We start from the raw sequence: 144,179 nt of genomic DNA on the forward strand, positions 1-144,179 counted from the left end.
CGGACCTCTCACTGTTGTGGGCTCTCCCATTGTCCCCTGCATCGGCAGGCAGACTCTCAACCACTGCGCCACCAGGGAAGCCCTGTATTCCTTTTATTTCTTTTTTGTCTCTGATTGCTGTGGCTAAAACTTCCAAAACTATGTTGAATAATAATGGTGAGAGTAGGCAACCTTGTATTGTTCCTGATTTCAGAGGAAATGGTTTCAATTTTTCACCATTGAGAATGATGTTGGCTGTGGGTTTGTCATATATGGCCTTTATTATGTTGAGGTAAGTTCTCTCTATGCCTACTTTCTGGAGGGTTTTTATAATAATTGGGTGTTTGTTGAATTTTGTTGAAAGCTTTCTCTGCATCTATTGAGATTATCATACGGTTTTTATCCTTCAGTGTATTAATATGCTGTATCACATTGATTGATTTGTGTATATTGAAGAATCTTTGCATTCCTGGGATAAACTCCACTTTATCATGGTGTATGGTCCTTTTAATGTGCTGCTGCTGGATCGTTTGCTAGTACTCTGTTGAGATTTTTGCATCGATGTTCATCAGTGATATAGGCCTGTAGTCTTCTTTTCTTGTGACATCTTTGTCTGGTTTTGGTAACAGGGTGATGGTGGTGTCGTAGAATGAGATTGAGAGTGTTCCTCCCTCTGCTATATTTTGGAAGAGTTTGAGGATAGGTCTTAGCTCTTCCCTAAATGATTGATAAAATTCACCTGTGAAGCCATCTGGTCCTGGGCTTTTGTTTGTTGGAAGATTTTTTTTTTTTTTTTACAACTTTCAGTTGTATTCATCTTTGCTATTGTTTCCTTCATTTGTTTTTCATTTATTTCTGATCTGATCTTTGTGATTTCTTTCCTTCTGCTAACTTTGGGTTATTTTTGTTCTTCTTTCTCTAATTGCTTTAGGTGTAAGGTTAGGTTGTTTATTTGAGATTTTTGTTTCTTGAGGTAGGATTGTATTGCTATAAACTTCCCTCTTGGAACTGCTTTTGCTGCAGCCCATAGCTTTTGGGTCGTCGTGTTTTCAATGTCATTTGTTCCTAGGTATTTTTTAATTTCCTCTTTGATTTCTTCTGTGATGTCTTCCTTGTTTAGCACTGTATTATTTAGCCTCCATGTGTTTGTATTTTTTTATAGTCTTTTTCCTGTAATTGGTATCTATTCTCATAGAGTTGTGCTCGGAAAAGATAACTGATATGATTTCAATTTTCTTAAGTTTACCAAGGCTTGATTTGTGACCCAAGATATGATCTATCCTGGAGAATGTTCCATGAGCACTTGAGAAAAAAGTGTATTCTGTTGTTTTTGGATGGAATGTCCTATAAATATCAATTAAGTCCATCCTGTTGAATGTATCATTTAAAGCTTGTGTTTCCTTATTTATTTTCATTTTGGTTGATTTGTCCATTGGTGAAAGTGGGGTGTTAAAGTCCCCTACTATGATTGTGTTACTGTCAACTTCCCCTTTTATGGCTGTTAGCATTTGCCTTATGTACTGAAATGCTACTATGCTGGGTGCATAAATATTTACAATTTTTGTATCTTCTTCTTGGATTGATCCGTTGATCATTATATAGTGACCTTCGTCTCGTGTAACAGTCTTTATTTTAAAGTCTATTTTGTCTGATATGAGTATTGCTACTCCAGCTTTTTCTTTTTTTTTTTTTTTCCAGTACACAGACCTCTCACTGTTGTGGCCTCTCCCACTGCGGAGCACAGGCTCTGGACGTGCAGGCTCAGCGGCCATGGCTCACGGGCCTAGCCGCTCCGCAGCATGTGGGATCTTCCTGGACTGGGGCATGAACCCGTGTTCCCTGCATCGGCAGGCAGACTCTCAACCACTGCGCCACCAGGGAAGCCCTCCAGCTTTCTTTTAATTTCCATTTCCATGGAATATCTTTTTCCAACCCCTCACTTTCAGTCTGTATGTGTCCCTAGATCTGAAGTGGATCTCTTGTAGACAGCATATATACAGGTATTTTTTTTGGGTATCCATTCAGCCAGTCTATGTCTTTTGGTTGGAGAATTTAATCCATTTACATTTAAGGTAATTATCAAAATGTATGTTCTGGGGGACGAGGGGAAGATGGCGGAATAGTAAGATGCGGAGATCACCTTCCTCCCCACAGATACAGCAGAAATACATCTACACGTTGAACAACTCCTACAGCACACCTACTGAATGCTGGCAGAAGACCTCAGATCTCCCAAAAGGCAAGAAACTTCCCAAGTACCTGGGTAGTGCCAAAGAAAAAGGAATAAGCAGAGACAAAAGGATAGGGACGGGACGTGTACCAGTGGGAGGGAGCTGTGAAGGAGGAAAGGTTTCCACACACTAAGAAACCCGTTCGCGGGGGAAGACTGTGGGTGGCGGAGGCGGAAGCTTCGGAGCCGCGGTGGAGAGCACAGCAATGGGTGCGGAGGGCAAAGCGGAGAGATTCCCGCACAGAGGATCGGTGCTAATCAGCACTCACCAGCCCAAGAGCCTTGTCTGCTCACCCACCGGGGTGGGCAGTGCTGGGAGCTGAAGCTCAGGCTTCGGTCAGAGCGCAGGGAAAGGACTGGGGTTGGCGGTGTGAACACAGCCTGCAGGGGGTTAGTGCACCACGGTTAGCTGGGAGGGAGTCTGGGGAAACGTCTCGACCTGCCGAAGAGGCAAGAGACTTTTCTTGCCTCTTTGTTTCCTGGTGCATGAGGAGAGGGGAGTAAGAGTGCTGCTTAAAGTAGCTCCAGAGATGGGTGCGAGCCGCGGCTAAAAGTGCGTACCCCAAAGACGTGCATGAGACGCTAAGTCTGCTGCTGCTGCCACCAAGAAGCCTGTGTGTGAGCACAGGTCACTATCCACACCCCCCTTCCGGGGAGCCCGTGCAGCCCGCCACTGCCAGGGTCCCGGAATCCAGGGACCACTTCCCTGAGGGAACGCACTGCACACCTCAGGCTGGTGGAACCTCATGCTGGCCTCTGCCGCCGCAGGCCCACCCCGCAGTCCGTACCCCTCCCTCCCCCCGGCCTGAGTGAGCCAGAGTCCCCGAATCAGCTGCTCCTTTAACCCTGTCCTGTCTGAGAGAAGAACAGACGCTTTCAGGCGACCTACATGCAGAGGCGGGGCCAAATCCAAAGCTGAACCCCGGGAGCTGTGTGAACAAAGAAGAGAAAGGGAAATCTCTCCCAGCAGCCTAAGAAGCAGTGGATTAAATCTCCACAATCAATTTGATGTACCCTGCATCTGTGGAATGCATGAATAGACAACGAATCATCCCAAATTGAGGGGGGACTTTGAGAGCAAGATTTACGACTTTTTCCCCTTTTCCTCTTTTTGTGAGTGTGTATGTGTATGCTTCTGTGTGAGATTTTGTTTGTATAGCTCTGCTCTGACCATTTGTCCTAGGGTTCTATCCGTCGGTTTTATTTTTTTTCCTAATAATTATTTTTTATTTTCATAACTTTATTTTACTTTATCTTCTTTCTTTCTTTCCTTCCTTCCCTCCTTTAGACAACGAATCATCCCAAAATGAGGAGGTGGACTTCGAGAGCAAGGTTTATGATTTTTTCCCCTTTTCCTCTTTTTGTGAGTATGTGTATGCTTCTGTGTGAGATTTTGTCTGCATAGCTTTGCTTCCACCATTTGTCCTAGGGTTCTATCTGTCCATTTTGTTGTTGTTGTGGTTGGGTTTTTTAAATTTTTTTTCTTAATAATTATTTTCTATTTTAATAACTTTATTATATTTTATCTTACTTTATTTTATTTTACTTTATCTTCCTTCCTCCTGCTCTCCATCCCTCCTTTCTTTCTTTCCTTCTTTCTTTCTTTCTTTCTTTCTACTTCTACTAATTCTTTCTTTCTACCTTTTCTCCCTTTTATTCTGAGCCGTGTGGATGAAAGGCTCTTGGTGCTGCAGCCAGGAGTCAGTGCTGTGCCCCTGAGGTGGGAGAGCCAACTTCAGGACACCGGTCTACAAGAGACCTCCCAGCTCCACATAAGATCAAATGTTGAAAATCTCCCAGAGATCTCCATCTCAACACCAGCACCCAGTTTCACTCAACGCCCAGCAAGCTACAGTGCTGGACACCCTATGCCAAACAACTAGCACAACATGAACACAACCCCAACCATTAACAGAGAGACTGCCTAAAATCTTAATAAGTCCACAGACACCCAAAAACACACCACCAGACGTGAACCTGCCCAATAGAAAGACAAGATCCAGCCTCATCCACCAGAATACAGGCACTAGTCCCCTCCACCAGGAAGCCTACACAACACAAAAGCTGAGAGAGTTCAGCACCACCAAACCAGCTTTACAACAAATGCTAAAGAACTTCTCTAGGCACAACACAAGTGAAGGAAAAGACCTACAATAATGAACCCAAAACAATTAAGAAAATTGGATTAGGAACATACATATCGATAATTACCTTAAATGTAAATGGACTAAGTGCTCCCACCAAAAGACACAGATTGGCTGAATGGGTACAAAAACAAGACCCATATATATGCTATCTACGAGTGACCCACTTCAGACCTAGAGACGCATACAGACTGAAAGTAAGGGGATGGAAAAAGTTATTCCATGCAAATGGAAACCAAAAGAAAGCTGGAGTAGCAATTCTCATATCAGACAAAACAGACTTTAAAATAAAGACTATTAGAAGAGACAAAGAAGGACACTACATAATGATCAAGGGATCTATCCAAGAGGAAGATATAACAATTGTAAATATTTATGCACCCAACATAGGACCACCTCAATACATAAGGCAAATACTAACAGCCATAAAAGCGGAAATCGAAAGTAGCACATTCATAGTAGGGGACTTTAACACTCCACTTTCACCAATGGACAGATCATCCAAAATGAAAATAAATAAGGAAACACAAGCTTTAAATGAAACATTAAACAAGATGGACTTAATTGATATTTATAGGGCATTCCATCCAAATACAACAGAATACACATTTTTCTGAAGCGCTCATGGAACATTCTCCAGGATAGATCATATCTTGGGTCACAAATCAAGCCTTGGTAAATTTAAGAAAATTGAAATTGTATCAAGTATCTTCTCTGACCACAATGCTATGAGACTAGATATCAATTACAGGAAAAGATCTGTAAAAACTACAAGCACATGGAGGTAAACAATACACTACTTAATAATGAAGTGATCCATGAAGAAATCAAAGAGGAAATAAAAAAATACTTAGAAACAAATGATAATGGAGACACAATGACCCAAAACCTATGGGATGCAGCAAAAGCAGTTCTAAGAGGGAAGTTTATAGCAATACAATCCTACCTTAAAGGGTTTTTTTAAAATATAAATTTATTTATTTTATTTTTGGCTATGTTGAGTCTTTGTTGCTGCGTGCAGGCTTTCTGTAGTTGCAGTGTATGTGGGCTACTCTTTGTTGCAGTGTGTGGGCTTCTCACTGCGGTGGCTTCTCTTTATTTCAGAGCACAGGATCTAGGCGCACGGGTTTCAGTGGTTGTGGCTCACAGGCTCTAGAGCACAGGCTCAGTAGTTGTGGTTCATGGGCTTAATTGCTCCGCAGCCTGTGGGATCTTCCTGGACCAGGGCTCGAACCCATGTCCCTTGCATTGGCAGGCGGATTCTTAACCACTGCACCACCAGGGAAGCCCAGGCTTGATTATATAAAAGCACTTATGGATAACGACACAAAAATATGATTCTCCAGTACTATACAAGAAGTTTTTTTCTATTTCTTAATATAAATGATGAAGATGCTAAGAGAACTTATGAAACAAACTTACTATGCTTTAAACTATGTATTGTTATTTCAAAATTAAGAATGGGAGTGCAGGAAAAGAAATGAGTCCATATGCTTAAGAGTTTTTTATGGAGCTAAACTGTGTTGTTTTACGTAAGTTCTTTGACTGAATTTCTTTTCTTCGAACTAAGTTTATGATTGCTGTTATAGTAACATTAATTATACTTATATTAAGTGACATAGTTGTACCTCAATTTTAAAAATGAGAAAAATGATATAGCTGTATCATATACATACTATGCTATATAGTATATTAATATATAATGTAATCATAAATTATGATAAATATTTTTAAATATAAGAAACAAATAGCACTGTTGGTGGGACTGTAAATTGATGAAGTCACTATGGAAAACATTATAAAAACAGAAGTTCCTCAAAAAATTAGAAGTAGAACTACCGTATGATTCAGCATTCCATTTCTGGTTATATATACACACAAAGGAAACAAAATCAATATCCCAAAAACGTCTCTGCACCCCCATGTTCTGTGCAGGATTATTTACAATAGCCAAGACAAGGAAACAACCTAAATGTTAAGTGTCCATAGATGGATAAATGGGTAAAGAAAATGTAAGATATATAGATATAGAAATGATATAGATATATAGATACAGATATATAATGTAATATTATTCAACAATAAAAAAGGAGATCCTGCCATTGTGACAACATGGATGGACCTCAAGGGCATTATGCTAAGTGAAATAAGTCAGACAAAGACAAATACTGTATGATTTCCATTATATGTGGAATCAAAAAAAAATTAATTCATAGATATGGACAACAGATTGGTGTGGGGGGAGGGATGGATGGAGGAAATGGATGAAGGTGATCAAAAAGGTAAAAACTTCCAGTTATAAGATAAACAAGTTCTGGGTATATAATGTACAACATGGTGACTACAGTATATGTTAAAGTTGCAAACAATAGATCTTAGAAGTTCTCATCACAAGAAAAAGAACTGTAACTATTGATATAATGGATGTTAATTAAACTTATTGTGGTAATCATTTGGCAATATATACTTATATCAAATCATTATGCTGTACACCTTGGACTAATACAATGTTATATATCAATTATATCTCAGTAAAACTGGAAAAATAATTTAAAAAGAAACAAATAAATAGAAGAGATTGATTCCCTTAAACAGAAAGCAAATAGAAATTATTAAATTTTGGGGACTTTCCTGGTGGCGCAGTGGTTAAGAATCCGCCTGCCAATGCAGGGGACATGGGTTCAATCCCTGGTCTGGGAAGATCCCACATGCTTTGGAGCAACTAAGCCTGTGTGCCACAACAACTGAGCCCACATGCCACAACTACTGAAGCCCGCGTGCCCTAGAGCCTGTGCTCCGTGACAAGAGAAGCCACCACAATGAGAAGCCCGCTCACCGCAACGAAGAGTAGCCCCTGCTCACCGCAACTAAAGAAAGCCCACACGCAATGAAGACCCAATGCCAACAACAACAAAAAAAATTATTAAATTTTGAATATATGAGTAAATAGGTTACCCTGAAGTGATATCACCAAAATTACTCAAAATTTCTGAGTGCTATCCCTCAAAATTAGTTTCATGTTAACCTTAAGTTAAAAAAGATAAAAGTATATTAATGATCTATGCCAATGTTATTAACTAATTACAAGAAACTTGTCTTCACACACTAACTCCTGCAGATATACGTATAAGTAATAAAAATAACTCCAACAACCGTAACTTTTGATTAGTGAAAGTTAGCTTGTGTTTCTTGGTATGAATTGAGAATGGATGAATAAAATGATCTCTATTAGATGCTTCTCCTTTTGGCATGAGGAAAAGCATAGTATTGGTTCAGTCTTGTAATCTCAAATTTTAATTATATAATGTATATAATTTATATACATAATTGTGCTACAGTTTAGCCTCATAAAATAAACACACCATTTATTATTTTTAAGTCTGTAGAGTTCAGATTAAACTTTCTTTGGGAAGTTGTGACACTTTCAGAACACTTGCAGATACTTTCTCCTGAAAGAACTGACAAAAGATAATGTAAGATAGTGAAAAGAGGAAGGTACTGAACTATGGGTATACTACGTTCCTATCTGTGCAAAAAAGTGGGGGGAACGGTATAAATTCATAAATGTTTGTGCATGCATAGAAGTCAGAGGCGGGAAGATTACCTTTTTTTCACTACAAATATATTTTTACTCTTGGAAAAAATTTAAATATCAAAAAAATAAACCCTAAAAGAAAGTATGACACTTCAAGGCATGTATCTTAAACTCGGATTAAGACTGCTACAGTGCTACAGAGTTAAATTAGATCAGCTTGCTTGGAGGAGAGTCATTTTCTAATAGGGTGGTGTTTTTTTTTTTTAGCCTCCCGGAGCAGGTTGCAGGATCTTAGTTCCCAGACCAGGGACTGAACTCTGGGCCTCAGCAGTGAAAGCCTCGAGGTGTAACCACTGGACCGCCAGGGATTCCCACATTTCCTAATAGGGCTTTTATCTTTCAGCTTATTTAAGATTGAGTTCTGCAAAGATGCATGAAGAAAAATGCCATTTCAAAATTTATATTTGCTAATGTGGGTACTATGATACTATGAACTGGAGTACTGAGACTTATTTTCTTAAGTCAACTGATACAATGTAATGACTTTTACACTACACTGTAGCCCCAGATTACATACATACCACCAGGTATCCAGTTACCTTGTCAAATGCTTGCTGCGTGGGGAGAGGGGAGGACAGGAATATACATTTCAAATGACTGCAAAATTCATCCTTCTTTTAGAAGAGGCTTATTTTCCTTATTGTAAGCCAGGGGAAAGGGTATGGCTTATTATTAGATACCCAAAAAATAAACATTCTAGTTGTAGGAGACGGGAAAGTACATACAAACATATCACCTGTCAAGAGAAGCGAATTCTCAATTTTTTCTCTGAATCTTCAAGAGTTGTTTTTTTTCAGTTAATCAGAGTATTAATTATATTTAACACAAAATCTGTTTCTTGAAATACTTGCTTCATTTGGCTTTCAAAGAAGCTACATTTCTCATATCCTCTTACTTACTGGCTATTCTCAGTCTCCTGCCATTCATTAGGCAATGTCTGTTTGGTCTTGAGCAGGTAACTTAATCTCTCTGGTCCTCACATCCGTAAAAGACGTTTTTAGCACAGTCACCGCTCACTGACTGGGAGCTACTATATATCGTTCGTAGTTACTACCACAAAACCTCTGCTCCGCGCGTCGGCGCTGGCTAGGCCTGAGGTGAACCCACCACACCTCGGAAGACGGTGAGCAGCCTCGGGAATGCTGTGGAAAAGTGAGCAACACTTTCCACACCCGAGGCCAGGCTGGCAATCCGGGTGGAGTTCCCTACGCCCTCGCGCCAGGAAGCCCCAGGAAGCACCAGAAGGCACGGGGTTAACAACCAGGAACTGCGCCAGCCTCCGCCGGGGAAGCGAAACCCGTGACACCACCCCAGCCAGTTCCGTCTTGGGCGCGCCTTCGCTTCCGCCCGCTAACTGCACTTTCGATAAAAACATGGAGTCTAATATTTCCCTCTGGAACTTCTATATTTTCTTCATTTTTCCATCCTTATGACTTTGGTTGTAGATAAAAATTAAGCTGTGATGTATTAGAGACAGGAGTGGCTATGGAAAAAAGGAGCTGGTGAGCGGGCCTGGCGAAAGTGCGTGGCAGGAGCACAGTACGCCCTCTCTTCGCCGGCCGGAAGTTGAGGGACTGAATGGGTTCCGGAACCGGCGGCTGCGCCTCTTCTGTTTCTGCCTGACGCTTAACGGTCGCCCAGCCTCAGAGCTCGTCAGCCTCTGGGCCACCAGGTTCATGTGGAGGCTCCCAGGCGCCCGCTTCGCGCTTCGTGTGGTCCGTACGGCAGTGGAGCGGCACAGTCGGGCCGAGGCGGTGACTGAGACCGTGGCAGGCGCGATGGAGCGCGCTGTGGTGCGCTGTGTGCCCTCGGAGCCTAAGCTAAGTCTGTCGTTCGCGCTGGCCGACGGCAGCCACAAGAACATGCAGCGCGACCAGAGCGAGCCGCTGGGTCGGGCCCTCAGCCGGATCGCTACCAATGCCCTCAAAGGCCACGCGAAGGCGGCCGCCGCCAAGAAGAGCAGGAAGAACCGGCCAAACGCAAGCGGCGGCGTGTCCTGTGCGGGGCCTGGGCCCGAGCCGGCTGCAGCCTGCGAACCCGTGGTGAAGCTGTACTACCGGGAGGAGGCAGTGGCTGAAGACGTGCTCAATGTGGACGCCTGGCAGGACGGTGCGGTGCTGCAGATCGGCGATGTCAAGTACAAGGTGGAGCGCAACCCTCCCGCCTTCACCGAGCTGCAGTTGCCGCGCTACATCATGGCCGGCTTCCCGGTGTGCCCCAAGCTCGGCGTCGAATTTGGGGATCCCGCCGGCTCCCTCTTCCGCTGGTACAAGGAAACCAAACCCGGCGCGGCAGAACCTGAGGGCGGAGGACCCTCATCGTTGTCTCCCTCTTCGCCCTCTCCTGGTTGGACTGAGACGGGTGTGGACGAGCGCGTCTACACCCCGTCCAATGCCGACATCGGGCTACGGCTCAAACTTCATTGCACCCCAGGCAATGGGCAGCGCTTCGGGCCAAGCCGGGAGTTGGAAAGTGTGTGTCCAGTGGAGGCCGGGCCCGGCACCTGCACCTTTGACCACCGGCATCTGTACACCAAGAAGGTGACGGACGACGCTCTCATCCGCACTGTCTCCTACAACATCCTGGCCGACACATACGCTCAGACTGAGTTTTCGCGGACGGTCCTGTACCCGTACTGTGCCCCTTATGCCCTGGAACTCGACTACCGCCAGAACCTTATCCAAAAGGAACTCACGGGCTACAACGCCGACCTCATCTGTTTGCAGGAAGTTGACCGCAACGTGTTTACAGACAGCTTGGTGCCGGCCCTGGAGGCCTTTGGGCTGGAGGGCGTGTTTCGAATCAAGCAGCACGAAGGCCTGGCCACTTTCTACCGGAAGTCCAAGTTCAGCCTCCTTAGCCAGCATGACATTGTTTTCCATGAAGCCCTGCAGTCTGACCCACTTCACAAAGAACTGCTGGAGAAACTGGCCTTGTACCCATCAGCGCAGGAGAGGGTGCTCCAGAGATCTTCTGTACTTCAGGTAGAGTAACTCCGCCAGTCTCGACATACTCGTTCTGGAAGGGGCGCCGGGGCCGGGGGTGCTTATAGAGAAGAAACAGTCCAGATTTTACTGAAAGGTGTTTGCTCTTGTATCTTAAGCACGTAATTTAGCCTTCCTTCCTTCCTTCATCATTGAGCAGATACTTATTGAGTACCTGTAATGCGCCAGGCACACTACAGGTTGCCTTGAACAACACAAACAGGAACTTTTCATAGTGCTTATGATTTAGTGTTTAGCTAAATACAATAATTTAATAGCTAATATTTTCTTACTACTTGCCAAACACTGTTTTGACACATTTTAAAGAATTTGAATTTTAAGTCTCTGGCATGTTGTACAAAGTGCTCCGTAAATATTAGCTGTTATTTTAATTTTGGCTCATAGTAATCCTAATGTTCCCATTTTATAGATGTTATTCTAAAACTCTGTTGCCCAGAGTTTTTAGGTATTTGGTTTTGTTCATAGTAAGAAGAGCAGCTGCCATTTTTTGAGCACCTACTGTGTCTCATGCACCTCTGAGTAAGCTTATTTAATTGAATCCACACAATTAAATGTCCTCCTTGAAGTGGATGATATTGTCTCTTTTTTACTCATGATGAAGCTGGTTTAGGAAAAAGAAGTGTCCCTCTCCAGGTCTCACTGCTGTAAATGGTAGAGTGGGTATTCAAAGCGAGTTCTGCCTGACTCCAAAGCCCACGCTTACCCACATAAAAACACTGGCTCCAACCTTAGTGTTGTCACGCTAAAATGTATTCATGCTACCTCTGTGTATTGGACTGTTACTAAAATGTTATGCTGAATCCCATTCATTTATATTCCAAAACTTAAAATTAAATTTCATAATTTCGATCATACTTCATCAGCAGGGAGGCAAATGGAATAAAATGTCAGTTCATCATATAGTTTTAGATTTTTTAAAAATTCAGATTGGGAAATAGCATCTGAACTTGGCATTTTCTGTTTATTTTAGGTTTCTGTTCTTCAGTCTACAAAGGACTCTTCTCAAAAGATATGTGTTGCTAATACCCATCTCTACTGGCACCCCAAAGGTAAGTTTTATTGGTTTTCTCAAGTGGCTTGAACGTGGTAACGTAACGTCGGTAAAAGCTGTTTTACACAAATACATCTTTTTTGAGTTTTATTGAGATATCGTTGACATACAGTGCTATACAATTTAAGGTGTATGGTATAATGACTTATACATATTGCAAAATGATTATCACAATAAGTTTAGTTAAAATCTATTGCCTCATATAAATATCCCCCAAAAGGTTTTTTTCCTTGTGATGAGAACTTCTGGGGTTTACTCTCTTAGCACCTTTCAAATATACCACCCAGCAGTGTTAACTATAGCCATTGTGTTGTATATTACATCCCCAATACCATTAATCTTATAACTGGAAGTTTTACCTTTTGACCACCTTCATCCACTTCCTCCCCACCCATACAAATACATATCTTGAATGTCACCCAGATACTGTGGTTTGTTTTTTAATTTCTTTGTTTTTTTTTTAACTTAAAGGCAACTTTAGAAAGTACTTAACATTAATGTTTTTTATATTCATAGGTGGGTACATTCGTCTCATTCAAATGGCAGTAGCCTTGGCTCACATTAGACACGTCTCTTGTGATCTGTATCCCAGCATACCAGTTATATTTTGTGGGGACTTTAATAGTACCCCATCAACAGGAATGTATCACTTTGTCATCAGTGGCAATATTCCAGAGGATCATGAAGACTGGACTTCCAATGGGGAAGAGGAACGATGCAACATGTCTCTTACCCATTTCTTCAAACTGAAAAGTGCTTGTGGTGAACCTGCTTACACAAATTACGTTGGTGGCTTTCATGGATGTCTGGATTACATTTTCATTGACTTAAATGCTTTAGAGGTTGAACAGGTGATTCCATTACCTACTCATGAAGAAGTTACCACCCACCAGGCCTTACCTAGTGTTTCCCATCCCTCTGATCACTTAGCACTTGTATGTGATTTAAAATGGAAATAGATTTGTGTCTGATGGAATTTAAATCTGCTTTAGTAGGAAATTTAATATGAATCAAAGCTATGTGTAACCTTCAAAGAGGAAAACTAGGCACTAAGGTAAAATATTCTTACCATACAAGTTATGTTCTAGTGTCTTCATTACATGACTATCATAATGGTTGCATAATATAGTTTCTCTACCCTTTTTTTCTACGCTTGGAGGAAAACATATATTTATGACTAGCAAGAAGAACATTGGGTACTTTTTATACTTTTTTTTACTAGTAATTAAGAATTTTGTAAAAAAAAATAACCATTTGAATGATCCTGTAGTTTTTCTATCATAACACACATTTCAAATTAAATCATGTATATATAATTAGGGGGAAAGCACATACAAGTTAAAGTGAGAGGCTTATTCTGACACATGGAAGGAATAACATTAGGGTCTACCTCTACCTCAATTTGGTTAGCAATTTAAATACAACTTCAGAGCTTTAACAAAAAATTAAAATATACCATTACCAATTCCTATTGCTTCTCATCTTTCATTTTTCAGTTATCATAAGGCATCTTCATTCTCTTAGGATTTTAATTTTTAGTGTATGGTACAAATGGACATATTTATATTCCCATTCTTACTTGCAAGCTCATTTTAACTTTCAGTATGCAAGCACAATTTAGTATTTAAAGTGAACTAACATCGTCAACTTGATCCTGTTGTCTTTAACACCCTTGCCTATGGAAAATGTTCATAAATCAACAGGGTATTTGACATATATTAGACTATAACACAATACGTTAGATATGAGAAACTGCCTATTGATACAGGCTTGCAGTTGTGGATGAACCATGGAGCATTTCTGTGCTACAAGTATTTTCAAAATTGTTGTTTTTTTCTAAATAGGAGAAAGGGAGAGTAGTAGTGGGGCTTTTGAGCATCTCTCGAATAAACTTCTTATAGACTTGAGCATTATAGTTTGAGTTACAGAACACTGTATATGTAATTACATACTGTAAAAAAAATTTTAAGTATGAAGCCAAACTCTTGAAAATTACATAGTTTTACTGATTAGAGTCTAGCCTAGAGTAGTAACTGAGCTTTTCTAACTCAATTATCACCGTACCTTATTTTTAATGTTTTAGCTGTTGCGCTCTTGTTCAAAAGAACCAAAATGTTCTCGTTTTTCTGCATTTAACTTCTAAGCTTAGATAGCTAGAGCTCACTTCAAGAGCTCTGATTTTCCAGTCATGAAGGCCTTTGTTCCACGTTTAGTCTCTAACCCGATACCATAAGAACTTTCATCTTTTGACAAAGTAACCTGTATTTTCATATTCTGCTCACTATCCAATGTATTGTTTACTCTTAGTAATTTTGAGAATGAGAGGGTTTTACTTGCACTTCAGATTGAACCTTGAAGTGCTTAAAAGTACGTGCCAGAAAAATTAGGGTGGCAGTTTCCTGGGATCTTGTTTAGAAAAGGCTGTAAGTGAAAAATTGATGCTACCAAATTGTGCCTTCCTAAAAAGCATCTTGAAAGCATTTTTTAACATCAGTTTACAAATATAGAAATAATATATTGAAGCCAGAATCTGATTCTTTTGCAATTTTTTTTTCCGTTTTAATATTTGGTTTTGGTTTGCTTTCAAACAAACATGTGGACAGGACTTACTACAGTAAGTTGAGAGAAAAAGTTTAAGCAAAAAAGTTGAGAAACATAAAAGTGTAACATGACATCCTCATGCCCATGAGAAAAACATACAGGTCCTGTATTAACACCACAGCTAGCTAGATGGAACTCTGCTCAGAAAAATTCTAAACACTTATCAAACATTCCACATCCTGATACTTTAAATTTGATATTTGCTGACTAAACAATGATCAGATTGTACACAGGCATTTCAGAATATTAGAATATAGAATATTATTTTGAAGTGCATATACTTTGGTCAAATCTCTAGCACATAGATATGTTAGTACGGTTAGTCCAAATGTAGGGAACACTAAGAAAACTGTATAAATAGCATACCAAAATGTCCTTGTATATGAGCTAGAATAAAGTGTTATTCAGAAATGTTTAAGTGTTTAAAGCCATCTCTGTGATTGAATTTTTCTATTACATTTAGATTTTTTTAGTACATTTAATTATAAAATATGGAAAGTAGTAACTGGTGAACCACATTTTACAATGTTACAAGTTCTTGCTATAGGAATTAACATTCTGAAAATTTTGTTATCAATGACAAACTACTATTACAGAACATATTATCCTGTTAAATGCTTTTTTTTTTTAATTTTATTTTTTTATTATTTTTTTTTTTGCGGTATGCGAGCCTCTCACTGCTGTGGCCTCTCCCGTTGCGGAGCACAGGCTCCGGACGCGCAGGCTCAGCAGCCATGGCTCACAGGCCCAGCCGCTCCGTGGCATGTGGGATCTTCCCGGACCGGGGCACAAACCCGTGTCCCCTGCATCGGCAGGCGGACTCTCAACCACTGTGCTACCAAAGAAGCCCTAAATGAATTCTTATACAGTTGCCACTACAGACATACACACTGGTAGTTCATAATTCATTAGTGAATAAATCATTTCTGGCTATGTGATGTTCTTTAAAATTCTAGAAACTAAAATCAGTTTCAAATTTTCAAGAATTTTACTGGTTGGTGACGTTTTTGAGTCATCAAAATGTGGTGGTTTCAGTCCAAAGGTAGATCTCTGAGCAACATAATATAAGGGGGAGAAGTACAAAGAACACTACTGTGGGAAAATCTCCCTGGTGGAAATGGACACCGTTAGATCTCACATTCTCCAGCTATGAAATACAGGCAGAAATTCCCTACAAACTAGTCTGAGACAAAACCAAAACCCATATATAATGAAAGATAAAAGTTTGCACTACTGGTTTATCATAAGACCCACATGGCAACTCAAGAGGGAAAATCTTTCCTAATAGCCAACCAGTTTTCCAAACATAATTCAAAAACATTTAAATGTGGGAATTCCCTGGCAGTCCAGTGGTTAGGACTCTGCGCTTCCACTGCAGGGGGCAGGTTCAATCCCTGGTCAGGGAACTAAGATCCTGAATGACACGCAGTGCAGCCAAGAAAAAAAAAAACAGAAACCAATGACATTAAAAACAAGAAATCAATAGAGAAAATCAACTAAACCAAAAGCTGGTTCTTTGAAAAGATGAATAAAATTGATAAGCCTCTAGCCAGACTGAGGATAATTACCATTATCAGAAATGAAAGTGAGGACATCACTACACATCCCATGGACTTTAAAAGTCAGTTTGGGGACTTCCTTCCCTGGTGGTCCAGTGGTTAACACTCCATCCTTCCAATGTAGTGGGCTTGGGTTTGATCCCTGGTTGGGGAGCTAAGATCCAACATGCTGTGCAGCGTGGCCAAAAAAAAAAAAAAAAAGCAGTTTGATCCCAGTAAATATCTGGAAATAATTATTACTACATATGAGATAATTCTGTGTATACACTAATGAAAATGAAGTCTCAGTAAATGAGACACTGATACTCTGGAAGATTAAGATAAACATTTCACTTACGTTTTATTTTCATTGAAGAATATATAAGGTAAAGGGGGGAATCCATGGAAGCAAACGTAACAAAATACTACCACAGAAAAGCAACTGAATGATTTGAGAAAAAAGACAATGGGGAATATTATGGACAACAACAACAAAAAAGCCTATTAACAGAGGGACAGAAAACAGAAAATGGTTCTATCCTCAACTCTGATGCTGCTAGTCAGCCTTTAAGGGAACCACAATCCCTCTTCAGCTTCTCTGTTAACATACTTAACAATTATTTGACAGAGTATTTTTTAATCTGTGGGTATAATCAACTGTTCTGTATAATACAGGAGGGTCACAGAGACCTCTTTTTGATTGATCAATACTATGTTTAACATTTGTGTAAACAGTAAGCAATGAATATAATGTCAAGTATTTCATAAAAGAGTACTGAGCATGTCAATAAATTAGGACAGTGATAGTGATTTTATAAGTTTGCATTGTTTTCAAAGAATGTTAAAACACAGTGAAAGGCATTCTAGGGATTATCTCTCAATTTACACTTTTCCCCAAAGCATTTACTCACTTCTACTTGGAAAAAAATGTAACTTCTCAATTTAATTTAAAAACAAAAACAAAAAACTACCACAAGGACTGAAGAAAAAGAATAATTTCTTGGGGTAAAAACATGCCAAATCGGGCTTCCCTGGTGGCGCAGTGGTTGAGAGTCCGCCTGCCGATGCAGGGGACACGGGTTCGTGCCCCGGTCTGGGAAGATCCCACATGCCGTGGAGCGGCTGGGCCCATGAGCCATGGCCGCTGAGCCTGCGCATCCGGAGCCTGTGCTCTGCAACAGGAGAGGCCACAACAGTGAGAGGCCCGCATACCACAAAAAACAAAACAAAACAAACAAAAAAAAACATGCCAAATCGCCAAGTTAATGTTTTCTTTAAAAAATAAAAAAGAACAAGCAATCTTGCAAATCTTTATTTAACCCATTTAGCAAAAATTAGGCAATTTTAGGTTCCTAATGCAGTCATTTCCAACAATGGTAGTAAGAGCTGCCATATCTTGAAAGTAAGATTATATGGATTCTCTTTATTCTATCTTCAGAGTTCATGAAAGCATCTTTGACTTACTTGGTTTAGTCTTTTAAAAATTAATACAACAATGGTAATTTAACTATGATCCTATCATTAAACCTCTGAAGTTTTGTATCCCCTAGTTGAACCCCATAAAAACCACACATACTATATACCCTTATCTTAGTTTTATCCAAGAAATGAGACCTTTCTTATTTGGAGGGAAGAAGGAAGAATTCATCCAGTGGGCTAGAGAAGATGCACTTACATGAAATAACACAAGTTTAGCATACACTTTCTCCCAGTAACCTGTTTCACCATCACCAACTACTTAATTCTAAATTCCTTTCGCTTTGTCCAGTAGTTTTTTTGTTTTGTTTTTTTTACAATTCAAATATACACATTATTTTACAAGCATGTATTGGCTTTGAAACCAAGATTCCAATCCATAAATTTATCTAAATCTAAGCCATTAATAATCATAAAAATGCAAGGTTTATGAAATACATAAAACGTTAGAGTACAGACAAAAACTAAGTTACTCATAAGGTGACCAAGTTGAGTTCTTAAGAAATAAACAGATGTTAATTCATGAGGTACTACCCTATGACAAAGATTTAGTCACTTTCTGCAGAAGTTCTGAAGTTTGTGAAGCTAAAAAAGAAAAGTGTTTGTGAACTTTGTTCTCCTACCTAGGAGAGCAGCATCACTAACCATCTATGTATTATGAGATACAAAAAACACTTGAATTTTTTTTTAAACGAATGTTAGTTGTGAAACAAACACATGCATCCATACTTTGGGAGCAGTTCATTTTATTACAGCTTTTTACTCTTGATCTGACTTTAGAAATGTACAGCATCAAAATGGTATTTTATCAAAGAAGACTAAATTCTTGAAATTGCTCCTCACTCTGTTACACACAATAGCAACCCACATTTTATTTCCAATTCAAACAATAAATAAACTCACTGGGATCTTTATTATTGTTCACAGTATGTATTATATGCAAATCAACTAAGAAAAATCTATTTCAAACATCTTCAAGACTCAAGAAAAACAAACACCATTACATGTTTTATCATTTTATTAGGAATAATTCCAAATGGGTTATGAAGAAAACTTACTGAGTCTGATGAGTTTTCCAAAACTCTTAATGAAGACATGTTCACCAACAAACAATAAAACATCAGCAGAACTATCATATACTGGGCCAAGAGTCAGGCTGATACCAAAAGCAACATGCAACATAAAAAAGATACAATATAAAGGAAGACAATCTGCTGAGTATTAAAAATCATCTCAATATGAACTCTTTGCAACTAGCACAGAACTAATTAGCTATCAAATCCAAACCACACCAAGGTAAGCTTGGCTGATGGAAGCCAGGAGTTAATAATGGGAGGGAAATATAAGTTCTTCAGTGCAAAAGATCTGAATAGTGTTTTGGAGCATTTCCCTGGCTGGTACAAGCAGTATTAAAAAATCTTTTTTGGCAAGGGAGAAAAATAAATACAAATGGAATGCTACATTTTTTAAATCAGCAGACTGTCCCAGGAATGATAAACGTATCAGTAAAGTAGCAAGGGGATAACTTTAAAACATTATTTGTTGTGGGCTCAAAAAAACATTCAAAATGGATTTATTTAAAGGTGTCACATTAGCTATGTCCAGGCATTTAGGCTTAAGGGAAGTAAAATTAAAAGAGGACACTTTTTTTCCCCAAGTTAAGAGAATCTCTTTAAAACCAAGCATATTGCTAAATGGCAACATTATACTTGGTAAACAATAATTGGCAACAAAATAAGTTTAAACGCTGTAATATTCTGCCCAAACCAGTCCCACATACTGTTTAATAACCAAGATGCAAACTAATTTTGTTGTAACAAGCCTAGACCAATTCTATCAAACATGTCCTTGGTTAGATATCCAGTTTCATTTAACGTTTTGAAAGCTCATTTGACAGCCAGTCAAGTCCCTCATACAGACCGGTTCCTTGTGTAGCACAAGTGGCTTGAACATACCACTGTAAAGAAAGGACAATGAGAAAACACTTGATTAATATAACCAGTGTTTGAAATTCCTTACTCAGAAAATTATTTTCCAGGGATATTAGTGAGCAAGTGCCATAAATGTATAGAGAAAAAGGAAAAATACATAAAGCCATAGGAACTAAAGTTGTAAATGTGTTAAAAGTATCATATTTCACAAATGATTAATTTTATATTTAATGATCTCAGTAACTGTATAGATTAGAACTGTTCTCCTACCTCTTGCTTCTCACAAAACTCCTCTCATATCTAAAGCTACTACTACCCATTCATTACATTTAACCAACTACTACTTAATCTGAAAAGAAAATTCATGGGAAGATTAGTAACTAATAAACTACCCACCTGGTCCTTATGATGCTCTTGTTTCCCACAAAACTAAGTTCAGAGTAGAAGAGGCAAAATTTTGAAAGAGTAGGGATTATTGATATTTTAGAGGCAAGCTTTTTCGGGAGTTTCACTATCTTTAGTCTCATGTACCCCCACAAGTTCCAATCTTTAAAATGTTTATGAATATTATCTTCAGTAACTGTATGAAATGCCATGAAAAGTTTCAAATACCAAGAAAAAGACCTAGGAAGCAATTTAATTACCTTTTAGGGATGGTTTATTAATTTTCTTTACTGACCAGTTTTATTTTGCCTTAAAATAAAGACCTTGCTTTAATGTTGCAAAGTCACTTCAAGTCTACCATATGCTGCCAATTATTACTTTAATACCAAGGACCCCAATAACCTAGAAGGCTGGGAAAAAGGCATGAATTCATATCCTCACAGCATGGAAAATTGCATCATTTACAGTCTGTCTTATTTAAATTGGGCTGGGACATCTTAAACACTGTATACAGTTATTGCCACACCACAGTTTCACCTTGTTGACAAGTTAATGAAAAACTACTGTAAGGCACAAACCATAATAATAGTTTGTGATATCATCTTTATAAATAAAACAATATATTGTATTTCGCCAGTATTTAAACCACTGATCTCAAATGGTAAAGCTATTGGAGAGCAAGTAGATATTTTTTATAATTTTAAACTTAAAACTTGTTTAACATCATAATTACAGGCCCCTCCACAAGCTCTTAGTGCTACCACGCACACAGTACAAAATACTATCTAAAATATGGCTGCTATGGCTTCCCTGGTAGTGCAGTGGTTGAGAGTCCGCCCGCCGATGCAGGGGACACGGGTTCGTGCCCTGGTCTGGGAGGATCCCACATGCCGCGGAGCGGCTGGGCCCGTGAGCCACGGCCGCTGAGCCTGCGCATCCGGAGCCTGTGCTCCGCAACGGGAGAGGCCACAACAGTGAGGGGCCCGCATACCACAAAAAAATAAAAAATAAAAAATGTTAACAAAAGTCAAACGAAATAAAGATATTTAAAACCTTTGGATCCTTAAAGGATATATATTAAAAAGTTTAGGGCTTCCCTGGTGGCGCAGTGGTTGAGAGTCCGCCTGCCGATGCAGGGGACACGGGTTCGTGCCCTGGTCTGGGAGGATCCCACATGCCGCGGAGCGGCTGGGCCCGTGAGCCACGGCCGCTGAGCCTGCGCATCCGGAGCCTGTGCTCCGCAACGGGAGAGGCCACAACAGTGAGAGGCCCGCGTACCGCAAAAAAAAAAAAAAAAAAAAAAAAAAAAGTTTAAGAATGGAGAAGATATCAACGTACTTTAAAGTTAAATACAACATTTACAAAGGTTTGAAATAAAGCCTGAAAGGGCTCATTTTTATATAAGCAAGAGTCTCTTACTGTTTAGTCTCTTAGTTTTTTTGTTTTTTGCTTTTGGCTGTGCTGCCAGGCATGCGGGATCTTAGTTCCCCAACCAGGGATCGAACCCGTGTCCCCTGCATCGGCAGGCGGACTCTAAACCACTGTGCCACCAGGGAAGCCCTCCTGTAGTTTTTTAAATGATGTGCTCATCATCTATTTCAAAGAGGACAATTAACTAATAAATGTTTAAACTAAATATCAGCTTAAACAATTATGCTAATAATCTAATAGTCAGGAAATTAATATGAAACTCCAAATACTTACTGTTCTGTTACGAAGAGACTGAAGACCTAATTTATCTGTCATTTCACTAATGGCCATAGCATTCGGCAAATCCTGTTTGTTTGCAAAAAGCAGCAACACAGCATCTCGCAGCTCATCTTCCTGAAGCTGAAAATAAAGACATTAACAACTACCAAACTGGAATCCAATTATTGTAACAAACTAAGTAAAACAGGCTTCCTACGTATGTACATCATTTATTCAACATTAAATACATTATCAAACATCAAATCAATAATCATACACCTTCAAGTAAAGCAAAACTATTTTCCAAGTCAATCATCCTACACTCCATTAAGGTAAATCATTCATTCAGTCTTGATGATAATCCATGGAGGGTCACGATTGGCAAGGACAAGAAACACACATGGGAATAAACATTTATGGCAGGATCTTATGGTACTCAGTAGTAAACATACTTAGACGATGATTCTTTTTGGACTTTTATCCTTTCCAGCCAGTTGGATCAAACGACAGTGGGGAAACAATACAGTGATTAGGGCATTAGTAGTATCATGTAAAATACAAGAATTATACCAAGAGCAAAAGCCGGTGGGAATGAAATACTGATATATGACACAACACTTGGAAACTTATGCTAAGTGAAAAGAAACAAAGAGTTTAAAAAGGTAACAAAAGACCACATATTTTATGCAGGCAGGGTAGAATGGGGGAAGGAATGGGGAACAAATGCTAATAGTTATAGGATTTCTTTTTGGAGGTGATGAAAATGTTGTAAAATTCAATTGTGGTAATGATTGTACAATTTTGTATACCAGAAACCACTGACTTGTACATTTCAAATGAGTGAAGTTATGGTATGTGAACTATATCTCAATAAAGCTGTTTACAAAAAAAAAAAAAGAGTAGAAGGGGTAATAGTTAACTGAGACAAAAAAAGCACCAGTTACACACATACGGGCACAATGGTTTTACAAACTGCACTCCACTCTTAGGAGCACTGAATGAGAATATTTCAGTAAATATTTTACACCTACAAGTCTGAAACCATGACAACGTTCCTCTAGCAAAGTTCCTCAACAATTTTCCCCCTCAGGATTTTTAACAGTATGAACATATGAAAACATTTATCCAATATTTGGCAAGGCCAAAATGCCACCATCAACCAAAATGCCACATGCCTTAGGTGGAATTCTTTTACCATGGTTGCTATTATGTAACATTTTGAAGTATATTTTATAGGTATAGTATAGAGAAAACTGAACCCAATGACCTTGGGAACAAGGTATTTGAACCAGGATTCCTAGGTCACAAAAGCTTCAAAACTGGAGATTTTATAACTAGAAAATAAAAGACTGGACTAAAGTAAAAATCCTCAACCAGAGATATGCATCAAAATCACCCATGGAGCATTCTACAAACAAACTGGGCCTTCCTCCCAACTTACTGAAGTAACTGCTCATCCATGAGTTTTTTAAAAGCTCTACAGGAGATTTTTATGTGCAGTCTTAAAAACCTGTGATAATACATAGTTTTTCAAGGTTCTTTCTTGCTCTAAAAAGTTGATTTATGTAATCAAATTACAGTTAAAATGTACCGACCACTATTACCACCACTATCACCCAGAAGAACATATCTTGGAAATGATAAATTTAAAAACTATTCTCACCATTTTCTGCAGCTCTTCTGCTCCTTCCTGAATTCTTTCACGATCATTGCTATCTACCACAAAAATAAGACCCTGAAATAAATTAAAAGTTAAATTTAAAGCACACACTAAATATGAAACATAAGTACATAGGCAGCAAAACCATATCAAGAGTTAATAACGTGTTAGGAAGAAAGTCTCCTTACAAAAAAAAAAAAAAAGGAAGAAAGTCTCCTTACAAAAAAAAAAAAGGGAGGAAAGACAGGGCATTACAGATTTGAGCACTATTTGTTATTTTAACTTATCAATGTTATTTCCAAAAAAATATCTACCTCTTAACAACTGATCACTTTTTTCAACTATGCTAAGAAGAATAAATTCTATCCCTTTCCCCTACCTTTGCACATTTAAATGCAGGTAAGTAGAAGTAACAAAATGGCCACAAAGTAGGCACAAAAGGAAAAACAACAATCCACAGATCCTAAGGATTCATGAATTTACTAATTGAATTACCTTATTCAAAAGCATGCACAAAATGAAACTAAAAAAAGAAGCGGAAGGAGTGCACTACAGTAGCTTTTATATAGTTCATCAGGAAAAGAGTCTTGCTGTAGAATGCTGCCTGCCAGCTCTAGAATCAGAAGAAAGTCTTCAGCAAAATATATCAAGAAAAATTCAAGGCTGACTTGATCGAATAAGAAATTCTTAACAAAAAGGAAGGTAGTAACCATTCTTAAAGATATTCAAATATTCGAATTTTATACTACAAAAGAAGTGGAATTGGGAAGGAATTAATTGAATTAAGACTCTTCCAAAATCTTTCAAATGGGAAAGTATAAAATTTTCAGTTAGAGAGAGACAGGGCAGATGAATTTTATAGCTTTGTTAAAATCTATTCCTATTACACTAAAGTATATTCTTTAGTATATACACTAAAGTATTATTTTCCCCACAACCCTGACCCCTAAAGTATTTTTAATCATTTGTCACTTTATCATAAACTGTTGTGCCACTACTTATTTGTGGAAGTCACCAGATTAAATCCACTGAGGGATTAATCCCCTCAGTATTACCATAGTACTGAGCTTGCCAGGGTACTTAATAATTATTTTAGGCTACGGTCATTAAATGACATAATGTCTTTTGGTCTAAAAAACTTGAAACCCATTTCCTTTATCTCTGCAAGAAATCTTAATTTTTAAACATCCTACCCTTTGAAAAAAATGTTGGTGCTCTCAGAGCTAGTATGGCATAGTGGGAAGATACCAAATTCAATGCTTATTAGTTATATAAATTACCTAATCCTTGAACATGCCTCCTTTTCTATAAAATAAAATACCACCAATTTTTTAAGCCTATTTTTAAACATAATCATAGAGGTATAAAAGAATGAAGCATTGTCCTTGGCATATCACAGGCATTTAGTAAATGTCTCCTCCTTTTCCTCCTATCCCCCAAACCACTCTTATTTAGAACCTACTTCTCTAGAAGAGGTAATGCCTCTAAAAGGGATCTAATTTTATCTAGACTACTAACAATCCGTTATCGTTTTAAAATGCAAATAACACTGTCAGTCCCAAAGTAACATTACTGAGAGGGAGGATTATTTGAGAAATTCTAAGTTATTCACCTCCTGGGACAGCACAATCAAGAGTGTAGAAAAGCTAGGATTCTAAAGATAGCTACTCTAAGAAAAGATTACTTAAAAGGCCAAATATTTAGAACAGGAAAATAATTTGAATTATATAATGAGGTAAGAGGAACTTACTACAATAAACACTGTGTCCTGAATTGCTAATAAAAGTTAGAAGCATGGTTAAATGGAATAATTAGTTTCTTTTAAATTTTACAGCTAAAAGAACTGATCATGAGTGCTGCAAAAACAGCTTTAATAGCTTAGCTGTGATTACATCAGGCAACCTTGATGTAAAGCTTTCTCTGGCAGCCTTGAAGTCCCTAAAAAGTACTTGGATTTCTGTGGGGTTTTAAGATTTTTTTTAATTTGGACCATTTTTAAAGTCTTTATTGAATTTGTTACAATATTGCTTCTGTTTTACGTTTTGGTTCCTTGGCCATGAGGCATATGGGATCTTAGCTCCCTGACCAGAGAATGAACCCGCACCCCCTGTATTGGAAGGCAAAGTCTTAACCACTGTACCGCCAGGGAAGTCCCAGAAGTACTTGGACTTTTGATTCTAAGGTGGTCCACAGAGGCCAGGAATGGGTCTAATTGCAAGTTAAAGTAAATTAAAAAGCATTCTAAACAAGTCTAGGGATAAGAGCACGGTTACCCTTGGTCAAGAATTAAAGGCTTAAAAACAAAAACATGGAAACAACCTATATGCCCATCGACAGATGAATGGATAAAGATGCAGTGCATATATACAATGGAATATTACTCAGCCATAAAAAAAGAATGAAATAATGCCATCTGCAGCAACATGGACAGACCTAGAGATTATCATACTAAGCGAAGTCAGAAAGACTAAAACAAATACCATGATATCACTTATATGTGGAATCTAAAATACGACACAAACGAACATATCTACAAAACAGAAACAGACTCACAGACATAGAGAACAGACTTCTGGTTGCCAAGGGGGAGGAGGAATGGGGGAGGGAAGGATTGGGAGTTGGGATTAGCAGATGCAAACTAGTATACATAGGATGGATAAACAACAAGGTCCTACCGTATAGCACAGGGAACTATACTCAATGTCCTGTGATAAACCATAATGGAAAAGAATATGAAAAACAATACATATATGTATAACTGAGTCACTGTGCTGTACAGCAGAAGTTAACACACTGTAAATCAACTATACTTCAATAAAATTTTTAAAAATAAAATAAAAAGAATTACAGGTTTAGGATTAGCAGTTTTACTTCACACCTAAATGTATTTAAAAAGCGTGTTCCCTAAGTGAAATGCCTATGACTTACTTTAAAATAATCCAAAAGGTGAAATACATTATAAAGGAGTACTGATTAAAGAATACTGGCCATATCCTAATAACTGAAGTTGGGTAATATCATAGATATGTGGGAGCTTATTATGCTATTCTCTACATTTGTATAAATTCAAAAATTTCCATAGTAAAGTTTTTAAAAGCATGTAACTCATATCAAAACATCTTTCCTAACCACAGCTGTGTTAATGAACAGAAACATTTTAATTTTTAAATAAAAAAGTATGCCACTTACTTAACATGACATGCTACTTAAACCTGGTTGTTCCAGCCACTCACCTAGGGTATTCACTGCCACCCGGTGGCAATAAACGTCACTTGTCTACAATGTTATAAGAGCTGGAGATCCAGAAAGACATCTGTACATCTTAAACATATGAAGTGCTTCTAACCTCATACATTATTCTAAAAAAATTTTATCAACTCCAGTAGTAAACAAAAAATGATAAGAAACCTCTCGTGGTAGAAAACACCACAGAGTTGGGAACTACTTGAATAAAAAATGTAAAACAAGAACCAGCTCTCCAATTAAGTCATTCCAAGCTTCAGTTTCCTCTTATATAAGAGTTAGACTACCACAGTAGTTCTCAAGAGGGAGCAATTTTGTCCCCAGGAAATATTTTGCAATATGTGGAGACATTTTTGGTTGTTGCAACTGGATTGGGTGGGGGAGACTACTACTGGCAACTAGTGTGTAAAGGCCAAGAATGCTGCTAAGCATCCTACAATGCAAAGGAGAGCCCTCCCCTCACTCAATGACAAAGAATTAACCGTCTGAAATGTCAACGCTGCTGCTGTTGAAAAACCCTGTACTAGATAGAGCCTTGCTATTCAAAGTAAGGTCCCAAACCAGCAACATCAGCACCACCACCTGAGAACTTGCTAGACGCGAAGAATCTCAGACCTTACTCAGCCAGGTCTCACTGAACTGATCTCTATTTTAACAAATACCCAGGTGATTCATATGCAGATTAACATCTGAGAAACACTACTGATGTCTAGTTTATATCCCCAGAGATTCTTTTTTTTTTTAACATCTTTATTGGAGTATAATTGCTTTACAATGGTGTGTTAGTTTCTGCTTTATAACGAAGTGAGTTATACATATACATATGTTCCCATATCTCTTCCCTCTTGCCTCTCCCTCCCTCCCACTCTCCCAATCCCACCCCTCCAGGCATTCACAAAGCACCTAGCTGATATCCCTGTGCTATGCAGCTGCTTCCCACTAGCTATCTACCTTACGTATATATGTCCAAGTGTATATATGTCCATGCCTCTCTCTCGCTTTGTCAGAGATTCTGATTCAAGTGGTCAGGTGTCATGATCAGGGCTTTGGGATTTTTAAAACTCCCCAGGTAATTTTAATGTGCAGTCAAATTTGAGAATTCCTGCTCTACAGGATCACTAAGGTCTCTACCATGCTAGCATTATACATACTACATGATAATATAAAAATCATGTACAAATCAACAGAGCAGATCTACCTTAATATATTTTTCTTAATGTATTTTAATAAAGCAAACACTTAACTGGGTTAAATGAAGGGCTATTAATTGTATTACATTCATTTAAAACTACAATGACAGAAAGTTATACAGATCTTACTTCCTAAACTAAGAACGAAACCAATAGAACTACTGAAGAAACATCTAATTCAACCCTGAGAACCACCCCACCCCATCTTCCAAAATATTACTACGATAATTATGTAACTCTTCCACCCTAGGTTATTTAGCCTACAAAGGCATGAATGAGAGAGTCCACTGAAGAACATGGAAGTAGTGATAAGAATGCCAACTCATGGAGTAAACACCAATATCCAAGTAAACAGTATATATTAACATAAACTTTGGAACATGAAACATATAAAAAAAAGTTATAAAAATGTATAGCATTCCTAACTTACCTGGGTATTTTGGAAGTAATGCCTCCAGAGAGGCCTAATTTTATCTTGACCACCAACATCACATACTGTGAAACAAATGTTCTTATATTCTACTGTTTCCACATTAAAACCTATAGAGAAAAAAGAAAAAAAAAGTTTGCTGCGCACAATGTCATTCAGAAAATAAATCCCTTTATTGTGGAATTCTCCCAGAATTGCTTTTTTTTAAAGTCCTAATAGATAATCAACAAATGTAAAAACCCAAGACATTACAATGATGGCTATATGTCATTGTATATTTGTCCAAACCCAAAGAATGTAGAACAACCCTAAGGTATATGGACTTGGGGTGATTACGATGTGTCAATGTAGGTTCATCTACTGAGTGATGCTGACAATGGAGGAAGCTATGCACGTGTTGGGGGAGTGGATATATGGGAAATCTCTGCAGTTTCCTTTCAATTTTTCTGTGAACCAAAAACTACTCTGAAAAAAAAAAATAGAATGAAACTATATTCTATTTTACTTTATAATACATTATTATGATATAAATTAAAATCACTGTAAACTTTCTTACCGATGGTAGGAATCGTGGTGACTATCTCTCCTAACTTCAGTTTATACAGAATGGTGGTCTTGCCAGCAGCATCCAACCCAACTAGAAAAAGACATTTCAGATTTTAAATCTAGACCAACAGCACACACTAAGAAACAATTTTACAACAAATTTTTATTTTGAAAGCAAAAGCTGACTGGTCAAGGCACAAATGAGTTAGAAATGAAATCACCTCATTTCTGATTCCCAAAGGCAACACCTCCTACAAAAGCCTTTCCATTTTTCTTTCTAGACCTAGAGAGACAGCACAAGGTCTGATCTCAAGATCTGCTTTGCCACACAATAGTTGAATGGCTTTAAACAATCACTTTGGGAAAGAGGCCAGAGAAATCAGCTATAAAATAAGGGGACTAGATCAAGTAATCTAACATCTCTTCCAATTCAAGTCCTCATTAATTCTATGAACTACTACCATTTTTAAAAACACAAATTATAGGGCTTCCCTGGTGGCGCAGTGGTTGAGAGTCCGCCTGCCGATGCAGGGGACACGGGTTCGTGCCCTGGTCCGGGAAGATCCCACATGCTGCGGAGCGGCTGGGCCCGTGAGCCATGGCCGCTGAGCCTGCGTGTCCAGAGCCTGTGCTCCGCAACGGGAGAGGCCACAACAGTGAGAGGCCACAACAGTGAGAGGCCCGCGTACCGCAAAAAAAACAAAAAAAAAACACAAATTATAAGTTGAATCAGAGAACACATAAAAACAAATTAAGAACTATCTTTAAGATTCAAAAACTCAATTTCCTTTAATATAACAAGCAAATTTTAGGTAAAAGGTCTTGATGCTAGGGGAAAAAATATACATGTAAGAAAGGAAGATGAGGCCAATTTTACCCCTACCTAAATCCATTTCAACATCACATGTGCAGAAATGATAACAAAAGACTGGTTAATTTGGGTTGTAAAGAAGGCCTTGTCATATTCATCTCCAATATAATGTCTAAATTCTTAAAATAATTCCTTTGAGGCAGGCAGATATAAGTAGGGAGGAATGTACTTGTTTCCAAAACAAAAAAAATCCATACTACAACAAGAAGGTATAGAAGAGGGTGAAAAGCAAATTAAATGTTTAAGTATGAATCTCTGAAAAGCTGAATATTCTACATTGTTTGTTAAAGCCTTCATAAATGGAAGGTCAATATCTAAAAACCTCACTGAATATTATTGGTCTAAGGATATCACATTTGGCCACCTAGATTAACACTATCACAGATTTTGAAATCAATTCAACCGAGTATTGATTTAAGCAAGGATAGTTTTTCGTGTTTCTTTGTTTGTTTTTTAAGGATAGTTTTGTTGTTGTTGTTTAGTATTTATATCAGAGCATGACTTAGCACAAGAAACCCTTGCTTAAAAAAAAAAAAAAGATCTCCCTGGAGACTCAGGCATTTTATGCTTTCTTACTCCTCTATTCTATGATCAAACTCTGTTCCCCACTTCTTCATACTGAGATTGTTTATTCTGTCCAAAATACTATGACACTTCCTAGTCAGAACGAGTAGCCTCCTCACTCACGGGCATAAGAAAAACCAACTGTTAACAGGAACTGTTTTATGTTTTAACTACAGAACAGAAGAGCAAACATATCAGAAAACATAATTCTAAAAATATACAAAGAAACAAAAGCAGCTACCTTAGAGTTTGGCATCTTTAATAAAAATATAGAAAATGAGGAGGCGAACAACAGGATATTTTCATTGTTAGAAAAAGCTAAGTCCCTTACAGCCTAAGTCCTCCTCAGGAGATTTTGATCAAATTTTAAAATAAAGCAAAATTCACCTTTAGCTAAGTCCAAATACCATTAGCCCAGGTAGGAAGAACTGAAACTGAAATAATGATTACAAAAAACACTTGCGTTAAGTTTTGAGAACTAAGGTACACACCAGTCCTCACTGGTGGTCCAACTTGACCTCAGACCTTAGTTTAAAAAAAATGTAGGGCTTCCCTGGTGGCGCAGTGGTTAAGAATCCGCCTGCCAATGCAGGGGACAGAGGTTCGAGCCCTGGTCTAGGAAGATCCCACATGCCGCGGCGCAACTGAGCCCGTGTGCCACAACTACTTAGCCTGCGAGTCACAACTACTGAAGCCCGCACTCCACAAGAGAAGCCACCACCATGAGAAGCCTGCGCACCGCAACAAAGAGCAGCCCCCGCTCGCCAAAACTAGAGAAAGCCTGTGAGCAGCAACGAAGACCCAACGTAGCCATAAATATATAAATAAATAAATTAAATAGTGTTGTATAAATGCAAACCAGAAGGTTTTTTTTTAAGGTATTTCTATTGTGAGATTTAAGATGCACAAATTAATGCATATCCATCACTCATTATATAGTTCCTCAAAAACATGTTGGTCTAACAATTCTGTGCCCATTTAGTGATTTCTTAAGTATGTATTTCCTTAATGTTGCAATATTTGGCAATGAAATTTCTCCACAAAATGAAACTATAACCAATTCTCAACTAGCCAAGATAAGACTCTAATCTGTACAGTCCAGTAACGTCCTCCCCTCCCTCTCACCCTCATAAACAAGTCACTGTTTTGAAAGATATACTGGAATTACTTGTTCTCCTTGACTGGACCTGCACTTTAACCAAAGTGTTAAAAGCAGCAAAACTTTCCCCAAAATCTTTGCCGATCATTAAAAAGTATGTCTACCAAATTAAGGCAGCAAGATATACTTATATTTTAAGTTTTAAAATTAGATTCCAATTATCTCAACTTGGAGAAACAACCAAACGCAGAAAAGAAAACGACTAAGAAGAAAAAAGTATATTTTCAGTTAAGTTTCAGTTAGGATATTTTTCTTCATGTTTTATCTTTCAAATTTTCTACAAGGAAGCTTGAAAAAAACTTCGTAATTTTTCAATAATTAAAAATTGAGTGCTTATTGTGTTCCAAACACAATACTAGGTGATTCCATACATTTTGTAATTTAATTCTCACAATAACTCTCCATTTTTCAGATGCAAAATCTGAGATTCAGAAACATCCCCAGAATCACAGGAGTAGTAAAACAGATTTTAAAACCCTAGGTCTTTTGGAGAAATTAGATCCATATATAGCTGTGGGAATGGAAAATGGTGTAGCTGCTTTGAAAAAGTTTGTCAGTTCCTCAATATGTTAAACATAGTTAACAACGACCCAACAACCCTATTCCTAGCTTATCTACCCAAGAAAATTAAAAACATATGCCCACACAAAAACTTTTCATGAATGTTCACAGCAGCATAATTCATAAGAACCAAAAAGTAGAAACAACTACATTTCCATCAACTGATGAATGATAAACAAAATGTGAAATATATCCATACAAAAGAATTACTATTCAGCCATAAAAAGGAATGAAGTACTGATACATGTTATAATATGGATGAATCTTGAAAACACGCTAAGTGAAAGAAGCCAGACACTAAAGGCCACATATTGTATGATTCTGTTATATGAAATATCCTGAATAAACAAGCCCACAGAAACAGAAAGCAGAAGAGTGGTTGCAAGAGGGAGGGGTGAGGAGGGGAGTGACTGCTATCGTGTGTGGGGTTTCTTTCTGGGCTGATGAAAATGTTCTAGAATTAAGACAGTGGTGGGAGTTCCCTGGTAGCCTAGTAGTTAGGATTACGGGCTTTCACTGCCCCGTGGTCCAGGTAGATCCCCAGTCAGGAAACTGAGATCCCACAAGCTGTGCGGTACCGGGGAGGGGGACAGTGGTAATGGTTACACAACTTTATGGATATACTAAAAAGCACTGAACTGTACACTTTTAAGGAATAGTATGTGAATTACATCTCAATTTTTTTTTTAATTAAAAAGAAACAATCCTAAGTCTGATGCCAGAGCTCTCAAATAGTATTCATATATTGCCATCCTGCCCTTAGGGTTTTTTGGTGTACACACACTATCTTAATATTTTATCTAATTCCTCAGAGGTTTGACCATCAAAACTGAAATTGAGTCTACCAGATGTACAGGAAAACTATAATGACCTTGAGTTTTGCTTCTACCTAACAGGTCAGGAATATCAGCACTTCCATCAATGTGTTAATTAACAGCAAATTATCAGCCTCTGATAGTCATACTTTATAATAATGCAGGAGAGTACACCTAAGGGTGGTTGTATCAACTTCTAATGGCATGAAGCTAAGGATTTTTGCCTTTTCTATTGTTTACCTGTATCACATAACTAATCAGAAGACACGCCCCCCCTTTTTAAAAGGCTGGCAATTATGTTTTCAACTAATGACCTAAGAAGATGGTCATAATAAACTAAGTCAAAAGGACTACAATTTTGGAGAAACAAAAACCTCCTCTTAAAGGCTGAGAGTAAATATAACAAATATTAAAAGTGGAATGGTGCAATGATAAGAAATTATCACTTTATTGTTTTTCATGTTTTCTAAATTTAACAAAAAGGACACTATTTTTAGAATCAGGACCAAAAATTTAAAATTAAATAGTAAATGTATTTATAAAATATGCTAGGAAAAAAGTATGAGACATCACTCACTTTAAAATATTGTTAGTATTTTTCAAATTGGCAAAAGATCCTTTCCTCCCAAACCTCTCTGGTCCCAAAGAGCCACTGTCACATGAAAGACAACACAAAACTACACTGGGTATGTATTAGCAATCTTTTAGAAAGCAATACTTTCTCAGCTTTTCAACAGGCAAGAACTTGCAAGTTCAAAGAGAGGAGAATTAGTATTTCCTCTACAGAACATATTGTTTCAAATATAAACAAAATTTGGGCAGTCATTTACCAAAATTACATCTCACCACAGATATGGAGATCAGACTTAAAACAGGGTAATGATGGACTACATGAGAAATCTAAGGTGAAAACTGGTCATCTTTGAATTTAAGCTCAATAATATCATTTACAAGATTTTTTTCTGTAAAACAACAAAATTTCTGTCAATCTATAGTTTAAGTGATGTTACATTTGATATATTGTGTTGATTTTAAATTTTTTTTTTTTTTTTTTGCAGTACACGGGCCTCTCACTGTTGTGGCCTCTCCGGTTAAGGAGCACAGGCTCCGGACGCGCAGGCTCAGCGGCCATGGCTCAGGGGCCTAGCCGCTCCGCCGCATGTGGGATCTTCCAGGACCGGGTCACGAACCCGTGTCCCCTGCATCGGCAGGCGGACTCTCAACCACTGCGCCACCAGGTAAGCCCGATTTTAAATTTTTTAATTAGGGAATTCCCTGGCGGTCCAGTGGTTAAGACTCCATGCTTCCAACACAAGGGACGTGGGTTCCACCCCTGGTCGGGGAATTAAGATCCCGCATGCCTCACAGCACGGTCAAAAAGAAAAAAAAAAATTTAATTAGTTAACATAAGCTGCAACTTCAAACACCTTTTAAAATTACTTTAACTTTTAGGAAAGTGTGTACAAATAAAATTTAAAACTTCTCCAACAGTAATTTGGCAAACCAGATTCAATAGCTAACTGCTATCTTTCAACAACATTTTAAAATGGTCACTAACTCAAGAAAGCATGAATTTTACCTAAGCCATATAAAGGAAAAGAACACATGCCTGTCAAAGAAAATTAATATGGAAAAAACAATCATTAATTGGTAATTCTAAACTAGGATAGGGGCAGACACATTAAGAGTGATCTATTATATATGCTATCACTCATAAAGCTAGATATAAAAATCTAAGAATGATCAAACCCCCAAATCACCTATTTCACTATCCATACACATATTCTCCATAAGGTTATACTTCCTTTGATGAGCTACCATAAAAGGTGACCTTGTGACTAACCTGTTTTTAATCAAGGAAACCTAATTATCCTGAGTTAAAGTGCAAAACAAGAACAGCAAACCTGAGTAATAAAACATTTAACATGAATGAATAATTTCAAATCATAACGTCTATCCCCTGCACAAATGCACAAAGTTACTTTTCTTCTTCCATTTTCTATCAATCATTTCTGGGGAGTAAGGGGGAGAAATGCTTCCCTAATATAGTAAATATATGAAAGTGCTTATAGCGTATATAATTCTACCTTTCTTCTCCCTCTGAAACTGTCAGCCATCACAAAAAACTAGTGAAATGAGAAACAACAATTTACAAAAAATCTTAAGTAAAATACTACACATTACATTTCAAATATAACACACTACACTTCCAGGAACAGAACCATGTACTAGCTAATCTCTTCAAGGAACAGGCTGGAAATCATTTAGCACAGTCCAAAGTTCTCCCAGTGACTTCAGATCCTTTTTTAGACGGTCGATTTTCAGGCACTTTTAAAGCGTAAATAATAGGTTTACCCTGCTAAAATAATTCTTTTTCATAATTGAAACCTGACAAACTTTGAAAGAGAAAACATTTTCATTTATCTTTGTGAATGAATTATCAACAATTGTTTCATGGATTGTGAATAAGCTGCAATAAGAGGAAAGTGAAAAAAGAACCAAATGTGCACACCCTTAATCTTCACATGCCTTGAAATACTACTGAACCTTTTGCTTTGGGAAACTTTCAAATAAAACCTCCCCCACTGCACTTCTCTAGAAAACAAGCTAATAAACCAACAAAATTCAATGTTTAAAGTTAGCGAGGCTCATTATAGCATTATTTAGGTCCATGGAGCTTAGCTGTGATGTAAAGACTACTCACAGTACTATGAGGGAGGCGTTGCTTACATCACTCAAGTGACAAACCCCTTCTCCCTCAGCAGAGCGAAAAACCGACCCTAAAAAGTAATTTTTAAAAAGCCCATTTTCCATAAGAATTTTAAAAAACACCCTTGTAATTACTGCTTAACAAGGCCTCCCTAAAGTTATGCGTCAAGATGTTCACTTACTGAAAATTTGTCACCGGCTTAAAAAAATTAGTTTCTAAGCCTTTTTTTTTCATTAAACTTTAGCCAGCTGTATAAAAACTACATAGTTTTAAAACCAAAGAGAATAAACCAAATATATTTAGCCCTTGAGAGTGGCCAAACGAAACATTCATGATAAACTCAGTTTTCAGGGACATTAATAAGGAGAAGAAAAAAAATATGAGGCGGAATCCTGAGCGAAGCAAAGTTTAGCGAAGTGAGCGCTGAGGACTCCGGACTCTACTGAAACCGTGGGTGCTCCCCTGCCACCGCACTGGGCCCGGTCACTTCCTGCCCCGGCCGGCTCCGGGCTCTCGGCGACCGCTCGCTCACACACCATTGGAGTGTGCAGAGTGTGCACACGGGGCAGAAAGGGGGAGGAGGAAGGCTGGAATCGCTCGGCCTCCCTCCCGACCGTTGCCCACACCCGGGGAAGAAGGGAGCCAGATCGCACTCACAGAATGGGCCGCGCCAGTGTCTTTAGGGTTCGGCAAGATCCGACAGTCCGCTACTCTCACATCTCCGCCAAACTGTGTCGGGCTTTCAGTAAGACCACGAAGAGAAAGCCAAACCCAGAAGGAGGAAACCTTGCCCGCGGCCCCGTTCCAGCCTCTTCGACAGATCTCGGGCGACCGCCCACCCTTCGCCCCATTGTTCCCCCTTAAGAATTCCTCCGACCCCCAGCCCGCCGCCCCTCCCCCACCACAGCTGACGGGGGGTAAAAAAACAGGCCCCGAGGCCGCTCCAAGCGAAGAGACCTGGCCGCCCCACCAGGGCCTGGCCTCTTCCCTCGGCCCCTGACTCACCCATCAAAATGCGCATCTGCTTCTTGCCGAAGAGACGGGAGAAGAGAGAGGAGATGGTGAGGCCCATGGCGGTAGTGGCACTTGCGATGGGCAGAAGCAGAAGGGGTTTGGCGCGACCCCGAGCCTTCTTTCACGCTCCCGGCAAACTCAGGGAGGAAAGAGGAGCTGAGGGCCGCAGGGACGGCACGCCAGCCGATGTGTAGGACGGAGCTCCCCTCCGGGAAGGAATTAGCGGGGTGATGACCTGCTTGACGACTGGCGGGGCTGCTCCGGCTCTGGCGTTAAATCTTCGGCTATGCCACGTCACGCGGCAGCCGCGGCGACTCCGGCAGCGGCCCGGCCCCTCCAACGCGGACAGAACCGCGTCACCGTCGCCCCATCCCCCTGCGCTTCCGGCGCTGCCCGAACCAGTGCGCCTGCGCACCAGGGGAATTGGCCCTCTTCGCTGACTTACGCCGCTGGCCGGCGTCACCCCCCCGGACGTGGCTCCTGGAGTTGGGCGAGGCCAGTCAGCCCCTGTGTAAAGGGCGACGGACACGGTCCCACACTGCCTCGCTTCATCACGTCCAATCAGACTCAAGGAGGGACGTTTCTGCGCAGAGAAATGCATCCTGGCGGTTGTATTCCTTGCTTCCGGAAAGGCGGGCTGTGCATTATGGGTTAGGTAGTGAACCTCCGTTCTTTCCGCCTCTTCAAGGGAACGCGCGTTGGCGATTTCCTGCTCTACGAAGGTACGAGGTTCACGCACGGCACCACACACTTGCCCTAAAGGAGGGGCGAAAACGGGCCCTGCTTTCCCAAGAGATAACTTGTTAAAAGCTGACGTGCAGGGGAAGAGGCTGTAGCAACCCCATATGAAGCTAGGCCTAAACACCTCGGTCCCCACGCCAGGTCATACTGAAGATCCCTAATCCTTTGTCAGAACAAGAGAACTCCGAGCCATTTTCGTCGACTATTGAAGCTTTTTAAGAGAAGCCAACGGGGAAGGCTTTTCTTGTATCTCTTCTCTCCCAGAAGAAGCATGGAAGATTTATTCCCGATGTTAAGAAAATGGAAAGCCTCCTCACTTAAAAAATATTTACGATCTTAGTATTTTCCTGACTACAAAATAAGGTATACATCTTGTTTAAAATACACATGTCTACACATATATCCGTAAGTTCCCCACAGTCTTCGCCTCCTACATACTTCCTCCATACTGTTGGTGCAGTTTAGGATTCGTAGCACCCCCGACCAACACCCTTATGCTGGTTAAGTCATGCTCACCCACCTTTCAGATCTCTTTAGAGTTTAACTCCCTGGGAAAATACATTCTTGACCTCCTAAATTACTCAGGCTCAAAAAAATCATAACTACCCTTCACAGTTATGATTTCACATTTAATATTACTATTGACAACCCTCTTCCCCTCTCCCACTTGTCTGAAAACTCTATAAGGCCGGCCTCTAGCCCGTTTTTATATTACGTTGTTTTCGCTGGGCTGGCACACCGCGAAACTCACATATGGTTGAATGATCGAGGGATAGCTGAATAAATTATGGTGTATCCATTACTATTCCTGAGAATACTCTCAGGAGTTAAAGGAATGTAGAACTATAAATTCTAATGAAAAGATCTCCGAGATACAGTTACTGAAAAAACGCCAAATAATGACTAAGTACCGTGAAGGAATATAAAAATGTAGATTTCACCCGGGGTGGGGTGTGTGTGTGTGTGTGTGTGTGTGTGTGTGTGTGTGTGAATGCAGAACAATAACTTTCAAGTAGAATCTGCAGTAATGATAGTTACTGGTTACCTGTCTAACCTTTGTGGAGCGAGGAGGGCACCTTCCCCAGAGTGAGGGAACCTAGTTTGGGGGCGGTAGTCAAAAGAGCTTTATCTATACTTTTAAAAATCCGCTTTATTGAGATATAATTTACATGCAACAAAATTCACCAATTCTAAGTGTACAATTCTATGAATTTTAACAAATGTATACAGTAGTGTAGCCAACACCATAATCATGATATTAATCATTTATATTACCCCCAAAAGTTCTCTCATACTCCTTTGTAGTCGTTCTCTTCCCTCACTTCAAGCCACTGGCCAACCACTGATGTGCTGTCACTATAGACTTGCCCTTTCCAAAATTTCATGTAAATGGAATACTGCAGTATGTAGTCAGTCTTCTGTGTGTGGCCTCTTTCTCCTAGCTGAATGATTTTGAGATTCATCCATGTTATAGCATGTACCAATACTTTGTTCTTTTTTATTGCTGAGTAGTATTCCATTGTATGGATATACTACAATTTCTTTATCCATTCATCAATTGATGGCCCATTTGGGTTGTTTGAAGTTTTGGACTTTTATGAATAAAACTGAACATTTGAGTACATGTGTCTGTGAATCTGTATTAACTTATTTTTACAAGATGAATTTATTCATGCACTTATGTAATTTAAAAAATAATCTTTTAATTCAATGAATAAGTTCACTACTGTTTGACATTTATTCTTCCAGATTTTACTCTCTGAAATATTAACATCCCTTTATAAATATTAATGGGATTTTATACTGCTAAGCAACTCCTTTTTCAATTTACTAATATACTGTGGCCATTTTAAAATATAAGTACTTACAGATTTAACTCATTCTTTTTAAGGGTTGCATTTCATTGTATGCATGTAAGATAACTTATTTAACTGATCTATCAAATTGTAAAACATGAATTTCTTTGATCAAAATTCCACTTTCAATAATCTATGGTACCAAAATTTCCCTCAAGTTTCCTACGTAATACTTTTAAGATGTTCAGTGTTTATTACAGCACTGTAATGGAGAAAACTGGAAACATCATTTAAAATAAATAAATATATTTTTTTGGCCGTGCAGCTTGTGTGATCTTAGTTCCCCGACCTGGGACTGAATCCATGCCCTCAGCAGTGAAAGCGTGGAGTCCTAACCACTGGATGGCCAGGGAATTCCCAAAACAAATATTTAAATACTCCTTTGTTTCTTTTCCTCACTGGTCACTAGTCCAGACATTCCAATTTTGCTTTTGCTTTGCTGCAATTTTATGAGTTTACGCCAGTAATAAATGAAGACAGTTATTAGACCCATTGCCAGGATAAAGATTTAATACCTTTTCCTAATAGTGCTATCCTAGGCGATTCTGTAGTTGCTTATTCCAGCTGGTGCATTCTGCAGGATGGGGTTGAATAAGATAAGAAAAACCTGCGAAGTTTCAAAAAGAGTAAGCTTTATATTGTTGAAGGCCTACTGAGTAAAACTACGTTTCGTAGAACTACCCTTCAGAAACTGTCATTTCTCAGGAGTGACCCTGAGCAATCAAAACCAAAACCTTCTTTACTCAGGTGGATAAGGTAAAGCCACTCACAGATTCCAGTCGGTTTATTCTGCCCTGCCCCCTTTTTTAAAAATTTCCAAATGTTCCAATAATATTCTTAAGCAAAGTGAAATTAAATTTCAATTAAACATACAACATTTGAAGAACAGGGAAATGCAAAGGGTAAGCAACTGATTTTTGCACTCAGATATTTAAACTTTTTAAAAGCGATAGACATGTTTATTAATTTCTGGTGTGCAACAAAATGCTATTTGATTTTGTAATAACAAAGTCTATGCAATTACCTGAGAGATCCACATATTTCCCAGAATTTGACTTAAACAGAATTATAGACTATATCTCCCTTTTTGAGAAGAAAACTTCCTTTTCACTGGAAATACGTATAAAGAGTTGCTTAGCAGTTGAATAACTTAAAATTGCATTTTGGAAGCTTGCTAGATAAAACATTCTCGTATCCTTTAAGTTTTTATGTCTGCTTTGAGTTTTTATAGAATTCCTTAAAACAATGTTCACCTGATCTAAGGGTCTTCTTAAATTGATTTTCTAAATTTCTCGAGACAAATGAAATGGGTTCCCTTCCTCATAACTTCTTCCAAAATATAATCCATATGTTCTTCTTAGTTAAGCAAAACAGATGGAAAGAATCCTGATCTCCATCACTAGCTTCTAAAACCTAAACCAAAAAATCAAATGAAGATGTCAGGAATAGATTTTTCAGATTTCCCTTTAAGATTTTCTACGCATCAAGAAGCTAATGGAGGTTACAAAACAGGATAATGGCCCACTTAAATGTCTCCATTGTAAAGATAAGGATAATCAGAGTCAGAGAGGTTAAGTAACCTGCCCAAGGTATCACAGCTAGTAAGAACTGGGATAAGAACCCATTTCTTCTCATGTCAACACCCTTAACCATGGTACTACTGCCTTTTTTTTTTTTTTTTTCTTTTAAGTACGCTTAAAAGCAAGGGTTCCCATATGGAACAAACAGAATGGAATACCTATTTTAATTAGTGTGAAGAAGCCTCCAAAAGATTTCGAAATTCCCAGATAGCCTCTTTGAAATACTTGTCGTAAAAGGCTAATGAAAAATCAGGCACAAAAGGTATCTAAAACAATAACTAGGTCTAACCCATTATACCCTCCTAGGCTTCCTCATCAAAACATTGGCCCCCAAAATGATGTGTCAATTTCAATCAACTGAGACACTGGAAAAAACTATCCTCAAAAACCCTATGTAAACTCTTCAGCATCAACTTAAATGGCCTCATATGGGTCCCTCCCAGATTTGATGACTCTCTGAGGGATTTTCTGGCAAACTACTATGTATTTCCTTAAACAGCCAAGGGGAAACAAAAATTAAAATTGATAAGGTTATTGAATACCACCAGAAATATTTATTGTTTGTCCTGGATGAAACCTGACAATATATTTGAAAGGATTTGATAACTTAAGGATTAGAAATTTGGCCAAACGGGAGAAGTGATATTCAGGGCCTCCTAGGAATTTTTTTAGGCCTTCTCTCCTAAGTTAAATATACTCAAAGGGAAAGAGGCATTCAAACAATAGGTGAATCGGTGTGTCAGTCCTTTTAATCCTAAAACCTCCCCATTCATCTTAAAATACCTGTAGACATTGTGACATTAGAAACAGAATTGTCCTGCAGATATACCCCAAAAATCCATCTTGTAAAAAACTTGGATACTTTGTGCCTTTGTGATATAGATTTTATACTCCCATTCTCTCTAGGACCTAAAAGCCATTCTTGGACATGCAAACACCAGGGAGGTAATTCTTATCAAAAGGGGTAAAAATCATTAAAAAAAAAAAAACTTTTGTGACTTTTACACAAATACTAGTAACTATAAGGTCTCTGTGTCTCTGTGCATTTATATTTATACATGTTGTAAATGTGTGATATTCTCCACCTCTGGATGGTATTATCAAAACTAATTTGTAGGGACTTCCCTGGTGGCTAAGTGGTTAAGAATCCACCCGCCAATGCAGGGGACAAGGGTTCAATCCCTGGCCTGGGAAGATCCCACATGCTGCAGAGCAACCGAGCCCGTGCACCACAACTACTGAGCCTGCACTCTAGGGCCCGGGAGCCACAAGTTCTGAGCCCTTGAGCCGTAACCACTGAAGCCCGTGCACCCTAGAGCCTGGGCACCACAACTACTGGGCCCGCGCGCCTAGAGCGTGTGTGCTGCAACAAGAGAAACCACCACAAAGAGAAGCCCGCGCACTGCAACAAAGAGTAACAAGCTCACTGCAACTAGAGAAAACCCACAGGCAGCAACAAAGACCCAACACAGCCAAAAAAATAAATAAAATTAAAAATTTTAAAACTCTGGAGAAAAGAAACCCTTATAAAAAAATTTGTAAAGTGCTCTATTTGATTGGCTTAAAAACAAACAAGTGCATATATATATATATATATAAATTAAGGATTGGGTATTCTAAAACTCAGAAATATAGAAACTAACCCAGATGTTTTTCAAGTTTGTGTGATCTAGGATAAATTAAAGCTAGTTTAAGTTCACTGGTGTAAAAACAGGCATGTTTCTAGAATTATCAGCATCAAGTATAAAATTTTTTATTTTACCTGGGTTAACTGGTCAGGTAGGCTCTTGTTGCCTCTTTTAAAAAATGTGTCAGCATGAAAGTAATCAAAGTATGATTGTTAGGAGCAAGTAATAGATATAAGATAAAACGTTTTTAGGTGAACTCTTTAGCAATAATTATATTTTATGTGTACTTAAAAAAATTTCTCAAATCTCTCAGGTAACTTGAAACTTTAAAGATTTTGCAAGTTAAATTAAATAATAGGGTTTATTGAATATCTGGATCATTTCCAAATGGGATAAAATACTGATACATTAATTGCTAAATATAGGTTCATCTACTTTTGGCTTCCTACTATAGAGAAACTAAAGAAAAAGGAGAACATGCTTGTAGAAATAAAAGTTTCCAAGGGTTAAAAGTTATAATTAATGCATGTATTATAATTAAGACTACTGGAAATAGTAGAGGAGACAGCTCTGTATGTAAGGACAGCATGATGTGTTTTTTGGTTAAGAAGAGGTTTGAGGAATAAAGATGCAAATTTGTTGAAGGAAATGAGAGTAATTTTGTCTAAACTAGAACTTCTGGTTATTTCAGAAGACAGTGAGAGAGAATTTTACCTTGTGTAATCAAGCTGGATAAAACTGAATTATAAGGGTTTTTTAATTACACTTTAAAATTAGTAGTGTACTTACGTAAAACTAAAACTTGATTACCTTTCATCTGTTAAAAGGACAGTGGTTTTTTTTAATCATTTTGGCCAAATAGATAATTAAGTATTGTTTCACAATCTGTGATCCTATTTAGTCAAGTGTCCAAACTTTTGATATTCTTTGATAGCTTCTGCAAATCAAATGTTATATGAAGTCCTTTTGATCTCTAGTTAACTTTGGGATTTCTCAGAGGGCCCCTGAAATATCTCAAAGAATTTATTCTCTCATCTCATAAAACGGGAGATGTTAAACCAATTTAGGCTTATTTGACATGTTAAATTACATGGGAAGCATCGTCAAATAAGTAACATTAAGCCTTCTTTATGTTGTGTCTGTATAGGTATGTGTTAATAAGTGTTCCAGAAATTGTATGAAATTCATGGAAGTCTGATATGTCCTGGCATAATGTTGTCTGTCATCAAAATTGAGGCTCACACTAAAAGGACTGAACTTGAATATCAGGGAAATGCCCTAGCTTTTATGCAAAGGCAGTAGCAACAGAATCCGTAAAGATTGTGGTACCTGTGGATGACGTCTATTCTACTGGAAAAAAAAAAAAAAGACCCCTCATTGCCAGACCTTTGCCATTCTGATATCCTTCCAACATGGCAACGGTCTGTTCCAGAAACAGAGAAATTAAGATGGGTAAACAATGGCTGTAATTTAAACAATCATGGCTATAGGAAACCCAAGACAGCCACTTGGATTTTCCAGGCTCTCTGGCAAACCCCAGTTTTCATTTTTTGCATTCCTTCTGCACAGGCCTCATCTCTTCCCTCTGGACCCTTTGAACACCTGCAGCTGGACTTCATTCAACTGCCACTTAGTATGGGCTATCAATATGCTTTTGTTATTGTATGCATGTTTTTCAGATGGGCTGACGCCTTCCTCTGCCATAAGGTGTGATGCCCTCACAGTGGCAAGGAAATTGTTAAGACAATGGGTTTCCCACTTTGGGTAGACCTTTCACAATCTCCACTGATCAAGGTACCCACTTCATTGGGCAAATCATATGAGCCTTAATGAAAAACTGACAAACTACTTGGAATTACCACTGTCCCTATATCACCCTCAATCATCGGGTAAGGTCAAGAGAACTAATGGAAATACTGGTTTCAAGCAGAGCAAGTATTAATTACATGGGACTGCATAAACTCAGGAGGATGCTCTAACATTTTGGATTTCCAGATTTAAGGAAACCTTTTCTCTGAAGCTATCTAGGACTTAATGGAAGTTTGGCAAAGTATACCTCTGTGAACAAAGATGAAACATTTACTTTTCTCCCTACCTGGTCCCTCCAGAATTCAGAATCTCTCAGTGAATATTCTTATTTTCATGACAATATATTTATCTGCATAAGTTCAATAAGAATCTGTTCTCCTTCTCACACTGCACCAAACCATACGAACATGAGGACTACAGAGAAAAGTCATATAAACGTAAGGCATGTGGGAGAGTCTTCAGTTACCACAAATCTGTTCCTATGAAAGAACTCACCCCAGAAGAACACTCTGTGAATGTAAGCAATGTGGAAAAGCCTTCAGTTAATACCAGTCTGTTCAAAGACATGAAAAGAGTCACACTGGGGAGAATGGAACAATGGGTAAAAGCCTTCAGTTACTGCAGTACATTTTGAAGCCATGAAAGAACTCAGAATGGAGAGATATCTCTTGAATGTAAGCAAAGTGAGAAAGCCTTCAATTTGCCCAAATCCTTACAAAATCACGTGAGAATGAACACCAGGCAGAAACGAGATAAATGTGAAAAACATGGGAAATTTTTCAATTTCAACAAATACCATCAAAGTCATATGTAAACTCCCACTGGAGAGAAATCCCACGAATACAAGTAGTACTGGAAAGCCTGATGCAAATTAATTCACATATAATGCTCCTGAAAATTTACAATATGAAAGTTATCAGTTATAAATATATATATATTTTAATCAGTCCCTCATTCATAAAGTAATTCTGTGGAGCATGGATTCTGCTTGTTACTTTTACCAATGTACACTGAATTGAGATGATTCTGTAAGTACTCTTAGCCCTAGTACATAAGTTTAATAAGTCATGTTTTTTCATTAAATCAGTTAATAACATTTTTGTCTTTCCATTATGAAGTTTGCTGGATCCATGGGTAAATTGAAGTGTACTTTGAATATGCAAGGAGCTTCAATTTTTATATAGTTAAAAAACTGTTTTCTAAGTAAGGGGTCATTGAGAAATGACACTCTGACATTTGTTGGACTTTTCCAACTGGCCTCCTGTGGGAGGTTCTGGATATCTTACCCATTATATATATTTCATCTTTCCTATAAGAAAAATTACATTTTGTTGGCCAGAAGAGCCTTTTTCCATTTTCCTTGCTAGTAAATAGTTGACATAAATTTGTTAAGTATACAAAGGTTGTTATATCGTCACATGTGAAGTATTCTTTTCATCTTCTGCCTTTTGTTGTCATTACTTCTAATTGGGATATGAATAACATATTTTGCATTAACAAGGGGGACCTGTGATAGGACAATAAAATCTAGAGTTGGAGATTACCATTCTGGATTGTATCCTGTCAACATAGGTAATGTTATGAAGTACATTTTCTAAAATCTACTGCTTTTATGGCTCCATGTTAGAATTCATGGAATCTATGGAAGATGGAGGAAAATAACAGCTTTTGTTTTATTTAATAGCAAAGGAAAGTTAAAAAAAAAAAAAGAAATAAAGAAAAAGAACCTGTTCTCCTTGTAAAAGGACACAATTACCAAGGCTTTCACTGGAATGTAATGTTTGAGAGAAACGTACATAGCCTCATATGACCAGACAGCTTCAAGGAACTGCTTGGAAAAATCAAGCTGTTATTTTGCTTACGAGGTTCTAGCAAAGCAATCTTACAAAAATACGTATATGGTCAATCACTGTTCTTGCTGCATGTATATAAATAATCAGGCCAAGTTTAATACAAACAAATTTAGTTTTACTGTGATTATCTATAGTAAAAAAAAATGGGAGTAATTATAGGAGAAAAATTAAGTTTTTACCTTTGTAGATATTAGATTTTAGTGCTGTTAACTGTCACACCTCTATACTGGACTCCCCTGGCCTAAGGTATTGCCTGTGGTCTTGCTGACTGTTCATAATACCACTTTTGGGAAACATAAACTCACTCCACATGAGATAATCATGGGCAGACCAATGTCTATTGGTATACAACCTTCTGCTGATCCTTTGTAGCCCCATGCTAGCATGATCAGCTACTGTAAGTCTTTAATATCTTATTTTCAAGCCTATTACCAACAGGTTAAAGAAGCTTTCCCATATTCCAATTTAGGGAAAACTTGTTGGTCAGAGTCTGAAGCCTGGTGACTGGATATTCTGGAGGCATTATCAGAAAAAAAACACTCTCAAAGCCCCACTAGAAGGGAACTTATCAAGTGCTTCTGGCCACTTACACTGCTGCAAAACTAGAAGACAATAAGCCTTGTATACATATATCATAGCTAAAGGAGGCTCCAACTGACATCTGGTCCTGTACAAACACGGGAGACCTCCAAATCAAGTTGACAAGGATGAGAAGTAGTGGACATCGATGTAGACTGCTTCCATCCAAGACGCCAGATCAAGACTTCCCATTTCAGCTAAACACAATATCTTTTCTTCTCTTTCCTTTATTCTGGCACTGACTTGGAAAAATAATGCCATCAGCCATATCTTCCAGGCCATTGCTAAGGAAGGTAATCTCTAGAATTTAGAACAACTTTTTATTGCAAGCTAGGAAAAAAATCTAACCGACCCCGGCCTTAAATGGGCAAATGCAACAATTCTTGCAGATGAATCCATTAACAATGTCACCTTAGTGGAAAGGATTTATTTTTTGGTGGTTATCATTCTCCTTGGGCATATGAATGCCTAGATGGCTGGTGCACAGCTGGGCAATGCCTCCTAAGTTACCTAACTGTGACCCTAACTGTTCTCGAAAGGGCCTACCAGGAGGCATTTATGATTCAGGATTTGCTTCCCTTGGCAGGTCCCTACTTCCCTGGTTAGGAATAAATACAAATGATGCTATGATCAGGAACCTTTCCTTAACTCTTGAGAGTACAGCAGGATCCACTGCTAATCAATAGCCTCCCAGCAAAGATCCTTGGACTTTCTGGGGGGGGTTGAAATTCAGTTACATATTAAGCAAGCCACTTGGCTTAAGAAGATGACTCTGAATGGGGTCTTTATTTGATTGGTTTGGGTCTTGGAGACCATAGCTTCAAAGTCCACTCCAAACACTGGAAATTATCCTGCTTATTATAATCATAGTAATCCCCCTGGTGCCTTGTATCCTCTCAAAAGCTTTAAATGCGTGTTTGCAGCCACTAACCACCATGCAAATGATCACCCTAAGACTTGAACAGAAAAGAAACAAAGAGAGTAACCAATTTAAGGATTATGAACCATCATGACCTGTGAATGTCACAGGGCTTAAGGAAAAGTGTCATGACCTATGGATGCAGAGAGTGACCTATGGCAGCTGAGAGTGGCACTAATGCCTTAATTTTTTTTTATCACATCTCATTTATGCTGAGAGTTTGATCAGAAGGGGGGAATTGTTAAAGAAGAAGCCGACCCAAAATGGAGTCATTTGCTTCCCCTTACCCACTACAGCAAACCAGGACTTAACTGCTGTTCTAACTCCTCCCAGAAATGACCTTGTGTTTAACAATGGTTAAAGAAATTATTAGGTAGCATGAAGCTGAATGTCTAAGACTGCTATGTACCATAACAACATCAACATCATTTTTTATTTCAGAAAACCTTCTTCTCCTTACCCAAATTTCCATCTATCCTGACTGTATAAATATTTCAAATGTCTCATAATTACTCACATATCTTCCATGCTACAAAACAGAAATGAATTTACTCAAAAAACTTTTTCCTCCAAAACTTAGATTTACCGACTCATGTCTTCATGGTAAATGACGGTTGATAGTGAAACAATCATCTAACATTAAATTCAAATATCTGTATGTTTCTCAGATTTCAACATGCATCAGGATTCCTTAGAGGGATTGTTAAAACCAGATTGCTGGGACTCTCACTTCTAGTCAAGATAAAGTAACAAAGACCAGATTTACCCCCTCACCTAAAATAATTTTTTAAAAAACAGACAAAATTTATTAAACAATGGTTTCAAGACCCTGGACACCAGGCAATGAAAAACAATGATTCCTGAAAGACAGAAAACAAATGCAGTAAGGCCTGAATCTGAGACTGCCCCTGCTTACTGCCTTGAGAGTGTTTCCAGCCCATAGCACAGAAAGGGGAACAGAGGGGTAGGCTGGTGAACTCCTTGAGCTGTAAGTCCGAGGAAACCAAACTTTAGGGCAGAATGCCAGAGAGAGAGAGCAAAGAAAGAAAAACACCTTGTATAGAAAGAGATCTACAGAAGGCTTCCCCTAGAATATCCAGCAGAGTACCAATAAGTACATGCATGTGCAGAAACGACCGAAAAGCCAAAGACTCATCAAAGGATTAAAGAGAACAGTGCCTGTTCCCATCAGCAAGACTGAAAAAACTCATAATTCAGGGGATAGTGAGTAGGATACTCAAGAAGGTTTCCCCTCAGTAGTGAAGAATAATTAGTTCTATATTGAGGACTACTTCGAACCTACCTAACAAGTCATAAAACACCTGAAAGGACCAAATTGTTTGCAAATAGCTTAATTGCACCCTAGAACAAAGCTCAAGAAATTTTTAAGAATACAAAAATATCCAACGTCTAACAAGGTAAAATTCTGGCATCTAACCTAAGATTATTATTTTTTAATATTTATTTATTTTATTTTATTATTTATTTTCTTTATTATTTTGGCTGCATTAGGTCTTAGCTGCGGCACTCAGGATCATCGTTGAGGCATGTGGGAGCTTTTCGTTGCGGCACATGGACTTCTCCTTCATTGCAGCGCGTGGGCTCCAGAGTGCGTGGGCTCTGTAGTTTGCAGCACGCAGGCTCTCTCATTGAGGCACATGAGCTCAGTAGTTGTGGCGCGTGAGGGTTTAGTTGCCCTGTGGCATGTGGGATCTTAGTTCCCTGACCAGGGACTGAAACCACGTCCCCTGCATTGGAAGGCGGGTTCTTTACCACTGGCCCACTGGGGAAGTCCCTAACTTAAGATTATTGAGTATACAAAGAAGCAGAAACACATGACCCATAATAATGAGGTAGTTCATCGAAATGAACTCAGAACTGAGAGAGATGTTATCTTAAATAACTACAGGACTTCCCTGGTGGCGCAATGGTTAAGAATCCGCCTCCCAATGCAGGGAACACGGGTTCGAGCCCTGGTCCGCAAAGACCCCACATGCTGTGGGGCAACTAAGCCTGTGCGCTACAACTACTGAGCCTGTGCTCTGAAGCCCGCGCGCCTAGAGCCCATGCTCTGCAACAAGAGAAGCCAACGCAATGAGAAGCCCGCGTGCCACAACAAAGAGTAGTCCCCACTCACCGCAACTAGAGAAAGCCCGTGCACAGCAACAAAGACCCAACACAGCCAAACATAAATGAATTTTTTAAAAAAGTACAGACATGAAAGACAAAAGAAAGACATAAATCAAACTTTTAGAAATAAAAACTACCATGTCTGAGAAGAAAAATACACTAGATAGTTAACAGCAAATTAGACAATACAAAAGAGAAGACTAACTTAAAGGCATAGCAATACAAAAGTATCCAAAATGAAATACAGATAGAGGAGTAAAACAAAAACATGAAAAGCATCAGTGAGCTGTAGGACAACCTAAAGCAGCCTAACACATGAGGTAACTGATGTCCCTGAAAGAAGGGAAGGGGGACAGAAAAAATACTGGAAGAAATAATGACCAAAAGTTTTCCAAATTTGATTACAACTATAAAACCACATATTCAAGAAGCTCAACTGACCCCATACAAGAAACCTGAATAAAACGACATCAAAGCCTATCATTATCAAATAACTCAAAACCAGTGACAAAGAGAAAATCTTAAAAGTAGCAAGAGAAAAAGAGACTTATTAGCTACCTAGGAACAAAGATAAAGATGACATATTTCTCACTGGAAATAATGCAAGCAGGAAGACAGTGGAGCAGCATTTTAAAATACTAGAAGGCAAAAAAAAACAGCCTAGAAATCTATATGCAGCAAAAAACATCATTTAAAAAGAAGGTAAAATAAAGATATTCCCAGACATACAAAAGTTGAAAATTCATCAACAGCAAATCTGCACTACAAGAAACGTTAAAGGAAGTTCTTCAGGCAGAAGGATAATGATACCATAAAAAGCTACACAAAGGAATAAAGAGCACCAGAAAAGGTTAGGTATAAGAGTATACATGTAAGAATGTTTTCTTACTCTTTAAAACTTAAAAAAAAATAATGAACTATTTAAACAAAACTAACAATAGGGCTTCCCTGGTGGCGCAGTGGTTGAGCGTCTGCTTGCCGATGCAGGGGACACGGGCTCGTGCCCCGGTCTGGGAGGATCCCGCATGCCGCGGAGCGGCTGGGCCCGTGAGCCATGGCCGCTGAGCCTGCGCGTCCGGAGCCTGTGCTCCGCAACGGGAGAGGCCCGCGTACCGCAAAAAAAACAAAAAACTAACAATAATGTATTGTGGTATTTATAACTTATGTAAAAGTAAAATCCATGAACAATAATATTACAAAGGCTGGAAGGAGCCAAACAGAAGTACACTATTATAATATTCTATACATCAAGTGGCATAATATTACTTGAGGGGGAACTGATAAGTTACAAATGTGTGCTGTAAATCTTAAAGCAACTACACTAAAATAATAAAACAAAGAGTTATACTTAATAATCCCACAAAGGAGATAAAACGAGATCATAAATATTCCATTAATTCAAAAGAAGTCAGAAAAAAAAGAAAAGGGGAACAAGAGCAGATAATACAAACAGAAAACAAATAGCAAGATAATAGATTCAAATGTAGTTTTTTTGTAACCATAGCAATAATCACAGAAATTGTAAATGATATAATTATACCAATTGAAAGGCAAAATTTGTGAAATTGGATAAAAAAGCAAGAACTAGGGAATTCCCTGGCAGTCCAGTGTTTAGGACTTGACACTTTCACTGCAGTGGGCCTGGGTCTGATCCCTGGTCAGGGAACTATAAGACCCCACAAGGCATTCAGTGTGGCCAGAAAAAGAAAAAAAAAGCAAGAACTACATTACCTACAAAAGTATTTTATTTTATTGAAGAGCTGGCTCTTTTAAAAAATCTTTATTTATTTATTTATTTATTTTGGCTGCACCAGGTCTTAGTTGTGGCACGCAGACTCCTTAGTTGAGGCATGCAGGCTTCTTTTTTTTTAATTTTTATTTTTTTATAAATTTATTTTATTTATTTCTTTTTGGTTGCATTGGGTCTTCATTGCTGCGTGCAGGCTTTCTCAAGTTGCAGTGATTGGGGGCTACTCTTCGTTGCACTGCGTGGGCTTCTTATTGTGGTGGTCTCTCCTGTTGCAGAGCATGGGCTCTAGGCGTGTAGGCTTCAGTAGTTGTGGCATGCGGGCTCAGTAGTTGTGGCTTGCGGGCTCTAGAGTACAAGCTCAGTAGTTGAGGCACACGGGCTTAGTTGCTCCGCAGCATGTGGGATCCTCCTGGACCAGGACTCGAACCCGTGTCCCCTGCATTGGTGGGTAGATTCCCAACCACTGTGCCACCAGGGAAGCCCCCATGCGGACTTCTTAGTTGTGGCATGCAGACTCTTTTTTTTTTTTTTTTTTTGCGTTATGCGGGCCTCTCACTGTTGTGGCCTCTCCCATTGCGGAGCACAGGCTCCGGACGCACAGGCTCAGCGGCCATGGCTCACGGGCCCAGCCGCTCCGCGGCATGTGGGATCCTCCCGGACCGGGGCACGAACCCGTGTCCCCTGCATCGGCAGGCGGACTCTCAACCACTGCGCCACCAGGGAAGCCCCATGCAGACTCTTAGTTGCAGCATGTGGACTTAGTTGCGGCATGCAAACTCTTAGTTGTGGCATGCATGCAGGATCTAGTTCCCCGACCAGGGATCAAATCCAGGCCCTCTGCACTGGGAGTGCAGAGTCTTACTCCCTGGACCACCAGGGAAGACCCTACGAAAGTATTTCAAATGTAAAAATACAAGTAGGTAAAAGTATGGAAAAGATATATCATGCTAACAATAGTCATAAGAAACCTGGAATTCTATTAATGTCAGACTAGATTTCTGAGCAAAGTATACACAAATCTACAATTATGGTCAAGAGATTTCAATAGCCCTCTCTTAATAACTGACAGAACAAGAAGGCAGAAAATCAGCAAGGACATGAACAACATTATCAACAAACTTGACCTGACATTTATATAACACTCTACCCAACAACAGCAAAATACACGTTGTTCTCAAGTGTACCCAGAACATTTACAAAGATAAACCATATTCTGGACCATAAAATGAATCTTAAAAATTTAAAAGGACTCAGATCATATCAAGTATGTTCTCAGACCACATTAAATGAAATTTGAAATCAAGAACAAAAAGATTTTTAGAAAATCTATAAATATTTGAAAAGGAAATAACACTTCTAAATAACCCATGGATCAAAGAAATCCTAAAGGAAATTGTAAGGTATTTTGAACTGAATGAACATAAATATAGAACATATCAGAATTTATGGGATGCCACTAAAGCAGTACTTAGGGGAAACTGTATAGCACTAAAAACCTATATTAGAGAAGAGAAAAGGTCTCAGATCAATGACCTCAGCTCCTACCTTGAGAAACTAAAAAAAAAGAAGACCAAATTAAAACCAAAGTAAGCAGAAGAAAGGAAAGCCAAAAGTAAGAATCAATGAAATGGAAAACAGAAAAACAGAAAATCAATATAAGCAAAATCTGGTTCTTTAAGAAGATGAATAAAATTCATAAGTATCAGGAATGAGAAAAGTTACATCACTATAGTCTCTACAGATAATAAAATAACAAGGGAATATTATGAACAATTTTATTCCCTTAAATGCCACCACTTAGATGAAATGGACACAGTTCTTGAAAAACACAAAATACCAAAGCTCACTCAAGAAGAAATAGATAACCTTAACAGCCTTGTATCTTTTTAAAAGTTGAAAATGTAAACACCTTCCCACCAACCATCATTTAAGGAAGAAATAATACCATTTTGACACAAAGTCTTCCAACTCAGTCCATAAGGCTTGGTACCAAAACCAGGCAGTCATTACAAAGAGACTACAACCTAATACTGCTCATGAACACAGATGCAAAAATTCTAAACAAAAATTTAGCAAATCAAATCCAAAACTATATGAAAAGGATAACATATCAAGGCTAAGTGGTGTTTAATCCCAGGAATACAGTTGGTTTATCATTCAAAAGTTGATCAGTGTTAACAAACCAATTATATTCATAAAATGAAAACAAAACAAAACCATATAATCATCTTGATAGATTCAGAAAAAGCATTTAACAAAATCCAGAATCCATTTCTGATAAAAACTCAGCAAACTAGGACTAGAAGAGGACTTCATAAATTTGATAAAGGACATCTACAAAAAACCTACAGCTAATATCAGACCTAATGATAAAAGTCTGAATGCTTTCCTTTAAGATCAGGAATAAGACAGATGTCTAGTCTCATACATGTTATTCAACATTCCACTGGAGGTTCCAGCCAGTGAAATCAGGCAACAAAAATAAACAAAAGTCATCCATATTGGAAAGGAGAAGTAAAACAATCTTTATTCATAGATGGCATGATCTTCTATGTAAAAAAATATGATGGAATATGCCAAAATAAAGCTACTAGAGCTAATAAATGAATTTAGTAAGGTAGTGGGATACAACATCAATATACAAAAATCAACTATATATTAGAACTTTGAAGGGGACTTTTAATGAAAATTGAAAACTGAATTTTATAAAGTGATATCATTTACAATAATATCAAACATATGATAGGCATATGGGTAAATCTGACAGAAGATGTGAAAGATTTGTACCTTGAAAACTATAAAATACTGCTAAGAAATTAGAGTAGGCACAAATAAATGGGGAGATATATTTTGTTCATAGATCAGAGACAATTTTAAGATATCACTTCTCCCCCAATTTACAATCCCAATCACCAGCAGTAATTTGTGTAGAAATTCATAAATTTCTGCTTCTTCAAAAGATCTGTTATGAAAATGAAAAAAGGTATATAAACTTTGGAGAAAAATTTTGTAGACCGTATATCTGAAAAAGAATTTGCATCAAGAATATATAGCGAGCTTCCCTGGTGGCACAGTGGTTATGAATCTGCCTGCCAATGCAGGGGACACGGGTTCGAGCTCTGGCCTGGGAAGGTCCCACATGTTGCGGAGCAACTAAGCCCATGCACCACAACTACTGAGCCTGAACTCTAGAGCCCTCGAGCTACAACTACTGAGCCCGCGTGCCACAACTACTGAAGCCTGCGCACCTAGAGCCCGCGCCCCACAATGGGAGAAGCCACTGCAATGAGAAGCCCACGCACCGCAACGAAGAGTAGCCCCCGCTCACCGCAACTAGAGAAAGCCTGCACACAGCAACGAAGACCCAATGCAGCCAAAAAATAAATAAATAATTTTAAAAAAGAATATACAGAGAACTCTCAAAATTCAACCACTAGAATTTAAACAACTCAGTCTTTAAAAAGAGCAAAGATTTTAACAGACACTTTACCAAAGAACATATACAGAAGACTAATGGAAAGCACATGGAAAGATGTTCAACATCACAGGTCATTAGGGAAATGCAACTTACAATCCCAGTGAGACAACCATACAAGCATATTAGAATGGCTAAATTTAAAAAGGTTGGGCAGGGAATTCTCTGGTGGTCCAGTGGTTAGGGCTCCATGCTTCCACTGCAAGGGACACAAGTTTGATCCCTGGTCAGGGAACTAAGATCCTGCAAACTACACGGCATGGCAAAAAAAAAAAAAAAGGCTGCGCATACCAAGTGTTGAGTAGGATGTGCAGAAACTGAAACTCTCATACACAGTTAGTGGAAACAAATTAGTACAACCACTCTGAAAAACAGTCTGGCAATTTCTTAAAAAGTTAAACATTCACCTACCATATGATTCAGCTATCACACGCACTATCACTCCTAGTATTTACCCAAGATAAAAGGATATATATGTCCATACAAAGACTTGTCCATGAGTGTTCATAGCAGCTTTATTTGTAATAGACAGAAACTAGAAATGACCCAAACGTCCATCAACAGGTGACTGGATAAGAAATTTGTGTTATAGCCATATAATGGAATACCACTGAGCAATAAAAAGAATCAACTATTTAAACATGCAGTATGAATGAATCTCAAAATCATTATGCTGAGTGGAAGAAGTCAGATCACTCTCTGCACTGGGAGCCACTTTCCTGCCACAGTCCCTTACTCCCCTCCCTGGTGAGGAGTACCTCTGAGCTGCTGGGCCGACTACTGTCTGCAGTAGTGATGAAACAACTGCAGATGCTGACAGATGAGAGCCTCAGCAGCTTGGCAGCCTCAGGGTTCTTGACCTCCCTTATCCCTAGGCAAAGCTTCCAAACCAGTGCCACTGAAGGGACACTGACACAGCAGCCACGTTCACTGGGGCTGGGGCTGCCACAGTTGGGGTGGTTGGGATTGGCACTGTGTTTGGGAGCCTCATCCTTGGTTATGCCGGGAACTCTTCTCTGATGCAACAGCTCTCCTCCTATGCCATTCTGGGCTTTGCCCTCTTGGAGGCCATGGGACTCTTTTCCCTGATGGTAGTCTTTTCCATTCTCTTTGCCATGTTAAGGAGCCCTCTCTAACTCCCATAGTTCTTTCTACCGTGTCTAATTGGCCCTGTATGTTCCTTTTCCTACACATCCCCAGGCAGCCTGGGGAAAGTGGTTGGCTCAGGGTTCGACAGAGGGAAGACAAATAAATACTATGTTAAGATGATTAAAAAAAAAAGAAAGAAAAAAGCCAGATCAAAAAAAGAAGTACATACTGTGTGTAAAACCTAGAAAATACAAACTAATCTACAGTGACAGATCAGTGGCTGTCTGGAAAGGGGAGGCAGGATGGAGTGCAAAGGAACATAAGAAGATTTTGGGGGGTGACAAGACATGTACCTATCTTGACTGTGCTGATGGTTCTATGGGTGTATTCAAACGTCCAAACTTATCAAATTGTACACTTTGTGTTCAGTTTATTGTATGTCAATTACACCTCAGTAAAGCTGTTTTTTAAAAACACAAATTTCTGGATTCTATCACCAGAGCCTTTGGCTGTAAAAATATTTACCCATTTCGTTCGATCAAAATCAATCATTTTGATAGCTTCCTACTGAAGTCTAAATATCCACTCACTTAATAGCAAGTATGATAACCTGGGAACATAAAGTTACTATTTTTCAAAATTATCTCAATATAGAAGCAACTTATACTACAAAGTATTCATCCTGGTGGATATGGAAAAACATGAGGGATAGTAAAAAAAAAAATTAAAGAATTTATGAAGTTTAGCTTTCTAATGACTAAGCAGAAATAGTATGATGACAGAGAAAATGGGGAGGCAAAAATAAACAGAAAAGTCGACGTACCTATGGTCATCTAATCTATGACAAAGGAGGCAAGAATATACAATGGAGAAAAGACATTCTCTTCAATAAGTGGTGCTGGGAAAACTGGACAACTACATGTAAAAGGACAAAATAGAACATTCTCTAACACCATACATAAAAATAAACTCAAAATGGATTAAAGACCTAAATGTAAGGCCAGACACTTATCAAACTCGTAGAGGAAAACATAGGAAGAACACTCGTTGACATAAATCACAGCAAGATCTTTTTTGACCCACCTCTTAGAGTAATGGAAATAAAAACAAAAATAAACACATGGGACCTAATGAAACTTAAAAGCTTTTGCACAGCAAAGGAAGCCATAAACAAGATGAAAAGACAATCTGCAGAATAGGAGAAAATATTTGAAAACGAAGCAACTGACAAAGGATTAATCTCCAAAATATACAAGCAGCTCATACAGCTCAATATCAGAAAAACAAACAACCCAATCCAAAAATGGGCAGAAGACCTAAACAGACATTTCTCCCAAGAAGATATACAGATTGCCAACAAACACATGAAAGGATGCTCAACATCACTAATCATTAGAGAAATGCAAATCAAAACCACAATGAGGTATCACCTCACACCGGTCAGAATGGCCATCACCAAAAAATCTACAAACAATAAATGCTGGAGAGGGTGTGGAGAAAAGGGAACCCTCTTGCACTGTTGGCAGGAATGTAAATTGATACAGCCACTATGGAGAACAGTATGGAGGTTCCTTAAAAAACTAAAAATAGAGCTACCATATGATCCGGCAATACTACTCCCGGACACATATCTGGAGAAAACCGTAATTCAAAAAGATACATGCACTCCAATGTTCACTGCAGCACTACTTACAATAGCCAGGACATGGAAGCAACCTAAATGTCCATTGATGGATGAATGGATAAAGAAGATGTGGTACATACCGTCTTTGGAAGATTACTGGAATATAACTCATCCATAAAAAAGAACGAAATAATGTCACTTGCAGCAACATGAATGGACCTAATCTAAAATTAAAATTGGAATCTAAAAAATGGTACAAATGAACTTATTTACAAAACAGAAATAGAGTCACAGATGTAGAAAAAAAACTTACGGTTACCAAGGGGGAAAAGGGGGGAGGGATAAACTGGGAGATTGGGATTGACATACAGACTACTATATATCAAATAGGTAACTAATAAGAACCTACTGTATAGCACAGGGAGCTCTACTCAATATTCTGTAATGACCTATATAGGAATACAATCTAAAAAAGACCAGATATATGTATAATGTACAACTGATTCACTTTGCTGTACAGCAGAAACTAACACAACATTGTAAATCAACTATACTCCAATAAAACTCAAAAAAAAAATTTAAACAGAACCCAAGCCTAGTGTTAACACTAGTAAAATGGATGAAACCTATGATAATTATACAACAATAATCTTAATTTGAAGAAAGGCATAGCATGGTATTCAAGTAATGGGTAACAGAGAAAGACTGGTGTTCAAAAGTCCAGAAATAACGCTGGAGACTAGGATATAGCAGAATTCTACTGCCATCTTCTTTTTCCTCAACATTTGTGCATCATGAGATAGGCAATGTTATAACTGCAAAATAAATGTCATAAACCTATTTCATTAACTAACCATCAACCTTAAACTTGCTTTTCTAAAAATTGGTTAGATGTGGGATATATGTTAGGAATCATGATTTTGTACCTTGTATCAAATGCTTTATCTATTTCAAACAAACAAGGAAAATTCTCGGAGCTCTATTAACAAATGCTAATTTCTATTGATATAATAATAAATACCATAATTCAACCAAGTTGTAGATGGCATATAAGTACTGTATCTTCAATATAGAAGGGATATCAAGTTATTAGTGATAATTTAGTCATTATTATGAGTTAATATATTTTGTTATTTAAATGACATTCATCCATAATTAGAGAAGGTTTTTGCCTTCTTCAACTATCTGTTTTTAAAGGACTAATATTAGAAAGTTGGTAGTTAAAATTTTTCCCCCAAGTTATGCTAAAAGAAGAAAGTAAAATTCAGGTATATAAAAACAAGTGAGTTAAGTTATGGGCAAGTGAAAACAAAAGGACAAATTTTAATGGCATCTCTCCTAAATGTACCAATATATTTTACAGTATACTTTGAAGGATATTACCCAGTAACTTCAAAAAGGAATAACATCCAATATATTTTATTATTAAAAAATAAATTAAGGGCTTCCCTGGTGGCGCAGTGGTTGAGAGTCCGCCTGCCGATGCAGGGGACACAGGTTCGTGCCCTGGTCCGGGAAGATCCCACATGCCACGGAGCGGCTGGGCCCGTGAGCCATGGCCGCTGAGCCTGCGCGTCTGGAGCCTGTGCTCCGCAAGGAGAAAGGCCACAACAGTGAGAGGACCGCGTACCGCAAAAAGTAAAAAAAATTTTTTTTAATAAATTAATTAAAATCTAAAGAACGGTATTATATACTAGCTACTTTCAAAAAAGAAGAGGAAGAAATAAAAGTAATTTGAGATTTAAGGTTAGAAAAGAAAAGGAAGCAAGCGGAGAATCTAACAATACCTAGATTATTAAGCTAAAAATTTTTCATCAGAACATTTCACAAAAATCAAGACACTGGTAGGAAGGATATGAAATCACTTAATTCTGTCTGTTAATAAAATGGACTATTCATCTGTTCATAATGAAGTAAACAGAGGAAGGTTTTCATTTAAATAAAAAAAAAAAGTTAGAAACTAAAAGGAATCCCATAATGCAAAGGTTTCATTTACTCTGCATTTTTTCAAGCATTCCAATCTTACTCAGAAATAATACAAGATATCCAAGGGCTTTAAAATCTAAGGCCTTTAATTAGGTTTTCAGTAATGACCATAAATGCCTTCTCAAAACCCCTTTCACTGAAACCAGAAGGCACTAGGCATTACATAACACCCTGAAAGCAGTGATTCCTTCTGGTGCTGGTGAAGATACACATTAAATGGCAGGTTTTAGATCTTAATGTCTCCTCCGGGAAAAAAAAAAAAAAGACAGCTCTGAAAATCACCCCAAAACTTAAAGTTATCAGTCTTTCTCAGGTTCCCAATGCAATTTTAAGTTATTTTTACAAGTACATAATTTGAAATTAATAGATAAACCCAGTAAGTATGATATGGTTTTCAACATGTGTTAGGCTTTTTGTTAAGTACAGTAAATATGAAGATACCGTTATTATGCTAATTGGCATCCTTTGCTTCTCTTTAGCTGTGCAAAATAAAGTTGAAATGATACATCCTGTAGTGGTATAATTTAAAAGATCCTTGATATGACACTAACAACTTTCAAACTCTGGTCACAAACTACATATAAATTGTTAGATTATTAAAATACACCTTTTTGAAAAATAATAAGATGACCATTTATACCTAAATAAGGTTTCCCAGGAAGATATGAAATACTTTAGCATATAAAAGTAGTTGCCCCTTTTCCATGAGGACAACTGTTGTTTCACAAAATAACTCATGTGATTCAAGGCAAATGATTCCTTTCAAATGCCACATTCTCTCCATGACTTTGAGGTATGCTTCAAGAGACTTGTATCCATGAGAAAAGGGCACATTTGGATAGAAGACCACAGTTACAAACACCAAGGACCCTTTCTTAGGTCAGGAGTGCCCTTAAGAGTTACATTAACAGAGAATAAGAGATAGCTCCTGAAGCCATTTCTTTTACAACCTACAACTAAATTTGGATATGTAAAGGGTAATTCAAGACACAGCTATTTACATATGTCCTATGTCATGTGTGCCTATTTTAAACAGTGGCTTCTTCAGGACACTCCTATTCAAACACTAACGAAAAAACCTTATTCTACCAAACCACAATCTTCTATTTTTGGCAAGGTAGTATAGTGTAAACAAAACAAAACAGAAACAAACAAAAATAACAATGACAAAAAACTAGCTATAACAGTGATTGAGGCAAAAGTTCCATGTCAAACAACAGTAGGGAAAGTATTCTGAGAAATATTAATTTTGGGGGAAAAAACCCTACCAAACAAATAATGCTAGAAATCAATCTTATAATCGCTCAAATGACTATCACATAAAAGTTTTAGGGCTTCCCTGGTGGTTGGGAGTCCACCTGCCGATGCAGGGGACAAGGGTTTGTGCCCCGGTCCGGGAAGGTCCTGCGTGCCACGGGGCGGCTGGGCCCGTAGGCCGTGGCCGCTGGGCCTGCGCATCCAGAGCCTGTGCTCCGCGGCGGGAGAGGCCACAGCAGTGCGTACCACAAAAAAAAAAAAAAAAAAAAAAAGGTTTACAAATTCCTTTAAAATAAGAATAGTTGTTTTAAAAAGTAGCTGATTATGAGGTTTATAATTAGAATGTCTTTGAAAAACAGACAAGCTAATTAACTTGGGCCCAATTAGCAAAGGGTAAGAGGAAATAAACTCTTCCATAATTAATACTAGATGTCTTCTTCCCTTTGGTGAAACAGATTAAATTTGAAACTGGTATAGAAAATAATGAAATGAAACCTCTATGACAATTGAAAAAAAAAAACACCAATGCCACTAATAATGAAAACAATGGGAGGCAAAAAACATATTTTTAAGCAATGATTACTCAAAAGAATGCCTTATAAAAAACTACATATCATAATCAAGTTAAGAAAAAGCTTCAAGACTAGCAGCTGGGCTTTGTGAAACACGTAGGACAACGGAAGGCACTACAAAAGCATTAATCACTCCTAACTACAGTCTGACAGTTCAGTCTTTTCCTTCTTCTTAAGAAGATAGCCAGTGTGAATGTCATTTTTATATCCCCCTGAGTTTTATCATGATTGGGCAGAGAAGCACCAATTTAAAAAAAATATCTGCAATGCCAGCACTGCAGTTTGGAATCACTTAAACTGATGGCCCCACAGGTCTCTCATAAGAGCACTTTAGAACATGATTAAAAATATAGAAATGCCTTTTGGTGTTTCAGTATTAAAGTGGAACCACCACAGATATCCATTTTTTTAAAACTAATGCACTAAAAAGGTCTGTTTATACAGTATAGTCTTTCAACCCTGTAGCTAGCATTCACGGCTATTTTCCGCTCCGAGAGATCTTGGGCGTCTGGTTGAAGTGTCAGTATGCTTCATGGTATACAATCCTTTTGGCTGGAAAATCCTGGCAAATATCATGTCATGCCCGTTTTGAGCAGTATGCCTTGTAGGTCCTCTGGCAATGCTAAAATAATTGCATCTATGTGTGTCCGTAACTTTTCCATAGTGTCAGGTTTCACAGGTAAATGCTCTCGATCAGCCTGCAACTATATAAGGAACATTTGGAAGCATTTAAATTACCTTTTGAGGCTGTATTAATACAGTATATTCTCTAAATAAACAGTTTTAATGGTCAAAGATTTGGAAACTTCAGAGTGAGACCAGAATTTACAGAATCTATAAAAAAGCAAAGAACATGCCACTTTAACAATACAATTGCTGAGCTCGAAAAAAGACTTCATGTAAATTAATAGATAATATCAACGCAGACCATGTGGTATTAAATATAAGTCACAATGTTTTTTGTAAAGCTCATTAGACTCCATGTAAATAACTAAAAAAAATATATGGCTTCATTATGATCTGCTTGAGTTACCAAGTATTTTCAGTCAGATCTACCATCAGTTGACCAATCATAAGTCCTCTCATTTAAAAATTTACTTCTGTGATACATCAAAGCTATCACCTCAAATAAGAGCAAAACAACTTCACAGATCTTTGGCTGCTTTGGCTACATACCAGCTTGTTTTTTAGCTTCAATACAAGGTCTACTGTTTCTACTTCTGTGTGTTTCTGGGTCCAGTGAAGTAAGTCCTAGAAGAATAAACAAATCTCAAATCAGTAAATACTCAAAATAATATTCAAATCATTCTATTTCAATAGTCAAGGCTACTGGGAAGAAAGGACAGGAAGGAAAAGGAGAACAGGGTATTTAACCCAGACATAGCATTATAGTATAATTCTGTACATAATATTCTGACAATGAATCAGATACTTTTTGACATTAGCCAGAATGACTGTCTAATATTCAGAAGTAAAACACAATGGAAGAAATTCCTTTCTGGCCCTTTTAGATCAATCAAGAAAAACAAAATTGGAACTTAAGGTACGATACTAACCCCTAACCCCACTAAGTATTGAGTAATTTATAAGGTACATCAACTAACAAATCAAGATAATTGCGAACATGAATATATTACTGTATACAAACTTTGCATCTTCAAATAAGCTCTTCCTGGGCTTATTTGTCGTTGCCTTCATGGTATTCTTTCTCTGAAAACCAGTCACTGAGAGTTTATGATTAGAAAGTTAACACTGAGGCTAGCCCACCTCAAGCTAAACACAAATTGAGACTATCCTATATATTTTTAAAAGTAGCTTAATTTAAAATAGTCTGCTGACAAATTATAGAATACGAAAAAGTCCAAATACAGGAAAAATATATTAATAACTGGGAAAGGTGAATAACGCATGGTGGAAAAGGTGTTGAGTTGGACTGCTCGGATCTGAATTCTAACTCCATCCAGTGGTATGCTAGTAAATATTTAACAACTGGCTGTCAGGAAAAGTTCCTGGTTTATACCATTTGCCAGTTGCTGTGGTGTAATTCTCCCTCTGTAGCTGATTTCAAGCTACCAACCTGAGATCACTGAATACAGAGCTGGGAAGAGATGCACACGGCTGGCTCTTGTGAGCCAGTGCAAGTGGGCTCGAGCACACTGCTGTTTCCACTACTTAGCAGTGATGTGATCTGAAGCAAATGACTTAATTGATTAATGGATCACTCAAGTGTCTCAATTAATCACTCAAGTGTCTCATAACGCAGATCATAACACACCTACTTCAATGAACTATGAAGATTAAAAGACTGTCCATTTAAAGCACCTGCACAGTCCTTGGCACATAGCACATGATCTGGAAAAGTTAGCTATTACTATTTATAAAGTAGTGGATATGGATATAACCTTTCAGCCTCTATGAATAACTTTATTTTCAATAGTTGTTAATCATCACACAAACATGCTGTTTTCTAACCTCTTCACAAAGAGCTTCCAGATGGAGTGCCTCCAGTTTCTGGGTCATTTCCTTCCTCCGGGTCTTGAACCAACCATCAAAATTTGGAGATTTTAGAAAATGCCTATAAAAATAAATTTTTAAAAAGCAAAGTTTGATTATGACTTAACTTCCTCTCAATACTTTTTCTACCGATAGCTAGGAGAACCATGTGAAACAATGTAATTTTTAAAAAAAAGAATATGTTGGATTTCCCTGGTAGTCCAGTGGTAAAGAATCTGCCTTCCAATGCAGGGGACGAGGGTTCAATCCCTGGTTAGGGAACTAAGATCCCACGTGCAGCGGGGCAACTAAGCCTGTGCGCCACAACTACTGAGCTTGCGCGCCTCAACTAGAGAGCCCACACGCCACAACTACAGATCCCACAAGCTCTGGAGACCGTGCGCTGCAACTACAGAGCCCACGTGCTCTGGAGCCCCTGTGCCACAACTAGAGAAGCGAAAACCCACACAACACACCTAGAGAGAAGCCCACACACTGCAATGAAGATCCTGCATGCCGCAACTAAGACGCGACGCAGCCAAAAAATTAAAAAAAAAAAAGAATATGTTTAAGCCCAGTTTTTTGTTTCATTTTTAAATAAAGCTCTATAGATGGATGAAATAGAAAAAAAAGGACCAACCGGTAAAGTCCAATCCAATCGCCTTTTATTCTAGAGGTCAGCTGAGGTCCTGTTTTCTCAAGTGTTTTCATAAATTCTTCTGGAAGGAACTGTCTTAATTGGGGTGGACTCTAGAAAACATGACATACTGTATTTTAAAATTAAAAATGGATATATTCACAGAAGTTAACTGCAGTTAGACAACTCAAATAGGAATTTAACTGAATATATTTATACCTTCCATGGAGAAATGCTTTTCTGCAAAGGCATCAAGCTTGCCACATATCTTTCCTAAGTCCAAGAAAAAAAAAGTTAGTCAAAGTTAGGTGTTCTTACCGAGAGTCTTCAAAAATGTTTAAACTGACCTACTTAAAAAAAGTGGGCTTCCAAGTTTTTCATCATATGCTCTTTCAATGGACATCAACAACACCATCACCAGTCTCAATAGATACACTAAATTTAGATTGAATTGAGAAGTCACACTTTCAATAAAAATTTAACTAACTCTCAGATAATCCAAAGAACTACCTATTTTTAATGATAATAATTAACCTTATCGAGTAACTGTGTGCCAGAAAATGTACTCAACATTTTACATGCGTGATCTCTTTTAACTCTTGCAACTATCCTTTGTGGCAGGTATTACTGGGAAACTGAGGCTTCGAAAGGCTAAGTAACCTGCCCAAGTTCACACAGCTTGAACTTGAATTCAGGTCTACTTGACTTCAGCCCATGCTCTTAATTAAGCACTACAGTAAAGTTCACTTACTTAAGCAAGTTGATTTAAATGGAACAAAATAAATTGACATCTATAGACTAAGAAAAAGTATTTCTTCCCAAAGTATAATAGCAAAGATTTCCAGACTGCCCTCCTATAATATTCTTAGATAGCTTACATTAACAACTACATGAGTCTCTCTCTGATGCAGTCTCCAGACTAGGACCACATCATGGTACTGCCTTATACTGTGAGGCATAACTTTTAGTAATTTAACATGATGTTCCACTGAACTTCAAAAAATAACTATATCATCTAGTCATTTATTTCATAAATATTTATTGAGTGCTACCATGTGACAGACTGAGGAAAAGGTAATGAACAAGACAGATAAGGAACTACATCACGGAACTACATTCTCACAGGTATCATATCAAATTGTGCTCAAGAAAATAATATCAGATTTCAAAACTTCTGCTCTTTCCATTATAGTAAATGCAGATGATAATGGCAGCTACCTCATAGAGTTGTTAGGAGAATTAAACAAATTGTTGGTCTCTAGCGCCAGTGCTTGGCAGTCTTAAGAAAGCACCTGTTTAGCTCTGCATAGTGAAGTTCTTCTTCCCAGTGAAATCTATTTAGCCCAGACCATGATCCTAGGGAGTTGCTATTTAATTCTTTAGAAAGTATAATCAGTAAACATGTTTTTTCACCTGCACAGTATCCTGGGAATGTAATATTGGAAGTCTTGGGTACGCTCTGCAAGGAATAGGTACTATTGTAGGATCTTGGACTAATAACAGAATCCTAAAATGTTCAACCTCATCTCTACCCCAATGCCTCCTTCAACCAGTTCAAGCTTTGTCCTGATACCTCAGACGAAATGGAAATATGAGCATACAACATCACTGCTTAAAACCTCCCCATCTGCTTGGGGAGCACAATCTGACTCTCTTAGCATGAAATAAAAAGTACCGATCAATAAATAAATAAATAAATAAATAACATCAGAGGAAGAAGCTCCAGTAGAACCTTTTAAGGTGCAAAATTCAATAATTATATAATATTTCATAAAAATTATCTCTTTTAAGATTCACAACAACCCTGAAAAGTCTTTAGGGAAAATATAATCAGCCACATTTTACAGATAAACAAATTGAGGGTCAAAGAAAGGAAGTGACTTACCAAATTACACAGCTAATAACCAGAACAAAGAATTCAGGTGTCTTGCAAAGGGCTCTATTTTAATCACTACACACACAAGCATGCAAAACAATTTAAGATAAAATTTTGGTGGTTGAAAAAAACATTCATGTGCCCTTCAACAAATCATTAAATTAAGCAAATACATATGCTAACTTACTAATGGAATGATGAAGCTTTGTGTCAGTTCCAAAAAATAACGTCGGAGAATAACGCTTTGAGCCTCAGAAGGACGCTTCTGTTGTACACCCTTAAAAGAGGAAAAAAATGAGAACCTATACTCCAGTGTCAGAGAATACAAAACAATGAATGCTTATAGAAGTTTAGCTGATATGTAAATATGTATTTTACTTGATAGGAAAAAAACCCTAGAACTTCATCTTGAAGTAATTTAATGTGAAGTTCACTGTGCAATATCCTGTAAAAAAATCCTTAGAGAAAAATATAAGACATTCATCCCATACTTTAAAATATTAGCTCACAACAAAGACTATATTTATTTCATACTTGTTGTATTAACAATATTTACATTTTCCAAAAAAATGCTAACTATTCTATTAGGTGTTAAGCTACCTCATAGTACAGTCCACGACTTTCTCACTATAACTCCTAAGTTTTCAGGAAGATTGGCACTAGGTTGGTAGCTGCAGTCCCATATTTCTAGCCCATAATTGCTGCTACATTAGTCTCCTGATTTTCATGAAGCTTTGGTTCAAAGTCCAGATTCCAGGAAGACCTCTTTTCATATTATTGTACATAAAGCACATGTTGCTTTACTGGATACTGCATACCTGAGTAAGGAAATTTAAATTAGTAATATGAGCAAGTAATCACCTTCTGCAATTGTTTCATGATTTCTTCATCTCTATTTAGATATGGCTTATAAGAAGTATAAACTCCTAAGAAGTGAAGAAAAGAAAATGAGGTAAGCAGTATGACCCATTTACCCATATAGTATATGTTTTAAAAATTAATAAAAGTCAATACCAGGTTTAGAATCCAGAGTCTTTAGGTTCTTCAATTTTTTCACTTTAACCTGCTTAGGAATTTCACCTGAAGGAAACATCATAAAGATTCTTATAGTTATTTGAATTTCACATATCACAAAACTGGAATTTTCTAAGACTGATAATCCACTAACTGTTATGTACTTAGTCAGGGATGCTGTAGCTAAGGTATTCGTAACATCAGTGAATATTTAAGAGTTGATTCCTAGTACTTTAAAACTGGATAAAGGGAACACTGGGCTATACAACAGCATTACAGAAACAATTGTGTAAATTATATAAAATGGATATTTGATCTTTCATTAATATCTATCACTACTTTAAAATTTCCCTTTTTGTCACTCAACTTAAAATTTAAAATCTTTGTGCTAAATATATGAAACATGAATAAGATACCATTTTGAATATGATGCCAAATATAATACCGTTTAAGAGTAAAGAGAATTGAAAGCAACTCCTAAGTTAGTATGAAGATGTAGTATTCAAAGATTTTTTTTCTGGTACCGCCCCAAATTCTGCTTTTGCAGTGTAGAAACACTGCCACCAGGTGGTGATAGTGGAAGCCACAACCACAGGCCTGAGCCACAGGTGGACTGGACTCTGGACTCCTAAGCAGGGGTGCTGTGTTGCAAAAAGGAGTATGAAGTAAAAGAGAGAAAAGATTACAGGATGAAATGTATGCTTTATTGAATACTGCTCCTGGGTAGAAAGAAAATCTGAAGACATGTGCAGCAAGGAAAGAGAAGAAAGTGAGCTACTGTAGCTCTGTGGAGGAGATTTAAAAACAAGAGGCTTTGGGGACAGACTGAGAAACAATAGGAAAGAGTCCAGAAACACTCAGGTTTCTGGAATGTTTCTGATTTATTAGCTCACAGTTTTTACTTTGTCAACTTATTCTATATATTCCCACATACTAATTCTTATTTATTTATTTATTTTTTGGCTGCATTGGGTGTTCGTTGCTGCACGCGGGCTTTCTCTAGTTGCGGTGAGTGGGGGCTGCTCTTTGTTGTGGTGTGTGGGCTTCTTATTGCAGTGGCTTCTCTTCTTGAGGAGCAGAGGCTCTAGGCGTGCAGGCTTCAGTAGTTGTGGCACGCGGGCTCAGTAGTTGTGGCGCGCGGGCTCAGTAGTTGTGGTGCACGGGCTTAGTTGCTCCATGGCATGTGGGATCTTCCCAGACCAGGTATCAAACACGGGCCCCCTGCATTGGCAGGTGGATTCCTAACCACTGTGCCACCAGGGAAGTCCCCACATACTAATTCTTATGAGAATGTCTCTCATCTTGAATGTTATCTCACGGTTTTGCTTTCCAGAGTTCAGAGTAGCTTTTCGGCAGAAGATTTGTAAAACTTTTTTTTCTTAAAGTGCGGAATTAATACATATTTAACTATACAGATAACTAAATTCAAATCACTATCTGCCTCTGACTCTGAGAACCCAAAGAACATCACATGTCAAAACCACAACGCTTTGAATAAGTCTAAATATTTCTGTGCCTACTTTCTGTTTCCTTTTGTCTAGATCACAAAAGACTTGCAACTCCTGTATCCACCAGTGCCATTTATTATATATTATTTTCTGAAATTCACTGTGCAGAGGAACCAAATATCAGGGAAGAGAATAATTCAGCAGTAGGTTTCATATATTCTTTACATTCAATAAGTTCTAGGTAATAATGAAGATATATAGTGATCCATATCAGCTTTTTTTAAAAGGCAAAGACAAGAATACTACCTGCGCAGCAATCTTCACTCACACGATTCCCCTCTGATTCAAGGGACCTCATCAGGTGCATACCGAACTCTAACCCTAGCCACCATAATTCTTACACTGCAGTACATAATAGACATAAAGAAAACTAGTCATAAAGATACACTATCTATTGCCAAAAAAAGTTAAATGGTATTTGTCAAGTACGTCTGGAAAATAAAATAAGAATGCCAGAAAATGAACTGAAATCCTACAATTACAGCTGTTTATTTTAATTAAAAAATAATTATTCAATGTCTGTTATGTACATGCACATAAGAGAGGGGTTTAACATTATTAAATTAATAATGTTCTGCACCTCTGCACATTTGCATAAGAATCTTCTACATTTAGGTCAAATGTTTTACCTTTGATTAAATCATCAAACCAAATTTCTGGTTAGAAATTCAGTTTATAATGTGATCCAATATACACTAGTAGAATTACTTTCTCTTTGAGGAATACTTGTTCAGTACCATTATCCTAGCATTACATTTCTTCATTTAATAGGATTTGGGTGAACTAAAACTAGGCATAACCCATAAGAAGTAATCCCTTTATAGCACGAGGAATGACCTCTCTGCAGGGTTAAAACTATATATATGTGTCTAATAAAGCTACGAACTTCTGGGCCCAGGAGAGCAAAATCTCAGTTCTGCTATGCCTTCCCTGCTGGTCCTACAGAACATACTTTATCTGCAGTTTTACTGACCCTCTCAGATAGTCTTGAATTTTCAAAGCCAGGATCCTAGGCAGAGCTGTTGTGTTTCCTAACTTGTGTAGCATATGCAGTGGTCCTAGTCTTGAGATCAATGGGTAGAAAAGAAATATATCCCAAGATATATGCCCAGTACTCATAAATTAAAAGACAAATGGATTTTCATGAATGTGATACCAAAAACAGAGACAATAAAAGAAAATATTGATAAATTGGACTTCATCAAAATTAAAAACTTCTGCGCATCAAAGGATACTATCAAGAGAGTGAAAAGACAACCCACAGGAGAATACATTTACAAAGCATCCATCTAATAAGGCATTAGTATCCAGAATATTAAGAACTACAACTCAACAAAAAAACCAACCCAATTAAAAAACAGGCAAAGTGGACTTCCCTGGTGGTGCAGTGGTTAAGAATCTGCCTGCCAATGCAGGGGACACGGGTTCAATCCCTGGTCCAGGAAGATCCCACATGCCGCAGAGCAACTAAGCCTGTACGCCACAACCGGCTGAGCCTGCGCTCTGGAGCCCACAAGCCACAACTACTGAGCCCATGTGCCACAACTACCGAAGCCCACGTGCCTAGAGCCCGTGTTCCACAACAAGAGAAACCACCACAACGAGAAGCCTGCGTACTGCAATGAAGTGTAGCCCCCACTCACCACAACTAGAGAAAGTCCGTGAGCAGCAATGAAGACCCAACAGAGCCAAAAATAAATTAATTAATTTAAAAAAAAAAAAGGGAAAAGGACTTGGAAAGACATTTCCCCAAAGGAGACATAGAAATGGCCAAAGAGCACATGAAAAGATGCTCAGTATTACTAATCATTCGGGAAATGTAAATCAAAACTACAATAAGATACGACCTCACACCCACTAGGCTACTATCAAGAAAACAGAAAATAACAAGTGTTGGTGAGGATGTGGAGAAATTGATACCCTGTGCACCACTGGTGAGAATGTAAAATGAAAACAGTATGGCAGTTCCTCAAAAAATTAAACATGATGACTATATGGTCCAGCAATTCCACTTTTAGGTATACAGTTGACCCTTAGGTATACATGTTGACCCATGTTGAACAACATGGGTTTGAACTGCCCAGGTCCACTTATACATGGATTATTTTCTTTTTTTGATGAATATATACAGTACTACAAGATTTGCAGTTGGCTGAATCCACAGATGTGGAACTGTGGATACAAAGGGCCAACTATGGGAGTTGAACATCCTCGGATTTTGGTATCTGTGGCAGGTCTTGGACCCAATCCTCTGTTGATACCAAGGGATGACTATATACCCAAAAGAAGTGAAAGCAGGGACTGGAGATATTTGTACACCCATGTTCACAGTATTATTCACATAGCTAAAAGATGGAAACAAGCCAAGTATCCATCAACAGATGAATGGATAAGCAAAATGTGGTATATACATATGATGGAATATTTTTCAGCCTTAAAAAGGAAGGAAATTTTGACACATACTACAACATGGATGAACTTTGAGGACATTATGCTCAGTGAAATAAGCCAGTCACAAAAGGACAAGTAGGTAGAATTCCACTTACATGAGATACCCAGAGTAGTCAGATTCACAGAGACAGAAAGTGGAATGGTAGTTGCCAAGGGTGGGGGGTGGGGCGATGTGGAATGAATAGGGAGCTACTGTGCAATAGTTTCAGTTCTGCAAAATGAAAAGAGTTCTGTGGGGAGATGGCGGTGATGGCAGCACAACCACGTCAATGCACTTACTGCCACTGAACTGCACACTTAAAAAATGATTAAGATGGTAAATTTTATGTTATGTATATTTTGCCACAGCTTTTTAAAAAAAGGAATAAAATTCTAAAACATGCTACAGCACGGATGAATCTTGAAAATGTTATGCTAAGTGAAGTAAGCCAGACACTAGAGGAGAAATACCGTATGATTCATAGAAACAGAAATTAGAATAGAGTTCACTAGGGGCTGGGAGATGACAGGAATGAAGAGTTATTGTTTCATGGCTACAGATCTTCTGTTTGAGATGATGCGAAGTTGTGTAAATGGACAGTTGCACAACACTGTTAATGTACTTAATGCCACTGGATTGTACAATTCAAAACTGTTAGAATGGTAAATTTTATGTTATATATATTTTGCTATAATAAAAAAAACTTAAGATAAGTGGGAAAAAGTATCATAAGCATACTAAACTTAATGAAATTCCGCACGTCTGTTAAGACCTGTGCTCAAACGACACAATCCAGTCCCAGAAATAGGTACTATAGTCTTGCTCAAAATTATTTAAACACCCCTGGTGTCATTGCTCACAATGTATCACCTCTACTAATTGAACAAGGACCAAACTGAGGACATTGACACTCTCTACCATCCACTCCTCAATGACCACTAAGGATCTATAAAACATGTTTCCATACAACATCATCACTCTCCTATAGAAAAAGTGATACCTTTTTCTATATGATATGGTCCAAATACTCTGGTGACAAATAATCAGAGGGAACACAGCATCTCATCCCTAAAATAGGCTGCTTAAAATAAAGTGTAGGGTTTCCCTGGTGACGCAGTGGTTGGGGGTCCACCTGCCGATGCAGGGGGCACGAGTTCGTGCCCCGGTCCGGGGGGATCCCGCATGCTGCGGAGCGGCTGTGTCCGTGGGCCATGGCCGCTGGGCCTGCGCGTCCGGAGCCTGTGCTCCGCAACGGGAGAGGCCACAGCAGTGAGAGGCCCGCGTACAACAAAAACAACAAAAACAAAAACAAACAAAAAAATAAAGTGTAATTAATATTCCATACATGCCCTTATGCCCATTTTGAAAAATAAACTCAAGAAGTGTCCCCTTCCCTCCCTTGGTCCTAGGTCCTACTTTTAAACGGTAACTTCACCTGTCTGAAGAGGATTCTCAGAGCAGCAAAAATATTAGCTATCAAGACATCACAAGAAAAGAATATCCCTCATGGATAAAGATGTAAAAATCCTCAAAAAAAATTAGCAAACTAATAATAATAATAAAGGACTATACACCATAACCAAAAGGGATTTATTTAAGGAATGTAAGGTTGGTTTAACATAAAAAATCAATTAATTTAGTATACTGTATTAATAAAGGACAAAAAGTACACGATGATCTCCACAGATACAGAAAAAGCATTTAACAAAATTCAACACCAATTCATTATAATCTTTTTCAACAAACTAGGAACAGAGGGCTACTACCTCAACTTGATAAAGGACATCTATGGAAAACCTACATCTAACATCATAATTAGTCCTGTATATTGAAAACTACAAAACATTGCTGAGAAAAATTAGAGAAGATCTAAACAATGGAGAGACATTCCAAGTTCCTGGAATGGAAGATTCAGTATTTTTAAGATGGCAATTCTCCTCCAAACTGATTACGTATTCCCTATGTAATCAACACAATCCCTAACAAAATCCCAGTTAGCCTTTTTGTTTTCTGTCCAGTTGGCAAAAATTGGCAAAGTAATCCTAAAATTTATATGGAAATGCAAAACACTATTTTGAAAAAGAACAATAAAGCTGGAAGACATATTTCCTGATTTCAAAACTTACTATAAAATTACAGTAATCAAGAGGTTGTACTGGTACAAAGATAAGACATATAGATCAATGCAACAGAAACAAGAGTCCAGAAATAAACCCTCAGGTTTATGGCCAACTGATTTTCCAAAAAGATATCAATGCAATTCAATGGCAAAAGGATAGTCTTTTCAACAAATGATGCTAAGACAACTGGATATCAACATGCAAAAAAAGATGATTTTATACCCTTACTCCACATCATAAACAAAAATTAACTCCAAGTGGTTCCTAAATGTAAATGCTAACACAATAAAATTTTTAGAAGAAAACATAGAAGAAAATCTTTGTGACCTTGGGTTAGGCAACAAGTTCTTAGATAAACATCAAAAGCCTAATTCATAAAATAAAAAAACTGATAAACTAGACTTCATCAAAATTAAGTACTTTTGCTCTTCAAAAGACGTCCTTAAGAAAACAAAAAAGAGGGCTTCCATGGTGGCACAGTGGTTAAGAGTCCGCCTGCCAATGCAGGGAACACGGGTTCGAGCCCTGGTCCGGGAGTGTCCCACATGCTGCAGAGCAGCTAAGCCCGCGCACCACAACTACTGAAGCCCGCACACCTAGAGCCCGTGCTCTGCAACAAGAGAAGCCACCACAATGAGAAGCCCGCACACTGCAACGAAGAGTAGCCCCCGCTCGCTGTAACTAAAGAAAGCCCGCATGCAGCAACAAAGACACAACGCAGCCAAAAATAAATTAATTAATTAATTTTATAAAAACAAAAAGAGAAGTCAAATACTGTGAGAAAATATCTGCAAATCATATATCTGAAAACAAACTTGTGTCCAAAATAAAGACCTCGTACAACAAAATAATAAGACAAATAACCTAATTTTAAAATGGACAAAAGATTTAAATCAACATTTCATAAAAGAAGATATACAAATGACTAATAAGTAGATGAAAAGATGCTCAACATCATTAGTCAATAAGAAAAAGCAAATTAAAACCAGCATTTTAAACCCACCAGAATGGTTATAATGAAAAAAAGAGACCATATCAAATGTTGGCAGGGACGTGAGGAAACAGGAGCCCTCATACACTGCTGGTAAGAATGTAAAATAGTGTGGGTCACTCCAGAAAACAGGTGGGCAGTTTCTTAAAAAGTTAAACAGACTTATCAACCCATGCTACTTTACCAGTGATCTTTGCAAAAGTTCCTCTACTTACAGCCCCAACAGAAAGCCTTTTCTTATTGGAAAAAGACAATAAACAGTAGTCTACTATATTACGATTAATCAAATAGTCCAGATTAATAGGAAAAAAACAAGAAAGTAAATGTCAAGATTAAATTAAGATTTAAAAAAAAAAACCTTTCCATATCTTCTTATAGATGAGACTCCGGTGACTGCTGTGCTCTGAATTATCAGACAGAACACTAATGAAATGGCAAGGGACCATGATCTTTACAGAGTGCCATAAGTCAGATACTGTGTTCAATCCTCCCAGCAGACAAAGAATTGCAGGCTTAAAGAGGCTGTTCTGCCTAAGGTCACACAGATCTGACGGCCAAGGTAAAGCCCTTTGCCCTTTCCTCTATTTCATAAGGTTTCTAAGGATTTCAGTCTAAGATTGAGTCTGATATTTGTAAATAATATGATTTAAAATGTTATTCCCTAATATGTCATCTAGATTTATTTATATTCCAGAAGGGATATTTTATAAAATAATCATATTAAATAATGTCTTAAATATAATACCCATGTACACCAAAGGAAAAGTCTTTAAAAGTAACATATCATAAAGTTATTAGAAATATTCTAGATAGCTCACGTCTCAACTATTTCCATGGAAAATTCAGGAATGTCCAGTGAGAAAATGTCAGAGGTACCATTAAATTGTCATCCAGGTTAACAAAATTGCCAACTTCAGAATCATTTACTCATTTAGTAAACATTCATTAAACAGCTACCATGAACAAGGTACTACATGTCTTTTTTCAAGGAAAGCACAGCCTTTTGACCGCTTCCTTAATCAATACCAGTGCCACAGAAATGTATAATTCTTGTTTGGAGTCCTAGTTGAGAATTTTGTGTCAAATTGATTAATTAGAACTTTCTATAAGGTTTTATTCAAGCAGTGTTGGAAAATCCTGTTTAATTGGGCTTATACATATACAAAATGTAGCTCAAATTTTTGAGGTTTCATGAAACCTCAAAATAATTCAATGTTTAAAACACTGTAAGTGCACTTTTTGGTAGGTGGGCACAATGGGTTATACATATAAGAATCTGTATATTTTAGCTGGAAGTTATGCTCTTCTCCAAAGACTTTTATTCAAGTTGCCTCAAAGAAGGTTGCCATCAACATAACTAAAAAGTAACGAAGCAGTGAAAACAAAGGAAGAAATAAACCTGCTCATCCACCTTACATACTACAACGAGAACACCAAGTTTATACTTTACCTGCAGGTTTAAGGTCTCCTATCCGAATAATGTGTGGCCAGTGCTGGAGTGTTTTTGCAAAAAAAGGGTTGGTTACTCCTAATATGACTGAGGGCCTACATTAAAACAAAACAAAACAAAACCAAAGTGAGGAAAAAATGAATGTTCCATCAGTTTACAATTTATTTTGAGTGAACTACTGTTTACTCAAAGATTACTAAGATAATCTTTTCCTTCATTGGTACCACATATCAACTACATTCCAGGCACCATTTTTAGCACTAGGTATATAAAGATGAAAAGACACAGTCTTTCTAAAAGCATACAGGAAAAGCAGTATACATAACCATTTATGATACCAGAAATTAGAATACAGTGAAGGTGGTATAAAATGTACAATTATTACAAAGGAGAAACTATGTCTACCAGGGGATTAAAGGACAGCCTCACCAAAGAGATGACATTTGCACAAAGCTATGAAAGATGAATAGGAGGTTTTTTTTTGAAGGACAGTTGATATATAACATGATATAAGTTATGAACAGGAGTCTTTTGCCAGGTGGATAACGGAAGAAAATGTGATGCAGGAGAATGAATAGTATGTGCAAAGCAATGAAGTGAGATCACGGTCTGTTTGTAAAACTACGTATAGTTCAGCATTCCTAGAGCACAAAGCAGGAAGAATGAGTAGTCAGAAATGAAAGCAGACGGGCAGATGCTGGCCAGATGATTCAGTACCAACTTAATATGCTAAGAAATTTAGATGTTATCTTGTAGGCAAACAGAAGCTACTAGAGAACTGAGTGGAGGAATGCTACATGAACAAAAATGTACTTACTAGAAAGATCACTCTGGGGGAAATTTGGAAGATGCTCTGCAAAAAGGGGAAGAGGTTTGGGAAAAGCAACAGCAAATACGAGAAAGACTGGAGGTAGTAAGACTAGGAAGAGAGCTCTGGAAAGAAGATAACAAATGTTATGAGAGATATTTTAGGATGTTGAATTGACAGAATTTGGTAAAACTTCACGTGGAGCACATTAAGAACGAGAAATTTATGACAATTTAGGTTTTTGATAACTAAGTGAAAAGAAGCACCATTCATGAAGTAGGAAGAGGCATGGAACTAGGGAAGAAGAGAAGGAGACAAAAAGAATTCAGTTTGAACATGTTTAATTTTGGGTGCCATTAAGATGTCCAGGTGGCAATACGATAAAAAAACAACAACAAAAACCTGGACAGAGGTCGAGACCTTGCAAAGATTTGAACTAGGAAGATAAATTTCAGTCATCAGTATATAGGTGTTAACAGAGACTGTGGGTACAGATAAGACTGTACAGAACGAAATATCAGTCTGAAATCAGAACCCAGAACACAATACTGGAGAACACCAACATTTAAGGGGTTGGCAGAGAAAAAGAAGTCTGCACAGGAGACTGAGATGCACCACCAGCCAGCCAGGTGAGACGGTACCAAAGATTAAAATGTTTTCAACGTCAATAGAGTAAGTGTTACAAGAAAGGGAAGGCAGGAAAAACAGGGCAATAATGTGCCCACAGGTTCAAGGCAGTGAGAAAGGTCTTGATGACTTTGGCAAGAACTTCAGCAGAGATGAAGAAATCAACCTGCAACGAACTGAGAAGCAACCAGGAAACCAAGAAGTGGAGAGGGTAAATGGAAATTTTTGTTGTTATTCTAGAAACAGCTATGAAAAGAAGGTGAACAACAGAGCAGGAACTAAAGGGGAAAGGTAAGATATTTCTTCCCCTTTTACAGATTGGGAAGAATCTTTATATGTTTATATGCTGATTCAGTGAAGAGGGAGAAGGAAAAGGAAGTTACAGAGCAAGAAGAGATAACTGATGCTATAAGGGGTCCTGAAGTAAAGAACAAAGATAGAAGTAAAAGTAGTCAGATAGCTATTAAATTAGAGGAATTAGCTATTAATTAGCGGAAGACAATATAGCTTCCACTAATAAGATCATTCAAAGAAAATAGGATAATGACTCTTGAAATGTGAAATTATTACCAGCAGCTCCTCAAAGCTTCCTTTATAAAATCAATCTGCCAATAAGTTCAAAATTTAAACTTTTCAATTATTACCAAAAATAATTCTACATAATTTGGTTATAAAGGTAATGCTTGGTCAATAAAAGTTATTTTGTTTACTCACGGGGCTTGAGTACGGGTGGTATATTCTTTGAATTCACTATCATGAATAGTGAAATAAGGTCGGAAATCACTGAAGTACTTTAATGGAGAAATACAGCTGTAGAGCAAGAATAACATGTAAAACAAAGGACAGAAATTAAAGGCCCTACTCAATAACTATGAAATATCTAAACACAGAGTTTACCCCACTGGGATCATCTATCTATAACTCATTTAAGGAAACTAGAAAGACAAATGGAAAAATGTAATGTAGATGGCATACCAAAAACACACTGGATTTGGGGCAGAAGACGGGGTGAAATTCTGGCTCTATCATTCATTAGCTACATACCTTTTACTAGACACTGACCATTCACACAACTGATTTTTATCAGGTGCTAACTTTATGTAAGTGGATGAATGTGCTTATTGCCCAGAAAAACAAAAACATGGAATCTGAATTAATTTTCTCATCAATAAATGGTGCTATAATGAGCACTACCTTCTTACAGGATTATTGTGTAGATAATACAATGAGTGTGCAAACATATCACAGGTGGTAAACTGTTGCAACTATCACCATGAGGAACCAAATATACTCACTTAACAAGTGCCAATACAGTCTCTGACGACTCTGATGGTGACGGTGCCATGACCACGAGGGGCTCACCCAACAGCACCAGCTCCCAAAGCATCTGACTATGAAGGAAAACTGGGCAGAAACACCTGAAAGGTGTTTATGCAGCAGAGACACTGTTATTTATCCATCCCTGTTTTTTTTAAGTTCCCATATAATCATTCTAAAAACTTCACATTGATACAATTCTTCCAGCTATGTGTACCTTGACCTGATATACAAATTCATTTAGAATATGGTGATGTGGACTTCCCTGGTGGTGCAGTGGTTAAGAATCCACCTGTCAGGCTTCCCTGGTGGCGCAGTGGTTAAGAATCCGCCTCCCAGGGGCTTCCCTGGTGGCGCAGTGGCTGGGAATCTGCCTGCCAATGCAGGGGACATGGGTTCAAGCCCTGGTCCGGGAAGATTCCCACATGTCACGGAGCGACTGGGCCCGTGTGCCACAACTACTGAGCCTGTGCTCTAGAGCCCGTGAGCCACAACTACTGAAGCCCGAGCGCCTAGAGCCTGTGCTCCGCAACGAGAGAAGCCACTGCAATGAAAAGCCTGCGCACTGCAACAAAGAGTAGCCCCCTGCTCGCCTCGACTAGAGAAAGCCCGTGCGCAGCAACAAAGACTCAACGCAGCCAAAAATAAATAAATAAATAAATAAAAAATTAAAAAAAAAAAGAATCCGCCTCCCAATGCAGGGAACACGGGTTCGAGCCCTGGTCCGGGAAGATCCCACATGCCGCGGAGCAACTAAGCCCATGCTCCACAACTACTGAGCCTGCGCTCTAGAGCCCGTGAGCCACAACTACTGTAAGCCCACGCGCCTACAGCCCGAGCTCCGCAACAAGAGAAGCCACCGCAATGAGAAGCCCGTGCACTGCAACGAAGAGTAAGCCCCGCTCACTGCAACTAGACAAAGCCCACGTACAGCAATGAAGAACCAACGCAGGCAAAAAAAAAAAATAATAATAATATGGTGATGCACATAGATATAAGTTCCTTTTATCCACACAAAAATATATAGCAATTTTACCTGTTCCAAGTTTTACAAAATTAAATGTAATATATTGACACATAGAATGGCTAACAAACGATAAAAGCATATAAAATAATTATTAAATTATTGTACCATATAGTATATCTAGTTTATCAATATTGCTGTTACATTTGAATTTCTACTCTATTTTGAAGGAAGCAAGAAAAATTAATTTTCCAAAGGATGTTTACTGGATGTACTTAATTTCAAAGCCAATGCTTTCAATATTAAAGAATGAGGAAAACAAATCACAAGGAGGTGTTCTAACACCAAACGACAGAATGCTTTCCTAAGCAGATCCTCCCCCTACAGAAATGTTGCATATTTTTACAGTAGCCCTGGAATTAGGCAGAAGCCTATAGGACAAAACTCTGGTAATTATCTAGCCTAATTTGATAACTTTTACTTATTTAGTAATTTCCTCCTAGTAGGGTCAAAATTTTTCCTAGTAGATTAGAGGGAAAAAAAACTACATTATCTATTTATAAAAATCATAACCACAGGACTTTCCTGGTGGCACAGTGGTTAAGACTCTGTGCTCCCAATGCAGGGGGCCCGGGTTCAATCCCTGGTCAGGGAACTTGATCCCACATGCCTGCTGCAACTAGGAGTTCACATGCCACAACTAAGGAGCTGGCAAGCCACAACTAAGGAGCCTGCTGGCCGCAACTAAGGAGCACACATGCCGCAGCTAAGGATGCCGCCTGCTGCAACTAAGATCTGGTGCAACCAAATAAATAAAGTAAATGTTAAAAAAAAAAAAAGTAACCAATCTACCTACCTGAAAACATACACACACAAGAAAGAAAAGGAAAAAAATACAAGTAACTTTTAAGTGTAAAAATATGAAACAAATTTGTGAGATGGAAATTAGGGAAAGTTCATTTTAACTATTCAAAGGCAAGAAGAGAAATGTGAAGGAAGGGCAAAAAACCAAAAATAAAAACAATAAACAGTTCAAGGATAAGGCGAAGGAGCTCTTCCTCCTTCCTTCTTAAACAATTCAATCCTACAGCAAAACACAGTGCATGGTAGGCATCTCTGCCAAGAGGGAAAGAGAGCCCTGTTGGCCTGAAGAGCGTATCAGGGCTTGTGTGAGATAAGGCAGACATCCATGTGGAGGGGGTGGCTTGTCGTGGGGGTGTTGGAACCCTAATGTAGTGAGAAAGGTGTGCATGTGTGGAGGTGATCTGATTTGGGGTGACAGAGCCCAGGAATTGTGAGGGGCATGGAGGGGCAGCAGGTGCAGAGGGTCAGAGCCAGAGTGGGCTGAGGAGGCTGTCCATGGTGGGATGTCAGAGAAGAGGAATGAGGGTGAACATATGGAGGGGTGGCCTGCAGTAAGGTGTAGAAGCACAAGTAGGGAAAGGAGGGATCCACGTGGGGGCTGGCTTGGCATTGGGAGTCAGAGCACGACAGGGTGAGTATGGCATCCACATAGAGAGGTGGCCTAACGTGGGGTATAGAAGCCTGACTGGGGCAAGAGGGGAACCACGTGGGGGGTCAATCAGGCATGGAGCAGGGCCTAAGCAGGGTAAGGAGGGTGTCCATGAAGAAGAGCAGCCACGTGGGCAGTTTCAGAGCCCAAGAAGGATAAGAAAGGCATTTGCTCAGAGAAGAATGTTGCAGCAGAGACGAGAAATTGGTTACTAACATGGGCTGATCAAATAAGTAACTGAATCAAGGATAATAGGATGTAGCTCCTCTGTCAGAGAAAAGAAATACAAATATGAAAAGGGAAAAAAGTAGAGTGAACCCTGTCATGCTGCACTAGAATTAGGGGTATTGGTGTGACTTTATAGTTTTCAATATATATGGATATAGAAATAAATATGTATGTAAAAGTGTTTAAATACTATATATGAGTGTGTATATATACATGCATTTACAGATACATATTTTCCTTAGCTCTGTCCACTGAGAGGGATATTCCCTTAGCAAGGAGCACAACTAGTGCCCAGATCTTGACTTCTAAATCCTGTTCTCTACTAAGTAGCTGATTCCAGGGCTGGGGAAGAGAAAATACAAGATAATCTTGGAACCCAACAGAACTGAAAACATATGTCCACACAAAGGCTTATATACAAATGTTCACAACAGCATTATACATAACAGCCAAAAAGTGGAAACCATCCAAATGTCCTTCAATGGATTAATGGATGTGGTATATCCATACAATGGAATACTATACAGCCATAAAAAGAATGAAGTAATGATTCATGCTACTGCATGGATAAACCATGAAAATAGTATGCTCAGTGAAAGAAGGTAGACATAAAAGGTCACACATTGTATGATTCTATCCATATGATATGCCTAGAATAGACAAATCCAAAGAGACAAAGTGGATTAGTGGTTACTAGGGGCTGCGGGGAAGAGGCCATGGGGACTAACTGCTAATGGGGTACAGGGTTACTTTTTGAGTGATGAAAATATTCTGGAACTAGACAGTAGTAATGGTTGCACAACTCTGTGAATATATTAAAAACAACTGAACTGTATACTTTGAAAGAGTGAATATTATGTATGTGAATTATATATCAATTTTTTTAGTTAGAAAAAAAAAAGATAAGCCTGGAACAAACAAGTTAGTGTTTCAAGAATGAAAAGGATATGACAAAAAAAGAAAAACAGAGGCCAGCTTGAAATGGATCCTCACTGGCCAAACTGGGGACAATTTGAACATCAAAAACTGATGAGAATAATGGATTTTAATAACCTGTTGAATAAAACAAGAAACCAAAAATCCATACAGATATACATACATGGTGCAATGTTTTAAAATATTTCTACAAATTCTTTGACACTCCTTTTAAAGCACTGAGCCTATTTCTCACCCTCTTAGGTGGGCTGGGTTAGTGGCTTGCACTTAATGAACAGAGTAAATTAAAGCAATAATATACAACTTTTTTTTCAATAATCGTTGAACAAATGAACCTTTAATAGCGGTTACACCATTGAGGTGTCCTGATCCAACATCGAGGTCATAAACCCTATTGTCAATATGGACTCTAGAATAGGATTGCGCTGTTATCCCTAGGGTAACTTGTTCCGTTGATCAATTTTTGGATCAATAAGTGATATTATGCTTTGGCTAGTGGGCCTAAGCTTTAATCACTCGGAGGTCTTTTTGTGCTCCGAGGTCACCCCAACCGTGTGGCATGTGGGATCTTAGTTCCCCGACCAAGGATCAAACCCGCGCCCCATACAGTGGAAGTGCAGAGTCCTAACCACTCGACTTCCAGGTAAGTCCCAATAATATACAACTTTGAAGCCTGAGTCATAAAAGACATTGTGACTTCAGCTTTCTCTCAGATCACCTGCTGAATGTTGTGAGAAAATCTAAGCGGTCCTTTGGAAATGTCCACATGGCTGGAAATGAAGGTCTCCTGCCAACAGTCACAAGGAACTGTGACCACCAGCCAACAGCTAAAGTAGCTTTCTAGGGAAGCAGACCCTCCAGCCCCACTTGTCCAACTGACTAAAACCTCAGCTGACATCTTGACTGCAACCTCACAAGAGATCTAGAACTAGAACCATCCAACTGAGCAGTCCCCAGATTCCTAACTCTCAGAAACTGTGTGAAACAATGTTTGTTCTTTCAAACTTCTAAGTATTGGGGTAACTTATTACACAACAATAAATAGTTTCATAGTTTCAACGTATAGTTTCAACGTATCTCCTCACAACGTATCTCCTCACAAAATATTTAACTACAAAAGGAAAAAGAATAATTTATCAATGGAGAAGCTTGGAGAACACCACACTAATAAAGAGATCAAAGTGAACATTATCAACAATGAGGCAAGCCAACCTTGTGTGCTACCTCCTGGCCAAAGATACAGAGCCTGAATCTTATTATGAGTAAATCCCAGACAAACCCAAGCTGAGGGATTTCCTGTAAAATAACTGTCCTGTAATCCACAAGAATGTCAGGGCCATGAAAGGAAGACTGAGGAGCTATTCCAGACTGAGAGTAAACAGACATGACATCTAAATGCAACAGACAGTTCTGAACTAGATATTATTGTGACAACTGGACACATTTGAATGTGGTCTTAGTATTAGATGGTATTAATTTATCAATGTTAACTTCCCAATTTTTATGGTTGCATTGAGTCCTTACTTGTAGGAAACAGACACTAAAGTATTAAGGGAAGATGGGGCATCAGGTCTCCAACTTACCATCAAATGGTTCTAGGAAAAAAAAGTTTACTATACTGACCACTTTTCTGTAAAATCTGTGATTGTTTCAAAATTTTATACAGATACATAAACTTTATATAAATATTTATATATGTAAAATTTTGAAATAATCATAAATTTACAGAAAAGTGATCAGTACAGTATATATGTATAATTTTTAAAATATATAATTTATATATATTATATATGTATATTTATAATTTTTAAAATATATAATTTATATATATTATATATGTATATTTATAATTTTAAAATAAGCAAAGGAAAAATGGAAAAGACCTATATGGAAACATCTGACCAACTGACTTTAATAGTGGGATGCCCTTAAGGCATCAAAGTTGCAAATTAGTTTTTCTCTGAAGTATAGTAATGTTATCTATCAGCAAGGGCACAAACAGATAGGAAGTACAATTGCAAGATGAAGCATTCTCTGAAACCTCTGTATTACACTAGTAATATCTGTTACACAAAGTAGTTTTTATTGGGGGGAGGTAAGTATTAAATATTCAAGAGAGGAAACCTTTAATAGATATTGGTGGCATATATCAAATTAACGGCAGTGTAGAATTACTAAAATGAGGGGTTTGTAGGGAAATCACAGTCTTCTTTTAGCACCACTTTTATATTCCCATTCTGGAGTATCATGCCTTTATGCTCTCAACCCACTCCCCCCAACTCCCCAAAAAAGGCCATCCCTAGAAAAAAATTATTTATTTACCATTCTCACACCCAACCAAACAAAAATAATTTGTGTCTACCATGTAATACCCAATCCATATCCAAATTTCCCTAGTAGTCAAAGCAACTGACATGCAGTCAGGGATGAACCACTGATTTACAACATGTGAAACATGACTATTTTCTTCCAGGTTTTTCCACATTTTATATAGGAATATTCACTTTCTAAAGAAATTAACAACAATATCATAAAGCAAATGAGACAAAGCAGTTAACAAAATTTTTTAGTCTTTACCTGAAAAGATCCACCTCATGAACAGTAGGTAAAATAACAGATATATGTGTGTCTCCCTAAGAGATAAAAAAGAAAAAAAAAATAGACAAGATGTCACCAAAATTGCCAGAAACTGACTTTTATAATATGCCTATCTATTCATAATCAATCAGCCATGTTGCCCTGTCTTCTAAGAGTCTCTTCCTCCAGAAGCAGCTGCAAAGAGAATGGGTCTTAACAGTCTCCCCTAACACAGCAGGTCAAGGACTACATAGATTCCACCGATAAAACATTAATCCAGTGGTCAGATGTTAGATTAATTCTCAACTGTATGAATACTACCATAATACCAGTTGACATATATAACAGGCAAAATTTGTTTTCCTATTGCTCTCCATTTTTATTTAATTCAAAGGACAATGGGAGTGCTAATGTACCAGTTAAATCGTTTCAAATGAAAAATTCATCCCCACCCATGAACAAATGTAACTTTGGGGGAAATGAAGGGCAATTATAACTACAGAATCCTTTTGATTAAGTTTCCTAAAACCAGAAGTCTGTTGACCACTCTTCTAAGATAATAGGTTTTGCTAGAATTAAACCTTGTTTAATCTTTTTCAAAAGCTAATTTTCTCCTTGTCCTCACAATTACAGTATAAATTCTGAGTTCTCCAGTGTCTACTAGAGAAAGAACAAGAAAAAAAAATCGGAAAATAGGAAGCTTTTTTTTGTTATGAAGCTTATTATAAATTCATTAAAAATTATTTAATGGGATATTTCAGTGATATTCAGAAATGAATCATAAACCCAAGAAATTCTACATTTGCTAGTTTAAAATTTCTGTTAAAGAGACTATATATGCTGGATTATTCTACCACAGTAGCACACTACCTGCTGAGTTAACTGCACTATTTGAGTTGTCCCAGGCTTGTCATGACATGTGGGAATCCGTACCTAAAAGAGAAGAAATTAACTTTGGCTACAAAAGAATGACCTTTCTATAACTTGCGAGTCCTGCTATAATGAGGCATCAGAAGCACTCTATCCTGATGCTAAAAAGGTACACTCAACAATGCCTAAAAAGCCATAAAAACAAAATACTTATGTCAGATTAAAAACTAAAGTCATATTTATTTTTAGTCACAACAGAAGGTAAGTGAACCAAGGTCTCCACATTCCCATACACACAGAAATCACTAACCCACTGAGAAGCAAACGTGCTGAAAAACAGAAAAGGACATCAACTACATACCACTTCCTGTTTATTGTTCCAATCTTTGCTTCATTAATGTACACACACCCAAACACACCCTCTCAAGCTTGCCAAACTATGGGATAAATCTCACAGGGAACCATGAGAACTCTCAACCCAGACCTACTTTTGATGATTTCCCATGGAAAAAACAGAACAGAGGTCCTACAGAAATGAGCACATCTAAAGAGAGAACATTGCCAAAAATAAGTTCAACTTGAAAATGAACTGCAAAAGCACTTACAGCACATTCATACAAAGCCTGAGAGCAAAATGCTAATTCATTGTATTAAAAAAAAACCTTAGTAGAGAACAATACCCTGGGATGGACATGTTGGTCTGAAAATACACATTAAAAAAATCACTTAAGACTAAGAACCAATGACCTGCTGTATTAAAAAAAAAAAAAAAAACGACTAAGAACCAATGGCTTTCCTAATTTCTTTTAAATTTTACTAACTCATACTCAATTCTACAAGTGTTCTGCAATACCATCCATTTCTGGAGGGCCATGAAGTTGCACAATTCTAGGAGGTGGCATTTACATTCACATGCATTGTATAAGAATGACAGCATCATGTAAACTCTACAGGATGAAAATGGGACTGGTGACCCCTGGAGTTGTGTGACTAATGGTTCTGTGCAGCAGGATAAATTGCAGTGTCTTTGTAACCCCTCACATCAATGACAAGTGAAAGCAACAACAGGACTGAATGTTATTAGGAAGTTAAAAAGCAAAATTCATGTGTGAGCTTCCTAAAAAAGGAGACAAATGAAATATAAGCTATTATTACCTTCATTACTACCCCCATAATAGGCAGATGTAATGTTTTCCCTGGCATTGGTGCAGGCCATCGATCAACATCATTACAAGCTGAAAAATATAGTAAAATATTTCTTTAGTATAAGTGGAAATATTAAAATATTAAAAATGGAACATTAGAAGTTAGAACTCCACTTTATGCTTTCTATATAGCAGAAAAAATACACTGGGAAGGATGGAAGATAAAAGGCAAAAGTACTGAAAATATCTTATATTTCACCAGATATACATCTATGTTCTAGGATATAAATTGGTTAATACATGTTTTGAAAGCAACAGAATAAGTTTAAAGGGAGTTTTCCTACTCATTTATTACTACTAAAATTAGCTACAAAAGCACACCACCTAGCAGATGTCTTCTCTCTGTATTGAGTGACATAAGGATTTCTGTTTAACAGTACTCTGAGTATCAGAATTGGCAACTCAATATTTGTTTATTATTATCCTAAAAAATAGGCATCATCCATGCTGCAAAAGGAGAAATAAAAGATAGGATCTTTGGTGTTTGTAGGTAAGTATGCCAGAAGAATTGTTTTACCTCTCTCTCCTACTTTATAGTCCTTAAAATTCTTAACTAATTTTTTTTCATTCATTTCCAGTAAAAAATTTAAAACTCCTTCATAAAGGTACCTAACTCACACAATGTTTAACTTACCTGCTTCCAAATAAGGTTCATTCTTTTCAAAATACTCTGGTGCTATCTGTTTGAGCACAGTGTGAAAAAAATGAATATAAGGTAGTTTGCTGATCAAAACCAAGGACTGGAGGGAAAAAAGAAACAATGTTTAATTTCTTAATGATTATAATTTTAGTTTGCCATTTCTTATATAATCAATTACTAACAAGCCAAATTCAGCGAAAAGTGTGGATTTTAAAATAAAAAGGCTTTTTACAGTAGATGGTTAAAAGAAACATAAAACTATAGTGGCAGAACACCAGAAGTTTAACCTTATTACTACATTTTAAGAGCATAAAGACACATTCACAGATTTTCCTGCTATGCAGGAAAAAGAATTTCCTATAAACAAACTAATGTCATGGATAATTCCAAAGCCTGGCTACTACTGCTGTCAGCAAAGCAATATTAGGAATTAGCTAGGTAAACTCTTCCTAAAAAGGAAAGCGCAAATTGTGATGCTTTTTCTGACTAAGACCTATGACTGTTATATTTTAGAGTTCAATGGTTTTAGCCACATTCTTAGAAATTGTGACTTTATAGTTTGTGACCACTTCAGATATAGATTATGCTGACTTTTTAAAAATCTATTTTCTTGAAAACTACTTTTTATCTTTCCATTAAGCATCAATTAGTGGTCAGGGCATGTTCTGGTTACAAAAGGTAAAGGTGTGTCCCTGTTAGCTGGGATTAAATTGGAATTAATTGATATTTATATATATATATATCTTTAGAAACAAAAAGATTGTACATTTAGAGTGGGAACAATAATGACTAAGATGTTGATCAAGTATATTTACTAGCTCTTCAAAAAAAAGATATTGCAGGCTTTTATTAGCTGTAACTATGTTACAATCTGTTTACTCTTTCCCTTATTCTAAAATGTGAAAATTAAACAGATTCTTCTGAGTTTTGACAGTTTCATACAATAACTGTAACTTACTGTCAGGAATCTAGTACAGAGATAGCAGGAAGGCAAAATTCAATAGCAGTTAAAAATCTAGGGACTTCCCTTGTGGCGCAGTGGTTAAGAATCCGCCTGCCAACGCAGGGAACACGGGTTCAATCCCTGGTCCGGGAAGATCCCACATGCCGCGGAGCAACTAAGCCCATGTGCCACAACTACTGAGCCTGCGCTCTAGAGCCTGCGAGCCACAACTACTGAGCCCGCACAATACAATAATGAAGTCCGCACACCCTTGAGTCCGCACGCCGCAACTACTGAGCTCACACACCACAACTACTGAAGCCCGTGCGCTCTAGGGTCTGCGTGCTGCAACTACTGAGCCCGCGTGCCCAGAGACCGTGCTCCAAGAGAAGCCACCAAAATGAGAAGCCCATGCACCACAACAAAGAGTAGCCCCCACTCGCCCCAACTAGAGAAAGCCCGCATGCAGCGACAATGACCCAATGCAGCCAAAAAAAACTAAGGACAGGTGTCTACAATCTAAAAAAAAAAAAGATAAAATATAAATTCTAGTATGTTTAAAGATAAAATATCAAACACTTTAAAGACTGTTCATTCTAATAATTTCTATTCTTCTAACCACAATGTAAAAATATTTTTCTGTTAATGTATATGAAAATTACCTTCTGAAAGTAGCCTCTTTTTAGCGTTTTGTCTCGAACTTGTCGAAAATACACATATCCATAAAAATAGGCAGGATCCTTCTATAAAAGAAGGGACAAATTAAAAAAAAATATATATATATATATAGCCATCCTTCCTTATTAAAAGCAGGTTAACTTGTCGAAAATACACATATCCATAAAAATAGGCAGGATCCTTCTATAAAAGAAGTGACAAATTAAAAAAAAATATATATATATATAGCCATCCTTCCTTATTAAAAGCAGGTTCCTTTATAAACTTGAACTGAGATATGAGGTACACACAGAGCTAGTTGTGCTTTTCCACCAATGCAAACAACAATCATGACAATAACTGGCAGATAAAAACCTGCTAACTTGCCCACAGATGAAATAATCATAACTAAAGTACTAAGGTCAGATTTTACCCCCTATAACTTACTCTGTTTATGTTCTTTATTCATATCTGTGGTAGTTAATGGAAGTTAGGAAAACAATCAAATTCTGTTTTCCCCAATGCTATACTTAGTTTTGAAAAAATTCTGCCTACAATTCTGAGTTAGGCATCAGTCTTATAAGGTATACTAATGCAAAATTTCAAGAGAGAAAATAAAAGGAGTTAAATGCCAATATGAATCTTACATAGACAGTTATATTTTTACCCAACAATAATGAAACACTGGAATATTTATCAACATACAATTTGAAAGGTCCAAAAAACTTAAAAGTTTTTATATCCTAATGGAATAAACTCTGGTCCAGTTCCTTATTTGATTGTTATTCTTTAAGCAAATATTTATTGACTACCTACTTTGAACAAGGCATTGTGTTAGAAAAGATAAAAAGATGTGTAAGACACAGTTCCTTAAGGAGATCACAAACTAAGCGATAAGAAAAGTACAAAAATGACTAGTATGTGATAGGAGGGCAGGTACCATGCAAAAAAGCACAAAGTGTTACCAAGAGGCCAAGGGGGAAGAGGTTACTTCTGTCTATGGCGATCAGTATTTTGCGGAGACAGCTGGTTTTGAGTTGGGCATTGAAGGATGGATATGATTTAAACAAAGACAAAGACATTTCAAGTTTAGACAGCCAAGAGTTTGAGCAAAACCACGCAGAGATAGAAAAATACAAGCTACCTCAGGAAAAAGCATACAGTTCAGTTTAGCTAATATATGGCACATGTATAGAAAGGAGATTAAGCTGGAAATTTGAAAGGCAAAGGTTTTATTTTGGAAGGCCCAAAAAGTGAGAACCAGGAAATATTACTATCATTAGCTCTTTATTCATTAAGCAATAAGTAATCATTTTAGATTTTATTTATTTTATGTAATATATATGTACACTTTAGCTGGGAACACTGTGTAAGATATATTGCACTGAAAAAGACAGAAGATGGATGTCTTTGGGCAAATATTTTTATCCTCAATAGCCCTCAATTCCTTCATTTGCAAAAGGAACTCTTTTGGAACAATATAGGGAGGATTAATAAGATAATATGTGCTTATTGATACAATGACAAGAACATAAAAAGCTCTAATAAGTAGTAGCTATTATTATCAGCAGTTGACAGAATATGTTATTAGTGATAGCAAATGGTCATGAAAAGGACAAGATGGCTATAAGAGACATTTCAAAAGTAACATCTTTGCTAACTGGAAGAGGATTCCTGTCATTAGTGGAACCAAGAAGGTAAGCTGTAAATACTTATTTTAGGCAAAAGATGTCAAGTTCTTATTGGATGTGCTAATAGGACATCCAGATGGAAATGTTCTTCATGTAGTTAGAGATAAAAGTATGACGTACCAAACAGAAATTCTACACTCAGGAATCATCTGAATTATTAAAATTGTTTTTAATAAACAACAACTATAAACCAAAGCTTATTCAAAAATCAAAAAGAGACAACAATAATTCTACTATAAAGCAGGTAGGGATTACCACAGGGAATCTTCAACTCTGGGTGATATTTACTGGTATACTACCACCCTGCTTCCACATCTAAACAGAGTTTTAACACGTGAAAGAAAATTAATTCAACATTCTAATTTCTATAATTCACAATGGCATTATGTTTTAAGAATAGTAACTTTATAAAGTCTCTTTCGCTCACATGCTAAATCCTTATGAATTAGACTCAGGAAATTCAGCAGTATAATACAGTAACAAAACAAAAGCACAATATTTCTGAATGCTATAAGAGGTAACTGAGTAACTGAGTTCTAAAGTTTCCTCTCACATAGACATTATTCTATTACTACTTTTCCAACCTTTAAGTAAACTGGTAAATCTTTCTCAAATTGATCCAGGAGACAATGCAGTGACACCCTCCTCCCAGAAGACTGTCGAAATCTAAAACAAAACTGGGTATCTCCAAGGCAACCTAATGAAAACAAAAATGAGAGAAATTAAGGGCAGCACAGTATAACATTTATTTATCCAGTTTCACCACATCTTAGAGCTAAAGGGGTCCTATCAATTACTGAAACACATTCTATCATGCTTTAGAGAAGAAAAAAGAGATCCTGACAGTTCGACTTGCTCTAAGCCATCTTTGCTGGTTAAAGGTAAAGCCATTAGTAAACTATGCATCTTAACTCCTATGTCCCTCTACTGTTTTTCCTATTCCATTTTCTCTATGTAATTAAAACTTGTTGAAAACTGTGTGCATGTCATGTTGATTCACAAACATAATTATGAGCAAAAGAAGCCAAATATAAAAGAACACAAATTGTTCAAATCCATTTACATAGTTGTTTTTTTTTAATAAAGCAGGCAAACTAAACAATAATGTTTAGGAATACATGGTTGGGTGATAAAACTATAAAGAAAAGCAAGAATCTTATTACTATAAGAATCAGTAGAGTGATTTGAAAAGATACATGCACCCCAATGTTCATAGCAGCCTTATTTATTTACAATTACCAAGGTATGGAAGCAACCTAAGTGTCCATCAACAGATGAATGGATAAAGATGATATGATATACACACACACACACACACACACACACACACAAATGGAATACTACTCAGCCATAAAAAAGAACAAAATTTTGCCATTTGCAGCAACATGGATGGACCTGGAGAGCATTATGCTAAGTGAAATAAGTCAAACAGAGGAAGACATATGTATGATATCACTTACATGTGGAATCTAAAAAATACAACAAACTAAGCAAAACTAACAACAAAAAAAGCAGATTCACAGATATAGAGAACTAATGGTTGGTTACCAGTGGCAGAGGGGCAGGCAATATAGGGGTGGAGGAGTGGGGGGTACAAACTACTGGGTGTGAGATAGGCTACAAGGATTATTGTACAACACAAGGAATATAACCATTATTTTGCAATAACTGTAAATGGAAGGCAAACTTTAAAAATTATATTTAAAAAATTTTAATAAAAAGTAAAAAATTGAAAAGAAAAAAGAATCAAGATAGTGGTTACCTTAGGTGTGGGGGAGGGAAATACTGTTTGGGAAGAGACATGAGGGGGCTTTTGCGGTGTTGGCAAAGTTCTATTTCTTGACCTTATATGTGTTTTATATTTCACAATGAGAATTTTTTAAAAAAACAAAAACATAGCAGACTCAGGAAGAGCCCAAGTAATAGACTTACTATATTAATCATGTTAATTATAAAGTTTTTAAACTTCAATCATTTTAGCAAACCTCTTAAAATATTACCTAAACTGTCAGGCAATAATTACAAAAAACTGTAAATACTCTAAAAAGTGAAAGACACAAGAAGTAGCCTGTCACTCAAATTCTTCCCAGTTACTGTATTTAAAACTAATGAGATTATATTAAATACAAAATGTGCTCAAGATTTTATTACACACAGAAGTACTTATATTTCTTTAGCACATCAAGTTCTCAAAAAGGAAGCAGAAACTTGATATTATGTTTAAGTTTTTTAAAAAGCAACTCAGTACATATACCTAAATGCACTTATAGAAACTAGTATTTCTTTGGTGGAGGAGGGAAGAAACAAAGGGGACTGGAGGGTGAGTCAGTTCAGTTTCTTTACTTGTCATAGCAGATGGTTCAAAATAAGGAAAATACATGAGACCTGAGATAATGGAAAATACTCCTAGCATTGTTTTAGTTCAACAGATTTATATACAGATGGTTCAGTTTTTCTCTTCAGAAGACAGAAAGATCCACTGAGAAGTATACACTAATTTCTCTGAGACACATAGCAAGATGTAGCAGAAAAAATGCAACTGATTTTAAGAAAGATGTATGGCCTCTGGAAAATGTAAGGAATGCTGAGCTTTGTGGAAAGAAAGTAATGAAGCTCCCACAGCCTTAAATCCCAACCCACCCCTGGCTCCACTCCCAAACCATGGGCATGCTGTAAGAACTTTCCGATGACCAGCTGTACCTGCAAGCTGTACAGAACTGGTCAGGAAGCTAGTCCACCAGGTCAAAAAGGCTTTAACCATAGTGTCTTTGTGAAGTGAGGTAAATGGTTCCCATTTTATGTTTCAGAAGTCTGTTCCCTCACACACAAAAGGTTACTAAAGAAAAACCAACTCTTTATCTGGGTAGACCTTTGTTCTCCATCCTGATCTCACTATTAACAGGACAGGAAAAGAGGTGTTACAGATTGGCAACCAGGTTATTTACATTTGTCTTGCAGAAAATGATACCTGTGGAGGGCAGGGCAATCCTGATAACCTACAACCTCATCAACAATAAATCTACCTTGTTAGTATGACCCATCCAATCTGCCTATTTAACAGGAGAGTGCACCTCTACATAAGCAGTATAATGATTACATATGAAAGATGGTTAAATGACTGTGCCCATGAGGGAAAGGTTATAATCTGAGGAAAAAGGAACCACAATCAATGGGATCTAGTCCCAGGTCCATCAATAATTAGCCTTCTAGAAGTCACTTCGCCCAAGGTTCTCAATTTCCTTGTAAACAAAAGTTAAGGGGCATCATAAAATAATCTCTAAAGTCACTTCCAGCAGTAATATGCAATAATTCTAAAATAAGTCTCCACAACTGACCTACGATTGTACTGAATTCCAAGCATCTTACCCACTGTATTCACTAAGACAACTAAAGACCTATATAAAGATCCAAAAAGACCTAAAAGTTATGCTATGTGCACCATAGCTTTCTGATTATTAACAAAACCCAAAAAAAAGGTAAAAAGCTTTAATGGAAAGTATTTTTTCTTCACATAAATCAAGGAATAAAGATGAATTTATACAAATTTTAAGATTAAATGACAGCTCTCCAAAGAAAATACACCTTCACGTGGCTTCTGACTAAGAACCACATAAACTCTTTCCCTGATAAAGCAGCAGGGATTAAGGAAACAGCAAATTTGCTCAGCAAACCCCCACAGCTTGAGGAAAAGTTCCACTTTAATTAATCTAAGATAATCTTTACGAGCCCAGAAAACAGAACTAATAACCCAACACTTTTTAAACCAAGAAAATTCCTGTAACCTTCCCCCAACATCCTTTTCCAAACAACTAAGTTCTTACAACAGAAATCAAACAGAATCCCAGGTCAAAATTATTTTCATTATTTTGTCTGCTTTCAGAAGTGACTTTCCACCCTTTCAGTACATGAATTGAGCACCAATTTCACTGAATGCTCACTCTGTGGCAGGCACTGTCCTAAACACTTTAGATACATTAACTCATTTGGTCTTCATGCTTCTCAAGTAGGTCCCATTATTAGTCCTGTTTGCGAGGAGGAAACCAAGGCACATAAAAGTTATGTAATCATCCAAAGAAATAAATCTGCTAAATGGCAGAGCAAGAATTTGAGCCCATGACATCTGACCCTGGAGCTGGTGCTCTTGACCATTACATCATACTGGCTCTTTCAAGTCAAAATGGACTTCAAAAACACCACTTCCACTAATATGAAATATCCAGAATAGGTAAATCCATAGAGACAGAAAGTAGACAGGTGGTTGCTGAGGGGGAGAGGTGGGTAGGAGGAAACTGGAGCAGGAAGTTTCTTTTTCAGTGATGAAAATTTTCTAAAATTGACTTCGGTAATAGTTGCACAACTCTGAATGTACTAAAAATCACTGAATTGTACATTTTACACGGGTGAATTATATCTCAATAAAACTGTTTTGTTTTTTTTTTTTAAATGCTACGTCACTGCCAACTGGAGCAGATCAAAAGCTTCTATTCTTCACTTAGAAAACGAAGTCCTGAAAAGCACCCCTCCAACTGAGGAGTTGCTGAACTCACTGGTTTCTGGGACACTCACTGGTTTCATGGCTCCTCCTATGCGAATGCCATGTAGTAAGCCACAAACTGCTCTCCTCCATTTTAAAATTATCAAGGGCACAGATGATTTTATCCTTTACATCTGCCAATCAAACCAAGACTGCAAAGCTATAGATAAACGGAAGACAATTTCCTGTATCAAAAATATTACTTGAGGGGCTTCCCTGGTGGCCCAGTGGTTAAGAATCCACCTGCCAATGCAGGGGACACAGGTTCGAGCCCTGGTCCGGCAAGATCTCACATGCCGCGGAGCACCTAAGCCTATGCGCCACAACTACTGAGCCTGCGCTCCAGAGCCCATGAGCCACAACTACTGAGCCCGTGTGCCACAACTACTGAAGCCCATGCGCCTAGAGCCCGTGCTCTGCAACAAGAGAAGCCATGACAATGAGAAGCTCACGCGCTGCAATGAAGAGTAGCCCCCGCTCGCCATAACTAGAGAAAGCCCACGCGCAGCAACAAAGACCCAACACAGCCAAAAATAAAAACAAATAAATTTATTTTAAAAAAATTACTTGAGATTTGAGGGAAAAAAAGCTTAAATATTTCTTCTAAAGGGAAAAGACAACTTCAGACTATTTTTTTAAATTAATTTATTTATTTGGTTGTGTCAGGTCTTAGTTCTGGCAGGTGGGAACCGCAATGAGAAGCCCGCGCGCACCAACAAAGACCCAATGCAGCCAAAAATAAATTAATTTAAAAAACAAAAATATATATTACTTGAGGGGCTTCCCTGGTGGCCCAGTGGTTAAGAATCCACCTGCCAATGCAGGGGACACAGGTTCGAGCCCTGGTCCGGCAAGATCTCACATGCCATGGAGCACCTAAGCCTATGCGCCACAACTACTGAGCCTGCGCTCCAGAGCCCATGAGCCACAACTACTGAGCCCATGTGCCACAACTACTGAAGCCCATGCGCCTAGAGCCCGTGCTCTGCAACAAGAGAAGCCATGACAATGAGAAGCTCACGCGCTGCAATGAAGAGTAGCCCCCGCTCGCCATAACTAGAGAAAGCCCACGCGCAGCAACAAAGACCCAACACAGCCAAAAATAAAAACAAATAAATTTATTTTTAAAAAATTACTTGAGATTTGAGGGAAAAAAAGCTTAAATATTTCTTCTAAAGGGAAAAGACAACTTCAGACTATTTTTTTAAATTAATTTATTTATTTGGTTGTGTCAGGTCTTAGTTCTGGCAGGTGGGCTCCTTAGTTGTGGCAGGCGGGTTCCTTAGTTGCAGCTCATGGGCTCCTTAGTTGCAGCTCACCAGCTCCTTAGTTGCAGCATGAGAACTCTTAGTTTTGGCATGCACGTGGGATCTAGTTCCTGGACCAGGGATAGAGCCTGGGCCCCCTGCATTGGGAACACAGAGTCTTAACCACTGCACCACCAGGGAAGACCCTTGATCAGTTTTGTTTTTGTTTTTTTAATAAATTTATTTATTTATTTATGGCTGTGTTGGGTCTTCGTTGCTGCACGTGAGCTTTCTCTAGTTGCAGCGAGCGGGAGCTGCTCTTCATTGCGGTGCACAGGTTTCTCATTGCGGTGGCTTGTCTTTGCTGCAGAGCATGGGCTCTAGGCGCATAGGCTTTAGTAGTTATGGCACATGGGCTCAGTAGTTGTGGCTCCTGGGCTCAGTAGTTGTGGTTCATGGGCTCTAGAGTGCAGGTTCAGTATTTGTGATGCATGGGCTTAGTTGCTCCACAGCATGTGAGATCTTCCTGGACCAGGGCTCAAACCCGTGTCTCCTGCATTGGCAGGTAGATTCTTAACCACTGCGCCACCAGGGAAGTCCCAGAGTATTTTTATATTAGCGGAAAACAGCTATAGAACAGTTCAGAGTAAGACTAAAATAAAACATGAGACCCTAAGAGCTAGCCCCATCCCTGGCCTTCAGCTCTATGTAGTCACCCTCTCTGTGATTAGAGTTGGAAACGCTGAGAAGCAGGAGTTTAGACCAGGGACTACACTTCTCCAAGTGTAGTCCATAGAGTGATGCGAGTCCACAAACTCTTGTTACAATACATGACAAAATAAATACCCAAACTGAGAATACACATTTAGAAACCCTTATAGCGATTTGATATTGCCATGACAAATTTGGACTTTTATTTTGTATTCTTTGGTTTTTCTCCCTTTCATTTTTCTAATAATTCATGTATACAGCATTTTATAAAAGCACCGGTCCACAACAGATTGGAAATTCTTAAAACACCCAAATGGCCCTTCAACACAGATGAGTGTGAGAAGCACTCCTTTCACCACCGGGAAGTGTAAAGTACATGACGACATCCCAGCTGTTTACATAGAAAAAAATCTGTTGAGACAAATATTATCTGCACATCTAATCCATCCACAACAAGGATTGATATTTCCCTCGGATTCATCATCACTTGAAACTCTCTCTACTAATGCTAAGTTTTCTCTCTGGCCTTGTTTAGAGCATAGTGATTACAGTCCTTGGGTACCCATCACAGCTTAAGACTCAGGAATGCATATATCCAGATGATATTAATGGTAAATAACGAGAAAAATATCTGACAAATATTTATTAGAGAGAAAACATTCTTTAAACTTAGGCTCCTAAAGATAAAAGCCATTCAAATGGAACAAAAAGCTGAAAGCTAAAAACAAACAAAACAAAACTTTTTTCTAAAGTCACAGTATCTAAGTTGTGTGTGGGTAGTGGGTGGAGGAAGTGGAGGACTGGCAAATCCTCCCATTGGGAATCCCCAAAGTATTCTTCTTTATCTGTATAACTTACCATAGAGTCTAAATGTTGTTTTACTTTTTTTAAGTGTGCACCATGGAAACGAAAGCTAGGTTATGATTCTTTCCTAAAGACTGCTCTACTGCACCTTCTGTAACAATAAAGCTATCTTGGGAAAAATTAAATCCATTTCAAAGTTAGCATAGTACTAATTCCCAACTTCCATTTAATGAACACATAAATGAAACAAACTATTTGGATAATCACAATTGAGAACAGTGATCTCAAATACATATAAATGCATAGTCTCTTGCTGTCTAGATTAATATTCTTCTGTTAAGATGGCAAGGTGTCTATTTTTAAGATCTTTTGTTGACTTTACTTCTAAGTACCAACCATACTTTGAATAAAATGAACCACACTTCCTTTGATATGCAGCTTATAAAAAAGGCATTACAAAACATCTGTAGGTCATTCAAATGCCTAAAATACTGAACAAATTGGTGTTTTTTTTTTTGGCCCCACAGAGTCCTAACCCCTAGACTGCCAGGGAATTCCCTGAACAAATGCTCATTTACACAGATTTACACTTGAGTTTAACTTCCAATAAGAAAATGACTCATACAGAGACTAACTGCAAAACTAGAAACAAAAAAGACTATCAGACATCATACAATTAACTTCTTAGTCTTTTTTTTTTTTTAACTTCTTAGTCTTGATGCTCATGTAGAGAGGTGAAAGGGAGAGAGCCATGAAAACCAGCCATGACCTGAAGAAGAGCGTGCAGTATAGTCACATGAAGGCAGTTTATCCTGTAATCCACACAACTCACCCGACCGTGAGTCATGGAAGTCCAATCCAATACTCACTACAATCAGAACTACATGTGTGCACTTTGTAAGGCAAACGTTATCCTAAATAAGGGGAGATCCTATAAGACCGCTGTATCGTTATCTCGTTAACAGGCAAAACATGTGAAAAGATTCCAATGATTCCAGGTCAAAACAAAAGCCGTCCTGGGATCGCTCAAAGCCATCCTTTTAACTTTTTTTTTTTTAAACATATTTCATGAAAGCTGAGCTCCAAAACTATAGGAAAAAATTCTGGAAGCATTTATAAGGAAAAGAGAAAATGCTTTAAAAAGCTAAAATGTCAAGTCTCCCAAGTCAGATTGTCTAAACTAAATTAACAGTATATTAGAAGTAACCACAAAAGGAAAGGGAACTGTAGTGCCTTTGCTTCATGGGATTCTAAGTGTGTGGTCTAAGAAGTTAAGTGTTCTGGTCACTGTAAGCCTGAAAAATTATTTTCAAAGTGAAACACAAAAGGTAACCTGAAAGATATCAACTTATAGGACCACACAAAGGAAGAACTTGAAGGAGACCAGCAAAACCAAGCTTAATAATAATAGCAAACACTTATAAAGTACTTTCTATACCCAAGCACTATTTCAAATGCTTTATATATACTAACTCCATAAACTATTGCAAATAATTGATGGCCATGCTTTATAACCATGTTTACTCTGATTTTTTTTAAATCCCTGCTTTTACAGAGTTCTTGGCAAGCTCCCAAATCCTAAACTAAAAGAACACTGCTTAATATAAATCCTCAAACATACCAGCGTTGATGATTTTCAATCTCTTCATTATTTCAACAGTTTATGGCTCCATGATGTTTTATCTCATTACAAGATAACAGTTATTTTCAAAGTTGAACCAACGAAAATAAGTAAGACACGACTAGGATCATAAAAGTAGGAATCAAAATCACTAATCTGTTAGGATGAAATTGAGTTTGCATTCTGCTATGTTATTTCAATTAATTTTCATATATTAAGAGTATAATCAGTATTCTCAGTATAAAATTCAACAGAAACACCACATGAAAAATAGTTACCTGAATTTGAATCTGGAAAAGACAAATAGCAAATATTGGTTTTCTGAAAAAGAAAACAAAAACTATATATGCTGACATATATACACCAATAAAAACAAACAGAAATAAAACAGTAAACTATATAGAGCAATATTTTTACTTACTTCTTTATCAGTAAGTTTGGAATGTTGAGGATAAATTACCTGGGAGAAGAAGAGTTAAATTTTGTTAGACAAATATATGGAGTATATATTGTAAACATTAGCAGGTACTTCTAAAATACTAGTTGGCTATGATCAAATTGGTTTAAGAAACAGTTCACAAATTTAACAATGAAACACAGGAGAAGCTGGGAGAATTGAGGAGGATTTACAGTTGGCAAAAAAGTTTTGACTCAAAGTTATCTCTAAAAATTGGTGAAATTTTGAGTTATCAAGAATAATTTGAGACTTCCTTGGTGGCGCAGTGCTTAGGACTCTGCGCTCCCAATGCAGGGGGCCCAGGTTCTATCCCTAGTCAGGGAACTAGATCCCACAGGCATGCTGCAACTAAGAGTTTGCATGCCACAACTAGGGAGTCCGTGAGCCGCAACTAAGGAGCCTGCGTGCCTCAACTAGGAAGCCCATGTGCTGCAACTAGGGAGCCGGTGAGCCACAACTAAGGAGCCCTCGAGCTGCAACTAAAGGAGCCTGCCTGCCACAAGTAAGGAACCCATGTGCTGCAACTAAGACCCAGCGCAACCAAATAAATAAATAAATATTTTTTTAAAAAGAATAATTTACCAATTGAATTGCTAATAACTCAAAGGTTTTTGAGTCTTTTCTTTGGAAGCCTAAAATCTAAAGAGAACTTGATCTATAAGCTTGTAGCTACTTCAAGAAATAATAACAACTAGGGAGCCGGTGAGCCACAACTAAGGAGCCCTCGAGCTGCAACTAAAGGAGCCTGCCTGCCACAAGTAAGGAACCCATGTGCTGCAACTAAGACCCAGCGCAACCAAATAAATAAATAAATATTTTTTTAAAAAGAATAATTTACCAATTGAATTGCTAATAACTCAAAGGTTTTTGAGTCTTTTCTTTGGAAGCCTAAAATCTAAAGAGAACTTGATCTATAAGCTTGTAGCTACTTCAAGAAATAATAATTTTCAATTGATTCCAAGAAGTAATACAAATTACTAACTACTTATTAAAAGAAAAATGAAAAGGAAAAAATGATCATCTGCAATTTAAGAAATCTCAGAGGCCATCTTCCCACCATAAAGCCTATCCTATTTTCCTCCAATCCTTTTAAATAGTCATAGCACTTCCCTAGATAGGTCAATTTAGTGCCTGCAGTGACCCAGCCACCTTCTGAGGGAAATTCCTGTCCCACAGCCCCACGAAGGAAGCAAGACTAGGCCCACACAGCTCCTGTCAGAACAAGTACTAGTAAACACCAGACCCAAGGGCACCCACTCTATAGGCCAATCAACCAAGTGCCCAGATGGGGCTGGGTATGAAAATTCTGCCCAAGAGAATACCAGTGCTCAAGTGGGCCAGTACAGATTCTCTCGGGAATGTGAAGAAGAGATGGGATTCGGAGCAGCAGGTTAGCTAGTGGCTGGTAACCAAAAAGAGAGGAAACAACACAATGTGTAGCGGAACTGCATTAATACTAGGTTGCTCTTCCAGTTCTGGAAGAATCCATGAGTTCTTCCATTCCCCAGAGTTGCCCAGGTGCCTGAAAATCTTACATTTCCAGAAATAACATACAGTAATAGCACATTATAAACTGTATTAAGGTGGTTTCACATATTTATTTCATTTATTTAGTTCTCACAATAATAGACAAGGCTAGAAATGGTATCCCCACTTTACATATAAGAAAACTAAGGTAAGAAAAAAGATGGGGAGAATTCACATTACTGACCATCTTCTAGAGTTTTTAATTTTCACAACTCTGTCAATTCTTCACATCTTTACAGAAGAGGGGACAAGTTCACAGTAGTTAAATAACTCTCCCAAAATTTAGCATCTAGTAAGTGCCACAACCAGGACTTGAACTTAGGTCTGCCTGATTCCAAAGTACAAAAGCCACCATTCCTCACTCCACCCATAGTAGCAATCATTAACTCACAATCACAGCCCTCTTCCTCCCCTAGCCAGGATGTGGCATATAATCCTTCTCAATTCAGGAGTATGAGGAGGGTCTACAGAGCTGGTATTGTTACATGAAAACCACCCAGCATTCCTGGAATAGAAAATGACACCAAAGCCAATATTCGCCCTACTTTGCTTTGTATCCCATGTTCTGACCGACCTGACTTAACCTCTGTCTCCACAATTCATGAAGGCAAGAACCTGGTCTGTTTTGTTCAACAGTCTATCTTCACACCTAGAACAGTTTCTGGTGCATAGTAGACACTAAAAAAATATTTCTTCAATCAGTGGATATACTCTCAGATTAGCTCTGTTAAACAACTCAGTATTTAGTAATATGTAATTCTTTAAGTGTACATAGATCTTCCTTGCTTCACCTTGAGACCATTTTACTTTGTTACCTTTAAAGGAGAAATGGCACAGATGCTGCGTGCTGCAACTAAGACCCAGCACAGCCAAGTAAATAAATAAATATGTAATAAATAAATAAAAATAAAGGAGAAATGGCAAACTTATAACCTATTTGGCCATATTCATGAAAATCTCTTTACATCTAAGTTAACCTGGAGTTTGCTGGTCTAAAACATATTGAGAAGTTTAGTGGCCTGTAACAGCTTAATCTTAGACTCTAAATTCACTTTTATGTGAATGCCCTTCAAATTTTTATTTCCTCAAATTAAAATACCAACTCAAAAGCAAATATACAAAATTCCATTTTTTATTACATAAAGATATCAACCATGGTTCATCTGGACATTGGTTTCCTAAGGTTTAAAATATTAGCAAGACAGTATAGAAGAAAAATGTTGGTATGTTTTACCCATATATATGAGTACCTTAAATATATATATATAACATGTGTGTGTATATATATGTGTGTATATGCATGTATTTAAGGGACTTATATATGCTCTATATATTTAAGTAAGTTAAAAGGATATAAAAACTACAGAACCTATCAAATCTGTCTTTCAGGAAATTCCCTGGTGGCCCAGTGGTTTGCACTCCACACTTCCAATGCAGGGGGCCCGGGTTCGATCCCTGGACAGGGAACCAGGGTCCCACAGCCGCACAGCGCAGCCCCAGAAAAACCCCACAAAAAAACAGTCTGCCTTTTAAAAACTCTGACTGTGGGACTTCCCTGGTGGCACAAGAATCCACTTGCCAATGCAGGGGACACAGGTTCAATCCCTGATCCGGGAAGACTCCACATGCCACGGAGCAACAAAGCCCATGCACCACAACTACTGATTCTGCGCTCTAGAGTCCGTGAGCCACAACTACTGAGTCCACGCGCCACAACTACTGAAGCCCATGCGCTCTAGGGCCCACACACCACAACTACTAAGCCCACGAGCTGCAACTACTGAAGCCACACGCCTAGAGCCTGTGCTCTGCAACAAGAGAAGCCACCGCAATGAGAAGCCCACACACCACAACGAAGAGTAGCCCCTGCTCACCACAACTAGAGAAAAGCCCATGCGCAGCAATGAAGACCCAACGCAGCCAAAAATAAAATTTAAATTAAAAAAAGTGAAGTAAAAACTCTGATTGTACTAGACTGTCAAATAGTATCTAGAATTTCATTTTAATGTACTCTGTTAGAACTACTCAGTGTTTTATTTTGGAACAAATATGATATTCAAAAAGAAACAATGCATATTTATATGCTACAGCTACTGAAATGGCCACACTGTACCTAAGATCAGAAATATCAGAAAAATTCAGGGACTTCCCTGGTGGTCCAGTGGTTAAGACTCCATGCTTCCACTGCAGGGGCACAGGTTCGATCCCTGGTTAGGGAACTAAGATCCTGATTGCTGCACAGGCAAAAGAAAAAAATAAACAAGTGAAAATAGATTTTTAAAAAAGAAAAAAGAAAAATTCATACTTAACTTTAAAAACATCAACTCCCTATTTAAAAAACGAAAGAAAAGTAACCACTACCAAGTATCTAGAACTGCGCAAATTGCCACAGTTACTAGAATTATTACCTGTGTACATACTTTATGTTGTTAAAAAAAAAGTTTAAATATAAGTTTGGGCAATCACTGTTAGTTTAGTTTTAGTCAGTTAGCTCCTGATAGCTATATGGGAAATAATCAACTGTGGATTAGCTCCAGTACCTGGAGATGCCTCTCACTTGAAGCTTCCTCTCTCCATAGCTCAAGTAAAGGCATCTCTATTCCCCCAACCACTGGCATTCTGGGTGGCATTAAAGGGGGACAGAGAGCATCAACTAATGTCACTCTGGTTTTGTTACCTATGTTAAGATCTCCCATGTCACAGCAAATAAGGGAGAGGTGGCCAGGTAATAACCGAAGAGAAAAGTGAGTTTTATTTGATATAATTATTAAGGCTTAAAAATGATGACATATTTCACATCATGTTACAATAGAAAAAATGTCTCAGAAAAATATTAATATATATACTGGAAAAGAGTATTACAAAATGTTTTAAATGGGTCTATTCAAAGGTACATTTCTCTGCATACATATACATCTCTCTAGCATTCCCAACTCAGTATGAAAATAATCATGGTCCCAGGAGGAGGAAAATTAGAAATACCAGCTAACTTACTGCCAGTATCATTTGGACATGGGAAAAATTCATGCCTGCCATGCACCCAAGTTGTGTGTGAATGGGTGTCTACCTGATGCCATGTGACTGGGTATCTGTCTCTACTGCATGACCCTGCCTGGTGTCCCAGGCCTGACAGAGACTACATTTCCCAAGAAACCTTGCCTTGACCTCCTACAGAAACATCAACTTACAAACAAACATCATCATAACCTTGGGGACTTCCCTGTTGGTGCGGTGGTTAAGAATCTGCCTGCCAATGCAGGGGACGTGGGTTCGAGCCCTGGTCAAGGAAGATCCAATATGCTGCGGAGCAACTAATCCCGTGAGCCACAACTACTGGGCCTGTGTGCCACAACTACTGAAGCCCATGCACTTGGAGAGCCCATGCTCCGCAGCAAGAGAAGCCACCGCAATGAGAAGCCCGCGCAACGAAGAGTAGCCCCTGCTCACCGCAACTAGAGAAAGCCTGCACACAGCAACGAAGACCCAATGCAGCCAAAAATAAATAAATATTTAAAAATAAAAATAATAAAAATGAAACTGAAATACTGTGTTAAAAAAAAAGAATTCCAACTAATAAATGCAGAAGGAATAAGGAAAATAGCAAATCACTATTAGAACACCAGAGTAATAATAGTTACTACAGGAAAGATCCACTTTTGGATGCTGAAATTAGCAAGCAAATTTGAGAAACAAGATACTGCACAGTCTCAAAGTATCTCCCACAAAATAAATATTTACTAATTATGAAGAGAAAAACAGTAAATTCACGGTGGATAAATCTGGCAGACATCATTTTAACCAAGTGATCAAGGTTAAAATCACTAATAATAAGACATTTTAACACCATGTACTCTTTGATATGATGCACCAAGAAGGGCACATCATGTCTGGGGTATTCTTCCCAATAATGCATAACCCCAGACTAATCATAGGAACACACCAGAAAAACCCAAATTGAGAGACATACTACAAAATATCTGACCAATATTCTTCCAAAGTGTCAAAGTCATGAAATATAAGAAAAGACTGAGGAACTTCCACAGATTTTGGAGAGGGAGTTATGACACCTGTATGCAATGCAGGAACCTGGATTAGATCCTGAAAAAAAAGGACATTAATAGAAAAACTAGTGAAATTGAATAAACTCTGTTGCTCAGTACACAGTATCATGCCAATGTTATATTCTTAGATTTGATAATTGTACTATGTTTATATAAAATGTTAACATTAAAGGAAGCTGAATGAATTACTTTCATAACTCTAAAATTATCTCAAAATAAGGTTTTTAAAAAAGTAACACCTCTACTTCACATCATATTCAAAAAGTAACCCAAAGTGGATCAAAGACCTAAGTGTAAAAGCTAAAACTATAAAACTCTTAAAAGAAAATATAGGAATAAATCTTTATGACTCTGAATTAGACAATAGTTTCTAAGCTATGATACCAAAAACACAAGCAACCATAAATAAATTGGACTTCATCAAAATTTAAAGCTTTTGCACTTCTAAGAACACTACCAAGAAAGTGAAGACGAACTGCAGAATGGGAGAAAGTATCTGCAAATCATATATCTGATAAGGGTCTAGAGTACAGGATCTATAAAGAACACTTATAATTCAACAATAAAAAGTCAAATAACCCAATGTTTAAATGGGCAAAGGATCTGATTTGAAATTTCTCCAAAAAAGATATACAAGAGGTCAATAAGCACATGAAAAGACGCTCAATGTCATTAGTTGTTAGGGAAAAACAAATAAAATTACAGTAAGATACCACCTCATACTTCTAGGATGGCTGTAATCAAAAGGACAAAGTGGTAGCAAGGATATGGAGAAATTAGGAGCCTCATACATTACTGATGAAAATGTGAAAATGAAGTCACATTGGAAAACCATTTAGTAGCTTATCATAAAATTAAACATGGAAGTCTTCCCTGGTGGCAAAGTGGTTAAGAATCCGCCTGCCAATGCAGGGGACACGGGTTCGATCCCTGGTCCAGGAAGGTCCCACATACTACGGAACAACTAAGCCCGTGTGCCACAACTACTGACCCTGCTTTCTAGAGCCCATGCACCACAACTACTGAGCCCCCATGCTGCAACTACTGAAGCCTGCGAGCCTAGAGCCCGTGCTCCACAATAAGAGAAGCCACCGCAATAAGAAGCCCATGCACCGCAACGAAGGGTATCCCCGGCTCGCCGCAACTAGAGAAAGCCTGTGCACAGCAACAACGACCCAAAGCAGCCAAAAAAATTAAACATGGAGTTACCATATGACCCAGCAATTTCACTCTTAGGTATACATCCAAGAGAAGTGAAAAGCATACATCCACACAAAAACCTGTACACGAACGTTCATAACAGCATTATTCATCATAGCCAAAACGTGGAAACAATCCAAATTTCCATCAAATGATGAATGGATAAACAAAATGTGATATATCTGGACTTCCCTGGTGGCGCAGTGGTTAAGAATGCGCCTGCTGAAGTAGGGGACACGGGTTCGAACCCTGGTCTGGGAAGATCCCACATGCTGCAGAGCAACTAAGCCCGTGCACCACAACTACTGAGCCCACGTGCCACAACTACTGAAGCCCACCCACCTAGAGCCTGTGCTCCACAAGAGAAGCCACCGCAATGAGAAGCCCGCGCACTGCAACAAAGAGTAGCCCCCACTCACCGCAACTAGAGAAAGCCCGCGCAAAGCAACAAAGACCCAACACAGCCAAAAATAAATAAATAAATAAACTTAAAAAAAAGTGATATATCCATATAATGATATAAAACTCAACCATATAAAGGAATGAAGTACCAATACATACTACAACATGGATGAATCTTAAAAACATACTAAGTGAAAGAAGCCAGACACAAAAAGGCCACGTGTTGTATGATTCCATTCATATGAAATATACAGAAAAGGAGAATCCATAGAGACAAAGTAGATAAGTGGTTGCCAGGAGCTGGAGGGGAAAGGAGAATGGGTCATGACTGAAAGAGAATGTAAGGGAAATTTGGGGGCAGTAATAATATTGCTTCTTGATCTCTAGGGTCGTGACATGGTATACTCATTTTTTGAAAATTCACCAAAATACAGATTTAGGATTTGTGCACTTTTCTACATGTGTGTTACACTTCAATGAGAATGTTACTTACTTTAAAAAGTAGAAAAAATGGCCTGAAATCACAGTATCCTCAAGTCTAAGATTCCCACTTTCTCAAGATTGAAGTTAAATTACTCTACTAGAAAACTTGATCAGTTTGAAAATGGAATGGATGGTAAAGCATTTCTCAAAAAAAAGTAAAGTTTAGGTACAGTTTTCCATGTTTCACATCATTCATCACAGTAAGTACAAAAACATAAAGTACTTGTGAAAGAACTAACTAGACAGAACTAACTAACTAATTAACTAGAACGTCCCAGATTATCCCCAGATTATATAATTTCATAACTGAATCAGAGATTAGTAACACCAAGGAAGCTTTTGTAGAATCTGGGAGCCTAAGAAGCTCAAGAGGTCACTAAGGTTTTAAACCTCAAATCATAGAACTACATCAAGCTACCATGAAGTGCTACTATTTCACAAGGAAATTTAAAGGCCATTATTAGTACCCTGCAAATCCTATCCTATCATTCACTGTTGAATGGTCTACCTTCCATGCTAGACTGCAAACTCAATGAGGAAGGGATAATCAAGGCTTTACCTCCAGAACATACCATTGTCTGGATATGGTAGTTGTCCAGTAAATATCTGAATAGATGGCTCAATGAGACAGTATAGCAGCATGCAATTATACACACCCATTTCAATTAAAACAGTGAACATGCTGAGGATCAAATACTGAGGCTATGGGTCACCCAGAAGAGAGGAAGAAACACGAAAACCTTTCACACAACTGCCTTTATCCTTCTCAGAAAAATAAACAGAAACTTTGCTAAGATAAAGAAAACTGTGCTGACTACTCCAGATTCCACCCTGTTAGGGGATAAGGGAAATAGGCAGTGGCTCAACAAAAAACAGAAGTGGGAAAAAAAGGGGAGTCAATTCTGCTACCTGCTCTTTTAAAAACGGCATAAGTTTGCCTTCACCCCAAAGCAGAGATTTATCTTCATTTGTTAGAAAAAAAGTAGGGGGGGATCAGTAATGAAATGATTATAAATTGTCCTGCTTTTTATAGATAATTTAACTGGCCTGAAATCCTTTTCACCAAAGAGGTGAAATACAAACTATGTACATATACATATATGTATGTACACATATATGTACATACAAATAGGCTATGTCATAGATTATCAGCAAAGTGAAACCTAATAAACTTGATTCCCAGAAAGTGCTTTAAGTACCTGTGACTGACACAAGCTTAGCTTGGATGATTCACATCCAAAGCTGTGTGTTTTTATAAATAAATTTAAGGCAAAATAATAGGAGTGAGGGAATAGCCAAGATAGGCCCACACTGATTACTGAATGTGCAAGGCCACTAATTATAAAAAAGGGGCTAGAGACTTCCCTGGTGACGCAGTGGTTAAGAATCCACCTGTTGGGCTTCCCTGGTGGCGCAGTGGTTGAGAGTCCGCCTGCCGATGCAGGGGACACGGGTTCATGCCCCGGTGTGGGAAGATACCACATGCCGTGGAGCGGCTGGACCCGTAAGCCATGGTCGCTGAGCCTGCGTGTCCGGAGCCTGTGCTCCGCAACGGGATAGGCCACAACAGTAAGAGGCCTGCGTACAGCAAAAAAAAAAAAAAGAAAGAAAGAAAGAACCCACCTGTCAATTCAGGGGACACGGGTTCGATCCCTGGTCCAGTAAGCTTTCACATGCCACAGAGCAATTAAGCCTGTGTGCCACAACTACTGAGCCTGTGCTCGAGAGCCCACGTGCCACAACTACTGAGCCCGCGTGTCACAACTACTGAAGCCCGAACTCCTAGAGCCAGTGCTCCGCAACAAGAGAAGCCACTGCAATGAGAAGCCTGCGCACCGCAACAAAGAGTAGCCCCCGCTCGCCGCAACTAGAGAAAGCCCGCGTGCAGCAACGAAGATCCAATGCAGCCAAAAATAAAAAAATAAAACAAAATTTAAAAAATATTTTTTAAAAGGGTAGCTAACATATTGGGTATGCATTAAATAACAGAAATTAATTTTTACATGCTTTATCTCACTTAGTACCTCCAACAACGCTCAGGATAGTATTTTGCCATTTTATAATTGAGGAAAATGAGACACAGAGACTGAAGAAACTGGTCAAAACTCGGACAATTAGCATATGTTCAACACCCCAAAGCTTGTACTCTTTTCACTAGATTGATACTGTCCAAAAAGTACTCGAGAGCCCACGTGCCACAACTACTGAGCCCGCGTGTCACAACTACTGAAGCCCGAACTCCTAGAGCCAGTGCTCCGCAACAAGAGAAGCCACTGCAATGAGAAGCCTGCGCACCGCAACAAAGAGTAGCCCCCGCTCGCCGCAACTAGAGAAAGCCCGCGTGCAGCAACGAAGATCCAATGCAGCCAAAAATAAAAAAATAAAACAAAATTTAAAAAATATTTTTTAAAAGGGTAGCTAACATATTGGGTATGCATTAAATAACAGAAATTAATTTTTACATGCTTTATCTCACTTAGTACCTCCAACAACGCTCAGGATAGTATTTTGCCATTTTATAATTGAGGAAAATGAGACACAGAGACTGAAGAAACTGGTCAAAACTCGGACAATTAGCATATGTTCAACACCCCAAAGCTTGTACTCTTTTCACTAGATTGATACTGTCCAAAAAGTTGATAGGTCATAGCCTTCAACAGGGGGAAAGCCACCAATGATTTCTCGATTCTTATAAAATTGGGGTAGGGGCTGGAGAGGTTCAAGAGGTAATCTCAAATTACAGATGTGTCACCTCCCATGATGTTCTGTGAGTTCCGTAAATTCACATGATTTAAAGGCCCTCAAAAAATGAAGACCATCTCTAAGGAAGTGTGTACAGGTGGCAAACAACTCTTCACACTATGAAGAAAAAAAGAAACTACTAAATATCCAAATTAGAGAAAATGGTTAAATAAATTATGGTCCATAAAAAAATATTTATGAGGACTCTAACAATATGGCAAATTGTGAGAATGCTTATCAGTAATGGCAGACTCTTACAGCAGACCTATTTGGGGGACTGCTGCCCAAACCATGCTTTCAAGTGTCCCCTCCTTTTGCAGGGGTGAGCCTAAGTGGCCACTACGGTTACTGAAACACTGTCTCCTTACCGCAACTGACTGAACAAAAGGGAGCACCTGACCCATGCTGAACCAATCAGATACTCTAGTATTTGAATTAAGCTTCTGCCTGGTTCCAGAATACAAAAGTAGAAGTTTGGCTAATATCAGTACCGTGGAAACCCTAAGTCAAGTGAAATGGGGGAGCAGAAATTGAGACCCTTGCAGAGGAAATCAGCCTCAGCACAGAGAATAGAACAGACATGCAAAGAGAAGCAAAGACAAAAGACCACACAGCTCCACAGAGACAAAGGCAAAAGCCTGGGGCTTTCCAAATCCCAAGAGGTTCAACCCTGCTTCCTGCAACTAGTTCCAAAAGATTCCTTACAATCAATTTCTCTTCACTTAAATTTATTTGAGAGGATTTCTGTTCTTAACAATCAAACTTATCCTTGACAGATACAAAATTATATAAAGAAAAAAAGTATTAACAAAAATGCCAAGTATTAATCTCTTAATATAATTATGAGTGATGTTTTCTAGTGTTTATAATTCCCTTTCTTGCCAAGTTTTCAACAATGAACATATTATTACTCAATGAGAAAAAAAAACTGGAATGAGGCAATTCTGGATTCAGATAATTAATTAAGGCTTTATTATAAAATCAGGTAATTTCACAGAGCTGGAAGTGACAAAGAGTATATAAAATTCAGAGGATTTCAAACCTTGGTCCAGAAGACCCTTAGTGTCACTGTGGTGATGCCAGAGCCATCTCAGGGAAAAAGAAAGAGGCTGAGCACACCTCCTGTAGTCAACACCTTTTGCAGTCTCTTCCCAGCTCAAAAGATCCCCTTTACTGTCCCCTTCTTCTAGGACAGGGTTCCCAACAGACATTTTATGCAACACAGACCACTCCTCCAACCACTCAGGTTTTCAGCTGATTACAGCAGAGTGAGAATCTGCTCCAAACCAGGCCTGAGTACCTTCCTCCAGTGTTTGGAATGAGAATGACATTCACTCTCTTCGCTGAAGTGGCCGAAAAGGGCAACTTTGCCATAAAGATCACAGAAGCAGAGAAGTTAGTTTAAAGGAGAGCATGAAGCATGAACAAAATCCATAAAACAAGAGCATAAACAAGAGACTTCCCTGGTTCTGGGCTCTAGCCATTTTCTGGAAGTCCCTCTAGATTTGTACCTTGGACATCTTGAAACACCTCTGTGGCCTTACAGCAAATGTGCCTTTTCTCCTTCAGCTATAGCTTAGTTTCTGTCGTCCACAACCAAATATATACACACAGGCCCCATTTCAACCAGATTAGCCACTGAGGTACATCTGATTTTCATCTACCCAGAAAAAAAGTTCCCCTACTTTACAAAGAATACTAATTCGGGCTTCCCTGGTGGCACAGTGGTTGAGAGTCTGCCTGCCAATGCAGGGGGCACGGGTTTGTGCCCCAGCCTGGGAAGATCCCACATGCTGCGGAGCGGCTGGGCCCGTAAGCCACGGCCACTGAGTTTGCGCGTCCACAGCTTGTGCTCCGCAACGGGAGAGGCCACAGCAGTGAGAGGCCCACGTACACAGAGCCATCTCAGGGAAAAAGAAAGAGGCTGAGCACACCTCCTGTAGTCAACACCTTTTGCAGTCTCTTCCCAGCTCAAAAGATCCCCTTTACTGTCCCCTTCTTCTAGGACAGGGTTCCCAACAGACATTTTATGCAACACAGACCACTCCTCCAACCACTCAGGTTTTCAGCTGATTACAGCAGAGTGAGAATCTGCTCCAAACCAGGCCTGAGTACCTTCCTCCAGTGTTTGGAATGAGAATGACATTCACTCTCTTCGCTGAAGTGGCCGAAAAGGGCAACTTTGCCATAAAGATCACAGAAGCAGAGAAGTTAGTTTAAAGGAGAGCATGAAGCATGAACAAAATCCATAAAACAAGAGCATAAACAAGAGACTTCCCTGGTTCTGGGCTCTAGCCATTTTCTGGAAGTCCCTCTAGATTTGTACCTTGGACATCTTGAAACACCTCTGTGGCCTTACAGCAAATGTGCCTTTTCTCCTTCAGCTATAGCTTAGTTTCTGTCGTCCACAACCAAATATATACACACAGGCCCCATTTCAACCAGATTAGCCACTGAGGTACATCTGATTTTCATCTACCCAGAAAAAAAGTTCCCCTACTTTACAAAGAATACTAATTCGGGCTTCCCTGGTGGCACAGTGGTTGAGAGTCTGCCTGCCAATGCAGGGGGCACGGGTTTGTGCCCCAGCCTGGGAAGATCCCACATGCTGCGGAGCGGCTGGGCCCGTAAGCCACGGCCACTGAGTTTGCGCGCCCACAGCTTGTGCTCCGCAATGGGAGAGGCCACAGCAGTGAGAGGCCCACGTACTGCAAAAAAAAAAAAAGAAGAATACTGATTCTAGTACTTCAACTTCATTTTTCTAGTGAGAAAACTAAGGTCCGAAGGCTTCATCTTCACAAAGCAAAACTTAGGGGTTCTCTTCATTGAAAATGAAAAAGAGAATTTCAGTGCTTCCCAAATACTGACTTACCTAGGTCTTACTGAGTCCAAGGCACTGTTCCAAATGCTTCATCAACATTAACTTACCTAACCCTCACAACAGTGCCATGATATAGGCACTGTTATCCTGTCACAGAGGAGTGTGAGGCTCAGATGAGCTAAGTAATGAGCTAAGTAACGTACCCCAAGTCACACAGATTCAAGCCTAGGCAGTCTAGCTCTAGGGTCTGAGTTCTTGGTCAATATTCTACATTATCTCTTTAGTAGGGATTTAAGCTTAAATAAGTGGCATTGTTTATGCATTTAAAATTTGCAACTGGTACTTTCTATCATGGCAGAACTGACTTCTTAAGTCTCTCTCAAGCCTAAGACTAAATGACTGCATTTCTGATAACACAACTGAGTTGGAGGATATACTGTCCAAACTTAGTTTTTAACCTATTTAATTAACTTCCCTTCTGAATCCCTATGGCTGTGCATTATAGGAAGTACGGTGGGGCTATTATGTCATTTCTCCAAAACAATTCTATACTTACCTTCTTGCCCCATTACAGCCACCCCTCCTGTCCAGTTTTGGCCTGGATATGGCCATATTACAAAAGTGAAATATATTTTCAACTATTTTGTTATATTAATTATTAATTTGTATTCCTTTTTCTCCATTTTAAAAGTGGCAATATTCTACATTCCTCAGGAAAACAAAACAAAATTAAATTGTGTTGCCTCTCAATGTGTTTATCTTTCTCGGGATCCTTTATTAGGGAATCTTCCCCACCCTCACCCTACATTTTCTAAAATCAGTGATTCTTAACCTGAGGACAATGCAACAGAAACTCCATAAATGACCCCCAGATAGTCAATGGAAGCATATACATGATTTTGTATTACCATTTTCCTTAGGGAGAGAGTTCATGAAGTTCATAACTTATCTGCATTCTGGACCTTTTAAAAATGTGAAGAACCAAAGACCTAAAGAAAACTCTGTGCAATAGCATATACTATGGGAAATGAAATTCAAAATAGTCTCAGTGATTCACATTTTTGTAGCACCTCAATACTTGCTAAGTATTGTTTATTAGGTCAGAAAAAAACATACACATTATAAAGCATGCCCAAAGGGTCAGAGTCCAAAAGATCTCCATACTTTAACTATTCAAAAATGTAATCGACTACAACAACTCAATCCTATGCTTTCTGATTAAATCGTATTTTGCTATACATATAGCTTCAGGTTAATATGTCAGTGTACATGATAGATGACATAAATCTCTTCTTCACAGTCTTTGGGAACTGTTGTTTCCATCTCAAAGTACTGTTCATGTATTCACTCTATCAACTTTTTATTGAACACTGTCACGTGCCAAGCACTGCATTTAGCCCTATCTGCTGGTGTGATTAATTCTTGGTTCTCCTCTAAATTGTAGTCTTACTCTATAAGTATAGGTTAGAGTATATCTTTCATATACGTCTGCTCAACAACCAAGATAATGCCTAAATCTTAGTGGAAACTTAAAGTGTATTGAGCTGTGTAATGATAAAACACAGAGAAGACAGGCTGAATACACACTCCACATTAAGAAACACCTCCCTGGCCAATTTTCATAGCCCACTCATGCCACTAAAGTCAGAATGAGATGATTCATTAAAATCTGTCATTGCCACCAAAACAAACAAAAAAATCTTCTAAACGTAGGTCCTTCTGACTCTACGTTTTTCTTGGCTACATAAAGACAAGCAATCTCTTATGCTACAAAAGGAACCCTAAATAATGTCAAGATTACAAGGCCTTTCAACAAGGCGCTATAAAAATGGAAAACTTGACAAATTCACAAGCGAACGATTTTCCTTATGTTCATCTTGCTATTAGCTTTCAGGCCGTCTCATAAGCAACATCAAGAAATAACAGAGATGAGGAACAAAAGGAGGAAAAGGAGAAAACCCCTGCTGAGACAAGCATTTCGGCTCAGGCTAAGTGGAATGTTCTGAGAGTCGCTGCAAATGACCAAAACAATCCATGAGTCTAAAAAAAGTTGGTTGTGTGAGGTCTGGCTATTATAGTTCACCATATGTCAGGGGCATTGTTTGCTTCTTGAAAAAGTCCCAAACATCCTGCCTGCAGTCTTCTCCGGGTGCCGCTAACCATTCTAGTTATTCCTGTGACACCGGGTTAAAAAAAAAAAAAAAAAGAAAAGAAAAGAAAACAGGGCCATCAACAAGTATTTAGGAGGGGGCTAGAGAGAACTTTTCACCCTTAGCCACAGCCCACGATCCTCCCACGGGAACTGCCTCTGGACCGCAGCCCGGCAGACGGCGGAGGGGCTGCCGGCCACGCCCGGATGCGCAGAGGGCAGGGTCCAGGCCGGTCGGCCCGCGGGCCACAAGCTCTGCTGGGGCTGCCCCAGCGCGGGGACCGGGACGGGGCGCGGGGGCCAGGTGCGGCCGGGCCTCACCTCCACGGCTTGGCCCAGCTCCAGGTCGAAGCCCACCACACACACGCAATGCAGCCAGGCTGAGAAGCCGTCCCAGCGCAGCAGGCCCCGGCTGCGGCCCTCGTCCTCTTCAACGTCCTCTGGCGCGTCTCCCGCCGCCACCACGGCCGGCGCCTCGCGTTCCTCGTCCACTGCCCCCGCCTGACCCAGCGGCCCGCGGGAGCCGGGCCCCGAGCCTGCCAGACCACGCAGAGCCATCCGCCGCCCCCTGGCTGTTTGCGCCGCCTCCACTGCGGACCGCGCCACAGAGCGCGCTCGGCTCCGCGCAGACGCAGCCACAGCTGCCGCAGCCGCGGGGGACGGGCTCGGCCGGGGCGGGGCCGCGGCCCATGTGACCCTGGGAGCCCGGCTCTGCACGGGTCCTCCTGTACCGGCCTCCCAGAGTAAAAGACGTCGCGCAGGCCCTTGACTGGGATTGTGAAGCCTCCTTGCTTTAAAGCTCTTCAAGACTGAAGCAGTGAATCCTGGAATCCTCCTTCGCAGTCCAACAGCCAAGGAATGAATTATTCTTGGAATGACACCGTTCATAATTATAAGGTATTATCAAATTGTTAGAACATAGTGGTAACGGTGGCTAACATTTATTGAGCACTTACTTTGTGCCAGATGATATGGCAAGAAAGTATTTGCAAATATTACTTCATTGAATCTAGTAGGTAGTCATCATTGTATATTTCTTTTCAGGTAAACTGAGGTTCTGAGAGGTTATGTGACTAGCCAAGCAAGTATTAAAACTCTGATGCAGGCTTAAAGTTCACTCAGGCAATCTGTTGACAGAGATCTGTGCCTTCATTCAGCAGCCCCCTCTCCACCAAGCCCCCTCCCACCTTTCTTGGCCTGGTTGCCTGTGACTCACTCAGCACTCATCCATCGCCAGACCTTTCTGGAACACCTCTACAACAACCTGAGGATCACTTTCTCTCAGCAGAGGTCTAGTCTCAGGCAGCTTAGTATTCTTGGAGATCGACGTTGGGCTGGGCACCCAGGAGGCACTTAGTCTATTGAATTGTTACTGATTATGGGTCCAGCGTGGTGCTACAGACTAGGATTTATTTAGCACCTACTGTGCTGAGCATAAACTGCAAAGTGGAAGTAAATCAGAAACACACAATAATGCCCCAATAGAAAAGTGAGTAAAAGACAATGAATAATAACTCACAATAAACGTGTTTTTAAAAAACAGCACAGTATTCATGCTTTTACACACATTATCTTACCTAATCCTCCCAACAGCCAAAAAGGTAGGTCCTATTCTTCCCATTTTACAGATAAGGGCCCTGAGGCTCCATGAGATGATGATAATGTCACAGCCAGTAGGTGGCAAAACAAAGACTTAAGCCCACATCTCTCTCACTGAACCTGAGCTCCTAAGCATTTTGCTGCACCACCCAGTCAAATCTACCCTGTCTGACAAGCGTTGTTCTGTCCACATCCATAGGATTTTTATTTGAAGTAAGTGTTAGCATCTCTCTTTTCAAGGAGAGGGTCAAGCATTCTCAGACATCAGTAGTGATGTTTGCAAGAGTTTTTCTTTAGGGCATAAGATGAACTAGAGACAGCATTAAAGTTAGGAGGCCAATTCTTTGCCCGAAGCTATCTGCCCTCCTACTCCAGAGAACCACTGTAGTTAGAGAGAGAAAATATATTCTGCATTTAAGTAAGTCTCTAGACCTGCTATTAGGAAAAAACAGTAACAGTTTTTAGTATTGAAAACAGTATTGGAAAGAGCACTAGACAAGTGCTAGTGGATTTGGATTATTAGCACCTGCTCCATCCACAATCATGGTAGGCAAGCTGCTCCAAGACCCCGTTTCTGCATTGGTAAAATAGGAATGATCATTCTGGTCTACTTACATAACTGATTATGGGGAAGAGCCAAGCTATTGCAACATACACGTTTTACTGGACACTACCTCATTATTAATGATTAATGAGCTTTAAACACCAGTTGTTCCATAGGACTGCTTCTTTGACATGTGGACAGACTGCCATTCCCTGAAATGCTGCTTTATAATTTTGGATTAAGAGTAATCTTTTCAAAATGTAATATCCTGAAAACTATTCAGAGAACCATAAGTTTGATGAGAAAGAAAGCAAACCAGGGCTTTAAAGAATCTTAAAAGAGAAAAAAAAATCATTCCATCTGCTTCGAAAATAACAAATAAACACTACTACACAAATCTTTATACACAAAATTGACAACCACGAGGGAAAAGAGAAAGTTCCTATGACTTTTTTTCCTTCCATCCTCATAACTTTGATATTTGACCTTAGAGTCAATTTTAGCATAGTTTCTATGGTTAATACTTGTATGAGATCTGAGGCAAAAAGGTACTAACACTTCTTTCCTTCTTGAGGTTCTGTCATTAGAACCTTTGAATCTGTAAGGATCTTAGATCAGTTTGTCTCTCCAAACCTCCCATCCTATTCGTGAATCTTCTGGTGTTTGGTCAGCCAGTCACCATTCTAACACCCCATATTAAGGTAAAGTCACTACCTTGCAAAGCTCCTGTTTTCTGGATGTTCATAAGGGCTAGAAAATTCTTCCTTTTATGAAGACAAGATCAATCGCTTTGTAATGTACACCCATTGGTCTAAGTTGTGCTTGCTGAGATTATACGGAAGAGTTCAACTCTTCTACATGATAGCCCTGCGAGTATTTGGAAGTGATTATCCCACATCCTTATGCCTCTAGTTTCCAGGGTGAACTACCCCAGTTCCTCTAACTGTTCCTCAAAGGATGTAGTTTCTAGGCCATTCATCATCCTGTTGCCCAACTTGGGTGTACTCCAACTTGTCAACATCACTTTTAAAATGCTGTGCCCAGGAGGAAACACCATCCTCCAGGTGTGGTCTGACCACTGCAGAGTGTACTCTGGGACTGTTACCTTACTTGTCCCAGCCACAGCCTTCGATTAATGCTGGTTCAGATCACATTGGCTAGTTTTGGCAGCTAGGTCACATCACTGGCTCAGGTTGCTTTTACTGTCAACTAAAGCCCTGGGTCTTTTTTCATGTGAGGAACACTTAAGTCAGGGTAGGCTGCTATAGCCAAGAGCGTGACTGGATTCACGGCTCTGCTGATCTTCTAATATTACCAGCAATACTGAGAGCAGGATTAAAAACATTCCATACTTCCCTATTCACCTGTAACCAAACTCCTGGCATTTCAGCAATTTTCATAGTTGAAGAAGAAGAAAGATAAAAGGAAAGGGTGAGCTGTAGATAATGGTGTGAATTGCAATGCCAAGGTCTCTGGACTTAGTTTTACCAAAAGGACTTGAAGGGAATCCAAATGTCCTGGATATCTACCTATTTGGGCAGCCAGAGGACTTCCTCTTGCTCCTGAGCTAAATGCTGCTGCAGCTGCTCGGGCAAGAACATAGAATACAGGGGCTCAAGTGCCAATGTGTTATCAACAGAGAACTGAGTTTACTGCCACATGACTCAGAGACAAGATGCTCAAATGCACGTTTTGAAGGGAGGATCCAGGCAAAGAAGACAAAATATACTGTTAGGTATTTCCTAAATAGTACTTGTGAAAGCTTTAAAAAAAGAAGATGAAGAGCTTTGGTTTTTCATTTTTACATTCCTAATATCTATACATGTGACAGGTACTCAGCAAATATTTACTGAATGAATGAAAACAGTAAAAAAATCTTTAATTGCTCTTCTCCTATTTTACAAAAATTTCCTTTCATGGTCAGTTGTATGAACACGTGAAAAGTTAACATAAAAATGTTTCTTAAATGTAGTTCACTCTTAGCTTATGAAAAGTAAACATAGTAACACCTCACTTTATTTGAAGGTTACTTTACCAACGGTTTGACCCAGTTAGTACCAGGAGGTAGCTTTAAAAGGCTCACTACGAAATGCCAAACAGAAAGGATAACCAGTGAAGTTCATGCTCTTTAGTCAGAGAGATGTGAGGCTTTTACTCATAAATTATTTTGACTAAATCTACACATAATTCTAGTAGATGTGCTAGTCTGGTTTTCCAGACTAAGCAGCAAATAAGAGTGAAGAGGCTGCTTGAGGCTGAGGATAAGAAGAGCAGGAAGCAAAAACCTACAGTTAACAGAATGGAAGGAAAAGGAAGGAAGAAGTCAGAAAACAAATTCAGAAAGACACACAGTAAACTATTAATGGTGGTTGCCCCATGGGGAATAGAAACGCTGGGGAAAAGAAGTGCTGATGAATAGAAATAAGGAGCTTTGCTTTTTATCTTACACAATTCTGTATTGTTTTAGTTATTTGGAGAGGGCATGTATTGCTTTTGTAACTAAACACTGAGAGATAACAAGAGAGGGCTTCCCTGGTGGCGCTAGTGGTTAAGAATCCACCTCCCACTGCAAGGGATACGGGTTCGAGCACTGGTCGGGGAAGATCCCACCTGCCGCGGAGCAACTAAGCCCGTGCGCCACAGCTACTGCTCCTGCACTCTAGAGCCCACGAGCCACAACTACTGAGCCCACGCGCCTAGAGCCCATGCTCCGCAACAGAAGAAGCCACCACAATGAGAAGCCTGCACACCACAACGAAGAGTAGCCCCCACTTGCCGCACGCAACAACAAAAACCCAAAGCAGCCAAAAATAAATAAAATAAATACATTTTTAAAAAAGAGAGAGTCCTACTGTCCAAGAGTGTGTTAGAGTTGCTTATAATAGTGAAGAATTGGAAACTACTAAACGTCTAACAAGGGGAGATTGACTGAAAAATGCCATTCAATAGACAATTCAGCAGTCATTAAAAATGTCATATAAAGATGTTAAAAAAGTCATAAAAGAATATTTTGTAGCAAAGAAATGTTCAAATTATATATTTTAAGTAGAAAAAGGTAGGTCACAAAATATAATGAATGATCCTGTTTGTATAGACTATCTAAAAAAAAAAGACACTGGAGTTGATAAAAAAATATCCTGACTTAGGAGAAAATTTTTGCTTAGAATTAAACATTTCTTTTTTTTCATCTGTGTAATATCTATTTAACTAAAAGCTTTCTTTATATATATATCTATATAATAAGAAAACAACTGAAACAGAAAGGAAAGGAATTAAATCACAATGTTTTCACTAATATCTTTGTGGCAGAAATTGCTATGCCACTGTGATGATTAATTTTATGTGTCAACTTGACTGGGCCATGGAGTGCCCAGATATTTGGTTAAATATTATTCTGGTGTGTATATGAGGGTGATTCTAGATGAGATTAACATTTAAATTGCTGGACTTGAGTAAGGCAGTTTGTCCTCCCCAGTGTAGGTGGGCCTCATCCGATCCATTGGAGACATAATAGAACAAGAAAAGCTGAATAAAGGAGAATTCCCTCTCTGCCTGACTGTCTTAGAGCTGGGACAACAGTCTTATCTTGCCTTAGGTAAGACTCAGACTCAAACTGGAACTTACACCATCCCCTCTCCTTGTTCTCAGACCTTTGAACGCAGACAGGAACTATACCATTGCCTCTCCTGGGTCTCCAGCTTGCCTTTGCCGATCATGGGATTTCTCAGCCTACGCAACCGCATGAGCCAATTCCATACAATAAGTCTCTCCCTCTCCCTCTCTCTCTGTATATGTATCTCAGTCCTATTGGTTCTTTTTCTCTGGAGGCTAATTAATACAGATTTTGGTACTGAGAGTGAGGTGCTACCGTAACAAATACCTGAAAATATTGAAGTGGCTTTGAATTGGACAAGGGGTTGAGGCTGGAGGAGTTTGGAGGTGCCTGCTAGAAATATGGCCATTAAGGGCAATGATTTTGGTGAGGACTCACAAAGAAAAGGGGAGAACTGGAGAGAGAGCTTCCCTCTTTTTAGAGAATATGTAAATCATCAGTAGAATGTTAGTATATATATGGGTGGTAAAGGCTATTCTGGTGAGATCTCAGATGGAAATGAGGAACATGTTATTGGACAATGGAGAAAAGGTGCTCCTTGTTATAAAGTGGCAAAAGAACTTGGCTGAGCTATATTCTAGTGTTTTGTGGAAGGAAAAACTTGCAAGCTATGAAACTGGATAGTTAACCGAGGAAATTTCTAAGCAAAGTGATGAAGAAGCAGTTTGGTTCCTTCTGGCCACTTAGCATTAAACGCAAAAGAGAGAAATGAGTCAAAACAATGAATTGTTGACAAAAAATGAACTAGAACTTTAAAATTCGGAAAATTCTCACCCTGTTTATAGTGAGTGTGAGCCACAGACCTAATCAGCCACCCCAGCGCAGAAGGAAGGCTGTCAGACTTCTTAGACCCCACAGAACTGGACTGTGGAGCTAGGCAGCTGCAAACGTGTGCTGTTCTTCAAGGCAAGGGAGGAATGACTACAAAGGTGATTCAGAGATCATCGGGGCTGCCTCCTCTGTTTCAAGGGTTGGGGTGATCTGTTGCTTCCGATTCGCTGGGCCAGACTGCAGCCACCTGGAGCTTGGGGGGTGGGGCCCCCCACCTGGCATAGCTACAGAGGTGGGATCACCCCATTGGGTCTGGAAAGCAGAGCATCGAACCAAAGAGGATTATTCTCAGGCCTCAAGATCTAATATTATTTACCTTATGAGGTTTTGGAATTACTTGGGATCTGATACCCTCTTCTTCCTTCCAATTTCTCCCTTTTGGAACAGTAAAGTCTACCCTGTACCTGTCTCACCATTGTATTCTGGAGCACATAACTTACCTGGTCTCACAGGTTCACAGCTAGAGAGGAATTTTGCCTCAGGATGAATCATACCTCGTGTCTCACCCATATCTGGTTTAAATGAGATTTTGAACTGTAGACTTTAAAGTTGATACTAGAATGAGTTAAGACTTTGGGGGCCATTAGGATTAAATGAATGTATTTTGTATGCAAGAGGGATGTAAACTTTTTGGGGGGGTTGTCAAGGGTGGAATGTTATGGGCTGAATATTCATATGTTGAAGCTCTAACCCCCTATGTGATGGTATTTGGAGCTGGAAGATAATTAGGTTTATATGAGGTCATGATAGTGGGGCCCCTTGATATGATTAATGTCCTTGTAAGAAGAAACTAGACCTCTCTCTCTGCCATGTGAGGACACAGCAAGAAGAGGGCCATTTGGAGGAGTGCCCTCTTCAGGGAACTGAGTTAGCCAGCACCAGAACTATGAGAAGGAAATATCTATTGTTTAAGTCACCCAGTCTGTGTTGCTTTGTTATAGCAGCTCCCGCTGACTGAGACAGCCCCCCAATATCCATTATCCCCCTTTTCCTTAGTAATGCAGGCTGGTTTAATTTGGAGTGGCACTGAGCCCAACTAAAAGACTACATTTCTCAAGCTTCACAGAAGATATATGTGACCATGTGATGTATGCAAGAGTATTGATTAGAACATCTGGTTATACTCTTTAAAAAGTACACAGGAAGGGCTTCCCTGGTGGCGCAGTGGTTGAGAGCCCGCCTGCTGATGCAGAGGACACGGGTTCGTGCCCCGGTCCGGGAAGATCCCACATGCCACGGAGCGGCTGGGCCCGTGAGCCATGGCCGCTGAGCCTGCGCGTCCGGAGCCTGTGCGCCACAACGGGAGAGGCCACAGCAGTGAGAGGCCCGTGTATCGCAAAAAAAAAAAAAAAAAAGTACACAGGAAAAAAGAAAAATATATGTTTATATAGCAGGCAGTTCTTGCCCTTTTGTACTCCTCTGCTTCCTCCTACTGTCACCCTGGGCCTGAAGCCCAAAATTGCAGCAGCCATTCTGGGACCATGAAGAAAATATCAAGAGACTCACATCCGTAAGTCACCAAACCAATACCAGTAACAACCTACCTCTGAACGTCAAAATTAACCCTTATCTGTTCAAGGCACTATAGTTAGATCTGTCATTTGCAGCCAGATGTGATTCATAACTGACATGAGTCAGCTTTTGCATTAAAGCTTTTACAGTGTACAAAACTACATCAGAAAGCTTTAGAAGTTAAATGCTAGAAACAAGTTTGTGTATAGAGTTGATTCTCAGTTCATTACTTTTATATAAAAACAAAATTAAAAATAATTTGTTTTGCAGAGCTAGGATTTGTGTTTTTGTTTTTTTGTGCAGTACGGGGGCTTCTCACTGTTGTGGCCTCTCCCATTGTGGAGCACAGGCTCCGGACGCGCAGGCTCAGCAGCCATGGCTCACGGGCCCAGCCGCTTTGCGGCATGTGGGATCTTCCCCAGACAGGGGCACGAACCCGTGTCCCCTGAATCGGCAGGCCGACTCGCAACAACTGCGCCACCAGGGAAGCCCTAGGATTTGTTTTTTGTTGTGAATTCCCACTGCTCCTACTTGGCTATCACTCATTGCATCTTCTGCTTAAGAGTCCCCAGTTTTCTGGGAATCCCCTGGTGGTTAGGACTCCGCGCTTTTCACTGCGGGTTCGATCCCTGGTCAGGGAACTAAGATCCTGCAAGCCACGTGGCACGGCCAAAAAAAACGCAGAAAGAGTCCCCAGTTTCCCAACAGGAAGCCACCCCATGATCATTCTCAGTCCATGAGGTTCAGGAGGAGGTAAATGCTACTCCTGAACTGCAGTGTGGGCATATAACCCAATCCTAGCTAATCAGTGTATTCCATAGACCTAGAACAATAACCAATGCAGGCACATCTCCATGTGTGACTCATTTAAATGATGCAGCTCAACTCTGGGAGGCATTAGAACTGTTCTGAAAGAGGCACTGTCCAAACACCAGGATTACTGAGAGGATAGCGTGGCGCTGTTAGCAGCCTTACCACCATAAATGAAGAAATGGCCCTAGAGATCCATTTGGCCCTAGATTTAGCCAAGCCTGAACTTTTCAGGTATATGAGTCAAATAAATTTTCCTTTTTGGTTGAACTAGTTTGAGCTAGCTCTTCTAACATTTGCAGCACATGGTAAATAATCCTGATTCATTACATTAGCCTTTTATCACATCGGGTTGCTCATAGGAAATCTTCCCTGAGAATTTATTTACCAAAAAAGCAGTATAATAGAATACTAACTCACATAATGCATTGCTTCTGGGTTTTTATATTATAAAATAATCCACAATTTATTTTTAATTGGACAAAACAGGGAGAAATACTATTACTATAATATAATCATTATCACCTAGCTAAAGGATATTTATCTCTACAAAATTATGAAGCAACTATCACTGAAAAATAATCTTCAAAAGAAGATAGCTCAGGGCTTCCCTGGTGGCGCAGTGGTTGAGAGTCCGCCTGCCGATGCAGGGGACGTGGGTTCATGCCCCGGTCGGGGAGGATCCCACATGCTGTGGAGCGGCTGGGCCCGTGAGCCATGGTCGCTGGGCCTGCGCTTCCGGAGCCTGTGCTCCGCAATGGGAGAGGCTGCAGCAGTGAGAGGCCCGCGTGCCACACACACACAAAAAAAGATAGCTCAACTCATTCTCCCTTCCTTCCTTCAAATATTTAACTTATAAAAGCTATAGTCTTAAATTGTGAGGGATAGCAAACTGAATGTGATGTTTTCTAGGACCGTACAATTTAGCAGAGCAGACAAAACATGAATGCTAATAACCGTTTTACACCATTTTCTAAGAATTAGAGAATAATAAGAGAAGTATCTAGAAGAGGTTAAAAAAAACCCACAAAAAACCATGATTCTGTCATATTATTAGAGCTGTTAGAGTTCTTAAAAATCCAACAGTTCTTTCAGCACATGGTTGAGGAAATTGTAGCTCAGAGAACCAGTGACTTATTTCCCATTGCAAGTCAGTGGCAAAATCCTGTTGGAAGCCAGAGCTCCTTAGACACAGTCCAACATTCTTTCTTACTACCCCACCCTACCTCTGTTAGGAGAAAAGCAAAATACCAGGCAAGTTTCTCAAACTATAATTTTTCTTCTGCACAACCTGAAATGGAGAGAAAATCTCAAAGACCCACTAAAATAAGCTTGATTCTCTTTTTGTCATATACAGAGGCAATCCAGAAAGGCTCTGCCTAGTTTTGAGAGTTTGCCTTTAACTTTCTGTTATGATTTTTCTCTCATTGACTTTTTTTTTTTTTTTTAGTCTAACCTTGAATGTGCAGCAACCCTGCCTGATAAAATCCCAACCAGCTTGTTTTGAACATGTTTGTTCTCTTCTGTATTCTGGGCAAACTAATGGAGCCTGATAACCCAAACTGAAAGAGTTACCTAAGTTAAACTTAATCCAGGAAGTCTTCTTTGGCTGATATCCCAGCTGGGCAGTGCCAGCCTGAACAAAAGGCTAAGATACTGCAAATTCTAATTCAAGTGTGAGTAAGAGTTTTGTCTAAGGAAAATAAAAGAAATACAGTGACTCCAAATTAGGACTGCTATTCCTAGACACCTTCTTGTGAAGAATTTACATAGAAGACCAGTTCTTACTGGAAGTAATTGCTGTGAAATGTGTATTTTTGCACTGTTGCTGAGATGGCAACCCCTACAAACAATTTTGGAAATTATTTGTAGGATTAAAAATTTGGTTTCAAATGAAAACAAAGTCAGAGGACTCACACACCCTGATTACAAATCTTACTACAAAGCTACAGTTATCAAAATACTGTGGCACTGGCATAAAGACAGACATATAGATCAATGGAATAGGATAGAGAGCCCCAAAATAACCCATTGCATATATGGTCAAATGATTTTTGACAAGGGTACCAAAACCATTCAATGGGGAAAGGATACACTTTTCAACAAACAGTGCTGGGAAAACTGGATATCCACAAGATAGAAGAAGAATGAAAAAAGAATGAAGTTGGACCCTTACCTTAAACCCTATACAAAAATAACTCAAAATGGATCAAAGACCTAAACATAAGGGCTAAACCTATAAAGCTCTTAGAAGAAAACAGAAAAAAAGCTTCATGACATTGGATTTGGCAATGATTTCTTGGGTATGACAGCAAAAGCACAGGCAACAAAAGAAAAAATAGGTAAATTGGATTTCCTCAAAATTAAAAATTTTTTGTGCATCGCAGGATGCCATCAGCAGAGTGAAAAGACAGCCTACAGAATGGGAGAAAATATTTGCAAATCATTAATCTGTTAAGGGATTAATACCCAAAATATATAAAGAACTCCTACAACTTGAAAGACAACAAAAAACAACCCAATTCAAAAATGGGCAAAGGACTTAAAAAGGCATTTCTCCAAAGAAGATATACAGATGGTCAATAAGCACATGAAAAGATGTTCAACATCACTAATCATTAGGGAAATGCAAATCAGATCCATGAGAAACCACTTCACACCCATTAAGTAGGCTACTATCAAAAACAAACAATCAAAAACAAAAGAAAATAACACATGTTAGTGAGGATGTGGAGAAATTGGAATCCTTGCACATTGCCAGTGGGAACGTAAAATGATGCAGCCACTGTGGAAAACAGTATAGAAGTTCCTCAAAAAAATTAAACATAGAACTGTCACATTAAAAAAAAAAAAAAGAATTGTCACCTAATACAGCAATCCCACTTCTGGGTATATACCCCAAAGAATTAAAAGCAGGGACTCAAACAATTATTTGTACATCAGTGTTCATAGCAACATTATTCACAATAGCCAAAAGGAGGAAACAACCCAAATGTCCATCTACAGGAGAATGGATAAACAACATGTGGTATATACATACAATGGAATATTATTCAGCCTGAAAAAGGATTAAAATTCTGACACATGCTGCAACATAGATGAACCTTGAAGACATGATGCTAAGTGAAATAAGATAGACACAAAAAGTCAAATATTATATGAGTCCACTTAATATGAGGTGCCTAGAGACTCATATAAGACTCAGAGACAGAAAGTAGAATGGTGGTTGCCAGGGACTAGGAGGAGGAGGGAATGGGAAGATATTGTTTAATGGGTACAGAGTCTCAGTTTGAAATGATGAAAAATTTCTAGAGATGGATAGCTTTGGTGGTTGAACAACAGTCTGCATGGACTTAATGTCACTGAACTGTATACATAAAATGGTTAAAATGGTAAATTTTATGTTATGTATATTTTACCACTATAAAATAAAATGTTGGCTTCAGGCACAATCATACATTGAAAATAATTTTCAATTATTTTCAAGAGCCAGGTTTGCTGAATTATAGGTTTGTTTGTTGTCAAACAATAATATGTACTTCAGAGTTTCATTCACTCATTTTTTTAATAAGTGCTTTGAAGTTTCATTCATAAATATTCATTGACAACTAGCTGAGGTTACAAAAATGAGCAAAACAGACATAGTTGCAGCCATAGCAGAGCTTACAGTTTGTTGTGGGAAACAGGTAAAAAGAAAGTAAACAAGGGACTTCCCTGGTGGTCCAGTGGGTAAGACTCTGTGCTCCCAATGCAGGGGGCCCGGGTTTGATCCCTGTTTGGGGAACTAGATCCCTCATGCATGTCGCAACTAAGAGTCTGCGTGCTGCAACTAAGAAGTCCACATGCTGCACCTAAAGATCCCACGTGTCTCAACGAAGATCCCACTTGCCACAACTAAGACCCAGCACAGCCAAAAATTTTTTTAAAAAGTAAGCAAGCAAATAACTAAAAATAATGACGAATTATGTGTAAAGAAGTAAATATTGTGGGAAGATACAGATTAATGGGGGTGGGAAAGACCTACTTTAGAAGGATTTGATAGATGGTGTATTAGTCTGCTAGGGCTGAATTATATGATAAAAATAAATATTTGATTTGTGTCCCAGGTTGCTGGCATACAGCACCTAAAACCGTTGGAGTCTCTGGAGTGATAAGAGGGACTTTTGTATGCTAATGAGATGACTGGTGACTGGGGCCCCCTAGATAGCTTCAGACTGGGGGCTGGTTGCCAGAAAGGCATAATTAGAGGGTTGGAACTTTCAACCCCACAGAAGGGGAGGGGAGAGGTGCTGGAGATTGAGCTAATCACCTGTTGCTGGTGATTTAATCAATTGTGCCTACATAATGAAACCTCCATAAAACCCCCGGAATGATGGGGTTCAGAAAGCTTCTGGGTTGGTGAACACATGGAGGTGCTAGGAGAGACCATGGAAACTCTGCACTTCTTCCCCCATACCTTGCCCTATGCATCTCTTCCATCTGGCTGTTCATGCGTTGTATCTTTTATAATAAACTAGTAATAGTAAGTAAAGTGTTTCCCTGAGTTCTGTGAGCTGTCCTAGCAAATTATCAAACCTGAGGAGGGAATTGTGGGAACTCCTGATTAATAGCCAGTTGGTCAGAAGTACCTGGGACTCGTGACTGGTGTCCGAAGTGGGGGCAGTTTTGTGGAACTGAACCCTTTCACCTGAGGGATCCAATGCTAACCCTAGGTATATAGTGTTAGAATTGAATTGAATTGTTGAACACCCACTTGGTGTCCGAAGAGTTGGAGAATTGGTTAGTGTGAGGAAAATATCCATACATTTGGTGTTAGAAGTATCATCAGTAAAAAAAATTCAGAGGCTGCCATAACAAAATACTATAGACTGAGTGGCTTGAGCAACAGAAATTTATTTTCTCACAGTTCTGGAGACCAGAAGCCCAAGATCAAGGTGCCATCAGGATTCGTTTCTGGTGAAGCCTCTCTTCCTGGCTTGTAGATATCTGCCTTTTTGCTGTGTTTTCACATGGCCTTCCCTTACTGTGTACAAGGAGAGAGAGAAATCTCTGCTGTCTCTTCCTTTTCTTATAAGAACACAAATCCTATCAGATTATGACGTCATTTAACCTCCCTAAAGGCCCTATCTCCAAATACAGTCATATTAGGGTTAGGGCTTCAACTGTGAATTTGGGAAGGGACACAATTCAGTCCATAGCAGATGGGTGATCAGAGAAGGCCTTTCTGAGGAGGTGACGTTTCCACTGAGACCTAAAGGCTCTTGGAGCTTGTTATGGGATGAGCCAGAGGACGGTCACCATGCAGAGAAGAAATATGTGCAGAGGTATAAGGTGCATTAGTTATACTGCTTGAGAATACTGAGTTATGAGGCAGAAGAAAAGAAAAAGCAAGTGGGATAAATGAAACTCATACATATGTTAAGTTTAGATAAGTAGTTAGTGGGTAGAGCATGTGTGTTAAATGTAAATAGAAAGGAATTAAAAGACCAAGAGTAATAGTTGAGAGGCACTAAGTATACATAAGGCACATAAGCACTAAATAAATATTCATGACAAATTAAATATATACAAGATATTTAATGTCCAGGATACACTAACTATACATGAGCACTTAATATTTATGAGCTCTTAATCCAGCCACTCACTGGTAATAACTGTTCTGGTGTATGTGTCTTCTGCCCAAAACATAAAAACTCATAGCTGTTCAGCAGGGTAATTGGCAAGCTACAGCTATTGGCCAGGTGTACTTGTCCCTGCATCTTTCTGGTAGAACAAGTGTGTACCACTGGCCCAGGGCACCTTCTGTCTGTAGGCCCTCTTGATTGGACCTCAACTCTGGTCTGTCAGCAGAGAAGGCTGACACAGCAAAGAAAGGGAGGATATACAAGCATTACATAACCCAGGATTTGAGCAGTGTGATCCTTCCACCATTCATGCAACCTTTCCTAATAGTGTATTAACTTACCCTTTCTCTTTTCCCTTGCTCTGTGCTGTGTTTTAAATTAATTTAATAAACTATGTGATTCAAGCATTTTAGTTTGATCTGTAAGTTCCCATACAGCAAAAGGCCTTAAAATGGGAAAAACTCAATGTGTTCTAGAGCTGCATTGCCCAGTATGGTAGCCAAACTACCTACGTTTGGCTATTTAAATTTAAATTAATTAGAATTAAATAAAATTAAAAATTCATTTCTTCAATTGCACTAGCCATATTTCAGGTGCTCAATAACTGTGTGTGGTTGGTGGACACCAAGAGATGACTGGAGAGTGCAGAAGAACATTTCCGTTAGCAAGGAAAGTTCTGTTGGGCAGTGATGTTTTCAAAACTTAGAGGAAGCCAAAGTGGCTGCAGGGTGTTGCTGAGGAGAGTGACAAGAGATGAGTTTGAGGGGAAGGAGTTATTGACATCATGCAGGGACTTGTGGACCATGGTAAAGAGTTTGGATTTTAGTCCAAATACAATACACATAATTTGGTTTATATTTCAAGAAGATTCCTTTGGTTATTGACTGGAGAATGGGTTAGAAGATGTGCAGAAATGAGTTAACATAGTAGGCCGGAGTGCTGTCTTTTGAAAGTCTGGCTTACAGGATTGGTCCTTGGCAGGTGTCTGGAAACTCGGGTTTTGGGAGGGTTCCCATCACCCCGTTGATAAGATTGGCTCACTTTGCATGAACTGTTTGTATAAACAATGTGCTGTATGTTGAACACCTGCTTTCCTTTGAGGAATCTGGGATTTTGGTACCTGCTAGGCAGAACATGTCTATGTGATTTGCCCCCAATCGGTGGATGCTGAGGTTTTCTTTTTTAAAATTTTATATTTACTTATTTTCTTTAGTTTTTTGGGCTAAAGAAAAAAGCTTTAGTTTTTTAGTGTTGGGTCTTAGTTGCGGCACGCAGGACTCTTCGTTGAGGCATGCGGACCTTTTGTTGTGGCCCACGGGCTTCTCTCTCGTTGTGGCACGTGGACTCTGTAGTCTGCAGCACGTGGACTCTCTCATTGAGGCCCATGGGCTCAGTAGTTGTGGCACACAGGCTTAGTTGTCCCATGGCATGTGGGATCTTAGTTCCCCAACCAGGGATCGAACCCGTGTCCTCTACACTGGAAGGCAGATTCTTTACCACTGGACCACCAGGGAAGTCCCTGGATGCTGAGTTTTAAACAAACTTCCCTGGTTGGCAACATTTTACATGTGCTGTCACAACTTATTGCCAGGGGAATTAAGCACATCCTGTGTGACTCTAGTGGGAGAAGACTCTTGGAAGCTTGGGCCTGGTTTTCCCTAGACTTTGCCCCTGTGCCTTTTCCCTTTGCTGACTTTGTTTTGAACACTTTTTCTGTAATACTTCATAGCCATGAGTATGATTATATGTTTTCTGAGTCCTATTAAAGTCTTCCTAGCAAATCATTGAACACGAGAGGTGGTCGTGGGGACCCCTGACACAGAGGAGGAGGAGATAACAATGAAGTGGAAAAAACATTTAAGAAGCAATTTCAATTATCCATCCAAGTGAGAGATAATAATGACTTGACTAGAATGGCACCTGCCTGGCTAATGTTAATGATCTTCAGGTGCTCCTTGCCCCTTGCGGCATACAGAAATGCTGGCAATTATGGAATCCAGAAAAATTGAACCAAGAGCTTTGGCCTTGGTTCATCATGGTAGCTTGGAGATATTCACTCCCACCTCATTTTCAATTTGAATCTCAGCAGCTCTTACTGAGGGCATCTACCCTCTCTAGACCACTGGGATTTTAAGTGTAGATCCTAAGGCTAAATGTGCTTAGTGTTGAGAGCCCAGGCTTCCATACTCACCTTCTTCAGTGGTTTTGCACCTCCCATGACAGAACTGTATGGGATCAAGACTCACGTCTCTATTAGTTATATACTTATATATTCTCTTACAGTAATTGCTACAGTTTTACATGGGTAAAATTTTTCTTCCAAGCTAAACTGTTTGTTTTATAATTTATACTTTTGTAGGCCTCACTTTGCTGAGCATAAAGAATGCAATAGGGCTTTCCTAGTGGCGCAGTGGTTAAGAATCCTCCTGCCAATGCAGGGGACATGGGTTCGAGCCCTGGTCCGGGAAGATCCCACATGCCACGGAGCAACTAAGCCCACATGCCACAACTACTGAGCCTGCGCTCTTGAGCCCGTGAGCCACAATTACTGAAGCCCATGTGCCACAGCTACTGAAGCCTGTTTGCCTAGAGCCTGTGCTCCGCAACAAGAGAAGCCACTGCAATGAGAAGCCCTCGCACCGCAATGAAGAGTAGCCCCCGCTTGCTGCAACTAGAGAAAGCCCGCGCGCAGCAACGGAAGACCCAATAAATAAATAAATAAATAAATAAGAATAGCTCAACCCCTAACGTTGTTTTTAAAAAGAAAAAAAAAAACACGAATGCAATAAATATTGTTGATAGGTACAAAAAGGAGAATACACAGTTTCTGCCTAAAGAAATTTACAACTGGCCAAGGAAGTACAACTGAGAAGGAGAGGCCCAGATATGACCACGAATCAAGGAAGAGTAATAGGACTGGAAATGAGAAAAGGAAGTACTATAGGCACTCTAAAAGAATAAGATTAGATCTTGCTGAGGGTTCAGAAAAGGATACATAAAGATAGACTCATTAAAGAATGCCTTTGAAGTCTTGAACCCCTTTAAGAGAGAAAAGAGATTTTTCGTTTTGATTTTCTAGTTTTTTGAAAGAAGGATTTTAAGATCTAAAACAAGCACTGTTGGGGGTGGATGCAGAAGTCTGGAAAACATTTTATTCTCTCTTGATCCCTCTTCATTAAGATTCAGACTTTGTTTAAATTTTATTTGCAAGAGGTATCATTTAGTAATAAAATGATAATAGATACTAACATTTCTATTAACATCTAATGTTAATAGATAATAACATTTAATATCTATTAATGTGGATTCAAACTGTGTAATTTCATTTCATAATAGTTATGCAACTAGTGCTGCCATTCTTTCACCCATTCTGCTCAACTTTCATGTCAGTGGTAGAAGGCCTTGATGTAGACTGCAGCAATAGAGGTAGACCAGCAAACTGCAGGCACCAAGTGCCTGTTTCAGCATTTATCCCTGCCCCCAAACTCCCAGACCCTAGAGAATGTTATTATAAAGTCATGTTAGGTACTTTTCCAATAGGACTGACTATGAAACTAACCGTCCTGATATGAGACATTGATGAAGAGAAGCACAGTGACTTTAAAGAAGCATCAGACGCAGGAAAAATCTTCTTTTATTGCGTAAGAAAATACTAAGAAGCAGAAAAATAAACATTAAATTATTTGATAGAAACATTTATATTTCATTTGTATGTTAAGACTGATAACCTGTAGAAAAGAAATTCTGGAATGCTATTTACATAGTTTTGTAAAAGAGGTATCAGAGCAGCACTTGGATGAGATCTCTTGCAAAAATAGCACTCTCTAACAATAGGATGATAACTAAAAGTACTGTATTTCAAATAACCCAGTGCAGGGCTGGATGAGGGAATGGAGTCAAAGCTGGAAAAAGGTTTCAATACCAAGAAGGGGGAGCTATTAAAGCTGCATTTGTTTTTGCAGCCAGGAGTTTTCTGATGGTTCTCTGATTGTTGGTATGTATCATATGTTAGTTGAAAAAGTGGTTTGCAGTGCCCTTCCCCTAAAGAGTCAGATTCAGCAAATGTAGGTAGGATGGGGTATCTGCATTTTTAACAAACTCTCTAGGTTATTCAGATGCAGGTGATCTGAGGATTGTACCTTGAGAAACACCGAACATTCAAAGCATTGCTGCTTCAGATTTTCTGCACAGAAGGTAGAGTGTGGAAAGCTCTCCAGTTGGAAAGGGTGGCTAGGGGGAATTGTCCGGAAGTTTGTTTAGAAAGCAAACACTCTGTATGCTTTTTGGTTTTGTTTTTTTTTAAATAAGTTTATTTATTTATTTTTGGTTGCACTGGGTCTTCGTTGCTGCGCGTGGGCTTTCTTTAGTTGCAGCAAGCGGGGGCTATGCTTTGTTGCGGAGCACGGGCTCTAGGTGCGTGGGCTTCAGTAGTTGTGGCTCACGGGCTCTAGAGCACAGCCTCAGTAGTTGTGGCGCACATGCTTAGTTGCTCCGCGGCATGTGGGATCTTCCCGGACCAGGGCTCGAACCCGTGTCCCCTGCATTGGCAGGCGGATTCTTAACCACTGCACCACCAGGGAAGCCCTCTCTGTATGTTTATTTGAGGTGATGAGGGGCTCCTGGGGGACACTGGTGCATCCATTGGTTAAGGGATACTTAAGTGTAGTGCTTCTTAAATATTAATGTACACACAGATCACCAGGGATCTTGTTGAAATGCAGATTCTAATTCAGGTGGGTCCTGAAAATTCTGTATTTCTAACAAGCTCTCAGGTGATGCCAGTGCTACTGGTCCCAGGACCACACTTTGGATGGCGAGATTTTAAATGGCAGTGGGGTTATGTCATGGAGAAAGATATGGTCAGAAATTGCCTGTGAGGTGGAAAACCAAGACATGAAATACAGCCACAGTCTGAAGAAGACAATCCAAAGGGTGAGCAAATTAGAATCATGAAAGGGGAAATAACTAAGAGTGAATCACCAAGGCTCTGGATCTCAGCCTTCTTTTTCTCCACATGGAGGATGTTTGGTGTCTGCATGAAAAGAGGGGATCATAAATAAGGTCACAGGCCAGGTCCTATCAGACAAAAAGGTCCAGCAAAGTTTCTTAAAGAAACACACCGTTTTCTCTGATTAACAAACACACCTCCCACAAGCCACAAAATGCAACTTTGCAACACAGGATAACTGATTATCACCACAGAAGTTTCAAAAACCAAGATTTTATCATATCTTCCTTGGCTGAAAATCCTGGATGGTTCCCCACTGTTAGGGACAAACCCGTACTTCTGAGCCTTGAATTCAGTTCCCTCCATATTCATCCCTACATTTCCAACACTAGCTCTTACCAATATTTAGTTTTCAGTGCAGGTCACACTTACCTACAGGGTAAGTTTTCCTACTTGTAAGCCTCTGCTTCAGTCAGTTCTTTGCTGGAATACCCTTTTTCTAATATAGTCTTCAAAGACTAGTATAAATATAATAATAATGATGATACAGCAACAATCTGTGTTCAAATAGTCTTTCCTATTCGATAGGCATTAACATTATCAGAATGAACCCTCACTCCAATTCTGAAAGATATAATTGTCCATTCATTTATTCAGCAAATATTTATTGAGCCCCTAATGTGTGCTAGGTACTCTCTAGGCACTGAAAACCTAAATAGAAATAGACAAGTCCTTCCTTCAACAGGCTTATATTCCAGTTTTAAGAGATAGTGAAATAAACATACTCTATGTCAGTGATAAGTGCTGTGGAGAAAAATGAAGCAGGCTCTGGGGATAATGATAAAGGTAATTGAGCAGATACCTGCATGGAGAAACTATTGTCCTGAGGATAATGCAAAAGGCATGCCTGACATGTTTTGGCAAGGGGAATGTGACTGAAGAAGAGGATGGTTGGAACTGAGGTCAGAGAGGTGGGGGAGGTAGTGCTAAGTCATATAAGAGGGCTTTCTAGGTTAGTCTAAGAATTTTACCTTTTCCTCAAAGTTAGATGAAAGCCATCATCCTTTTCAAAAGAAAATTGATGACGGGAATAAGGGTAGAATCAAGGAGACCTATTAGGAGGCTACTGCAAAGATCCAAGTGAGACATGGTGGAGACTTGGCCCCAGGTAGACGCAGGGTAGGTGGAGAGAAGTGGTCAGATTCTCGTTCTGTTCTGAAGGTTCAGGAGGCAGAATATGAGTGGCAGTGAGAGAATGAGGGAAGCTAAAGACAAATAAATTTTCTGGTCTCTACAACTGGCAGGATGGAGTTGCTATTTGTTGTTATCTTATAGATAGATAAAGAATTTGAGGTTTCAGGAGGTTAAGTAACTCCTCCACAGTCAACTGTCTAGTTGTCTGTTATAGGTTTATATGGAGAGGTTTAGTGGTAGTTCCTTTTCCCCATCTCCTCAAGAAAATAGTCTTTACTAGTATAAAGACAACACTAAGGCTGGGGAGGGGTTGTGGAATTTTAGGATTTCCAAGTATCTCCCTCGAAAAGAACAGACCCAGGTTGGGATGGCTGCAGGATGCCTGGGAGACAGGTCACTAAGCACTGAGATCCTGAAAGCAGGTTTAAAAGTGTTGCAGGGCTGCTTCCCTGCCTAGAATGGAGAAGACCTCTGGAGAGGACTGTCTCTGGCCAGACAAAGGAGGATCAATAGCATAACCCCAATCCAGTTTCCTAGGGCCACTCAAACCCTGGAGGTCATATATAATTCACTGTAGCGGGGAAAAGAATTCCAGTAATAACTCTTGTCCACCTTGATAAGTGGGGGCTCTGAGTCATATATTTTTTTTGTCTGTTTCTGGTTTTGTTTTTTTTTTTGGCCGCACTGTGCGGCATGTGGGATCTTAGTTCCCTGAACTGGGATCAAACCTGTTCCCCCTGCAGTGGAAGCACGGAGTCTTAACCACTGGACTGCCAGGGAAGTCCCGAGCCATGTTTTATTTGAATGAACAAATAAATAAATACATAAATAAATAATAAGGGGACTTCCCTGGCAGTCCATTGGTTGGGACTTTGCCTTCCAATGCAGGGGTTGTGGGTTTGATCCCTGGTCGGGGAGCTGGGATCCCATATGTCTCAGGGCCAAAAGACCAAAACATGAAACAGAAGCAGTCTTGTAACAAATTTAGTAAAGACTTTAAAAATGGTCCACATCAAATAATCTTTAAAAATAATAATAATAAAAGAAAGAAAGAAATATGACAGGGATGTTTACCATGGTATTGCTAATTAAAAGAAAGCCTTGGGGGTTTCCCTGGTGGCGCAGGGGTTGAGAGTCCGCCTGCTGATGCAGGGGACTCGGGTTCGTGCCCCGGCCGGGGAAGAGCCCACATGCCGCGGAGTGGCTGGGCCCGTGAGCCGTGGCCGCTGAGCCTGCGCGTCCGGAGCCTGTGCTCCGCGGCGGGAGAGGCCACAACAGTGAGAGGCCGGCGTACCGCAAATTAAAAAAAAAAAAGCCTTGAGAACAACCCAAATGTTCAACAGTGTGGGAATGGTTGGTTAAGTTACGGTGTTTACATAGAGCGTAATACTACGCATCTGTTTAGAAAGCTGGAACCAGATCTATATTTATGGAAATGGAAAGGTGTCCACAACGTGTTGCAAAATGAAAGGATCAGTTTACAGAACGGTATGATTCTGTGTAGGTCACGCTACGGGCATACATATGCATACACAAATATATGTATGAAGAGACGGTTGGAAGCAAGTTCACAAAATTTTAACAATGCTTATCTGTGGCTGGTGAGGTTTATGTAATTTAGTTTATTTCCTGCTTTTCTGGATCAATTGAATTTTTTTTAAATGAGCATGTCTCAATTATGTAATCAAAGGAACTTTTTCATCTTAGAAAAAAATCTGTTACCTAAGTTTTTTTAAATTAATTAATTAATTTTATTTATTTATTTTTGGCTGCATTGGGTCTTCGTTGCTGCGCACTGGCTTTCTCTAGTTATGGCGAGCGGGGGCTACTGTTCCTTGCTGTGTGCCGGCTTCTCATTGCGGTGGCTTCTCTTGTCGAGGAGCACGGACTCTAGGCACGCGGGCTTCCATAGTTGTGGCTCGCGGGCTCCAGAGCGCAGGCTCAGTAGTTGTGGCTCGCGGGCTTAGTTGCTCCAGTGCATGTGGGAACTTCCCGGACTAGGGCTTGAACCCACGTTCCCTGAATTGGCAGGCGGATTCTTAACCACTGCGCCACCAGGGAAGCCCTATTACCTAGGATTTTGCAGATTTACCTTTAATTATGCTGTAAAACTGTTTTATCTAAAGCTAGATATAAAATATTCATTAGACATTTTGCTCCTTAGAAAATTTTTATTGAGCCTCAATTTTCATCAATTAAATGTTGAAAAAGGTAAGTACATTAAGTGGTGTCTCCAGATGCTAACCACTAAGCACTCAGCTCCATTTCCTTATTTTTAACATTACTTTCCTTGGGCTTTCTTGCTAACAAAAATTAAGTGGTAATTATTTTTTTTAACCGCAGTTATTTCCACAAATAAGATGACATGAAGTCCACTGCTATTAATTTTTACTGAGGCAGAAATAGTTTTGAAACAACTAAAAGAAAAAGTCCTGTTCAAAATCTGGGATTGTAGCACATTTATTTATCATAGTGATCTTTCTTCTCAACTTGATTACAAAACTATATGACCTGACAAGTTACTTTTTCTTTAATCCTTGAAATGCTAGTGCTATGGACCCTGCATTTATCTATGTGATCTTTCTAAATATATACCTCTTGGATAAGTAGATCAGGTCAAATCAGGTGAATTCCAAGTCTTGGAGCGTTGACTACTAGGCCATACTTAGGTGTTAGAGATGAAAATCACTGTATTAGTTGAAAAACAATTTCAAAGAATTAGACAGCTATTGACAATGAATCAAGAATGAATGCCTGTAAAATATTCAATTAAAAAAATCAAGAATTCTGCTACACCTGTTATATAGTCAGTAAAGGAAGAGGTTTTATTTTCTTTTGTTCACAAAAAGCAGGAAGAGGAGAAAGGGGAAAAAAGGAGAAAGTAGAAGATCATGAAACTCATATAAATTTACTGGAAAATAGGTGAAGAAAATGGAAGCAAAATTTAATTCAGAAAAATTTAAAATCAGTGATATTGAAATGGGGCATAGATCATAAGATGTTATACATGATGGAAAATGTAGATCTAAGAAAGGAAACTTTGGGGGAGGAACTAATTTTTTAGACTCTTCCCTCTCCTTCAATCTCTATACTTAATTAGTCACCAGATTCTGCTGATGGTTGAATCCCCAGCAAAACTGGAAGATACTACAAAATGGCCTTCCACCTGTACCTGGTTCTGACTTCATGCCATTGATCCTATCCCAGGTTTTTACTGTAAATCTTATTTCTAAATGGCTTTGCTATCAATGAAAGATAAATCTAAAACTCTAAATTGTAGTTTGATTTCATTTCACCCATGGAATTACTTACCTTTTAAGAGGGGATGCTTGTATGAAAAAGCCTTCAAAACTTCTGTGCATCTTCAGCCTGACTTCATTCCCTCTTGGGTTCCAAGCCAGACCAGTGTTTCTAGTTGTCCCCTGTAAATGTTTACCTTGGTGTCCTACACACCACTCAAACTCACCCCTTCAAAACTTGCTCCTCAAGACCTCCCTGGTGGTCCAGTGGTTAAGAATTCACCTTCCAACACAAGGGTCACGGGTTCGATCCCTAAGCCCATGCGTCACAGCTACTGAGCCTTCATGCCACAACTAGAGAGAAGCCCGTGCGCCACAACAAAGAGCCCACGTGCCTCAGGTAAGACCCATCGCAACCAAATAAATAAATAAATAAATAAATATTTTTAAAAACTTGCTCCTCCTCCTGGATCCCACATATTCCCTTTTCCTCATCCCTCATATTCTGAAAATTATACCTCCTAATAGCCCTCCATTCCCCGCCCCCCGTTCACGCTGCTAAGACTTTAATTCAGGCACTAATCATTTCTCACCTGGACTTGCAATTATTTCTAAATGGTCTTTCTGTCTCCAATCCATCTTCCATTTGGCCATCATTCTAAAAGGTACAATTGATCATGTCAGTTGCCTGCTTAAAAATTCTTTAGTGGCTCCTCATTGCCTTCAGGATAAAAAACAAATACATGAACATGGCATTTAAGGTCCTTTTTGAGCTTGTTCCTGTCTACTCCTGTAATCTTTCTCTACCTCATTCTTTAAACATACTGCACCCCAGTCATGCTGAATTTATTGCTGTTTTTTCAAACAAGCCATGCCCTCTTACTTCTGGCCCTATAGTCAAGCTGTTCCTTTAGCCTGAAATGATTCCCCTTTCTCCACTTTACCTCCACCTGCAAGCTCCTACTCATCTTTGAAGACTCAACCCATGTCCTCTTTTTTTCTGAAGACTTGGCTGATCTATTAGGCAGAGTTTCACATAGACGTTTATTCCATAGAAGCTATAGTATAGTGTTTTATTTATTGATGCATAACAAGTCATCCCAAGACTTAGTAGTTTAAAACATAATAAACACTTATTATCTCTTATAGTTTCTATGGGCTGGGAATATGGGAGCCACTTGGCTAGGAAGTTCTAGATAGGGTGTTCTCATGAGGCTCAGTCAAATGTCAGCTGGGTCTGCAGTCATCTGAAGGCTTGAATGGGGCTGGAAGATCCACGTTCAATGACTTAACTCACTTGGCTGGCAAGTTGGTCCTGGATGGTGGTAGAGGCCTCAGTTCCTCCTCTTGTAGGCCTTTCCACAGAGCAGCTTGAGTCTTCATGAGGACTTCTCTGGCGGTCCAGTGGTTAAGACTCCACGCTTCCAATGCAGGTGGGCAAGGGTTCCATCCCTGGTTGGGGAACTCAGATCTCGCATGCTGCGTGGCATAGCCAAAAATAAATAAATAAGAGGCTTCATGAGATGACTGCTGACCTACCCCAAAGCAAGCAATTCAAGGGACCAGAGCAGAAGTTGCAAGTCTTTTACAACTTACCCTTGGAAGTCAACCACTGTAACCTCTGCCATACACTGTTGTTCACATAGACTAGCCCTGATTCATTGAAGAAGAAGACTATATAAAGACATAAATACAAAAAAGCAAGGATCTCTGGGAACCATCTTGGAGACTGGCTATGGCATATAGAGTGACAGATACAGTACATCCTATCTCACTAACCAGTGACTACAAAATATGATCATACTTACTTTTATTGTTCAAATTATGATGGCATAAGCCCTCATGGCCTATTTCCTGGAAAAGGCAACCTTCTTCTCTCCCGTATTTCTTTTTTTTTCTTCTTCTGTATTTCTGACATAGCTTTTGTGTTCTCAGAAACAGTCCCTCCTGTACTTCTGCCCCAACTTTCTGGACCTGCTGCAGCCTTACTATCTCTCACCCTTATGAGGACAGTGGGCACCACTGTTTTGCACAGATGACTGTCACCATTGCTTCTATCATTAACTTTAGGAAGTGCTTGATATTCTTCCAAGAAAGTAGAACAAGCTCAAGAGCACAACTGAGGTCAGGGTGTGACAGTTAACAAGTCTTTTCAGAAGGCTTGGGAATACCAGAAAAGAAGTGTAATAGACAGGGTAACTTACACTGCTATTAGTAGTGGCTACTCTGAGATGTCCACAGTCTGAACATCCTCAGAATGGTACAAACCTAGGTCCTCTGGAAACTCTACCACCACCAGATGCCCTATGTCCTACAAAAGACAAAGTACAGAACAATCTGTCATCAGTCTTAATTCCTAAGGTCTGGGATTTTCAGTCTGGGATTTTAATACCACAGGTAGAACTCAACCATCCATGCCAGGGCATGCTGGGCCAAGCACTCTCCATTTCTTGTTCACAGCCTGTCCTCCAGCACCAGCTGAAGAGAATAAGCCTGTGCACTCTCCCAGCATTCCTTTCCATCCCACTTCTATGATCCTCACAAACAAAGAATAATCCAAAGAATAGTCCTCTCAACTCTGCAAAGAAAGATATGCAGCAATGCATAAGCATAGGATAGTCCAAATCCACACTTAGGGAAAAACATTTTCGCATAGAAATCTTAATCTATCGAAGCCTAAAACTACTGAGACATCTTGTTAACAGCCTGAAGCATCTACGTTTGCTTTACCTTAATTATTTCAGGCCTTCCCCAAGACTAGACCTGGGTAGACTGCTTTATATTTACATAGCCCAAGAGACGACTTCAGGGTGTTTCCTAGCACTAAGGAAGAGTTAGTACTATGGGGAAATTGGATCCTTTGCTTTTAGAAGGTAGTATTTCCAGCTGCTTTACTCATCAAGGTTAAAAAATAAAATCCTGGCTTCAGCCAGCCTGGTTATATCACTTGCCGTAATTACTTCCTGGAAAGCATGTCTCCTCTTCATCATAGAGCCCAGAGATCAGACAGCAAAAATAGGAGCTGAAGGGAATAAGTAGTGCCTGGAGATAGAAAATAATGTCAGGCAGATTGTCATATAGAAATAGTGGGCTGCCGTGAAAAGACAAGAGATTTTGGAGTCTGGCAAATGTAGGTCCACGTTATGGTGGATGCTTCCCTTATGGTGAGGTAACTCAGACTTAACTTTTCTGAGCCTTGTAAATGATGTAAAATGATGGTAACAATCTCTACCTCACAGAGTTGAGGAGTAAATGAAAAAATATATAATCCAGCCCTGGCAAGCAGGCTACACTCCAGCTACAGCACTGGATGGTAGGAATAGAGTGGTGAGCAGATAAAAATGAGTCACTGTCTTCACTGAGGTTCCAGTCCAGAAGGGAAGACAGGCATTAAACAAAGAACTACCTAATTACAATTGTGATGACTGCTATGACAAAGAAGCACAGGGTAACATAAGAGAAGACTTGACCTAATTTAGGCTGGCAGGGAACGTGGTCTTAAGGTAGTGATGCCAAAGGTGGGGAGTCTGGGTTAGGGAGAACATGTTGGGTTTCAGTCAGAGCACTGTAGGCTGCTGGAAGGTGCTCAATAAATGGGAGCTGCTATAATAATTACTATTATTATTATCAATTTAGTAAATATTTATTGAATATCTACCATGTGTACTGTGCTACTATGCATACTGAGGGTACACTAAATGTGTGAATTTGAGCAAATATCTTAACCTCTTTGAGCCTCATTATGTTCATCTGTAAAATGGGGATATTAAGACTATCTCTTAAGTCTGTCTTTGAGGATTCAATGAAATAGTGTATATAAAGTGTTTAACATAGTGCCTGGCAAAAAGAGAAGATAATATATGTTAGTAAGCTCATTAGTCAGGGCCAGCTACATAATTTGCGGGGCCCATTGTAAAATGAGAGTACAGGGCCCCTTGTTTAAAAAGTAATAAGAATTTCAAGACAGCAACAGCAGAGCATTGAACCAACTTCGTGACCCTGTGTGACTGCATAGTTAACACGGTCATGAAGACAGCCCTGTCACTAATTATATCATGTATATATATTTAAATAGCTTAACTATCCAAGAAGTTTGAATTGGGAGGGTGGGGGATGCAACTTCTAGAACTTAATCTGTTGAATTTAGTTTATAAGAATAAAATATAAGCATATTCAACATATCAGTATATCAATAGATGATCGGTGATTACATTTTCCTCAACATTTTATTATGAAAATTGTTAAAGTGCAAAATTATAAGAATTTTATAATGAACACACATATATATACACACATCACCTAGATTCTACAATTAACATTTTATTATATTTGCTTTATTATGTATTCATCTATCCATTCCTCAAACCATCCGTTAATCTATCTTGTTTTCGGTGCATTTCAAAGTAAATTCCAGATATCAATATCACTTACTAAAATCCAATTTGTTTTTTTCCTTCTGATGCAAAACTGACATACAGAGGAATGCACAAATCTTGGCTAAATTTGTTGAGTTTTGACAAATACATATACCTCTATGACCCAAACCTTTAAAACATTATCCATCACCCTAAAAGTTTCCTTCATACCTTTTCCCAGTTTATCTCCATCCCCAACTTCCCAAGAGACAACTACTGTTCTGATTTTTTTTTTCTGCTTAAATTTTTCAAAAGTACTTGATAAGTATTTAGCTCCAGTGCTTTCTCAAATGGGTGCATAGAAAATTCAGCAGACTGTAAAATAGGAAAGATAATTCTAGAATAATGTGGTACAATCAAC

General features: G+C 38.8%; 4 protein-coding genes and 1 pseudogene across 4 annotated transcripts in view; 2 read left to right on the forward strand and 3 right to left on the reverse strand.

Annotated features, from left to right (window-relative positions):
* The window catches only part of DNAH12 (dynein axonemal heavy chain 12), a 226,941-nt gene extending 217,676 nt beyond the window's left edge, over window positions 1–9,265 (reverse strand). The window contains exon 1 of the mRNA XM_024746372.1: window positions 8,848–9,265. The gene's annotated coding sequence lies outside the window, so the exon portion shown is untranslated. The remainder of the gene's footprint in view (window positions 1–8,847) is intronic.
* A 175-nt stretch (window positions 9,266–9,440) lies between these two features.
* Window positions 9,441–15,032, forward strand: PDE12 (phosphodiesterase 12). The gene is made up of 3 exons (XM_024746476.1): window positions 9,441–10,932; window positions 11,924–12,002; window positions 12,521–15,032. The coding sequence occupies exons 1-3, from the start codon at window positions 9,625–9,627 to the stop codon at window positions 12,961–12,963; spliced, it is 1,830 nt and encodes a 609-aa protein (XP_024602244.1). The 5' UTR covers window positions 9,441–9,624; the 3' UTR covers window positions 12,964–15,032.
* Window positions 15,033–18,619: 3,587 nt separating this feature from the next.
* Window positions 18,620–36,771, reverse strand: ARF4 (ARF GTPase 4). Its single transcript, XM_024746388.1, has 6 exons — window positions 36,378–36,771; window positions 28,703–28,783; window positions 28,147–28,256; window positions 23,287–23,358; window positions 21,639–21,764; window positions 18,620–19,576 (listed from the first exon to the last, which is right to left on the reverse strand). Exons 1-6 carry the CDS (start codon window positions 36,442–36,444, stop codon window positions 19,490–19,492), a joined length of 543 nt encoding a protein of 180 aa, XP_024602156.1. The 5' UTR covers window positions 36,445–36,771; the 3' UTR covers window positions 18,620–19,489.
* An 18,186-nt stretch (window positions 36,772–54,957) lies between these two features.
* LOC112400576 (ATP synthase F(0) complex subunit C2, mitochondrial pseudogene) lies at window positions 54,958–56,653 on the forward strand (annotated as a pseudogene).
* A 4,239-nt stretch (window positions 56,654–60,892) lies between these two features.
* DENND6A (DENN domain containing 6A) lies at window positions 60,893–116,120 on the reverse strand. The gene is made up of 20 exons (XM_024746492.1): window positions 115,811–116,120; window positions 100,069–100,107; window positions 99,926–99,968; window positions 91,315–91,427; window positions 89,045–89,125; window positions 87,434–87,539; window positions 86,750–86,829; window positions 85,595–85,657; window positions 84,725–84,780; window positions 78,485–78,607; window positions 77,904–77,999; window positions 75,755–75,849; window positions 67,255–67,320; window positions 67,102–67,166; window positions 66,428–66,517; window positions 64,584–64,637; window positions 64,368–64,477; window positions 63,707–63,809; window positions 62,411–62,485; window positions 60,893–61,938 (listed from the first exon to the last, which is right to left on the reverse strand). Exons 1-20 carry the CDS (start codon window positions 116,045–116,047, stop codon window positions 61,807–61,809), a joined length of 1,827 nt encoding a protein of 608 aa, XP_024602260.1. The 5' UTR covers window positions 116,048–116,120; the 3' UTR covers window positions 60,893–61,806.
* Window positions 116,121–144,179: the final 28,059 nt, after the last annotated feature.

This window comes from Neophocaena asiaeorientalis, unplaced genomic scaffold (assembly GCF_003031525.2).
Source record: "Neophocaena asiaeorientalis asiaeorientalis breed wild unplaced genomic scaffold, Neophocaena_asiaeorientalis_V1.1 scaffold251, whole genome shotgun sequence".
Lineage (NCBI taxonomy): Eukaryota > Metazoa > Chordata > Mammalia > Artiodactyla > Phocoenidae > Neophocaena > Neophocaena asiaeorientalis.

Bases quoted from the DNA above. Each gene is read 5' to 3' on its own strand.
- PDE12 (XM_024746476.1), top strand. From the start codon at position 9,625: ATGTGGAGGCTCCCAGGCGCCCGCTTCGCGCTTCGTGTGGTCCGTACG. The intron at 10,933-11,923 runs GTAGAGTAACTC...TGTTTATTTTAG, and splicing joins AGAGATCTTCTGTACTTCAG to GTTTCTGTTCTTCAGTCTAC. The intron at 12,003-12,520 runs GTAAGTTTTATT...TTATATTCATAG, and splicing joins TCTCTACTGGCACCCCAAAG to GTGGGTACATTCGTCTCATT.
- ARF4 (XM_024746388.1), bottom strand. From the start codon at position 36,444: ATGGGCCTCACCATCTCCTCTCTCTTCTCCCGTCTCTTCGGCAAGAAG. The intron at 23,359-28,146 runs GTAAGTTAGGAA...AATTTATTTCAG, and splicing joins ATTACTTCCAAAATACCCAG to GGTCTTATTTTTGTGGTAGA. The intron at 19,577-21,638 runs GTAAGTATTTGG...CTTTCTTTACAG, and splicing joins AGTCTCTTCGTAACAGAACA to TGGTATGTTCAAGCCACTTG.
- DENND6A (XM_024746492.1), bottom strand. From the start codon at position 116,047: ATGGCTCTGCGTGGTCTGGCAGGCTCGGGGCCCGGCTCCCGCGGGCCG. The intron at 85,658-86,749 runs GTAATAATAGCT...CTTCTCTTTTAG, and splicing joins TTATGGGGGTAGTAATGAAG to GTACGGATTCCCACATGTCA. The intron at 75,850-77,903 runs GTGAGTAAACAA...GTTTTAATGTAG, and splicing joins ACCACCCGTACTCAAGCCCC to GCCCTCAGTCATATTAGGAG.